At 50.0% G+C, this 142,190-nt stretch overlaps 3 protein-coding genes across 11 annotated transcripts; 1 reads left to right on the plus strand and 2 right to left on the minus strand.

Moving 5' to 3' along the window:
- Positions 1–24,562: 24,562 nt before the first annotated feature.
- On the minus strand, positions 24,563–36,842 carry ANAPC15 (anaphase promoting complex subunit 15). 3 transcript variants are annotated; one of them, XM_073551210.1, is made up of 5 exons: positions 36,710–36,842; positions 36,245–36,388; positions 25,263–25,322; positions 24,936–25,070; positions 24,563–24,870 (listed from the first exon to the last, which is right to left on the minus strand). In XM_073551210.1, exons 2-5 carry the CDS (start codon positions 36,362–36,364, stop codon positions 24,823–24,825), a joined length of 363 nt encoding a protein of 120 aa, XP_073407311.1. In that variant the 5' UTR covers positions 36,365–36,388; positions 36,710–36,842; the 3' UTR covers positions 24,563–24,822. The 3 variants fall into 3 exon arrangements, with proteins under 3 accessions (XP_073407311.1, XP_073407310.1, XP_073407309.1); XM_073551209.1 differs by having other exon boundaries at positions 36,698–36,835; XM_073551208.1 differs by having other exon boundaries at positions 36,653–36,800.
- CCM2 (CCM2 scaffold protein) lies at positions 36,824–65,533 on the plus strand. Of its 5 annotated transcripts, none has more exons than XR_012221333.1 (12): positions 36,824–36,993; positions 45,145–45,406; positions 56,522–56,701; positions 56,874–56,957; positions 57,438–57,621; positions 57,729–57,865; positions 57,993–58,128; positions 58,544–58,601; positions 58,860–58,974; positions 59,663–59,801; positions 62,395–64,366; positions 64,663–65,533. XR_012221333.1 is itself a non-coding variant. In XM_073551205.1 (11 exons), exons 2-11 carry the CDS (start codon positions 45,377–45,379, stop codon positions 62,697–62,699), a joined length of 1,368 nt encoding a protein of 455 aa, XP_073407306.1. In that variant the 5' UTR covers positions 36,824–36,993; positions 45,145–45,376; the 3' UTR covers positions 62,700–65,533. The 5 variants fall into 5 exon arrangements, 3 of the variants coding, with proteins under 3 accessions (XP_073407306.1, XP_073407307.1, XP_073407308.1); XR_012221334.1 differs by having other exon boundaries at positions 62,395–63,504; positions 63,685–65,533; XM_073551205.1 differs by having other exon boundaries at positions 62,395–65,533.
- Positions 65,534–66,218: 685 nt separating this feature from the next.
- Positions 66,219–100,484, minus strand: LOC141054043 (uncharacterized). 3 transcript variants are annotated; one of them, XM_073551203.1, is made up of 10 exons: positions 100,354–100,484; positions 81,062–85,372; positions 80,849–80,977; positions 80,322–80,588; positions 78,302–78,390; positions 76,185–76,268; positions 75,056–75,202; positions 74,746–74,874; positions 67,214–67,336; positions 66,219–66,378 (listed from the first exon to the last, which is right to left on the minus strand). In XM_073551203.1, the coding sequence occupies exons 1-10, from the start codon at positions 100,421–100,423 to the stop codon at positions 66,364–66,366; spliced, it is 5,364 nt and encodes a 1,787-aa protein (XP_073407304.1). In that variant the 5' UTR covers positions 100,424–100,484; the 3' UTR covers positions 66,219–66,363. The 3 variants fall into 3 exon arrangements, with proteins under 3 accessions (XP_073407304.1, XP_073407303.1, XP_073407305.1); XM_073551202.1 differs by having other exon boundaries at positions 80,322–80,591; XM_073551204.1 differs by lacking the exon at positions 80,322–80,588.
- Between the last annotated feature and the right edge of the window lie 41,706 nt (positions 100,485–142,190).

Consider the following 142,190-nt stretch of genomic DNA (forward strand, 5'->3'; position numbering starts at 1 on the left):
CTCCACTCACTCTTTCACTCCACATACGACCCTTTCTCTCTCTCCGTCTCTCATACTCACGCCGTCATCGCCGCTGCTCCACGATCCCCGACATCTTCTTCCGCCGGCGCCATCCTGGATCCAGACGTTGTCCACGCCGGCGACATGTTCTTGCGGCGACGCCATCTTGACTATCGCGGGATTTCGCCGATCCAAAATGGCGTCGCCGCAAGAACATGTCGCCGGCGTGGAGGACGTCTGGATCCAGGATGGCGCCGGCGGAAGAAGATGTCGGGGATCGTGGATCAGCGGCGATTACGGCGTGAGTATGAGAGACGGAGAGAGAGAAAGGGTCGTATGTGGAGTGAAAGGTGAGTGGACGTGAGTGGAGATGGTGAAAGGTGAGAGGAGTGTGTGTGTTGAGGGTTAACATGGAAAGAGGTGTGCGGCGACGTCACCGGTTACAACTGGACGGAAGTTGTTACAACCGGAAGCTGCTTAGGGCATTTATTATTATAGATATATGTGTGTGTTTGCAGTGACATCTATCTATCTATCTGCCCAGACATAGTAACTAACTGGTTAGTTATAGCAAATTATAATTATCCTCCATCCCATAGGCCCGTGCCCATATACCCATCACACACCCTCCATCCCATAGTCCACCATTATGACATCGTAATGAGGGGCGGGGCTTGATATGCACACACTTTTCCCCCATTATGTAGATGGGGGCAAAATTGTTTGGTGAATTGGAACGCGCGGGGTTAAAATTTCGCCTCACAACATAGCCTATGATGCTCTCGGGGTCCAGACGTGTGACTGTGCCAAATTTTGTGGCTGTAGCTGCGACGGTGCGGATGCCAAACTTGGACATACAAACATACACACATACATTCAAGCCCAACAGAAATATTCCACCTGGAATTCTGCAAGCACCTAATCCAAGTCCATCGGAGCACCTCCAACAGTGCTTGCCGGGCCGAGCTGGGCAGATTCCCTCTACACCTAACGGTTCTAAAGAGGGCACTGTCATTCCGGGCTCACCTACGTAGGAGCAATCCAAGCTCCCATCACCATAAAGCCCTGACACATGTAGGGGAAACAGAAAAACCAGGACCCTCGGAACAGCTCATCCAAACCCAACCTGACCAGAAAACCAATCACAACAACCTGACAAAAGCCGGAATCAGGAAGATGGTAGACGAAGGCCAGGAGAGGTACGTAAGTGACTGGAAGAGCGACATCATCAGCGCACAGAAACTGACCATGTACCAGAGTCTACAGAGAGACTACAGACTGGCCCCATATCTGGAGAAACTCCCGGACCCCAAAGACCGCAAGATCCTGAGCCGGTATAGACTCAGTGCCCACAGTCTGGCCATCAAATCCGGCCGACACAGGCAGAGCTACAAGCCCAGGGAGGAAAGACTGTGCCAACACTGTGACCAGGAGGCCCTGGAGGATGAGACCCACTTCCTGCTACACTGCTCCAAGTACTCAGCAGTGAGGGACACTCACTTCAGGAGACTCTCACATCTCTTCCCGGATTTCACCACCATGAAGGAGGAAGAGAAAACATACATCCTGCTGGGGGAAGAAGAGAGAGCAGTGGAGATAGCAGCGCAATATGTGAGCGAATGCCATAGACTGCGAGAAAGAGAACTATGATATGCCATGGACTTCTATGGCTCCCACCCTGGATATGCCCCAATCCCCCATCCACCTTCCCTATGCCATGGACTTCTATGGCTCCCACCCTGGATCTGCCCCAATCCCCCATCCACCTTCCCTATGCCATGGACTTCTATGGCCTCATCCTGGATCTGCCCCATCCACCTTTCCTACAGCCCCTACCCAACATCCCTACAGTCCCTATCCCTATTCCCTTCTGTACACTTGCTTTGGCAAAACTAATGTGTATTTAGTCCTGCCAATAAAGCTTCTTTGAATCTACATACACACATACATACACACATACATACACACACTTGAGCTTTATATATTAGATATGTGTATTCTATGTGTACATACTGTATCTATTCTTTCTAACCTGTCAGTGTGATTTTTCTGTACACCGCTTATGAATTATCGGCTTTTCAGAGGACACAGCTGCGTATTTCTCACCAGTCACACAGAGGGTCCGTGTGGTGTGTGATTTTTTTTCTCTCTCCCATAGACTTGCATTGCGGAGTCTCGGCCGATATACGCTGCTTTCTGCGATTTCACTCACACATATAATACAGCCAAGAAAAAGAGCGGTGATGTGTTCTGCCCCATAGACTGGCAGCCATGTGTTATCACACAGCACTCGGCCGTGTGCCCCCAGTGTGACTCCGGCGTCCTCCACTTGTCCTCGGGCTCACACACTCCATACTGCAGCACTTGGGCCGTCTGTTGTGCGTCACACACGGCAGACAGCGCAATCTGCCGCCAGCAATACACAGTGCAGCATCGCCGCTAAAGAAGGCAAAAGGTGCAAACATTTTTCGTAAAATCTAATTGAAAAAATGATTTTTAACCCCAAATACATTTATTAGAATTAAAAATGTCCCTAAAACCCCTTTAATGCAGAATTCAACGCAGAAACTCCACATCACCTATCGTCCGTGCACGCTTAGGCCGGGGTGGTGGTCTGCACAGAGAGACCACGTGATTCATCTGTGCTTACTTAATTTACTGCTTTTTTTGTTCTTTTAACCCCTTGTAGGTTAAAATGAGCAACAGTCTCCTCAACAGTCCTGCTGAAGATGGCTACAGCCGATACCGGGTACTGTGCGCTGCGACACTGCAGACATTTGATTGTCCCCACTATATGACTCCTCAGTCTAAGACGATGGTCACCAGAATATCACATTGCAGTTTTCTCAAGTCATTTTCACAGAGTCACCAATTGATTAATGCTGCTGGTGACCTCTTCCCCGCGGACTCTGCCCCTGTGATCTCTCTCCTCCTCCCCCACAGAACCTGCTCTGTGCATGATCTCTCCTCCCCTGCAGACTCTGCCCTGCCCCATGTATGATCTCCCCCCTCTTTCCTGCAGACTCTGCCCCATGTATGATCTCTCCCTCTTCCCTGCAGACTCTGCCCCATGTATGATCTCTCCCTATTCCCTGCAGACTCTGCCCCATGTATGATCTCTCCCTCTTCCCTGCAGACTCTGCCCCATGTACAGTCATGGCCAAAAGTTTTGAGAATGACACAAATATTAATTCTACAAAGTCTACTGCTTCATTTTTTCTAATGGCAATTTGCATATACTCCAGAATGTTATAAAGAGTGATCAGCTTAACAGCAATTACTTGCAAAGTCAATATTTGCCTAGAAAATGAACTTTTTCCCCCAAAACACATTTCAACATCATTGCAGCCCTGCCTTAAAAGGACCAGCTAACATCGTTTCAGTAATTGCTCCATTAACATAGGTGTGGGTGTTGATGAGGACAGGGCTGGAGATCAATCTGTCATGATTAAGTAAGAATGACACCACTGGACACTTTAAAAGGAGGCTAGTGCTTGGCATCATTGTTTCTCTTCTGTTAACCATGGTTATCTCTAAAGAAACACGTGCAGTCATCATTGCACTGCACAAAAATGGCCTAACAGGGAAGAGTATCGCAGCTTGAAAGATTGCACCTCAGTCAACAATCTATCGCATCATCAAGTACTTCAAGGAGAGAGGTTCCCTTGTTGCCAAAAAGGCTCCAGGGCGCCCAAGAAAGACCAGCAAGCGCCAGGACCGTCTCTTAAAAGTGTTTCAGCTGCGGGATCGGGCTACCAGCAGTGCAGAGCTTGCTCAGGAATGGCAGCAGGCAGGTGTGAATGCATCTGCACGCACTGTGAGGCGGAGACTCTTGGAGCAAGGCCTGGTCTCAAGGAGGGCAGCAAAGAACCCACTTCTCTCCAGGAAAAACATCATGGACAGACTGATATTCTGCAAGAGGTACAGGGAGTGGACTGCTGAGGACTGGGGTAAAGTCATTTTCTCTGATGAATCCCCTTTTCGATTGTTTGGGACATCTGGAAAACGGCTTATTCGGAGAAGACCAGGTGAGCGCTACCACCAGTCTTGTCTCATGCCAACTGTCAAGCATCCTGAAACCATTCATGTGTGTGGTTGCTTCTCAGCCAAGGGAATGGGCTCTCTCTCAGTCTTGCCTAAAAACACAGCCATGAATAAAGAATGGTACCAGAATGTCCTCCAAGAGCAACTTCTCCCAACCGTCCAAGAGCAGTTTGGCGATCAACAATGCCTTTTTCAACATGATGGAGCACCTTGCCATAAAGCAAAGGTGATAACTAAATGGCTCACGGAACAAAACATAGAGATTTTGGGACCATGGCCTGGAAACTCCCCAGATCTTAATCCCATTGAGAACTTGTGGTCAATCATCAAGAGACGGGTGGACAAACAAAAACCTTCAAATTCAGACAAAATAAAAGCATTGATTTTGCAGGAATGGACTGCTATCAGTCAGGATTTGATCCAGAAGTTGATTGAGAGCATGCCAGGGAGAATTGCTGAGGTCCTGAAGAAGAAGGGTCAACACTGCAAATATTGACTTGCTGCATTAACTCATTCTAACTGTCAATATAACCTTTTGTTACTCATAATATGATTGCAATTATATTTCTGTATGTGATAAAAACATCTGACAAACACACATAAAAACCAGAGGGCAGCAGATCATGTGAAAATATAATATTTGTGTCATTCTCTAAACTTTTGGCCATGACTCTACAAGTGCTTCTCACTAAATTAGAATATCATCAAAAAGTTAATGTATTTCAGTTCTTCAATACAAAACGTGAATCTCCTGTATTCTATAGGGTCATTACACACAGAGTGATCTATTTCACGTGTTTTATTTTGGTTTATGTTGATGTTGGAAACTTTGAGCTCTCAGCTGAGCTTGGTTAAACACTCCCATCCCCTTTATAATCTGGGTCCTGATTCAGATCCATGTCAGAGCTAGCATTTGCTGCATGGCTCAGGAGGAGAGGTGTTTATATAAGGAGTTTTGGAGGACTTATCTGTGACTGTTGCGTGGTTTGTAAGTGCGAAAATTCCCTTCCATTCTCTACTTTGTTTTTTATCCCATACTCCACTCCCCGGTGAATTCCTCTGCTATATGTGAGTGAATATTTTGCATGCCTGATGTTTTCAGTTAACCCTTGTTTGTGCAGCCTTGTTTGTCAGGTTAGTGTACTGCGGTGCACAGTAGCTCCCCCTTCCCTGGGTGGGGGAAGAGAACAGAGGGATAACTCAGGCGATAAGGCAAGGGTGGCGGTCCCAGCATCTTCACCTTCAGAATTATTCCCGGCAATAGAGCGAGCTAGGGTGCCCCCTAGTGTTATGGACAGGGAAGTAGCCCCTGGTCAGCTATATTCTTGTACATAGGGGCAGTATAATATTAAAGGAAAGTTGAGTGGAAGGAAGAAGTGTGGTAGGAAAAGGTACACAAGCAACTGGGATAACCACAGCCTGGAAAGGATTGCTAAGAAAATGCCATTCAGAAATGTGGGGGAGATAATATCTGGGTGTTCATATTTCTCAATCTAGCACACTTGATCTGCAACTTAATGTATATCCCTTGCTAGAGATGGTTAAGGTTAAATTTACGATTTGGAGTAAACTCCCGCTGTCTGTGGCTGTACGCATTCATCTAATTAAAATGATACTACTCCCTAAGATCAGCTATTTTCTCCAACATAGTGCTGTGGTGGTGCCTAAATCTTTTTTCACTAATTTGAATTTCCAGATTACGTCTTTCATATGGGGGAAATCCAGGCCAAAACTTAAGCTATCCACCCTAAAAAAGGCCAAAAAAAAAGGGGGGGGGGGTGGCGCTACCGGATTTTTTTCTATATTATCTGGCGGGACAGGCAAGAGCTATAAATAAGTGGATGCCCGGTAATTGTCTTCCTAATTCTGAGAGTCATTTGCTTCATGCTGCACATGCTGATTGCCCGCTGGGGTTCTTGGAGATGGAAATAGTAAAAGTCCCCCGTCTGCTGCCCATGCTTCGTCTGGCAAGACTAGTGTGGAGACAGATTAAGAGGGTGGTTGGATTTAGTGATATCATAGCTGAAATGCCCTTATGGAATAACAGTTATTTTGCGACACTGCTTGCCCACCCGTCTGCCGAATTCTGGCCTCAGTACAATGTCTCTACGGTAGGTATATATGAATGTGGGACACTATTATCTTTTGAACAACTGCAAGCTAAGTGCAATGTCCCGAGGTCACAATTCTTCCAATATTTACAATTAAGATCGGCCTTACAATCGTACATGAGATATGTGGGTGTGAATAATGCCATCTCGTCTCTACTAGAGTTGAGCGACTTTTGGTTTTTTATGGTCGAGTTTCGTTTCGTGAAACCCGACTTTTCCAAAAGTCGGGTCAAGCAAGATCGTCCGATTATAGGGAAAAGTCGGGGTCGTCCCGAAACACGAAACCCAATGTAAGTCAATGGGGAATAAGTCGGCAGTGAGAGGAGGACAGGAAACACACCTACAGTGCCCATTTGAATGCCAAAAGCATCAATTCTTCTTACTTAAGCTTGTCAACCTTAATTAACTTCATAATACAAGTTACGCACTGAAAAATGGGGGTTATTTGGCTAAAGTTGTGGGGGGGTAGGACTGGCTCCAGGTTTTCATGTGCCCTGGGTGAAAGAGCGCCCCTTTAACACATACCACAACTCATCATGCTCCGATACGGCAGAGAAATAGCGGTATAGTACAATGAAAAATACTTCACTTTTTACATCTCATGACGAGGCCCATCTATTTCTCCATACAGAATCATTGGTCCCATATAATGTTTGAAACAGTATATGATGAGCTCCACATAATGCTACAGTATATGTTGGTCCCCATGGATGAAGCTCCAATGTCTTATGGGCCCAAATAATGCTCCAAACATAATGGGCCCCATTTCTAATGCTCTAGTGTATAATGGGCCCTGTAAATGCTGCTCCAGTGTCTGATGTCCACCTTTGGAATGTTCCAGTGTATGGTGGGCCCCATCTATCATTCTCCAGAGTATAGTGCTCCCCAAAAATTGCTGTCCCAACTTTGAAAATAACATTGAAATAAGTCTCCTCGCTAGGGAATCCCTGTACTAGTCTGGACTCCTCGTCATCCCCATCTTCCATCTCACTGCACAGTATTTCAACCTTGCAAGTGCTGTGATCCTGAGCAAGCAGGGGGACCCACTCTTTGGCGACGGCACTGGCACAGGGCCCCTGATAGTACGGTGGTGTGTCTGATGGCGGGTAGGCCGAACCTGCACTTTCATCTGCAGCTTCCTCTTTGTCACCGTGTAAGATGGAACTGTATATGGGAAGGGTAACCTGAGTTTCATCAGGGTCAGATTCAGGCCGTGTAGCGTGCGAGGGGAATGTAGTGGTCTGGGTCAATGTACCAGCAGATTCATCGAGCAGTGGCTGGGCATCAGTGCACTTGTGTCGCCCCCAGGAGTACGGTCGCCACAGTGGCATTACCTTCCTCCTAGGGAGTGTGATGTCATGCTTGGGAGCAACGAAGGATCTCTCTAGCAGGTTAACTGATTGGGCGGCGTTATTCCCACGAGTCATGACCCTCCAAACAGCGTTCATGAAGGCAAAGTGTTTGTTTTACGTGGGCAGTATGGTTGCAAAGCTGAACCTTAAAGGAATGTCCAGAAGGGCACCACCAGGAGTGGAGCCTACGGCGTAATTTGACTCAACACGGGCAACCTCAACCATGCCAGCTACAGAACAGATGCACACATTGCAAGCTTAATTCCGTTAACGAACGAGACTCCGTCATGCCCCGCAGTCCGAGTCCGGCTTACTAGAGGGACACGTGAGGCTCTGGCACATGAGATTGGCCAATAACTGGTGTGTCATGCCCTTACATGTCCGTGGCTGCATGTGCGCTACACTGAAAAGGCCAGCGTTTGTCGCTTACAGGTGCAGATAACCCGCTGAACAACGTTAGTGATGGGGATCACTGATTACAATTATTACTCGCGAACGATGATTTCCCAGTAAGTGCAGGTCAACCGCAGTTCCGGCATTAGGCCTAACCGACATTCCTGAAAAAATGAAAAACTTACGTGTGCAAACCACAGGTGCTGTAGCTTGCTTAACAGCTCGCCAGCCGTTCTCACGCCCAGTATGGATTACACGTGATTGCACAAAGGTGAGAAAGGGTACCGTATCCCTGGATAACATGTATGGATAGCGTACACATTCAAAAGATATGTCTATACATCAGGAGGCAGGCTCAGACGGTGTTAGGCCCAGTATGGCTTGCACGTGATTGCACAAAGGTGAGAAAGGGTACCGTATCCCCGGATAACATGTATGGATAGCGTACACATTCAAAAGATATGTCTATACATCAGGAGGCAGGCTCAGACGGTGTCAGGCACAGTATGGATTTGACGGCCCAGACTACACAGCGGAGGAGCAGGGAGAGGTAAAGATTGCAAATGCTGGGGCCCTGCCCAAGCAAGGGGGGCCCACTCGTGGGCGTCGGTACTGGCACTGGGCCCCTCATAGTACGGCGGTGTGTCTGACGGCGGGTGTGCACCACCACCGTCAGAGACACTTGATTGCACTAAGAGGGACCCTGTGCCAGTGCCCGCGCCCAAGAGTCGGCCTATCCACCTGTCCAGGGCAACGGCACTCGCACGGTGTCGTGCGGTAGGTGGTGACCCCGGCCATGGGGGGGGGAGGCAGCACAGTTAGGGAGTTTTAGAAAGTGGCATATGTTGATGTTGGACATTCAGCTGATGCAAAAGGGGAAATAGGTCAAGTCCCAGGAAGAGGTGGACCAAAGCAAGCCATTTTTCTGTCACCCTATGTGTCATCAGGGGAAGGTGGGACAAAATCCTTGGAAACCCATGCATGGTTCATTTTAATGAAGGTTAGATCATCCACATTTTGGGTTGACAGACGGGTCCTTTTTTCTGTCAGGATTGATCCAGCTGCACTGAAGACTCTTTCCGATAGCACACTTGCAGCTGGGCAAGCGAGCTCCTGTAAGGCATATTGGGCCAATTCAGGCCAGGTGTCCAGTTTAGCGGCCCAATAGTCAAAGGGGAATGACCTGTGTGGGAGAACATCGATATGGGAGGAAAAGTAGTTTGTAACCATAGTTGACAACTGCTGTCTCCTGTCACTTTCCATCGATGCTGTATTACCAGTTGTGTGAGCGGTACTTGAAAAATCAGTCCACAACATTGTCATGAAACCCCTGTCTCCAACGCCACTTCTGCTGTGTGCACCACGAACACCTCTGCCAAGCTGCCCCCGGCCCGTACGGCTCGTGTGAGAACCATCACCGCTGCTGTGTGCTGGGAATGCCTCAAGCAACCGATTTACCAGAGTTGCTTGTTTATTAGCCAATATTAGGTCAAGGTTCTCCTGTGGCATGATGTTTTGTAATTTGCCTTTATAGCGTGGATCCAGGATGCTGGCCAACCAGTAGTCGTCATCGTTCATCATTTTGGCAATGCGGGGGTCCCTTTTTAGGATCCGCAAGGCATAATCTGACATGTGGGCCAATGTTCCCGGTGTCAATGATGCACTGCGAGTGCTGGGTGGAGGAGCACTTTCTGGCAAATCCACATCCCTCCAGTCACGCACAAACCCTGTACCAGACCTTGCCACGCCAACATTTTCACTTGCCCCACGAGATGCATCCTCCTCCCCTAAGTAATCATCCCCATAATCATCCTCCTCCTCCTCTTCTTCCTCCACCTCGTCCAGGAGAGGTCCCTGAGCAGACAATGGCTGAATGTCATCAAGGATTCCCTCCTCCTCTTCCTCCTCATCAACATTGGCTGCAGACGCCTGCTCCTTAAAGTGCGTCAAAGTTTGCATGAGCAGACGCATAAGTGGGATGCTCATGCTTAGGATGGCGTCGTCTGCGCTTACCAGCCGTGTGCATTCCTCAAAACACTGAAGGACTTTACAGAGGTCTTTCAGCTTCGACCACTGCACACCTGTCAACTCCATGTCTGCTCTCAAAGTGCCTGGCCGTGTATCCTCCCACAAATGCATTATGGCCTGCCTCTGCTCGCACAGCCGCTCCACCATGTGCAGGGTGGAGTTCCACCTTGTTGCAATGTCGATAATGAGGCGGTGGTTGGGAAGGTGGAGCAATCGCTGCAGCTTCTGCATACGAACGGAGTGTACAGGCGACCGGCGGATGTGCGCGCACAGTCTTCGCACCTTATGGAGCAGGGCTGTTAACTCCGGATAATTTTTGAGGAAGCACTGCACCACCAGGTTCAAGGTGTGAGCCAAGCAAGGTATGTGGCTGAGTTTTGAAAGGGCTATGGCTGCCACAAAATTACGGCCGTTATCACTAACTACCTTGCCTGCCTCAAGATGTACACTGCCCAGCCATGACTCAGTTTGTCGCTTCAAGTACTCGGCCAGCACCTCGGCGGTGTGTCTGTCGCCCAAACACATCATCTGCAACACAGCCTGCTGACGCTTTCCACTAGCTGCTCGATAGTGGGACACCTCGTGTGCAACAGTGGCAGCTGCAGATGGAGTGCTCGTACGACTGCGCTCTGTGGACGAGCTTTCGCTTCTGGAGGAGGAGGAGGAGGGTGGAACGCCTACAGCCAACTGTTTCCTATACCGTGGGCTAGGCAGCACTGTCCCACCACCGCTGTCCCCTGTGGACCCTGCATCCACCACATTAACCCAGTGCGCAGTGATGGACACGTAACGGCCCTGGCCATGCCGACTGGACCATGCATCAGTTGTGAGGTGCACCTTTCCACTCACTGACTGCTTGAGTGCATGGACAATGCGGTCTTTCACATGATGGTGGAGGGCTGGGATGGCTTTGCGAGAGAAGAAGTGGCGACTGGGTAGGTCATAGCGTGGTACTGCATAGGCCATGTGTTTGCGGAAAGCTGTGCTTTCCACCAACCGATAGGGCATCATCTCAAACAAGATTAGTTTGGCAATGTGGGCGTTCAAACCCAGTGTACGCGGATGAGAGACTGAGTACTTTCTTGACCTACTCATAGTGTCTGGGAGGGTGAGCTGGACTTGAGAGCTGCATATGGTGGAAGTAGCGGTGGACAGGGCGGACTGAGAGAGGGTTGATGATGGTGATGGAGTTGGTGTTCTTTCTGATGGCCTAGATTCAGTATTTCGTTGATATAACAGTGGGATTCCCTGACTGCTGTGGCCTTGCAACGACACCTCAACATTTGCTGCTATGCTAACTGGTGGGCTTACAGTGGGGGAAACAATGTAGCGTTGCTGACTACCTTCTTTGTGATCAGTTGCACATGTGGCACTTGAGGTTTGGTGTTGTGTCCACGCTTGCAAGTGCATGCTGGTTAAATGTCTAAGCATGCAACTGGTATTCAAATTTTTCAGATTTTTCCCTCGGCTAAAGGTCTTTGCGCACTTCTTACAGATAACCTTGGCCTGATCATGAGGATTTTCTTCAAAAAAGTGCCACACTGCACTCTTCCTACTTTGGCAGACATTTTGCGGCCTAGCACGCTGTGATCTTTTGACCCTCTGGACAAGCTGTCCAGCAACTCTTTTGATTTTTGGAACCTGTCTTTGGAGTGCTCCGGGCCTGCCAGATAACAGCTGTTGCGATGTCGATGTCTGCTGTGGATGCTCCTCATCTGAGCTATTGGAAGCAGCACCCTGGGTGCCAATCTGGGTCAACAACTGGGTCATCCATCACCTCCTCTTCAATGTCATGTGCACCTTCCTCTGTGTCACCGTGTATGGTGGTATAGTGTGCGGGAAGGGGCACCTGAGTCTCATCAGGGTCAGAATCTGGCTCATTACACTGCGAGGACAATGTAGTGCTCTGAGTGAATGTACCAGCAGAATCATCCATCAGCGGCTGTGCATCAGTGCACTCCATGTCAGATTCATCTTGGCCTGGGTAATTCACCATTTCACTTGATAATCCAGGCATGGTATGTGAAAACAGCTCCATGGAGTAATCAGTAGTATGGCCTGCGTCATCCTTCAATCTTGGTTGGGGTGAAGGACACAAGGAAAGGTGTGGTTCATGAACATGAGCCTCCAATGACGACTCAGTGCTTTTACTTTTTACAACTTCAGAAGAGGAGGCGATAGAGCTGGAGGCTGAGTCAGCAATGTAAGACAAAACTTTTTCCTGATGCTCTGATGTTAAAAGCGGTTTGCCAACTCCTAGAAAACTAAGCCTTCGAAGCCTTATGGAGCCAGACGATGACGCAGGCTCAACACCTCCTGCATTCGGTCCTATTTTTCTTTTGCCACTACCATCAGATCCAACACCAACACCATCATTACCAGCTGCCAACCCCCGCCCAATTCCACGGCCTCTTCCACCAGCCTTCCTCATTTTTGGTAGAAATGTAGACAAAATCCAACAAACTATATAGTAATGTAAAACAAGGTACAAGGTGTCTATAGGACAGGGGAGATTTAGATTTTCTGCAGACACTTGTGGACACTGGACACTTGGATTGTGTGAGGCCCACTGAATATCACAGCGCTATGTCACAGGCTCGATGGCACAGGTGTGAAAAAAGTGAATTGTAGAATTGGGCAGAATAGGAATCTCCCTAGAGTGTAGGTCTGTAAGAACGGAACAAGTCCTCCACAGTGACACACAGATAACTTTACTGTGGCTGTGATAAGAGCCGTTACACGGTACTGTGTGAGGAGTGTGCACCGCTGTATGGTGTGAATAAATGCACGCTCAGTACCTTAGCAGGACAAAAAAAAAAATTGGGATTGCTTTTAAAAAAGCAGTTTGCAGAGCAGTGGGGAAACAGCAATGCAGCTGTCAGGAAGCCTTAGAAGGCAGCCTAACAACCAACACTGCTGATCCACCACAATATAGCCTCCCCTTGCACTGCACACACAGTGACTGGTGTGTTGTACAGGCAAAATCGCTAGCAGCAGAAGCAGTTTTTTTTTCTTCTTCCCTGCCTAACGCTCTCCCTACAGAATTAGCAACCTCTCCCTATGCTAAGATCGGCAGAAGTAAGATGGCGGTCGGCGTGCACGCCCTTTTATAACCCCTGTGACGCCCACCAAAGCAAGCCAATCACTTGCATGCCCTTCTGAAAGATGGTGGTGACCCCTGCCCAGTGGCGTATCCAGGGGGGGGCAGCCGGGGCAGTTGCCCCGGGCGCAGGCAGCAGGGGGGCGCAGTCGAGCCGCCCGGCCGCCTAATGCAGCGGTCCGCAGTATGCCAGTATCTCCCTCCCTCCCCCCCCCCCCGGCGGCTGTGTTCTGCCGCTACCAGTCCTGGGAGAAGAGGCCGCGCCGACTCCCAGGCAGCAATTGTACTTGGCGTCTATAGACGCCAGTACAATTGAAGCTCTGACCGCCGGGTCAGAGCGATGTCAGCAGCGTGATCAGGTCATGTGATCACGCTGCTGACGTCACTCCCGGCGCCCAGAGCGAACGCTGGTGGTAAGTGTGCTCCTCTGTGGAGCTGAAGAACCACCGAAGATGGGGATGGGGGTTAATGAGCGGAGATGGGGGTTAATGAGTGGAGAGGGGGGTTAATGTGGGGGTGGGGGTTAATGAGTGGAGATGGGGGTTAATGAGTGGAGAGAGGGGGGTTAATGAGTGGAGATGGGGGTTAATGAGTGGAGATGGGGGTTAATGAGTGGAGATGGGGATTAATGTGCGGGGGTTAATGAGTGGAGATGGGATTAATGTGGGGATGGGGGTTAATGAGTGGGGGGGTTAATGAGTGGAGATGGGGGTTAATGTGTGGGGGTTAATGAGTGGAGATGGGGGTTAATGAGTGGAGATGGGATTAATGTGGGGATGGGGGTTAATGAGTGGGGGGGTTAATGAGTGGATATGGGGGTTAATGTGTGGGGGTTAATGAGTGGAGATGGGGGTTAATGAGTGGAGATGGGGGTTAATGTGTGGAGGGGTTAATGAGTGGGGATGGGGGTTAATGTGTGGGGGGGATTTGGAGTGGGGGTACATAATGTGTGGGGGGGATTTGGAGTGGGGGTACATAATGTGTGGGGGGGATTTGGAGTGGGGGTACATAATGTGTGGGGGGATTTGGAGTGGGGGTACATAATGTGTGGGGGGATTTGGAGTGGGGGTACATAATGTGTGGGGGGATTTGGAGCGGGGGTACATAATGTGTGGGGGGATTTGGAGTGGGGGTACATAATGTGTGGGGGGATTTGGAGCGGGGGTACATAATGTGTGGGGGGATTTGGAGTGGGGGTACATAATGTGTGGGGGGATTTGGAGCGGGGGTACATAATGTGTGGGGGGATTTGGAGCGGGGGTACATAATGTGTGGGGGGATTTGGAGTGGGGGTACATAATGTGTGGGGGGATTTGGAGTGGGGGTACATAATGTGTGGGGGGATTTGGGAGTAGGGACGAGGGGTTATTGAGTGGGGATGGGGGGTACTTAATGTGTGTGGGGGATTGGGGATGGGGGGGATTTGGAGTGGGGATGGTATTTAATGTATGTGGGGAGATTTGAGGACACAAAATGAAGAGTATGTATGAGGGCATGTATGAGAAAACAGTATGGGGGATGGGTGCAGACAGTAAGGGGTGCGAACGGGTGAATGCATGTGGACACAGTATGGGGAGTCGGGGATATGTGTGAGCAGACAGTATAGAGAGTGAGGGGGTAAATATATGAGGAGACAGTATGAGGAGGGAGGGGAATAGTGTGAGGAGACAGTATATTGCAGATATTTGTATTTAGGGGCATTATAATGACACTTCTATCTTTAAGGGCATCGTGTGGGGATTTGCTGCAGAAGACCGGAGAAGATGGAAGTCTGCAGAGATGAGATGTGGATGAGAAAACTCATCATGGGGTCTGGACAAGAAGAAGAAAAGGAGAACGACTCCAGAGATGACGTCATCTATAAGGTACCTGGATGTAAATGTTATTTGTGATATTGACTAATTCTCATGTTTTTTATTTATGTCAGGAGCATTACAGGGGTTGTCCAGGTTTGTGCTGAGTCTGCAGACATTCTATGTGACTGCAGACTTCTGAATTCTCACAGTGCTCACTGAATGCTGTCAGGATTCTCTCGTGCCGGTGATTTACATACATGCGGTCACATGTTGACTAGACGTGTGTGGCCTCACTCAATGAATATGAACGGAGCGAGGCCGGGCACGTCTAGTTGGAATGTGGCCAGAAGTATACAAATCACATACTTGTGTTGACATGACTGTATATCGGCAAGGGAGAATCCTAAATGTGTGCAGTGCATTCGTTGTGAGAATTCAGAAGCTGCAATGTCAGGATTCAGCTCTGCAGGTTCCAGTACTCATCACATGGACACCTCACTCATATGCGATTTTCATAGTTATGGTCCCGTGACAACGAGCTTCTCTTCCTGCTTTCAGTTTTTTACTGAACATTGAGAGCATTAGGGAGAGCGGCTCGTGGGTACATGACTAACTGTGCAAGTCGCATATGTACTTGGGGGGGGCGCCGAACCAAATTCTTGCCCCGGGTGCCAGAAAGCCTAGATACGCCTCTGCCCCTGCCTATGTCATCACGTTGCCCACAGTGATCCTGATTGGCTGAAAAAGAGCACTAAACAAACTTTTGAAACGCGACTTTGGCGCGTAAGTCGCCGACCTCGTGGCCGACCTCATCCTAGGGTCGGGTTTCGTTTCATGAAACCCGACTTTGCCAAAAGTCGGCGACTTTTGAAATTGTTCGACCCGTTTCGCTCAACTCTAGTCTCTACCCTTGATAGGCATTCTTAGATCACAGGGTCTCGTCTCCTCTCTGTATACACACATGCTATCGGTGGGGACGGAGTCTGCCATATGCTTGGTTAGGGGGAAATGGGAAAGGCTCATCCCTGATACTCAGGGAGAGAAGCGGGAGGAAATCCTGGCGTCACCGACTAAGGTGTCTCCGTCAATTAACAATAGAATGATACAACTTTATATCATAAACCAATCATATCTGACTCCGACTCGACTCTAAGATGGGCCGTTTCCAATCTTCGGAGTGTCTGAGATGCCATACACCCGATGCAGATTTTATTCACATGATTTGGCAATGTCCGATTATAGTAGACTACTGGAAAGAGGTGACGTCATTATTAGCTCCCTGGCACAGATTCCTGTTCCCCTTGAGCCATTGGTTTGTCTGTTTGGGGTGTGGGATGATGAGACGTGGGAACATTATACGGGGATTTTCTTACGGGAGACATTGTTCATGGCACAGAAGGTGCTGGCGCTGCGGTGAATGGGGGGTTCGGATCCCTCCCTTAGGGCCTGGATAGAATTGGTGAACTCGATTATCCCACACGAGTGCACGCTCTACCAAAACACAGGGTGCCCGGGCAAATTTGAGAAGATATGGGAGAGGTGGAACTCCTCTCACCTCAAGTTGTAGGACGGAGATATCGCATAATAAAGAGCCAAACATATAGACATAGGCTGCAAATAGTGGTTTTGTAGTAGTAGTAGTAATGTTTTAGAAGTTGGCAGGCTTCATTATTTGAATAAAAATACACAGACTAATGTAAGGCAATTGACAGTGTGTTTTATTCTTTGCACAGTTGGTATACACACGCTGCTTGACATCGATGCTCTGTGATATGTATGTGTGTTACATGATATTTTCATTGCTGTCAGTTTGCATATTGTATATCCTGCCTTTGGTTCAATAAACGAATTAAAAAAAAAAAAATGTGGGGGAGATTCATAAGGAGCGGACTGCTGCGGGAGTCATTGCTTCACACCACACACAGACGTGTCCAGGACATGGGCTACAAGTGTCACATTCCTTGTGTCACCCACTCATGACCAATAGACAACGCCAGAAGCGTCTTACCTGGGCCAAGGAGAAGAAGAACCGGACTGTGGTCAGAGGTCCCAGAGTCTGGAGGAAGAGAGGAGGCCACAATCCAAGCTGCTGGAGGTCTAGTGTGAAGTCACCACCATCAGTGATGGTTTGGGGAGCCATGTCATCTGCTGGTGTAGGTCCACTGTGTTTTATCAAGACCAAAGTCAGCGCAGCCGTCTACCAGGACATGTTAGAGCTCTTCATGCTTCCTTCTGCTGACAAGCTTTATGGAGATGGAAATGTCATTCTCCAGCAGGACTTGGCCCCTGTCCACACGGCCAAAAGTACCAATACCTGGTGTACACACAACAGTATCACTGGGCTTGATTGGCAGCAAACTCGCCTGACTTTAACCCCATGGAGAATCTATGGATATTAGTATATCAAACACCAGACTCATATTGCCCCGGGTGTAAAAACACCCTGTAACTGCACCAAAGTACTCAACTGCCTCAATAATAGCAAACCAGAGAAACGCAGGAGTTTAGAATAAAAATACAATATCTTTATTGCCATGTACAAATAGTTAAAAATTATCCACATATTACACAATGCATTACAATAGACACCAAAAAACCGAGAACTGAGTCACAAAGCATTGTCATTCCTCAAAATCTGGTAGTATCATAATGAGTTTTCCTAAGATAGTAACGCTCTATACAATCATGAGTTCCCCCACAAATCTCCAGGAAATAGCCCATTGTAATTAAATTGGACCTTATAACCATTTATACTCCATAATGTCCCACATCTTATGCTGTGCAATAAATATCATAGGACCAATCCTGAGGGTAAGGGGAGGGAGAGGGAAATACTCACACCTAAACACTTGGCAGCCACGTCCCGGGACACCCCGACGCGCGTTTCGCTACTCTCCTTTTGCTTTATCGAGGGGAAGTGAGTGGTGACTGGTAGTATTGGACCTTATGTATCCATAGTAATTGGTCATGTGACCATCAACTGACCTGCTCAACAAACGCTGTGTGTAAGCGTCGCATACGCTGATCTCCGATACCCATGAACCCTGAACACCCGGCGGTGCCCGGCCAATGAGCAAGCGGGGACCAATGAGGACCTCGATCACACACCGCCACAAGCCGTGCCGAATGCCCAGGGCCGTGAGACATCAGGCGAGCCGCGCAGGCGCACTACAGCGGCACCAGGTCCTGAACAATCATAACACAGGATGAAAGACAACGAACTAAAAGCAATAATGCCGGTTAAATCCATCCAAATCAGAGTCGTCTGGTTATGCTGTAATATTATTTCCATAAATCTCCGATCATCTTCCTTAATTGCATGGGGATCCAATCACAGTTTCATTAATTTCCTTTCATTCCCGGATATGATGTAACACTATTGGTAAATAACTGAATAATGAAAACATAATTAAAAACAAATAAAACACAGCACAAAAAAATAAAAAATACAAAGTGGGCACATATATCAAATGTACTAGGTGACAGCATAAGAAAGGGCCAAAATTTAGGGCATCATTCAGGCTTCATGGTGCTGAGCGTCACTATCCATTTTAATTCTCGCTGGGGGAGCAGTTTTTTCACATTGCCCCCTCTTATCCCTGTGTGTACAATTTCGATCCCTCTCACCATGAACTCTGAAGGGTCGCAGTTATGCACTGCCCTAAAATGTCGTGGGATCGTTTTTAGATCCAGATCGTTATCAACCTTCCTAGCCGCAACAATATCCCGAACGTGCTCTCAATTCCCTTGAGGTTAGCCCTATATAAGGGAACAGCTGCAGGTAGCATAATAGATTACATTAACACTATTGCAAGATATATATTCGTTAATTGTGTGATCTTCAGTGTTATCAGCTGAAGAAAATGAGCAAGTTCTGAGGATATTGTTGCAGGCCAAACAATGACCGCATTTAAAGCATCCCTTCGTCTGTTTAGTATATCCAAATGGATTTTCTTTTGATGGCACATAATGGCTTTTTATCAGTAGATCTTTTAGATTTTTGGATCTACGTGGAGTGATCTGCGGTTGATCAGTTAGGAGAGATCTCAGGGAGGGCTCCGTGCATAGAATGGGCCAGTGCTTATGGAGGATATCCCTCATACTATCCCATTCACGACTGTATTCAGAGATGAAGCGTATCACTTCATCATCCTTCTCTGTCTTTTTTTTTAGAATACAACAATTGATCACGTGTTGTTGATTTTGCCCTACTATACCCTTTCTTTATGCATCTCCTACTATAGCCCCGTTGCCTAAATCTTTCCCTCAAATCCAAGGCCTGTCTCTCGAATTTCTGGTCTGGTGTGCATATCCGCCTCATCCTCGAGAACTGTCCGACCGGGGGACGGCCCTCACGGTGGCTTGGCTATGTGCAGATTTTGCATACAATAAAGCGTTAACTGATGTTGTTTTTCGGAACACATCAGTCTGGACCAAAGACAAAGACTCCACCTCCAGATTAATGTCCAAAAAATCTATTTTAGCAAAATCATATTTGTATGTTAATCGTATATTAAAACAGTTGGTATTTAACATAGCCATAAAATCCTCCAACTGCAGCACCGTCCCTCGCCAAAATAACAAAATATCATCAATATAACGCAGCCAATGCAGCACATGGTCGGCGGCCTCCACACCCGCGTCCCCAAACACCAACCTCTCCCGATACCCCAAAAAGAGGTTGGCACACGCGGGTGCACAGGCCGCCCCCTTGGCCGAGCTGCGTTTCTGCTGGTAAAATTGATCTTTAAAAGTAAAAAAATTATGCGTCAGTTCGAGGATTAGCTCGAGAATCTATGGAGTATTGTCAAGAGGAAGATGAGACACCAGACCAAACAATGCAGACGAGCTGAAGGCGGCTATCAAAGCAACCTGGGCTTCCATAACCCCTCAGCAGTGCCACAGGCTGATCGCCTCCATGCCACGCCGCATTGATGCAGTAATTGATGCAGAAGGAGCCCGACCAAGTACTGAGGGCATTTACTGATCATAGATTTTAGAGTCATTGTTCAAGCTGGTGTTATAAAGTATTCTAATTTACTGAGATAATGACTTTTGAGTTCTCATTGGCTGTAAGCCATAATCATCAATATTAACAGAAATTAACCCATGAGATAGAACACTCTGTGTGTAATGACTCTATAGAATAGAGAGTCAGTTTTTGTATTGAAGAACTGAAATAAATTAACTTTTTGATGATATTCTAATTTAGGACTCACACAATTCTCCTGTGAGTCTCTCGCATGAAAACCTGGCATTGCCGCCGGCACTCGGACCGGAGCGTGCAGCTGCATGTATTTCTGTGCAGCCGCACTCTCCTGTCCGAGTGCAGTGCCAAGTTTTCATGCGAGAGACTCACACGAGAATCGTGCGAGTCTCTCGCAAGTGAGTATGAGCTCTTAGTGAGCACTTGTATGATCTCTCCCTCTTCCCTGCACACAATCCCCCATGTATCTCTTTCCCTGCAGACTCTGCCCCATGTACGATCTCTCCCTCTTTCCTGCAGACTCTGTCCCATGTGTGATCTCCCCCCTCTTCCCTGCAGACTCTGCCCCATGTGTGATCTCCCCCCTCTTCCCTGCAGACTCTGCCCCATGTACGATCTCTCCTTCTTTCCTGCAGACTCTGTCCCATGTGTGATCTCCCCCCTCTTCCCTGCAGACTCTGCCCCATGTGTGATCTCCCCCCTCTTCCCTGCAGACTCTGCCCCATGTACGATCTCTCCCTCTTTCCTGCAGACTCTGTCCCATGTGTGATCTCCCCCCTCTTCCCTGCAGACTCTGCCCCATGTGTGATCTCCCCCCTCTTCCCTGCAGACTCTGCCCCATGTACGATCTCTCCTTCTTTCCTGCAGACTCTGTCCCATGTATGATCTCTCCCTCTTCCCTGCACACAATCCCCCATGTATCTCTTTCCCTGCAGACTCTGCCCCATGTACGATCTCTCCCTCTTTCCTGCAGACTCTGTCCCATGTGTGATCTCCCCCCTCTTCCCTGCAGACTCTGCCCCATGTGTGATCTCCCCCCTCTTCCCTGCAGACTCTGCCCCATGTACGATCTCTCCTTCTTTCCTGCAGACTCTGTCCCATGTATGATCTCTCCCTCTTCCCTGCACACAATCCCCCATGTATCTCTTTCCCTGCAGACTCTGCCCCATGTACGATCTCTCCCTCTTTCCTGCACTCTGTCCCATGTGTGATCTCCCCCCTCTTTCCTGCAGACTCTGCCCCATGTATGATCTCTCCCTCTTTCCTGCAGACTCTGTCCCATGTATGATCTCTCCCTCTTTCCTGCAGACTCTGCCCCATGTATGATCTCTCCCTCTTTCCTGCAGACTCTGCCCCATGTACGATCTCTCCCTCTTTCCTGCAGACTCTGTCCCATGTATGATCTCTCCCTCTTTCCTGCAGACTCTGCCCCATGTACGATCTCTCCCTTTCCTGCAGACTGTCCCATGTATGATCTCTCCCTCTTTCCTGCAGACTCTGCCCCATGTATGATCTCTCTCTCTTCCCTGCAGACTCTGCCCCATGTGTGATCTCCCCCCCTCTTCCCTGCAGACTCTGCCCCATGTACGATCTCTCCTTCTTTCCTGCAGACTCTGTCCCATGTATGATCTCTCCCTCTTCCCTGCAGACTCTGCCCCATGTATGATCTCTCCCTCTTTCCTGCAGACTCTGTCCCATGTATGATCTCTCCCTCTTTCCTGCAGACTCTGCCCCATGTATGATCTCTCCCTCTTTCCTGCAGACTCTGCCCCATGTATGATCTCCCCCCTCTTCCCTGCAGACTCTGCCCCATGTATGATCTCTCCTTCTTTCCTGCAGACTCTGCCCCATGTATGATCTCCCCCCTCTTCCCTGCAGACTCTGCCCCATGTATGATCTCCCCCCTCTTCCCTGCAGACTCTGCCCCATGTATGTCTCCCCCCTCTTTCCTGCAGACTCTGTCCCATGTATGATCTCTCCTCCCCTGCAGACTCTGCTCTTCCCCATGTACGATCTCTCCTTCTTTCCTGCAGACTCTGCCCCATGTATGATCTTTCCCTCTTTCCTGCAGACTCTGCCCCATGTATGATCTCTCCTCCCCTGCAGACTCTGCTCTCCCCCATGTATGATCTCCCCGCTTTCCTGCACTCTGCCCCATGTACGATCTCTCCTTTCCTGCAGACTCTGCCCCATGTATGATCTCTCCCTCTTTCCTGCAGACTCTGCCCCATGTATGATCTTTCCCTCTTTCCTGCACTCTGCCCCATGTATGATCTCTCCTCCCCTGCAGACTCTGCTCTTCCCCATGTATGATCTCCCCGCTTTCCTGCACTCTGCCCCATGTACGATCTCTCCTTTCCTGCAGACTCTGCCCCATGTATGATCTCTCCCTCTTTCCTGCAGACTCTGCCCCATGTATGATCTCTCCTTCTTTCCTGCAGACTCTGCCCCATGTATGATCTCTCCTCCCCTGCAGACTCTGCTCTTCCCCATGTACGATCTCTCCTTCTTTCCTGCAGACCCCATGTATGATCTTTCCCTCTTTCCTGCACTCTGCCCCATGTACGATCTCTCCTTTCCTGCAGACTCTGCCCCATGTATGATCTCTCCCTTTCCTGCACTCTGCCCCATGTATGATCTCTCCCTCTTTCCTGCAGACTCTGCCCCATGTATGATCTCTCCCGCTTTCCTGCAGACTCTGCCCCATGTATGATCTCTCCCTTTCCTGCAGACTCTGCCCCATGTATGATCTCCCCCCTCTTCCCTGCAGACTCTGCCCCATGTATGATCTCCCCGCTTTCCTGCACTCTGCCCCATGTACGATCTCTCCTTTCCTGCAGACTCTGCCCCATGTATGATCTCTCCCTCTTTCCTGCAGACTCTGCCCCATGTATGATCTCCCCCCTCTTCCCTGCAGACTCTGCCCCATGTACGATCTCTCCTTTCCTGCAGACTCTGCCCCATGTATGATCTCTCCTTCTTTCCTGCAGACTCTGCCCCATGTATGATCTCCCCGCTTTCCTGCAGACTCTGCCCCATGTACGATCTCTCCTTTCCTGCAGACTCTGCCCCATGTACGATCTCTCCTTCTTTCCTGCAGACTCTGCCCCATGTATGATCTCCCCCCTCTTCCCTGCAGACTCTGCCCCATGTATGTCTCCCCCCTCTTTCCTGCAGACTCTGCCCCATGTATGATCTCTCCTCCCCTGCAGACTCTGCCCCATGTATGATCTCTCCTCCCCTGCAGACTCTGCCCCATGTATGATCTCTCCTCCCCTGCAGACTCTGCCCCATGTATGATCTCTCCTCCGCGGCAAACTGCCCCATGTATGATCTCTCCCTCTTCCCTGCAGTCTCTGCCCCATGTATGATCTCCCCCCTCTTCCCTGCACTCTTCCCCATGTATGATCGCTCCTCCCCTGCAGACTCTGCTCTTCCCCATGTACGATCTCTCCTTTCCTGCAGACTCTGCCCCATGTATGATCTCCCCCCTCTTTCCTGCAGACTCTGCCCCATGTTTGATCTCTCCCTCTTTCCTGCAGACTCTGCCCCATGTATGATCTCTCCCTCTTTCCTGCAGACTCTGCCCCATGTATGATCTCCCCCCTCTTCCCTGCACTCTGCCCCATGTACGATCTCTCCTTCTTTCCTGCAGACTCTGCCCCATGTATGATCTCCCCCCTCTACCCTGCAGACTCTGCCCCATGTATGATCTCTCCCTCTTTCCTGCAGACTCTGCCCCATGTATGATCTCCCCCCTCTTCCCTGCACTCTGCCCCATGTACGATCTCTCCTTCTTTCCTGCAGACTCTGCCCCATGTATGATCTCCCCCCTCTTCCCTGCAGACTCTGCCCCATGTATGATCTCTCCCTCTTCCCTGCAGACTCTGCCCCATGTATGATCTCTCCCTCTTCCCTGCAGACTCTGCCCCATGTATGATCTCTCCCTCTTCCCTGCAGACTCTGCCCCATGTATGATCTCCCCCCTCTTCCCTGCAGACTCTGCCCCATGTATGATCTCTCCCTCTTCCCTGCAGTCTCTGCCCCATGTATGATCTCTCCCTCTTCCCTGCAGACTCTGCCCCATGTATGATCTCCCCCCTCTTCCCTGCAGACTCTGCCCCATGTATGATCTCTCCCTCTTTCCTGCAGACTCTGCCCCATGTATGATCTCTCCCTCTTCCCTGCACTCTGCCCCATGTACGATCTATCCTTCTTTCCTGCAGACTCTGCCCCATGTATGATCTCCCCCCTCTTCCCTGCAGACTCTGCCCCATGTATGATCTCTCCCTCTTTCCTGCAGACTCTGCCCCATGTATGATCTCTCCCTCTTTCCTGCAGACTCTGCCCCATGTATGATCTCCCCCCTCTTCCCTGCACTCTGCCCCATGTACGATCTCTCCTTCTTTCCTGCACTCTGCCCCATATATGATCTCTCCCTCTTCCCTGCAGACTCTGCCCCATGTATGATCTCCCCCCTCTTCCCTGCAGACTCTGCCCCATGTATGATCTCTCCCTCTTTCCTGCAGACTCTGCCCCATGTATGATCTCTCCCTCTTCCCTGCAGACTCTGTCCCATGTATGATCTCTCCCTCTTCCCTGCAGACTCTGTCCCATGTATGATCTCTCCCTCTTCCCTGCAGACTCTGCCCCATGTATGATCTCCCCCCCTCTTTACAGTGTGTGGGATTTTAGAGTTAGTGATAAATAATGACACGGCCTCAGAGTAAGCAGTAAGAGTGGCGAGCTGGTAAAAAAAAAAAAAGTTACATTTATTGTAAAATCAATAAATAACATCAGAAATGCCCCCAAGACAACAAATATGAGGGGCCCCACATTGCCTGCTCATTAGTCAGTAATATAGACATCCCATGGGTGCGGTCCGCCTCGGGCTGGATTATAGCAGAACAGTCCTGGGCTTCTTCTGTACAGGTGGATGCAGCAGATGAGCCCCCGCACCTCTGTCCTGTGCCGCCTTCTCCACATTATATCTCAGTCCTGTGCAGGGTCCTCAGATCATCCACTGGTCCTGGTCCTGCTCAGCTCCCTCCATGTCGGCCTGAGGATGACAATAGATATCAGTCCTGGACTCGCAGCATCGTCACAGGATCGGCGTCCACTCACCTCGATCTCACCGTCATCCGGAGACTCGTTGTAGTCATTCATCTCATCCATGTCCTGCATGTCCTCGTCATCCTCAGAGTCCTCCTCGCTGTCCTCATCATCCTCATCATCTTCCTCCTCCTCCTCATCATACGGCTGCAAACACAGAGGGGCGCCATTACCATCATGTACTACTCAGACAATGATGAGCGGTACGTGCAGGAGAACGGCTGCCGCTTCTCCCGAGACCTGTTCTGTCCTCAGAGGATGGGTGCCCCCATATCGTGCAGAGGAGCGGCCGGCACAATCTATAATAGACCCCCCCATGGCCATTATCAGAGCTCTCACCTCGGAGGCTGGCTTCCCAATCGGCACCAGGTTGTTGTCTTTCTCTGCGATGCTCTGCAGCTGTGGGAGAAGCACAATAAAGAAAGTACAGTTGAAACCAGAACTTTCCATCCACTATATAAAAAGACACATCTGCAGGTTCTTCTCAACATCTGACATGAAATCAGAATAAACCTTTCCCGTTTTGGGTCAAGTAGGATTACCATAATATATATATAAAAAGCTGAGTGTATGTATGTATCAAGCCCCGCCCACTCTACATAGCCCCGCCCACTGGTGGCTGGAGAGCGGGGTTGCAGAGGGAAAGTGTGGGACGCGGGTGGAGAGCAGAGCTGCGAGGGAGAGAGAGGCTGCCGAGGGATAGAGCGGGATGGTGCGTGAAGTGCGGGACTGTGGAGCGAGAGACCAGGGCTGTGGAGCGAGAGAGCAGGGCTGTGGAGCGAGAGTGCTGCGGAAGGAGAGAGTGTGATGGTGGGTGGAGAGCAGGGCTGTTAAGGGAGAGAGTGGGACGCAGGTGGAGAGCTGGGCTGCTGAGGGAGACGGCTAGGGGAGACAGGGGCTGTGGAGGGAGAGAGCGGGACGGCCAGTGGAGACAGGGGCTGCTGAGGGAGAGAGGGATTGTGAAAGGAGATTGTGGGACGGCGATTGGAGAGTGGGGCTGCGGAAGGAGAGAGCGTGACGGTGGAGGGAGATAGCGTGGATGCGGAGGGAGAGAGCGGGACAGTGGATGGAAATCAGGGCTTTGTGATGGCCACTCCAAGACATTGACTTTGTTATCCTTAAGGTCATTGTTCATTTGGAAGACCTATTTTCGCTTAAGCTGTAACTTCCTGGCTGACGTCTTGAGATGTTCTTCAGTATTGCCACATAATCTTCTTTTCTCATGATGCCATCTATTTTTGTGATGTGCACCAGTCCATCATGCAAGAAACAATCCCACAACATGATGCTGCCTCCCTCGTGTTTCACAGTGGGGATGGTGTTCTTAGATTTCCAAGCTTCTCCCTTTTTCCTCCAGAAGTAACGATGGTCATTATGCCCAAAAAGTTCAATATTAGTTTCATCAGACCACAGGACCTGTCTCCAAAAGTTAAGGTCTTTGTTCCTGTGTGCATTTGCAAACAGGTAAGGTTTCTCCTTGTGGAGAGTGACATGCCAGCTCGGGCTTATCAAGGTAAGGAGGCTTATTCGCCGTGCAATGGTCCTCTGGGAAATTTAATAAATTTCACATTAGTCAATGCCTGATGAAGAGACCTGAGTAGTCTCGAAAGCTGCAATGCGTTACCATCTTTTCAGTTAGCCATTAAAAGTTATCAACCACTGAGGACTCTCTATTTTTCTATCTACTGGCTATCACGGTACAAAGATATACATCTTTCCTTTACCTATTGGTTAATTTTGACCACTGTGATAAACCCTATCACAGTGATGAAAATAAAAAGTAGTAAATCAATCCCCCCTTTATCACCCGCTTATAGTTAGGAAAAAATAATAAAATAAAAAAATTTATTTATTTCCATTCTTTGCAGTTAGGGTTGGGGTTAGGGCTAGGATTAGACTTCGGGCTAGAGTTTGGGTTAGGGTTGGGATTGGAATTAGAATTAGGGGGTTGCCATTGTTTAGGCACAATCAGGGGGTCTCCAAACACGACATAGATTCCAGACAATTTTGTGTTCAAAAAGTCAAGCGGTGCTCCCTCCCTAATGAGCTTTGCCGTGCGCCCAAACAGTGGCTTTCTCCCATACACGGCGTAGCGGTGTACTCAGGAGAAATTGCAGAACAAATTTTGGGGTCCATTTCCTCCTGATACCCTTGTGAAAATAAAAAAGTTTGGTTCTAAAGTAAATTTTTTGGTGAAAAAAGTTAAATATTAATTTTTCCCTTCCACATTGCTTTAGTTCTCGTGAAGCACCTGAAGGGTTAATAAACTTCTTGAATGTGGTTTTGCGTACCTTGAGGGGTGCAGTTTTTAGAATGGTGTCACTTTTGGGTATTTTCTGTTATATTGACCCCTCAAAGTGACTTCAAATGTGAGGTGGTCCCTAAAACAAATGGTTTTGTAAATTTAGTTGGAAAAATTAGAAATCGCTGGTCAACTTTTAACCCTTATAACGTTCTAACAAAAAAATTATGTTTTCAAAATTGTGATGATGAAAAGTAGACATGTGGGAAATGTTATTTACTAACTATTTTGTGTGACACCACTCTCTGATTTAGGGGCACAAAAATTAAAGTTTGAAAATTTTTGCCAAATTTCTGTTTTTTTCATAAATAAAGTCATATCTAAGAAATTTTATAACTGACATGAAGTGGAATATGTCACGAAAATCCATTCTCGGATTCAGTGGAATCTGTTGAAGCGTTGCAGAGTTATTAAAGGGACAGTGGTCAGAATTGTAAAAATTGGTGGTCATTAAGGGGTTAAAGGCATAGTAATCGTAGTGTATGGAAACTTCTGACTCTGCAGTAAGTGATAAACATTCTCTCATTATTCTGGCATTTGGCAAATATTAATAATTATGGTAATCCCAATTGTCCTAAAACGGGAAAGGTTTATTCTGATTTCATGTCAGATATTGAGAAAAACCTGCAGATGTGTCTGTATGTAAAGTGGATGGAAACAGCTGATTTCAACTGTAGGAGGGGAGTCGGGAGGCTTGGACAGTGGTGGCGGCTGTGGTGCGGGCTATGGGGTAGTACAGGCTATGGTGAGGGGTGTGGCAAGGACTGTGGTGCGGTGGTCGTTGTGGTGCAGACTGTGTAGTGGTCACTGTGGTGTGGGCTATGGTGCAGACTGCGGTGTGGGCTATGGTGTGGTGGTCACTGTGGTGTGGTAGTCGCTGTGGTGCAGACTGCGGTGTGGGCTATGGTGTGGACTGCGGTGTATTGGTCGCTGTGGTGCGCACTGTGGTGTAGTGGTCACTGTGGTGTGGGCTATGGTGCAGACTGTGGTGTGTGCTATGGTGTGGACTGAGGTGTATTGGTCGCTGTGGTGCGGACTGTGGTGTGGACTGCGGTGTGGTGGTCGCTGTGGTGCAGACTGTGGTGTGGTGGTCACTGTGGTGCAGACTGGTGTAGTGGTCACTGTGGTGCGGGCTATGGTGCAGACTGTGGTGTGGGCTATGGTGTGGACTGAGGTGTATTGGTCGCTGTGGTGCAGACTGTGGTGCAGACTGCAGTGTGGTGGTCGCTGTGGTGCAGACTGTGGTGTAGTGGTCACTGTGGTGCGGGCTATGGTGCAGACTGTGGTGTGGGCTATGGTGTATTGGTCGCTGTGGTGCGGACTGTGGTGTGGACTGCAGTGTGGTGGTCGCTGTGGTGCAGACTGTGGTGTAGTGGTCACTGTGGTGCGGGCTATGGTGTAGACTGTGGTGTGGGCTATGGTGTGGACTGAGGTGTATTGGTCGCTGTGGTGCGGACTGTGGTGTGGACTGCGGTGTGGTGGTCGATGTGGTGCAGACTGTGGTGTGGACTGCGGTGTGGTGGTCGATGTGGTGCAGACTGTGGTGTAGTGGTCACTGTGGTGCGGGCTATGGTGCAGACTGTGGTGTGGGCTATGGTGTGGTGGTCACTGTGGTGCGGGCTGTGGTGTAGTGGTCACTGTGGTGCGGGATATGGTGCAGACTGTGGTGTGGGCTATGGTGTGGACTGAGGTGTGGTGGTCGCTGTGGTGCGGACTGTGGTGTAGTGGTCACTGTGGTGTGGGCTATGGTACAGACTGTGGTGTGGACTGCGGTGTGGTGGTCGCTGTGGTGCAGGCCATGGTGCAGACTGTGGTGTGGCAAGGACTGTGGTAGTCGCTGTGGGCTATGGTGCAGACTGAGGTGTGGTGGTCACTGTGGGCTATGGTGTGGTCGCTGTGGTGTTGACTGTGGTGTGGTGGTCCCTGTGGTGCGGGCTATGGTGTGGACTGCGGTGTGGTGGTCGCTGTGGTGCGGGCAATGGTGCAGACTGTGGTGTGGCAAGGACTGTGGTGTGGTAGTTGCTGTGGTGTGGGCTATGGTGTGGATTGTGGTGTGGTGGTCGCTGTGGGCTATGGTGTGGTGGTCGTTGTGGTGTGGGCTATGGTGCAGACTGTGGTGTGGCAAGGACTGTGGTGTGTGCTATGGTGTGGACTGTGGTGTAGTGGTCACTGTGGTGCGGGCTATGGTGCAGACTGTGGTGTGGCAAGGACTGTGGTGTGGGCTATGGTGTGGACTGAGGTGCGGTGGTCGCTGTGGTGCAGACTGTGGCGTGGTGGTCGTTGTGGTGTGGGCTATGGCGTGGACTGTGGTTTGGTGGTCGCTGTGGTGCGGGCCATGGTGCAGACTGTGGTGTGATGGTCGCTGTGGTGTGGGCTATAGTGTGGACTGTGGTAGTCACTGTGGTGCGGGCCATGGTGCAGACTGTGGTGTGGTGGTCACTGTGGTGCGAGCTATGGTGTGGACTGTGGTATGGTGGCCGCTATGGCGTGGACTGTGGTGTGGTGGTCGCTGTGATGTGGGTTATGGTGTGGACTGTGGTATGGTGGTCGCTGTGGTGTGGGTTATGGTGTGGACTGTGGTGTGGTGGTCGCTGTGGTGTGGGTTATGGTGTGGACTGTGGTATGGTGGACGCTGTGGTGTGGGTTATGGTGTAGACTGTGGTATGGTGGTCGCTGTGGTGTGGGTTATGGTGTGGACTGTGGTATGGTGGTCGCTGTGGTGTGGGCTATGGCGTGGACTGTGGTGTGGTGGTCGATGTGGTGTGGGCTATGGTGTGGACTGTGGTGGTCACTGTGGTGTGGGCTATGGCGTGGACTCTGGTGTGGTGGTCGCTGTGGTGTGGACTGTGGTGTGGTGGTCGCTGTGGTGTGGGCTATGGCGTGGACTGTGGTGGTCGCTGTGGTGTGGGCTATGGTGTGGACTGTGGTGTGGCAAGGACTGTGGTGTGTGCTATGGTGTGGACTGTGGTGTAGTGGTCACTGTGGTGCGGGCCATGGTGCAGTCTGTGGTGTGGACTGGGTGTGGTGGTCGCTGTGGTGAGGGCCATGGTGCAGACTGTGGTGTGGACTGCGGTGTGGTGCGGGCCATGGTGCAGGCTGTGGTGTGGACTGCGGTGTGGTGCGGGCCATGGTGCAGACTGTGGTGTGGACTGCGGTGTGGTGCGGGCCATGGTGCAGACTGTGGTGTGGACTGCGGTGTGGTGGTCGCTGTGGTGCGGGCCATGGTGCAGACTGTGGTGTGGTGGTCGCTGTGGTGTGGGCTATGGTGTGAACTATGGTGTAGTGGTCACTGTGGTGTGGGCTATGGTGCAGACTGTGGTGTGGACTGCGGTGTGGTGGTCACTGTGGTGTGGACTGTGGTGCAGACTGTGGTGTGGTGGTCGCTGTGGTGCGGGCCATGGTGTGGTGGTCACTGTGGTGCGGACCATGGTGCAGACTGTGGAGCGGTGGTCGCTGTGGTGCGGGCCATGGTGCAGACTGTGGCGTGGTGGTCGCTGTGGTGCAGACTGTGGTGTGGACTGCGGTGTGGTGGTCACTGTGGTGTGGACTGTGGTGCGGACTGCGGTGTGGTGGTCGCTGTGGTGCGGGCCATGGTGCAGACTGTGGTGTGGACTGCGGAGTGGTGGTCACTGTGGTGCGGACCATGGTGCAGACTGTGGTGTGGACTGCGGAGCGGTTGTCGCTGTGGTGCGGACCATGGTGCAGACTGTGGTGTGAACTGCGGTGTGGTGGTCACTGTGGTGCGGACCATGGTGCAGACTGTGGCGTGGTGGTCGCTGTGGTGCAGACTGTGGTGTGGGATATGGTGTGGTACGCACTCTGGTGTAGAGAAAAAGAAATTGCAGTGAGGCAGCAGGTATGCGAAAAGTAAAATCCACTATTTATTTAGAACTTAAAACCAGTGGCCGTTCCTCCATAGCATAAAGACCTACGCGTTTCGCCTTTCTCTGCTGACACAATACTTATGGGATCACATCCTTACATAGAATTAAAAAAAATCACAAGTCTGCTGTGCTCCAATCAGGAGACCTGCAATTCATTGGTGCACTAAGTCACAGGTGAAACGCAAACGAAACATACTTGCAGTGAGTAAAAGAAACCTGTCATCTTGGACCTAATACGAGTATTCTAAAATCAGGTCCGTTCTTACATTAACCCCTTAGTCACAGAGACAATTTGGTACTTAATGACCGGGCCAATTTTTACAATTCTGACCACTGTCACTTTATGAGGTCACAACTCTGGAACGCTTCCATGGATCCCATTGTGTTTTTTTCGTGATGTATTGTACTTCATGTTAGTGGAAACATTTCTTAGATATGACTTTCGTTTATTTATGAAAAAAAATGGAAATTTGGCAAAAATGTAGCAATTTTCAAACCTTTAATTTTTGTGCCCTTAAATCAGAGAGTGGTGTCACACAAAATAGTTAATAAATCACATTTCCCACATGTCTAATTTACATCAGCACAATTTTGGAAACATAATTTTTTTCGTTAGGACGTCCTAAGGGTTAAAAGTTGACCAGCGATTTCTCATTTTTACAACAAAATTTACAAATTTTTTTAGGGACCCCCTCACATTTGAAGTCACTTGGACCTATATGACAGAAAATACCCCAAAGTGACCCCATTTTAAAAACTGCACCCCTCAAAGTGCTCAAAACCACATTCAAGAAGTTTATTAACCCTTCAGGTGCTTTACGAGAACTAAAGCAATGTGGAAGGAAAAAAAAATATATTTTACTTTTTTCACAAAAAATTTACTTTGGAACCAAACTTTTTAATTTCTACAAGGGTCTCAGGAAAAAATGGACCACAAAATTTGTTGTGCAATTTCTCCAGAGTATACCGATACCCTGTATGTGGGAGAAAGCCACTGTTTGGGCACATGGCAGAGCTCAGGAGGGAGGGAGCACCGCTTGACTATTTGAACGCAAAATTGGCTGGAATCAATGGTGGCGCCATGTCGCGTTTGGAGACCCCCTGATGTGCCTAAGCAGTGGAAACCCCCCCAAGTCTAATTAACACATCCCTAACCCTATCCATAACCCTAACCCATCACCACAACCCTAACCCCAACCCTAATGGAAAATAGGAAACAAATTAAAAAAATGTATTTTTATTAATTTTACCTAACTAAGAGTGTGATAAAGGGGGGGGGGGGTTGATTTTCTATTTTTTTATTTTGACCTCTTTGATAGGGTCTATCACAGTGATCAAAATGAACCAATAGGAGAAATCTCCTATTGTTGCCGACTGTCAGATCTCGGCAGGTGCACTGCACATGTGCCCAACATTTTCTTCTCAGAAGATGCAGAGGGCTGGGGGAGTCAGCTGGAGGGACCGCAAGACACCCAAATCATTTTCTCTGGGGTCTCAGCTACCCCCGGGAGCTGAGACCTCAGAGATTTTCCGACTCGGGGGGACGCTATAACCTTATTTCTCAGCACCGTTAAAAAGCGGTACCTGTTATGATTCTGGACAGGATGGTTCCGCCTCCATCCTGGTCAGGTGAGGGTTAATTGTAGTCCGCCTCTCTGTTTCTGGGGTGGCTATCTAATGTTGGCAGTTCCTGGGTTTGGTGTCGGTGATACTTCCATATATTCGGTTAATGCTTGCTGACCCAGGTGACTCGTCTGTAATCGTTGTGCCTCTGTGCTTTGCTGTGTATGACCCGGTTTGCCCTGACTTTTTCCTCTGCGTCCTGCCTTGTCCCTCCTGGTTATCTGACCCTTTGGTTTGTCTCCGTTTGCTCTGTCTTATCCCCAAGTACTACGCTCTCGTCTGGCTATTGACCCTCGGCTCTCCTTGAACACGTTTAATGTCTGTGTCCTGCACTCTGCGTGCTTAGTTTCCTTCCCTGTACTCACGAGCGGTGACTCCACCCCCTGGTCACATGACTGCTTAGTGCCAGGTCCTGTGCTCACTGCTTTGTCTCAGGTCCTTGCGCACTGCGTGGCTTGTTCCTGCACTCCCTGCGCTCGTTCACGTGCCTCCTGAGAGCGCCCGTGATACCATTGGTGTCATCACAGTACCCTTAACTGCTGCCGCTAAAAAGGCGTATCGGCAGTTGTTAAGGGGTTAAGACCTGATGGAAACCTAGTGTCAGCATGAAAATTCAGAAACATTCCCTGTTGAGGATCTTTCTTTTCTAATTACCGCTCCTCATGGGTTTGTGCACCTTTCCAAGGAGGATAAAGCCCCCTTGTGCACCTGTGCAAAGTGACGCGACACCGCTGAAATATTTATGGTGGTGGTGCTCACTGCATCTGACAGATGCTTTCTGATACGCTTTTTAAGCGGTCCAATGGGGCAACCAACATATTGAATATGACACAGTGTGCCGTCTATTAAAAAAAAACCCACAGAGGTGTGGCCTATGGTGAAGACTGTGGTGTGGAGCGGGCTGTGGCGTGGAGAGGGCTGTGGAGCGGGCTGTGGCGCGGAGAGGGCTGTGGCGCGGACAGTAGCGTGGAGAGGGCAGTGGCTTGGCGAGGGCTGTGGCGTGGAGCAGACAGTAGTGTGGCGAGGGCTGTGGCGTGGAGCAGACAGTAGTGTGGCGAGGGCTGTGGCGTGGAGCAGACAGTAGTGTGGCGAGGGCTGTGGCGTGGAGCAGACAGTAGTGTGGCGAGGGCTGTGGCGTGGAGCAGACAGTAGTGTGGCGAGGGCTGTGGCGTGGAGCAGACAGTAGTGTGGCGAGGGCTGTGGCGTGGAGCAGACAGTAGTGTGGCGAGGGCTGTGGCGTGGAGCAGACAGTAGTGTGGCGAGGGCTGTGGCGTGGAGCAGACAGTAGTGTGGCGAGGGCTGTGGCGTGGAGCAGACAGTAGTGTGGCGAGGGCTGTGGCGTGGAGCAGACAGTAGTGTGGCGAGGGCTGTGGCGTGGAGCAGACAGTAGTGTGGCGAGGGCTGTGGCGTGGAGCAGACAGTAGTGTGGCGAGGGCTGTGGCGTGGAGCAGACAGTAGTGTGGCGAGGGCTGTGGCGTGGAGCAGACAGTAGTGTGGCGAGGGCTGTGGCGTGGAGCAGACAGTAGTGTGGCGAGGGCTGTGGCGTGGAGCAGACAGTAGTGTGGCGAGGGCTGTGGCGTGGAGCAGACAGTAGTGTGGCGAGGGCTGTGGCGTGGAGCAGACAGTAGTGTGGCGAGGGCTGTGGCGTGGAGCAGACAGTAGTGTGGCGAGGGCTGTGGCGTGGAGCAGACAGTAGTGTGGCGAGGGCTGTGGCGTGGAGCAGACAGTAGTGTGGCGAGGGCTGTGGCGTGGAGCAGACAGTAGTGTGGCGAGGGCTGTGGCGTGGAGCAGACAGTAGTGTGGCGTGGAGCAGACAGTAGTGTGGCGAGGAGCAGACAGTAGTGTGGCGAGGAGCAGACAGTAGTGTGGCGAGGGCTGTGGCGTGGAGCAGACAGTAGTGTGGCGAGGGCTGTGGCGTGGAGCAGACAGTAGTGTGGCGAGGGCTGTGGCGTGGAGCAGACAGTAGTGTGGCGAGGGCTGTGGCGTGGAGCAGACAGTAGTGTGGCGAGGGCTGTGGCGTGGAGCAGACAGTAGTGTGGCGAGGGCTGTGGCGTGGAGCAGACAGTAGTGTGGCGAGGGCTGTGGCGTGGAGCAGACAGTAGTGTGGCGAGGGCTGTGGCGTGGAGCAGACAGTAGTGTGGCGAGGGCTGTGGCGTGGAGCAGACAGTAGTGTGGCGAGGGCTGTGGCGTGGAGCAGACAGTAGTGTGGCGAGGGCTGTGGCGTGGAGCAGACAGTAGTGTGGCGAGGGCTGTGGCGTGGAGAAGACAGAAGTGTGGTGAGGGCTGTGGCGTGGAGAAGACAGTAGTGTGGCGAGGGCTGTGGCGTGGAGAAGACAGTAGTGTGGCGAGGGCTGTGGCGTGGAGAGGGCTGTGGTGTGGAACGGACAGTGGTGTGGCGAGGGCTGTGGTGTGGAGCGGATAGTAGTGTGGCGAGGGCTGTGGTGTGGCGTGGAGAGGGCCGTGGCGTGGAGAGGGCTGTGGTGTTGGGCGCACTGTGGCGAGGGCTGTGGCATGGAGAAGGCTGTGGCGTGGAGCGGACAGTAGTGTGGCGAGGGCTGTGGAGTGGAGAGGGTTGTGGTGTTGAGCGGACAGTAGTGTGGAGAGGGCTGTGGTGTTGAGCGGACAGTAGTGTGGAGAGGGCTGTGGCGTGGAGAGGGCTGTGGCGTGGTGCGGACAGTGGCGTGGAGAGGGCTGTGGCATGGAGTGGACAGTGGAGTAGAGAGGGCTGTGGTGTTGAGCGGACAGTAGTGTGGAGAGGGCTGTGGTGTGGAGAGGGCTGTGGTGTGGAGAGGGCTGTGGTGTGGAGAGGGCTGTGGTGTGGAGAGGGCTGTGGTGTGGAGAGGGCTGTGGTGTGGAGAGGGCTGTGGTGTGGAGAGGGCTGTGGTGTGGAGATGGATGTGGTGTGGAGATGGATGTGGTGTGGAGATGGATGTGGTGTGGAGATGGATGTGGTGTGGAGATGGATGTGGTGTGGAGATGGATGTGGTGTGGAGAGGGCTGTGGTGTGGAGATGGATGTGGTGTGGAGAGGGCTGTGGTGTGGAGATGGATGTGGTGTGGAGATGGATGTGGTGTGGAGCAGACAGTAGCGTGGTGCGGACAGTGGAGTGGAGAGGGCTGTGGAGTGGAGTGGACAGTGGCGTGGAGCGGGCTGTGGTGTGGAGCGGACAGTGGAGTGGAGAGGGCTGTGGTGTGGAGCAGACAGTGGAGTGGAGAGGGCTGTGGTGTGGAGCAGACAGTGGAGTGGAGAGGGCTGTGGTGTGGAGCAGACAGTGGAGTGGAGAGGGCTGTGGTGTGGAGCAGACAGTAGTGTGGCGAAGGCTGTGGAGTGGAGAGGGCTGTGGAGTGGGCTGTGGAGTGGAGCGGACAGTTATGTGGAGAGGGATGTGGCGTGGAGCGGACAGTAGTGTGGCGAAGGCTGTGGAGTGGAGAGGGATGTGGCGTGGAGCGGACAGTAGTGTGGTGAGGGCTGTGGAGCGGACTGTGATGTGGCGTGGAGCGCTTCATACTCACCCAGGCCTGGTGCTGCTGCTCCTGCTGCTGTAACTCATTCTCGTCTACACAAGGCCGATCCAGATTAAACCACAGCGACTCCGTGACTTGTGGGAAAAGCGACGGGAACAGCGTGGACATGATCCGATGAGAGGCACCCCGAGTCTACAGGACGCCCCCAAGAGAAAAAACACCCGAGTGTCACACTCATTAGTGTCCCCTCATTCCCAGTGTGTCACACTCATTAGTGTCCTCTCAGTCCCAGTGTGTCACACTCATTATTGTCCCCTCATTCCCAGTGTGTCACACTCATTAGTGTCCTCTCATTCTTAGTGTGTCACACTCATTAGTGTCCCCTCATCTCCCAGGGTGTAACGCCCATTAGTGTCCCCGTATTTCCCCATCATATATGTGCCTCAGGTGCAGCACCTCACGCTCCTGTTGTGTAAACAGAGATGAGAACCGTCCACTCACACGACCGCGTACTTTCTGGATGATCCGCTCCGCTGCCTCCAGTAAGATGGCGGATAACAGTCCAGCAAGCCACGCCCTCCAGCGACAATAATGATAGAATTGTCAGGATAGAGCGTCTCCCATCTCTGCGGCTGCTAGTATGACGTCACCTATCCTACCACGCCCAGTCCCTCTCACACTTTTGTGCCGCACTGCTTGCTGGGAAGTTTACACCCAACATGGCAGGAGACTTGAAAAGATTCTGGGGCGCCCGGCAACAATCAGAGAGCGGAGAGGAGGAGGCCTGAGGCAGGGACGTGAGTGCTGCCACAGCACGCTGCATTGTGTGCCTCACTGTTACCTGTCCCCTCACCAGTGTGTCTCACTATTACCTGTCCCCTCACCAGTGCGTCTCACTATTATCTGTCCCCACCTCCTCCCACCAGTGCGTCTCACTATTATCTGTCCCCACCTCCTCCCACCAGTGTCTCATTATTACCTGTCCCCTCACCAGTGTGTCTCACTATTACCTGTCCCCTCACCAGTGTGTCTCACTATTATCTGTCCCCACCTCCTCCCACCAGTGTCTCACTATTATCTGTCCCCACCTCCTCCCACCAGTGTGTCTCACTATTATCTGTCCCCACCTCCTCCCACCAGTGTGTCTCACTATTATCTGTCCCCTCACCAGTGCGTCTCACTATTATCTGTCCCCACCTCCTCCCACCAGTGCGTCTCACTATTATCTGTCCCCACCTCCTCCCACCAGTGCGTCTCACTATTATCTGTCCCCACCTCCTCCCACCAGTGCGTCTCACTATTATCTGTCCCCACCTCCTCCCACCAGTGTCTCACTATTACCTGTCCCCTCACCAGTGTGTCTCACTATTACCTGTCCCCTCACCAGTGTGTCTCACTATTACCTGTCCCCTCACCAGTGCGTCTCACTATTATCTGTCCCCTCACCAGTGCGTCTCACTATTATCTGTCCCCACCTCCTCCCACCAGTGCGTCTCACTATTATCTGTCCCCACCTCCTCCCACCAGTGCGTCTCACTATTATCTGTCCCCACCTCCTCCCACCAGTGCGTCTCACTATTATCTGTCCCCACCTCCTCCCACCAGTGCGTCTCACTATTATCTGTCCCCACCTCCTCCCACCAGTGCGTCTCACTATTATCTGTCCCCACCTCCTCCCACCAGTGCGTCTCACTATTATCTGTCCCCACCTCCTCCCACCAGTGTCTCACTATTACCTGTCCCCTCACCAGTGTGTCTCACTATTACCTGTCCCCTCACCAGTGTGTCTCACTATTATCTGTCCCCACCTCCTCCCACCAGTGTGTCTCACTATTACCTGTCCCCTCACCAGTGCGTCTCACTATTATCTGTCCCCACCTCCTCCCACCAGTGCGTCTCACTATTATCTGTCCCCACCTCCTCCCACCAGTGCGTCTCACTATTATCTGTCCCCACCTCCTCCCACCAGTGTCTCACTATTATCTGTCCCCACCTCCTCCCACCAGTGCGTCTCACTATTATCTGTCCCCACCTCCTCCCACCAGTGCGTCTCACTATTATCTGTCCCCTCACCAGTGTGTCTCACTATTATCTGTCCCCACCTCCCACCAGTGTGTCTCACTATTATCTGTCCCCACCTCCTCCCACCAGTGGGTCTCACTATTATCTGTCCCCACCTCCTCCCACTAGTGCGTCTCACTATTATCTGTCCCCACCTCCTCCCACTAGTGCGTCTCACTATTATCTGTCCCCACCTCCTCCCACCAGTGCGTCTCACTATTATCTGTCCCCACCTCCTCCCACCAGTGCGTCTCACTATTATCTGTCCCCACCTCCTCCCACCAGTGCGTCTCACTATTATCTGTCCCCACCTCCTCCCACTAGTGCGTCTCACTATTATCTGTCCCCACCTCCTCCCACCAGTGTGTCTCACTATTATCTGTCCCCACCTCCTCCCACCAGTGTCTCACTATTACCTGTCCCCTCACCAGTGTGTCTCACTATTACCTGTCCCCTCACCAGTGTGTCTCACTATTATCTGTCCCCACCTCCTCCCACCAGTGTGTCTCACTATTATCTGTCCCCACCTCCTCCCACCAGTGTGTCTCACTATTATCTGTCCCCACCTCCTCCCACCAGTGTGTCTCACTATTATCTGTCCCCACCTCCTCCCACCAGTGTGTCTCACTATTATCTGTCCCCACCTCCTCCCACCAGTGCGTCTCACTATTATCTGTCCCCACCTCCTCCCACCAGTGCGTCTCACTATTATCTGTCCCCACCTCCTCCCACCAGTGTCTCACTATTACCTGTCCCCTCACCAGTGTGTCTCACTATTACCTGTCCCCTCACCAGTGTGTCTCACTATTATCTGTCCCCTCCTCCTCTCACCAGTGTGTCTCACTATTATCTGTCCCCTCCTCCTCTCACCAGTGCGACTCACTATTATCTGTCCCCACCTCCTCCCACCAGTGCGTCTCACTATTATCTGTCCCCACCTCCTCCCACCAGTGCGTCTCACTATTATCTGTCCCCACCTCCTCCCACCAGTGCGTCTCACTATTATCTGTCCCCACCTCCTCCCACCAGTGCGTCTCACTATTATCTGTCCCCACCTCCTCCCACCAGTGCGTCTCACTATTATCTGTCCCCACCTCCTCCCACCAGTGTGTCTCACTATTATCTGTCCCCTCCTCCTCTCACCAGTGTGTCTCACTACTATCTTTCTCCTCACCAGTGTCCCACTATTATCTGTCCCCACCTCCTCCCACCAGTGCGTCTCACTATTATCTGTCCCCCTCACCAGTGCGTCTCACTATTATCTGTCCCCCTCACCAGTGCGTCTCACTATTATCTGTCCCCCTCACCAGTGCGTCTCACTATTATCTGTCCCCCTCACCAGTGCGTCTCACTATTATCTGTCCCCCTCACCAGTGCGTCTCACTATCTGTCCCCCTCACCAGTGCGTCTCACTATTATCTGTCCCCTCCTCCTCTCACCAGTGTGACTCACTATTATCTGTCCCCCTCACCAGTGTGTCTCACTATTCTGTCCCCTCCTCCTCTCACAAGTGTGACTCACTATTATCTGTCCCCACCTCCTCCCACCAGTGCGTCTCACTATTATCTGTCCCCACCTCCTCCCACCAGTGTCTCACTATTATCTGCCCCCCTCACCAGTGTGTCTCACTATTATCTGCCCCCCTCACCAGTGCGTCTCACTATTATCTGTCCCCCTCACCAGTGCGTCTCACTATTATCTGTCCCCCTCACCAGTGCGTCTCACTATTATCTGTCCCCCTCACCAGTGCGTCTCACTATTATCTGTCCCCCTCACCAGTGCGTCTCACTATTATCTGTCCCCCTCACCAGTGCGTCTCACTATTATCTGTCCCCCTCACCAGTGCGTCTCACTATTATCTGTCCCCCTCACCAGTGCGTCTCACTATTATCTGTCCCCCTCACCAGTGCGTCTCACTATTATCTGTCCCCCTCACCAGTGCGTCTCACTATTATCTGTCCCCCTCACCAGTGCGTCTCACTATTATCTGTCCCCCTCACCAGTGCGTCTCACTATTATCTGTCCCCCTCACCAGTGCGTCTCACTATTATCTGTCCCCCTCACCAGTGCGTCTCACTATTATCTGTCCCCCTCACCAGTGCGTCTCACTATTATCTGTCCCCCTCACCAGTGCGTCTCACTATTATCTGTCCCCCTCACCAGTGCGTCTCACTATTATCTGTCCCCCTCACCAGTGCGTCTCACTATTATCTGTCCCCCTCACCAGTGCGTCTCACTATTATCTGTCCCCCTCACCAGTGCGTCTCACTATTATCTGTCCCCCTCACCAGTGCGTCTCACTATTATCTGTCCCCCTCACCAGTGCGTCTCACTATTATCTGTCCCCCTCACCAGTGCGTCTCACTATTATCTGTCCCCCTCACCAGTGCGTCTCACTATTATCTGTCCCCCTCACCAGTGCGTCTCACTATTATCTGTCCCCCTCACCAGTGCGTCTCACTATTATCTGTCCCCCTCACCAGTGCGTCTCACTATTATCTGTCCCCCTCACCAGTGCGTCTCACTATTATCTGTCCCCCTCACCAGTGCGTCTCACTATTATCTGTCCCCACCTCCTCTCACCTGTGTCTCACTATTCTGTCCCCTCCTCCTCTCACCAGTGTGACTCACTATTATCTGTCCCCACCTCCTCCCACTAGTGCGTCTCACTATTATCTGTCCCCACCTCCTCCCACTAGTGCGTCTCACTATTATCTGTCGATTCTGTCCCTACCTCCTCCCACTAGTGCGTCTCACTATTATCTGTCCCCTCCTCCTCTCACCAGTGTGTCTCACTACTATCTTTCTCCTCACCAGTGTCTCACTATTATCTGTCCCCACCTCCTCCCACCAGTGCGTCTCACTATTATCTGTCCCCTCCTCCTCTCACCAGTGTGACTCACTATTATCTGTCCCCACCTCCTCCCACTAGTGCGTCTCACTATTATCTGTCCCCTCCTCCTCTCACCAGTGTGACTCACTATTATCTGTCCCCACCTCCTCCCACTAGTGCGTCTCACTATTATCTGTCGATTCTGTCCCCACCTCCTCCCACTAGTGCGTCTCACTATTATCTGTCCCCTCCTCCTCTCACCAGTGTGTCTCACTATTATCTGTCCCCTCCTCCTCTCACCAGTGTGTCTCACTATTATCTGTCCCCTCCTCCTCTCACCAGTGTGACTCACTATTATCTGTCCCCACCTCCTCCCACTAGTGCGTCTCACTATTATCTGTCCCCTCCTCCTCTCACCAGTGTGACTCACTATTATCTGTCCCCACCTCCTCCCACTAGTGCGTCTCACTATTATCTGTCGATTCTGTCCCCACCTCCTCCCACTAGTGCGTCTCACTATTATCTGTCCCCTCCTTCTCTCACCAGTGTCTCACTATTATCTGTCCCCTCCTCCTCTCACCAGTGTGACTCACTATTATCTGTCCCCACCTCCTCCCACTAGTGCGTCTCACTATTATCTGTCCCCACCTCCTCCCACCAGTGTGTCTCACTATTGTGTCCCCACCTCCTCCCACTAGTGCGTCTCACTATTATCTGTCCCCTCCTCCTCTCACCAGCGTGTCTCACTATTATCTGTCCCCTCCTCCTCTCACCAGTGTGTCTCACTACTATATTTCTCCTCACCAGTGTCCCACTATTATCTGTCCCCTCCTCCTCTCACCAGTGTCTCACTATTATCTGTCCCCTCACCAGTGTGTCTCACTATTATCTGTCCCCTCACCAGTGTGTCTCACTATTATCTGTCCCCACCTCCTCCCACCAGTGCGTCTCACTATTATTTGTCCCCACCTCCTCTCACCAGTGTGTCTCACTATTAGCTGTCCCCTCCTCCTCTCACCAGTGTGTCTCACTACTATCTTTCTCCTCACCAGTGTCCCACTATTATCTGTCCCCACCTCCTCCCAACAGTGTCTCACTATTATCTGTCCCCACCTCTCACCAGTGTGTCTCACTATTATGTGTCCCCACCTCCTCCCACCAGTGTGTCTCACTATTATCTGTCCCCACCTCCTCCCACCAGTGTGTCTCACTATTAGCTGTCCCCTCCTCCTCTCACCAGTGTGTCTCACTATCTTTCTCCTCACCAGTGTCCCACTATTATCTGTCCCCACCTCCTCCCATCAGTGTCTCACTATTATCTGTCCCCACCTCCTCTCACCAGTGTGTCTCACTATTAGCTGTCCCCACCTCCTCTCACCAGTGTGTCTCACTATTAGCTGTCCCCTCCTCCTCTCATCAGTGTGTCTCACTACTATCTTTCTCCTCACCAGTGTCTCACTATTATCTGTCCCCACCTCCTCTCACCAGTGTGTCTCACTATTATCTGTCCCCACCTCCTCCCACTAGTGCGTCTCACTATTATCTGTCCCCACCTCCTCCCACCAGTACGTCTCACTATTATCTGTCCCCCCCTCACCAGTGCGTCTCACTATTATCTGTCCCCTCCTCCTCTCACCAGTGTGACTCACTATTATCTGTCCCCACCTCCTCCCACTAGTGCGTCTCACTATTATCTGTCCCCTCCTCCTCTCACCAGTGTGACTCACTATTATCTGTCCCCACCTCCTCCCACTAGTGCGTCTCACTATTATCTGTCGATTCTGTCCCCACCTCCTCCCACTAGTGCGTCTCACTATTATCTGTCCCCTCCTCCTCTCACCAGTGTGTCTCACTACTATCTTTCTCCTCACCAGTGTCCCACTATTATCTGTCCCCACCTCCTCCCACCAGTGTGTCTCACTATTATGTGTCCCCACCTCCTCCCACCAGTGTGTCTCACTATTATCTGTCGATTCTGTCCCCACCTCCTCCCACTAGTGCGTCTCTCTATTATCTGTCCCCTCCTCCTCTCACCAGCGTGTCTCACTATTATCTGTCCCCTCCTCCTCTCACCAGTGTGTCTCACTACTATATTTCTCCTCACCAGTGTCTCACTATTATCTGTCCCCTCCTCCTCTCACCAGTGTCTCACTATTATCTGTCCCCTCACCAGTGTGTCTCACTATTATCTGTCCCCACCTCCTCCCACCAGTGCGTCTCACTATTATTTGTCCCCACCTCCTCTCACCAGTGTGTCTCACTATTAGCTGTCCCCACCTCCTCTCACCAGTGTGTCTCACTATTAGCTGTCCCCTCCTCCTCTCACCAGTGTGTCTCACTACTATCTTTCTCCTCACCAGTGTCCCACTATTATCTGTCCCCACCTCCTCCCAACAGTGTCTCACTATTATCTGTCCCCACCTCCTCCCACCAGTGTGTCTCACTATTATCTGTCCCCACCTCCTCCCACCAGTGTGTCTCACTATTATCTGTCCCCACCTCCTCCCACCAGTGTGTCTCACTATTAGCTGTCCCCTCCTCCTCTCACCAGTGTGTCTCACTATTAGCTGTCCCCTCCTCCTCTCACCAGTGTGTCTCACTATCTTTCTCCTCACCAGTGTCCCACTATTATCTGTCCCCACCTCCTCCCATCAGTGTCTCACTATTATCTGTCCCCACCTCCTCTCACCAGTGTGTCTCACTATTAGCTGTCCCCTCCTCCTCTCATCAGTGTGTCTCACTACTATCTTTCTCCTCACCAGTGTCCCACTATTATCTGTCCCCACCTCCTCCCACTAGTGCGTCTCACTATTATCTGTCCCCACCTCCTCCCACTAGTGCGTCTCACTATTATCTGTCGATTCTGTCCCCACCTCCTCCCACTAGTGTGTCTCACTATTATCTGTCCCCTCCTCCTCTCACCAGTGTGTCTCACTATTATCTGTCCCCTCCTCCTCTCACCAGTGTGTCTCACTATTATCTGTCCCCTCCTCCTCTCACCAGTGTGTCTCACTACTATCTTTCTCCTCACCAGTGTCCCACTATTATCTGTCCCCACCTCCTCCCAACAGTGTCTCACTATTATCTGTCCCCACCTCCTCCCACCAGTGTGTCTCACTATTATCTGTCCCCACCTCCTCCCACCAGTGTGTCTCACTATTATCTGTCCCCTCACCAGTGTGTCTCACTATTATCTGTCCCCACCTCCTCCCACCAGTGTGTCTCACTATTATCTGTCCCCACCTCCTCCCACCAGTGTGTCTCACTATTATCTGTCCCCACCTCCTCCCACCAGTGTGTCTCACTATTATCTGTCCCCACCTCCTCCCACCAGTGTGTCTCACTATTATCTGTCCCCACCTCCTCCCACCAGTGCGTCTCACTATTATTTGTCCCCACCTCCTCCCACCAGTGCGTCTTACTATTAGCTGTCCCCACCTCCTCTCACCAGTGCGTCTCACTATTAGCTGTCCCCACCTCCTCTCACCTGTGCGTCTCACTATTAGCTGTCCCCACCTCCTCTCACCTGTGCGTCTCACTATTAGCTGTCCCCACCTCCTCTCACCAGTGTCTCACTCTTATCTGTCCCCTCCTCTTCTCACCAGTGCGTCTCACTCTTATCTGTCCCCTCCTCCTCTCACCAGTGCGCCTCACTATTATCTGTCCCCACCTCCTCCCACCAGTACGTCTCACTATTATCTGTCCCCACCTCCTCCCACCAGTAAGTCTCACTATTATCTGTCCCCACCTCCTCCCACCAGTACGTCTCACTATTATCTGTCCCCCCCTCACCAGTGCGTCTCACTATTATCTGTCCCCCCTCACCAGTACGTCTCACTATTATCTGTCCCCCCCTCACCAGTGCGTCTCACTATTATCTGTCCCCCCCTCACCAGTGCGTCTCACTATTATCTGTCCCCCCCCTCACCAGTACGTCTCTCTATTATCTGTCCCCCCCTCACCAGTGCGTCTCACTATTATCTGTCCCCCCCCTCACCAGTGCGTCGCACTATTATCTGTCCCCTCGTCTCATTTCTTTGCTCTTCCCTCACAGATGCAGTGCACACGTTGATGCTGTCACCGGTTTTAGTTCACGTCTGCAATAATATCGCCATATCTTGCTCCCATCAGAGGGCTCCGCATTCCCATAATCCCCCTGTGGCGGCTGTGCTGCAGGCATGTCATTGACCTCCCCATCACGAGCGACAGCGACACCACCCCCCACCTCTCCCCGCTCATCATCTGCCGCCCAGGATCGCAGGAGGAGGAGACTCCGCAGCTGAGAGATGGAAGATGACGGCAAGAAGAGCAAAAAGGTGAACGCAAGAGCAAATAGAGAAGACTGTATGCTCTTGGGTCCTTACCCGGCCGCCCAGAGTCACATGTATCCGTAGCATGATAATCGCCATCTTTATGTTATATTGGTGGTGATTGTCATTCAGCCGAACATATGGTCTTGTGCAGAATTACAAGCACTTCAGAGCTGCAATCAAAGTTTTGATTCTTTCTAGTCACCTCTAATGTGCATTTGCGAAGTTACCTGCTCTTATTTGTATACTGTGGTCATAGAGGTGCAGAGTTGTGACTGCGGCTCTGGTTACATCCAGAGTCTAACACGTGGCATTGAATCTGATAATCTGGGGGAAAAACCTAATCTTTATACTTTGTGTCTTTATGGAGCTCTGGAGTATAATACAGAATTAGTAATGTATGTGCACAGTGACTGCACCAGCAGAATAGTGAGTGCAGCTCTGGAGTATAATACAGGATGTAACTCAGGATCAGTAATGTAATGTATGTACACAGTGACTGCACCAGCAGAATAGTGAGTGCAGCTCTGGAGTATAATACAGGAGGTAACTCAGGATCAGTAATGTAATGTACACAGTGACTGCACCAGCAGAATAGTGAGTGCAGCTCTGGAGTATAATACAGGATGTAACTCAGGATCAGTAATGTATGTACACAGTGACTGCACCAGCAGAATAGTGAGTGCAGCTCTGGAGTATAATACAGGAGGTAACTCAGGATCAGTAATATAATGTATGTACACAGTGACTGCACCAGCAGACTAGTGAGTGCAGCTCTGGGGTATAATACAGGATGTAACTCAGGATCAGTAATGTATGTACACAGTGACTGCACCAGCAGAATAGTGAGTGCAGCTCTGGAGTATAATACAGGATGTAACTTGGGATCAGTAGAGGATATGTTATATCTGTACAAGGGGTCCCAGCCTTTTCTTCGTATATTCATGCTGTTAGTTCTGGTTACATGTGTAGATGACCGGAGGTCGTCTTTTGTGTATTTAGTGCTGATTCCCCTCGGCCTCAGGCTCCAGGCTGAGTCCTTCCTCTCTTTAATGTCAGTGTTTTCAGTTGTTGCTCTCATTATATAACTTCCATTGCAGACACATGAGGTTTTCTAACATCGGGGACCCCTTTAGGTTTAGTGGATTCATGCGCACGTTACCTGATGGGGAACATTATTACCAGGATCTTCCAGTTTGAAAACGCTTGTTTGGCTGCAGTTTGTTTAAAACAAAAGCAAACAAACCTGTTTTATTCCCATCACCAGGTCCAGCGCTGAGTCTCCGCTGCTGCTCTCGTTGTCTGGCTGCAGACGATAAGTCAGCTCAGCGGGTTGATTGTTGTGCCTGAGCTCACTGATCGGCTGCAGTGCTGCTGTCGATGTTAGAACAATTCTGCAGAAATTGGGAGCAGCCAGTGAGACTGTGTTGGACTTGGGGATTAAAGGACTGTCTTGTGTTAAACTGCATCCAATGGACAGAGGTTTTCCCAAAACCAGAAAACCCCTTTTAAGTGCAGCACCTATGCAGGGGGCAAAGTGTAGGCCACAGAATGACAAAAACTACACTGGAACTTAACTTTGTTCAGCTGACTTGGTGTATGGTATGAAATATCTGATGAGGCACAGGCTGCCGGCCCCTCACCTCGTGCCACCCTCAGCCTGGACCCCACGCTCCCCCCCCCCTCCTTGTGTCTCTCTCGCAGGCTGGGCCCCCCTCTGTTGTCTGTCTCTCGCAGGCTGGGCCCCCCTCGGTTGTCTGTCTCTCGCAGGCTGGGCCCCCCTCGGTTGTCTGTCTCTCGCAGGCTGGGCCCCCCTCGGTTGTCTGTCTCTCGCAGGCTGGGCCCCCCTCGGTTGTCTGTCTCTCGCAGGCTGGGCCCCCCTCGGTTGTCTGTCTCTCGCAGGCTGGGCCCCCCTCGGTTGTCTGTCTCTCGCAGGCTGGGCCCCCCTCGGTTGTCTGTCTCTGTCTCTCGCAGGCTGGGCCCCCCTCGGTTGTCTGTCTCGCACGGCAGCCGGTGAAGCTCTATGTAAAAGTCACAGAACGTTCTGCCACTTCCCAGTGCGCTGTGTGCGGCATTTCCTCCTTGTCGTCTGCTTGCTGTCAATACATAGCAATAACCCTTCATACGTCTAGAGGCTGACGGCCTGTCCTGACCTCACACTTGTCACAGTGGGGGGATTTATTTCCAGCCTAGACAATCTTTTGTGAGCTCAACATGGCAACAGCAGAAAATCTCGGTCAGATTGTTGGTGACAATGTATCAGTGGAGGTAAAACATGTCAGTTTGTTTTCTCACAGCTATCTAGACTGGATGCAATTGTAACAAACCCTCCCCTGTGAGCAGCACCTGCTGACACAGGGATTGTGCTTGAGTAACGTTTCCCCCTGGACCTGTTGTACATCGCTCTGCATTATTGATGGCGCTGTATCCAGTGCTCCCAGGTACACGGCTCCGCTTGTAGATCCCTTCAGATAGTAACGTCTCGTTCATCTCAAGGGTGATCAGTGGCTGCGTCTAACACCGTGATGACGTCTACTCGCTGCAGATGTCGGGTTTGGATAACTTTATCCACTGGTCCCATCAGGTCACCATCGGGTGCGTCACAATGAGGCATCGCATGGGCGGCCAGATCCTGTAGTGGCCGGGGTCCTCAGCACTAAGTGGTGGCCCCTCTGGTAGAGCTCACAGATGGAGGTTGTGTGGTGAGACCACTTGTGTCTGTGTTCTTGTTTTCTGTTTTACCACTAGGTGGAGATCATGTCCACACTATTCTCCATGTATATCTATGAGGATGGGTCTGTAATCTCTGCCCTCCTTCGAGTATACTCGCTGCGGCAGGACATGAAATGAGTGCTAGTGCCGTATGTAAGGAGGAAATCCTACGTCTATGGCAGGTCTGCCTCACTGTCCTTGCTCGCTTTAGATTTCAAGCTGCCTAAAAAATTCAAGTACTTGTACAAGACTGGAAAAACATTGTTCCCATATTGCAAAATCAGCGCCCCACCTTCTCTCTGGTTGTGTCTAGTATTACAGCCTGGCCCCACTAAGAGGAGTAGGTCTAAGCTGTAATTCCCACACAAGCCGTGGTCACATGCTACTAACGCGCCACCACCGGACTCTGGAGGAGACGTGTTCTGTGCAGTGACGGATCGCACTTCTCTATCTGCGTCTGATGGAGGATTCTGGGTTTAGTGGTTCCAGGAGGACGTTACCCCCTGACTGCACTGTGCCCCCTGTACAGATGGTGGAGGGGGATAATACTGTGGGCTGTTATCAGGGGGCAGCCTCGGACCCTCCGCTCCAGAAAAGGGAAATCTTCATCTTCAGCACAAGACATTGTGGACAATTGTAGCTTCAGCTCTGTGGGAACAGTTTGGGGGAGACCCTTATCTGCCCCCCATGTCTGTGCTCCGTGCACAAGCTCCATACAGACATGGGGGGGACATGAGCGGCCGCACAGAGCCCGGATCCTATCATGCAGGTAGTGAGCCCAGACTCCCCCCAACATCAGGGTCTGACCCCACAAATGTCCTTCTGGATGAAGGGGCAAAAATTCCCACTGACTTCTCCAAAATCTTGTAGAAAATCTTCCCAGAAGAGCGAGAGCCGATATATCTGCAGAGGATGACTCCATATTATTATGTCTATGGGTGTAGGTTGGAGGTCAGAGAAGTTCCTGGAGGTGCAGGAGGTAGGTATTTTATTTTTTTTCCATATAGTGTATGTTTCGCCTATTCGGTGTTTACCAGTTCTCCTAGAAGGTGTCGCTGTCTCCACCTGACATCATACAATTGCATTGACCAGCAAAGCTGCATTATAGAGACAGCTAAACATGCCCATGGCATTATTTTTTGAACCTCTTATATATGAGTACACCCGTTCTGACCTGGTGTCATGTGGCAAAAATTGGCCATGCCACCAAGATGAAAATAACTCAGATAAAGTGAAAAGACTTTGGGTCAGGAGTTATAGACTTGGCCTTCTGTATAACACACAGTACGTAAATAAGAACCAAACTCCTCTGCTGCCGTGTCCTGATGTCCCGTATCGCCCCAGCAATATGATGTTTATTCAGGGCAGGTGAGCAGATCTCCGTCCTGGAAACTTTCCACAGATCCCGGAGTTCGGCACATTCTCAGACCTCTGAGCTGATCTGCTTTTCCAGCTCCGGTGCCAGAACATACAAAACAGGAAAAAGGAGCATATTTGGTGTTGCCTACCTCAGCTCAGCGGTCTTACCTTGTGTGGTCCCAGTGGGTTACAAGAGCCAGACACAAACACTGGCATACTGCCCCTGTGTACAAAAATATAACTACTATAATACTGCCCCTATATACAAGAATATATCTACTATAATACTGCCCCCTATGTACAAGAATATAACTACTATAATACTGCCCCCTATATACAAGAATATAACTACTATAATACTGCCCCCTATGTACAAGAATATAACTACTATAATACTGCCCCCTATATACAAGAATATAACTACTATAATACTGCCCCCTATATACAAGAATATAACTACTATAATACTGCCCCCTATATACAAGAATATAACTACTATAATACTGCCCCTATATACAAGAATATAACTACTATAATACTGCCCCCTATGTACAAGAATATAACTACTATAATACTGCCCCCTATGTACAAGAATATAACTACTATAATACTGCCCCCTATGTACAAGAATATAACTACTATAATACTGCCCCCTATGTACAAGAATATAACTACTATAATACTGCCCCTATGTACAAGAATATAACTACTATAATACTGCCCCTATGTACAAGAATATAACTACTATAATACTGCCGCTATGTACAAGAATATAACTACAATAATACTGCCCCCTATGTACAAGAATATAACTACAATAATACTGCCCCCTATGTACAAGAATATAACTACTATAATACTGCCCCCTATATACAAGAATATAACTACTATAATACTGCCCCCTATATACAAGAATATAACTACTATAATACTGCCCCCATATACAAGAATATAACTACTATAATACTGCCCCCTATGTACAAGAATATAACTACTATAATACTGCCCCCTATGTACAAGAATATAACTACTATAATACTGCCCCTATGTACAAGAATATAACTACTATAATACTGCTCCTATATACAAGAATATAGCTACTATAATACTGCCTCCTGTCTATTATGTGTCCTTTGGTTGTATTGTTATGTGGTGCCCCTATGTTTGGCCCTTAGTCCTCACTATATGTGCGGTGTGGAGTCAGGGGGGCGGTTTTCCTTGCGGTTTTCTCTGTTTTGGGTTGGAGTTGTGGTGTTCATTTGTTCTAGCTTCATTCTATCACTTCCCTTGGAATAAACGTGTCACCCGTCAGTTCCTGGGAATTGTCTTTTCCTCCTGTCACAGAGGTGGGGTGCGGCGCCTCCCTTGTTTGGGAGGACCGTGTATAAAAGCTCAGGCTATATTTATCATGCACACAATGGACGCCGCTACCCTCCGCCTCTTCATCTGAGGGGTCTCCGCTCTTCATGTCATGGTACGTCTTCTGGGGCTACAGTAGAGATGGCGCTGGCACTTGTCTGGCAGCAGTCGGTCGGGGGTCGCTCCTGTGGTCCCTGGACTATCACTGTGTGACAACTGCTGATTGCTGCTTTAGAGCCTGTACAGGTGGTCGGCGATCACAGATGGAATGTGTCAGGTATAAAGTTCTATATTATCTCTATCTTCATCCTTTGCTGTACTTTAATATTTTCCATGAGGTTCAGGAGAAGCAGAGCCTCCTCCTCCTCCATAATTCTGATTCTTCTCATTCTCTGACAGCAAGCAGTAAAGGGCGAATAATTGAATCTACATATATTGGATCTTTGCAGACAAGTATTTGTCATCTGGTGTAGCGACAGATGGCAGTGCAGGGAAGTTTGGCGAGTAAGGGGCTCCGTGCTGTATGGTGATGTCCACTGGAGCTTAATGGAGTAAATGTTTTTTGACTGCCTGTTTAGTCATCATAGAGGCCGGACACATGACAGCTACGGGACCCTTGGCATGTAAGAGAGAGGTACGCTGAAAAGCTTCCCATGCTGACTGACTGTCATACAAGGTGCTTCCATCTACCAGTAGGGGAGCTCACATACCTGGAAATTTATACAGCTCTCGCTTTACCTTTCTGTATGTGATGAGCTCCCTCTAGTGGTCATTGTTTAGATCTGTATATAGTGAGCTCCCTCTAGTGGTGGCTGTATAAATCTGTATGCAGTGAGCTCCTCCTAGTGGTGACTGTATAAATCCTGTATGTACTGAGCTCCCCCTAGTGGTGACTGTATGAATCCTGTATGTACTGAGCTCCCCCTAGTGGTGACTGTATAAATCTGTATGTACTGAGCTCCCCCTAGTGGTGACTGTATTAATCTGTATGTAGTGAGCTCCCCCTAGTGGTGACTGTAATAATCTGTATGTAGTGAGCTCCCCCTAGTGGTGACTGTATAAATCTGTATGTAGTGAGCTTCCTCTAGTGGTGACTGTATAAATCTGTATGTAGTGAGCTCCCCCTAGTGGTGACTGTATAAATCTGTTTGTAGTGAGCTTCATCTAGTGGTGACTGTATAAATCTGTATGTAGTGAGCTCCATCTAGTGGTGACTGTATAAATCTGTATGTAGTTAGCTCCCCCTATTGGTGACTGTATAAATCTGTATGTAGTTAGCTCCCCCTATTGGTGACTGTATAAATCTGTATGTACTGAGCTCCCCCTAGTGGTGACTGTATAAATCTGTATGTAGTGAGCTCCCCCTAGTGGTGACTATAAATCTGTATGTAGTGAGCTCCCCCTAGTGGTGACTGTAATAATCTGTATGTAGTGAGCTCCCCCTAGTGGTGACTGTATAAATCTGTATGTAGTGAGCTTCATCTAGTGGTGACTGTATAAATCTGTATGTAGTGAGCTCCCCCTAGTGGTGACTGTATAAATCTGTATGTAGTGAGCTTCATCTAGTGGTGACTGTATAAATCTGTATGTAGTGAGCTCCATCTAGTGGTGACTGTATAAATCTGTATGTAGTTAGCTCCCCCTATTGGTGACTGTATAAATCTGTATGTACTGAGCTCCCCCTAGTGGTGACTGTATAAATCTGTATGTAGTGAGCTCCCCCTAGTGGTGACTGTATAAATCTGTATGTAGTGAGCTCCCCCTAGTGGTGACTGTATAAATCTGTATGTAGTGAGCTCCCCCTAGTGGTGACTGTATAAATCTGTATATAGTGAGCTCCCCCTAGTGGTGACTGTATAAATCTGTACGTAGTGAGCTTCCCCCTAGTGGTGACTGTATAAATCTGTATGTAGTGAGCTCCCCCTAGTGGTGACTGTATAAATCTGTATGTAGTGAGCTTCATCTAGTGGTGACTGTATAAATCTGTATGTAGTGAGCTCCATCTAGTGGTGACTGTATAAAACTATGTAGTTAGCTCCCCCTATTGGTGACTGTATAAATCTGTATGTAGTGAGCTCCTCCTAGTAGTGACGGTATAAATCTGTATGTAGTGAGCTTCCCCTATTGGTGACTGCATAAATCTGTATGTAGTGAGCTCCCCCTATTGGTGACTGTATAAATCTGTATGTAGTGAGCTCCCCCTAGTGGTGACTGTATAAATCTGTATGTAGTGAGCTCCATCTGGTGGTGACTGTATAAATCTGTATGTAGTGAGCTTCATCTAGTGGTGACTGTATAAATCTGTATGTAGTGAGCTCCATCTAGTGGTGACTGTATAAATCTGTATGTAGTGAGCTTCCCCTATTGGTGACTGTATAAATCTGTATGTGGTGAGCTCCCCCTAGTGGTGGCTGTATAAATCTGTATGTAGTGAGCTCCCCCTATTGGTGACTGTATAAATCTGTATGTAGTGAGCTCCCTCTAGTGGTGACTGTATAAATCTGTATGTAGTGAGCTCCCTCTAGTGGTGACTGTATAAATCTGTATGTAGTGAGCTTCCCCTAGTGGTGACTGTATAAATCTGTATGTAGTGAGCTCCCCCTAGTGGTGGCTGTATAAATCTGTATGTAGTGTGCTCCCCCTAGTGGTGACTGTATAAATCTGTATGTAGTGAGCTCCCCCTAGTGGTGGTTGTATAAATCTGTATGTAGTGAGCTCCATCTAGTGGTGACTGTATAAATCTGTATGTAGTGAGCTCCCCCTAGTATTGTCGGAATGATGTCATTTATCAGGTTGGACAAGACAGATATGATGATGGTTTATTTTGTACTGGAGTTACACAGGTTAATGGATATTTGGGGGGCCCCTGCAGATTATGGGACCCTGTGATGGACTTTTTTTTTCTGTTCTCCCATGTTGTTAGTTTGCCTCCTTGCACAGAGTAATAGTTGATGCTTCACCAGTATACTACACCTGATGCGGTCACTGGTAATGAGGCCTCGCTGTGCCCTTTGCCTCATGTCACTTTCTGGCTTCCCCTGTGTTGATGGCAGCGGCCCCGGCCGTCTGTTGTTCCGCCAGATTCGGCATTGTGTTGTATGGCAGGAAGTTGTGGTCCCGCTTCTTCTTGTTTAGTGAGTGGTGTGTGAAGTGTACACAATGTAAGTGTTGGGACCGGCGTGAGATTTCATGCAGACGTGTGTTCACACCCTTTGAAGGCCAGGCCTTGTATACAGATGGATGGAGAGGTAGGAGGAAGGGGTCCGGGCACGGTGCCCCCACAGATCATAGCTGCAAATGTAGCCTCATTATTGATCAATGGAAGCTTCGTCACTATGTACAGGTGCTGTTGTAAAGCCATAGTGTGTTCATCCTGAGCCCCTGGTTCATGAAGAAACGTGCAGTGAAGACCTGCACAAGAACTTGGATCAAGGGTTAATGCAAATATACGACAACACTTATACACTGTAATGGAGGCCATTACTGGTTGTCACGCAGCACCTATCCCTGTTACAATCCCAGAATTAATCCCAGAATCTAATTAGGTATCCCATCAGAGCAGGAAGCTAGCAGAGATACAGCTAATTTCTGGGTGAAATCTTGTGCTATCTGCTGACAGCTGAGGTGCAGGGTGTTGTACCAGTGTGCACCCTCCTCTGTGCAGATGCCCAGTCCCCATTTCATCAGGTGGTGAACCTCGGCCGGTGGGTCATGCGAGCAGACATTGTGGAGAAGTCTCGTCTGTAGATGAACCTCGGCCGGTGGGTCATGTGGGCAGACATTATGGAGACGTCTCGTGTGTAGATGAACCTCGGCCGGTAGGTCATGTGGGCAGACATTATGGAGACGTCTCGTCTGTAGATGAACATCGGCCGGTGGGTCATGTGGGCCGACATTATGGAGACATCTCGTCGGTAGATGAGCCTCAGCCGGTGGGTCATGTGGGCCGACATTGTGGAGACGTCTCGTCTGTAGATGAGCCTCAGCCAGTGGGTCATGCGGGCAGACATTATGGAGACATCTCGTCTGTAGATGAACCTCGGCCAGTGGGTCATGCGGGCAGACATTATGGAGACATCTCGTCTGTAGATGAACCTCGGCCGGTGGGTCATGCGGGCAGACATTATGGAGACGTCTCGTCTGTAGATGAACCTCGGTCAGTGGGTCAAGTGGGCCGACATTGTGGAGACATCTCGTCTGTAGATGAACCTCGGCCGGTGGGTCATTTGGGCAGACATTATGGAGACGTCTCGTCTGTAGATGAGCCTCAGCCGGTGGGTCATGTGGGCCGACATGGAGACATCTCGTCGGTAGATGAGCCTCAGCCGGTGGGTCATGTGGGCCGACATTGTGGAGACATCTCGTCTGTAGATGAACCTTGGCCGGTGGGTCATGTGGGCCGACATTGTGGAGACATCTCGTCTGTAGATGAACCTCGGCCGGTGGGTCATGTGGGCCGACATGGAGACATCTCGTCGGTAGATGAGCCTCAGCCGGTGGGTCATGTGGGCCGACATTGTGGAGACATCTCGTCTGTAGATGAGCCTCAGCCGGTGGGTCATGTGGGCCGACATTGTGGAGACATCTCGTCTGTAGATGAACCTCGGCCGGTGGGTCATGTGGGCAGACATTATGGAGACGTCTCGTCTGTAGATGAGCCTCAGCCGGTGGGTCATGTGGGCCGACATGGAGACATCTCGTCGGTAGATGAGCCTCAGCCGGTGGGTCATGTGGGCCGACATTATGGAGACATCTCGTCTGTAGATGAGCCTCAGCCGGTGGGTCATGTGGGCCGACATGGAGACATCTCGTCGGTAGATGAGCCTTAGCCGGTGGGTCATGTGGGCCGACATGGAGACATCTCGTCGGTAGATGAGCCTTAGCCGGTGGGTCATGTGGGCCGGCATTATGGAGACATCTCGTCTGTAGATGAGCCTCAGCCGGTGGGTCATGTGGGCCGACATTATGGAGACATCTCGTCTGTAGATGAGCCTCAGCCGGTGGGTCATGTGGGCCGACATGGAGACATCTCGTCGGTAGATGAGCCTTAGCCGGTGGGTCATGTGGGCCGGCATTATGGAGACATCTCGTCTGTAGATGAGCCTCAGCCGGTGGGTCATGTGGGCCGACATTATGGAGACATCTCGTCTGTAGATGAGCCTCAGCCGGTGGGTCATGTGGGCCGACATGGAGACATCTCGTCGGTAGATGAGCCTTAGCCGGTGGGTCATGCGGGCCGACATTATGGAGACATCTCGTCTGTAGTTGAGCCTCAGCCGGTGGGTCATGCGGGCGGACATTATGGAGACATCTCGTCTGTAGATGAACCTAGGCCGGTGGGTCATGTGGGCCGACTTTATGGAGACGTCTCGTCTGTAGATGAACCTCGGCCGGTGGGTCATGCAGGCAGACATTGTGGAGACGTCTCGTCTGTAGATGAACCTCGGCCGGTGGGTCATGTGGTCCAACATTATGGAGACGTCTCGTCTGTAGATGAACCTCGGCCGGTGGGTCATGCAGGCAGACATTATGGAGACGTCTCGTCTGCACATAGAGCGCAAAATTACAGGAATCTTCTCCATTTCCAAAAAATCTTTATTTACTCTTCCCCAGGACTTGGTCTCCCTAGGCCGCAGGGATCAGATTTTCTGCCTTGGTTAATGACAACCCCCGTCTCGCCTTCTCTCCCAGCAGCCTGGAATTGTGTCTCCATTTAAAAGGGTGTTCCTGAAGGGCGAGAAGGGCCGAGACAAGAAGGCTCAGGAGAAGGTGACGGAGCGGAGGCCTCTACACACCGCGTCGGTGTCGCCGGCGGAGCACCGCGTGGAGCCGGACGTGCTGCTCAATGACTACATAGAGAAAGAAGTCAAGGTGAGAGGAGTGTGTGACCGGTCCGTGGGCTCCTGCCGAATTGTCCGCTCCGGGTGGAGTCTTGCGCTACTATCAGGGGAACGTGTAACTGAGATGATAGTGAAAATGGCGAGTGGGCGCCATATTGGCGCTAAGGTATCGTGCACAACGTTTACAGCTGAAGTGTCTCCAGTATCTAGGGCAGCTGACCTCCATCCCCGGGTACCTCAATCCTTCCAGCCGGACAGAAATTTTGCAGCTTCTTGACAATGCGAAGGTGAGTGAGCCGACGCGTTCTTGTAAACGTCCGTATTTCTCTGTATAGGCCACATTTTAAGTACTTGTCAGGTCATCTATTATTGGGGCACAGTTTGGATCAGTGACTGCAGCTTAGATGCATTGTCTGTTGTAAACTGGGCTCGTCACAACCTCTGTCGAGGCAGAAGGCTAATTTCTAACTACTGTTATGTTTTTAATCCATACTTTACACTGCAGCTCTGCTTCTCAGCACATTTTCAGCAGGACGTCCCTAAGAGATGATTTATTATATAGACTTCAGGGCTCTGCAACATCGGGCTCAATTCTGCTATTCAGCCAGCAGAGGGCGCAGCGTGATTTAGCCTCATCCCCATCTTGTAAAGTCTGCAGCACTGTTTGTACACTGTGCATTGTGGGACATGTAGTTCGCCAGTCTCTAGGACATCATTTCCTCCCAGTAGCCATACTCACTTATTTTCTGGATGTTTTTGGTGTGTAGCGTCTGCACCAGCTCCCCGCACAGCTCACCCAGGAGCACGACGCCGTCATTAGCTTATCCGCCTATAACGTCAAGGTGGTGTGGAGAGACGGAGAGGACATCATCCTGCGGGTGCCCATCCATGACATCGCCGCCGTCTCCTACATCCGAGATGACTGCCTGCACCTGGTGCTTCTCAAGACGGGTACGCTGCACGATGGCGTCATCTATTTCCCGAGAGATCCCTGTACTCCGGCATCTGATCATCCATAATGTCTAACTATAAAAGGGTCTTCTCTCTGTGATCCGTAGCCCAGGACCCCGGGATTTCTCCCAGCCAGAGCCTGTCCGCTGAGAGCGGTAAAGTGTTGACATCGGGGTCGCTTTCGGAGTGCGGAACGGCCCCTGTGGAGTCGTGTTGCCTGGTCATCCTGGCTACAGAGAATAAGGTGAGGACCTCCGCCGCCATGTCCACGGCTCTCCCACCTACAGAAGCGTCCTATACATTCATTCTCACACGTGAAGCGCCATGGAATAAATGGCACTTTAATAATAAATAATAATTCCTTCCATCAGGCGGCTGCCGAGGAATTGTGCTCCCTGCTCGGCCAAGTCTTCCAGATTGTGTACACCGAATCCACCATCGACTTCCTGGACAGGGCCATATTCGATGGAGCGTCCACCCCGACCCGCCATCTGTCCCTACACAGTGGTGAGTAAGGAGACGAACAGAACACAGCGGTAGGGGCTGTGCCCGCTGGCAATCAGTGAATGGAAACACTCTTGTGTATATCTAGACATTGCGAAAGGTCCCCAGCCGTGGGCTGTTGGGTGACTGTAGGGGCATGCTGGGAGATGTAGTGCTGCAGCGTGCTGATCCCTGCAATACATTGTCAGATGTCACAAGTATTCGGTATGTTTCGCTTTACGAGAATGTCCCTATTCACTGACAGCAAGCAGAACTCTTGTACGTAAGAAGGAATTGACCAAGTTTAATAGAAAGTTGTCGTAAAACTCCTGGTCAGTGTCACAGCTTGTGGAGAAGTTGTCATGTTGGCCTCTTATTCCGGGGTGGGCACAACATGATATTTGGGGGCTACAATTCAACACCAATGTGTTTCTTTCAGACGATTCTTCAAATAAAGTGGAGGTGAAGGAAGCCTACGACCTGGAGACCGGAGCCTTGTAAGTCTTTACAGCAGGGTAGGAGGGCGCCCCATGCCGCCTGCGACCAGATCTGCAGTGAATGGGGCTCATGGCGGGAGGAAGGTCAAGGTTTATAAGCCATTGTGGTATATATCTGTATTACAAGTGGCGGTCTCCAGCCTGCGGGGCTCCAGCTGCTGCAAAACTACAACTCCCATGCTGTCAGGGCATGCTGAGAGATGTAGTGGCATGCTGGAGACTCTGGCATCACCAAATGGTCATTGTGTTTCCTGACAGCTCCTTAGAGGATTCGCCTGATACTGAGGGAAACTCTCCACCTCACAACAAGACGGCCAGCGAGAGTGAGCTGAGCGCCACGGCGGCGGAGTTACTGCACGACTACATGATGACGGTAAAGACGAGGCCATGATGTGACCTGTAGAGCGATTTACAGAATATGTGGACCCCGAAGCTGCACTCAGATGTGGCCCTTGATTTGTGGTATAAACTCTATTCAGCTCTTAACTGAGAAAGCTGGGTGGCTACCAATATGGCTGCCGTTACACCTTGTATGCAGGTTGTCACCCAGCTCGCTAAGGTTTCTGCCTAGAATATTTGCTCAGACAAGTGCTGCACCCCATCCCCTGCTCACTTCCCATTGCGTAAGTATTCAGACCTGGGTGATAACCAGTATGGTCACCATAAGAGCAGCCAGCAATGTGGATTTTGTACTGCTGCATATGAACACAGAAATACCGTCCTGCAACCCAGGAAAGCTGGGTATGGCCATAAGTTGACACCCAGCTTTCCCAGTTCATCCCTATACAAAGGAGATTTTGGCCATCTCCTGTGAAGGTTGTCGTCAAGCCTCTGATAACCCTGTGGGGTCTGTAGTGAGCATTTTATCAGTTGTCACCTGGCTTTTCTTGGCTCCTTAGTGTAAGCAGTGATACTTTCCCCATATAGCGTGGCATGCTGGATACTGCCCTGAGTGGGAACAAAAATGGTGGCCTGGTCGCCAGAAGCTTTTCCAGGAACAGCTGGGGTCGGTGACTCTGTTTTCGCTTCTCGCTGATTTCCCGCCTGATTTCTGTTTTCAGCTGAGAACGAAGCTTTCCTCACAGGAGATCCAGCAGTTTGCGATGCTCCTCCACGACTACCGGAACGGTGCCTCCATCCACGAGTTCTGCATCAACCTCCGGCAGCTGTACGGGGACAGCAGGAAGTTCCTTCTGCTTGGTAAGGAGAGCGGTGTAACCTGTGCGGGTCTCGCTCTGTCGTGCCTGGAAATGATGAGGAAACCAAACCCAAACTGTATCAGTAACATAGTGCAGCTGACGATCCGCAGGGTTAACCCATTATCGGGGTAGATCCTTTTCACTGAGGATCTATCAACAGAATCTGACTTTGCATTAGTCTGAGGCTGGGTGCCCACGATCCGGAACTAAACGCGCTTTGGACCCAGCACATGTTCGCTGCCGTCTATTAAACGCAGGCGACTCCTCTGTGATCATTGAACCGTGCCGATTCACCGCGTCCAATACTCTCTATTGATGTCATTTCTGTTATGGAGACTCACGTCCTGAAAGAAACGCCGCATGTCTGTCTCCGTGGGTACACATACACACATGGTGTATGTACGACATTTCTAGATATCCCATCCACTATGCTGTAACATCTGAACGCTGCGGGTTAGATGCTGCATAAATACGCAGCGTCCAACCCACAGCAATTACTGATTGTGTGCACCAGCCCTAAAAAGTGGATTATAATGCATGAGGCACCTTCTATTTAACCCCTTGGCGACATCAGATATTGGCAATAGATGTCCAGGCTCCGTGTGCAGCTGTGTCATACACCCGACTTAAACCTGCAAAACAAACAGGAAGAGTAGTAGTTACAGGGAAGTCTACCGTTTGTCAGCTTGACTATCAATATCCTGCTAATACCTCACCTGTTACGTACTCGGATCCCTTTACAATATACTATAGAAACAGCGACGGAGACAGACCGGTGCATCAGTAAAAGGTATGTATTACACACACGGCTACAGATATAATATTGCTAAATAATCACAGTAGCAGTATACAAGAGCAGCACGCAATATATAATTACACCCGCAATAACCTGATTACACTTAAATCATTAGATAAATAAACAATATGCATAAAACAAAATATACCAAATTACAAGGTTTCAGGCCTTTCTTGGAGTTGGGTCCTGAACCTTCTGCGGTTATATTCGTGCAGTTCTGTCTGGTTCTCTCCTGTATCTGGTCGGCCAGTCTTTTTACTCTCCGGTATACAAAGCCCAATCCCAGGTACATAATGATAACCAGAAGTACTATCACTGGATTGATAAGGAGGTTGTAAAATGAGCTGGCCTTAAGGGCCTGTCACACTAAGAGATATCGCTAGCAATATCGCTATAACTAGTGACGTTATAGCGATATTGCTAGCGATATTGCTGCATGTGATACTTACCTCCGACCGGCTCCCCCGCTGGTTATCGCTGATCGCGCGAGAACAGGCTGGACTGTTTCTCGTCGTCAGCTTCCTGTGGCGCTTCCTGCTGTGACGACGAGCGACGCGTGGAGCCGGGCGGGAGGACGCAGGATCGCCTGGTGTGACAGGTAAGTAGCGATCCCCGTCCCCAGCGATGTCGCTGGTGAGATCTGCCTGTGTGGCAGCTCACTAGCGACCACTTAGCGATGTACCAGCGATCCTGACCGCGTCATATCGCTGGTCGGGATCGCTGGTACATCGCTAAGTGTGACAGTACCTTTAGGTCTGTAGCCAAACACACTCCCAGCAGGACACTTTGGAGTCTTTGTCTAAATTGAAGGGTGCATTATGCCCCTAGGAGTTTTCCTCTTTCAGTGCAATTAGTTGTATGTCCTATTTTGCCCTTGATACTAACACCAATACCCTTGGCCTTGTGTTTCAGTCAGTAGGAGGGTATTGGCTGGGCCATTATCTCACAGGACCCCTTAAGGCCCCGTCACACTAAGCGACTTACCAGCGATCCCGACATTGATATCAAGGTGTCAGGATCGCTAGTAAGTCGCTATGTGATCGCTTGTGAGCTGTCACAGACAGCTTCACCAGCGATCAGCACAGCGATGCCGAGCGCCCGGCATCGCTGGCCATCCCTGTAAAAAATAGAATCAAAATAAAAAATATAGTTATTCTCACCTTCCGACGTCCCGCGCAGCCATCCTGCCTCTCTCCACGCTCCGGTCCCAGTGATCCTTTGCGAGAATGACCGTGAGATGTCACGGTCTCGAGGGATAACAAAGTCTCGCGGTCATTCGTGCAAAGGATCACTGGGACCGGAGCGTGGAGAGAGGCAGGATGGCTGAACGGGACGCCGGAAGGTGAGAATAACTATATTTTTTAATTTTTTTTATTTACACCTGATCGCTGGTCTCCCGCCTGTCACACACAGCAATGCGTGCTGGCCAGCGGGAGACCAGCGACCAAAGAAATGTCCAGGTTTCTTCCAGCGATACCGGCAGGGGGGCCGCTCGCTGTCACACACAGTGATCCCGCTGGTGAGATCGCTGTTACGTCACAAAAGTTGTGACTCAGCAGCGATCTCGCTACCGAGATCGCTTAGTGTGACGGGGACTTTAGAGTCCTAGCACTGGTGTTTAAGCTCCTTCTACTGACTACCTTGGCAGAGGATGGAGAAATTTAAAAAAAAAAAAAAAAAATTGTTTCTTGAAATACAGTAGTTCTTGTTCCTAGTCATTGTCTGTGTCCCACCATGTTTTTAGACGCCGCTACTTTCTATAGTGTTACTCAGTCATTTCTTCTTGTCTTCCTCTCAGGACTTCGGCCTTTCATTCCTGAGAAGGACAGTCAACATTTTGAGAATTTCCTGGAAACCATTGGTGTGAAGGATGGGCGCGGCATAATCACTGACAGCTTCGGCAGGTACAGGCGGACTATGAGCACCGCCTCCAACTCCACCACAAATGGAAACGGCGCGGCGGAGGGTTCGGACGACCTGTCTGTGCCGTCAGAAGGAGACGAGTGGGACCGGATGATCTCAGACATTAGCAATGATATTGAGGCCCTCGGGTGCAGCATGGACCAGGATCCCCCAACTCCAGGACCACCTAACTATTCCTGATAGCCCCCCAACCACCCTGGGCTGAGGAGTTGCCTCAGCTTGTCAGTCCAAAGCCACTGGTGGGTATTGACTTGTTTTCCCACTGACATGCGAATGCTGACCCCACTAGCTGTTGAATCTGTAGGGGTATGTCCTTATGGCGGCACGTTACTAGAGAGAAGTTTTAGGGCTCAAGTTTTGCTGGGCCTTTAGGACTGTAGGCGTGTGACCCTGACGTGGGCGACTTTTATAGCCAGAGCCTGTTACACCCGGCCGCCTGCTTCTGTACATTTCTGAACTAAATTTCTATAATGAAGTTTTTTGGGTTTTTTTTAAGTTTGCACAAGAACTTTTTACATTGTTTCACCTACAATTTGTGATATATATAAATATGTTCATAGGTAAAAAGAAAAAAAACTAAAAGTTTACCACAATGTGAATCGTGAAGTGCGCGGGTCGGCAGCGCTGACCTGATGGGTGTACGCTAGTCGCCTCGTGTATACTAGTGTGTATTGTGTTTGCGGGGTGTCCGGGCCCGCAGTTACGTATCTGGGGCTGGATGGGTGTGGCCCATCACTGCGCCCTGCGGTTACTCGAGCTGGATCTCATCCTGTATTTATAGTGTGCGTTACAGTTGCGCTGTTTACAAGAATCGGACAATCTCTCGCTCCTCGGATCCGCCATGTTTGTACTGTCTCCGTGCCAAAGCCCGGTCTCCTCACTGACGAAGCACAGCTCGTTGTTACAGGTTCAGTCTGCAAAATGATTCGGAAATGGATGTCTTTTGGTGGTGATGTATCACATGGAACGTTTGTGACTATATTAGGTAATTTAGAAGTTCTTATTCCTCCATATTACTTGTGAGTAAAAGTAAGTACCCCCCCTTACATTAGGTCACTGATTAGACCCCCATTAGTAGCAATAATTGCAAACTCCTCCTACTTGCTGTGCTGCCAATTGTGGAGGGGAGCGGGGGCATTTACTTTTTTTTTTTTTTCTTACACAGGTGATATAGTTTTTCGACAATATGCTGTAAGAATTTGGAAGTTGTAGTTTCCCGCCAGCTGCTTGGAGATCGCTGCTGCAAAATCCATTTTTGTACAATGCCCTTTTTTTCAAGATCTCTGCTTGCTGTCACTTTTATTGTAAACTTGGTCCTGTTCCCACAGCTGTGGGTTTAGAACAGGGACGGTCAGCCGGTAGTGTGCGCTGCTGCTGTGTTCAGTTCGGAGGATTGAATGCACTGATACTTTGCAGCAATCCCTCAGCTGTGTGAACACATGGCATGACGGGTGTCTCTGCCTTTCAAGCAGTCATGGCACTGAACATTTTCCAAATTAAGGGCGTCACACTAAGTGATATCGCTATAACGTCACTGGTTTTGTGACGTTATAGCGATATTGCTATGTCTGATACTTGCCTCCGACCGGCTCCCCCGCTGGTTATCACTGATCGCGCGAGAACGGCCTGGGCCGTTTCTCGCCGTCAGCTTCCTGTAGCGCCGACGAGCGACGGGAGGACGTCAGGATTGCCGCGTCTGCCAGGTAAGTAGCGACCCCCGACCGCTGCTATGTCACTGGTGAGATCTGCCTGTGTGGCAGCACACTAGCGACCACTTAGCGATGCAGCAGCGATTCATATCGTTGTCGGGATTGCTGGTGGATCGCTAAAGGGGGTTTTACACTAAGGCCTGTTTCACACTTCCGTTTTTTCAAATCCGTCAAAATCCGTTTTCCGTAAAAAAACGGATCCGCCATTTTTTTGCAGGATCCGTTTTTTTTGTCCCATAGACTTCCATTACGGTTACCGCGGATCCGTCAAAAAAACGGATCCGTTTTTAAAAAACCGGATCCGTTTGCATCAGTTTCCGTCAAAAAAACGGAAACGGATCCGTTTGGCGGACACAAAAACGGAAGTGTGAAACAGGCCTAAGCGATATCGCTAGCAATATCGCTAAAACGTCACTGGTTTTGTGACGTTATAGCGATATTGCTATGTGTGATACTTACCAGCGACCGGCTCCCCCGCTGTCCATCGCTGATCGCGCGAGAATGTCCGGCTCCATTTCTCGTCGGGCGCTTCCTGCTGAGACTTCCTGCTGTGACGACGAGCGACGCTGGAGGCGGGCGGGAGGACGCCAGGATCGCTGCGTGTGAATGGTAAGTATCGTGCGCTGCGTCGCTGCTGAATCGCTGTGAGGTCTTTCTGTATGAAAGCTCACTAGCGATCATTTAGCGATGCACCAGCGATCCTGACCGGGTGGGATCGCTGGTCGGATCGCTGGTGCATCGCTAAATGTAAAAGGGCCTTAAGTGTGACAGTACCCTAAAGTCAGAATTTATCATAATTCCCTGCAGCCTAGGAAGATAAAACCAGGACAGACTGCTGTGAAAGTCAAGATAGGCAGGTGTGCATTAATAGACTGCTGCTGAAGCCAAGATAGGCAAGTCAATAACTTCTAATTGTGTTGGTTTGGGGGATCTACAGGTGCTACGGGCCGTATCCCAGGTCATCTATTAACCTCTGCGCCCAACAATGCTCTTGCAATCACTCCTAGTGGATAACTGTATTGCAGGTTAAGCGCCATTCACTTGGCCAAGATGACGTTACCCTTTATTACTACATTTTAGGAAGGCTTACACCTATCCCAGTCTATTTTAAGTTGATGGTCCAGGTGTCAGTCTGTGGCGCCCATCTTTATGCCTCGTGTTTTATGTGCCGGGTGGAGACTGAAGTTTTTTTCCTTTTTTATTTTGGATTTTTAGTGCTTTTTGTATCTTTCGTTTACTCGGCTGTGTGTACACCTAATTTTGTATGTATTTTTATCTGTAAATATACGCGTGCATCCATCCTGACTCCTGCCTCATTTCTGACTTGTGATGTTTACATTCCGTCTCCTGTACAGCGGATCCTGCTGTGAACGACGTTGGCTGTAGATCATGCGGCTACATAACAGCGCCTGATACACTGGTCCTACAGAAGTAATATTTAGGGGAGTCGCGAGGATGGATTAATTGGGGCAAAAAAAAGTGTGTGCGCAATATTCCAACTTTGTTATCAAAGTTAAAGAATGAAGCAACTTTAAAACATAATCTTCATTAAAAATATTCAGTTTTGTGTACACCGCCCAAGAGCAGACCTAATTATGTCTTAAGTCTGATCCTGTACGCATGCCTGGCTCCATCACTTCTATGTCTCCTGAGCATTGTAGCATCCTCCCACAAGATTTGTGCTATTCACCTATAGGAGCTGTGCAGATTTCTATGTTGTATTTCTGCTAGAAATTGCAGCTTAAACAACTGTGTCAGTGTTGGGCACCCCCAGGGCTCCGCGTCTGCAGCAGCCCGAGGCGGGGAGCGCCCACCGGGCTCCGCGTCTGCAGCAGCCCGAGGTGGGGAGCGCCCCCAGGGCTCCGCGTCTGCAGCACACTTTGGATGCAAAAACCTGCACCCATCACTAAGCATTAGTACAGTGCATGGAATAAAGGACTTGAGAACCTTGCCCCCATCAAGTGCCATAATAGAAGTCCATCAGTCAGAATGTAATCAGGCAAGGTTTATTCAGCAGCTTTGTTGGTGCACCCTAGTAGGAATAAATGCAGGTCTAATACAGAGGCAGTTAATGAATAGCTGTGTGTTTATACAGGATTGTGGCGGAGGCTCCAGGATCACATGCGGCCCAGCAGCTACATGGTTAATTCCTGCAGAGCAGAAGAAGAAAAGTCATTATCCACGTGAGCTGATCAACCTACTTTTAAGTATCCTGGACTACATTGCTATCATACTCCAGTCACCTCCAAAGCTGCATTTGCAATTCTGCTGGCTTCCTTTTTAGATTTATCAGTGTTGTGCCTGTGCAATTCTAAACTGAGCTCTGCCATGTAGCTGTTCTTGGTGGTTATATACAGGAAAAACAGAAATGGGAAAGCACTTCATAGGGCAAGCAGTTGGGTACATGGGTGGTCTTCTCCATGTCCCTTTCTATAATCTCTCACCTTATTTTATCAGCGGAATAATGTATTTGTTAAATCTGACGCTGTGCTTTCTTTGTGAGCTGCGCGACACTTCAAATTCTACAACTTCTGCTGAACATAAACTCTCATACAGAGGGAAAAATAACTATTTGATAATCTGCTGATTTTGCAGTTTTTACACTTACAAAGAATGGAGAGGTCTGTAATTTTTATCGTAGGTACACTTCACCTGTGAGATACAGAATGTAAAAATAAAATCTAGAAAAATCACATTGTAGGATTTTTACATAATTAATTTGCATGGTAAAAATCCTACAATGTGATTTTTCTGGATTTTATTTTTAGACTGTCTCTCACAGGTGAAGTGTACCTACGATAAAAATTACAGATCTCTCCATTCTTTGGAGGAGCAAAACTTGCAGAATCCAATGTAACATATTTTCCCTACGGTCGCTGTACTGGTTATTGGCAACTAGCAGAATTGTGAATGCCGCTTGGGAGGAGACCGGAGTAATAGATGATGTAAAATGACTTTATGTGGAGCTGAACTTTTGACGCTCACCATGATGGCGTTGACGATGTCGTTGTTGTTGTGCCTCAGCGCTCGTACTGCCTTGGCACGGGAAACATTGGCCTGAGCCATCACTAACTCAATGTCCCGCACCTCTAGTCCGATCTCGTCCACCTGCCAAAGAGAAGAAAAGGGTAATGGAACCTATTTAAGAGCTAAGAATGTCTGTCACCTGAGCACTGTTGGATCAGGTCAGTGCTTTTTACATACAGGAGATGTGCAAATTTTTGCACTACATTATTTGGTAAAAATTGTAGATTACACAACTATGTCAATATGATAGAGGAAGCGAAAGCAACTGTGCAGGGACTACCCACAAGCCCTGAACCTGCAGCTCTACATGCAAGGCACCATGACCCATTGTGAACCTGCAGTACCACCCATGGAACATCCAGTGGGCTCTAAACCTGAAGCACCACGTGCAGAGAACTCTCACTGCAATCTGAACCTGCAATTCCACATGCACATAATAGCCACTAAGCTTTAAACCTGCTTCATAAGGCCCTGTTACACATAACGATGTCCCAGTGATCCCACCAACGATTCGACGTGGATGGGATCACTGGGACAGGCTGATCGCTGGTGAGCTGTCACATAGACAGCCCCTCCAGCGCTCAGGACCAGCGAGCAAGCTGGTATCCCAAGGTAAACATCGGGTATCTAAGAGCCGCGCGGCTCTTAGATACCCACTGTTTACATTGAAAACCAGCATCGCTGGTCTCTCGCGGCCACACGTGATGCGCGCTGCCCAGCGGGAGACCAACGATCAAAAACCGGCCCAGGACGATCGAGCGCGATCAGCGATACCTGGCAGGGGGGCCGGTCGCTGATGCATGTCACACACAGCGATATCGTGGCGTCACAAAATCAGTGATCTCGCAGTGTAATGTGGCCTATAGGCACTGAATACCCCCTGAACCTGTAACAACACACAAGTAATACCCACTGAGCTCTGTGCCTGCAGCACCAGACAGGGAACACTGAGTGTGCACTGAACCTCCACTGCCACATGCAGGGAACACACTGAACTCTGAACCTGCAGCGCTACACACAGGAAACACTACCACATGCTCGGAACCTGCAAATCCACACACAAGGAACACCCACTGAGCTCTGAACCTGCAACTCTACACGTAGGGAATACCCAACGAGATCTGAACCTGCAGCACCAGCCACAGAACACTGACTGAGCACTGAACCTGCACTATCACACACAGAGAACACCCGATGTGCTCTGAACCTGAATCTCCACACACAGGGATCACCCGCTGTGCTCTGAACCTGTAACGCCACACATAAGGATCACCCGCTGTGCTCTGAACCTGTAACGCCACACATAAGGATCACCCGCTGTGCTATGAACCTGCATCTCCACACATGGGGATCACTCGCTGTGCTCTGAACCTGCATCTCCACACATAAGGATCACCTGCTGTGCTATAAACCTGTAACTCCACACACAGGGATCACCCGCTGTGCTCTGAACCTGTAATGCCACACATAGGGATCACCCGCTGTGCTATGAACCTGTATCTCCACACATAGGGATCACTCGCTGTGCTCTGAACCTGCACTATGTGTGGAGATACAGGTTCATAGCACAGCGGGTGATCCCTATGTGTGGCATTACAGGTTCAGAGCACAGCGGGTGATCCCTGTGTGTGATAGTGCAGGTTCAGAGCACAGCGGATGATCCCTATCACACACAGGGATCACCCGCTGTGCTCTGAACCTGCATCTCCACACATTGAACCTGCACTATGTGTGGAGATGCAGGTTCAGCGCACAGCGGGTGATCCCTGTGTGTGATAGGGATCATCCGCTGTGCTCTGAACCTGCACTATCACACACAGGGATCACCCGCTGTGCGCTGAACCTGCATCTCCACACATAGTGCAGGTTCAATGTGTGGAGATGCAGGTTCAGAGCACAGCGGGTGATCCCTGTGTGTGATAGGGATCATCCGCTGTGCTCTGAACCTGCACTATCACACACAGGGATCACCCGCTGTGCTCTGAACCTGCATCTCCACACATTGAACCTGCACTATGTGTGGAGATGCAGGTTCAGCGCACAGCGGGTGATCCCTGTGTGTGATAGTGCAGGTTCAGAGCACAGCGGGTGATCCCTGTGTGTGTAGATGCAGGTTCAGAGCACAGCGGGTGATCCCTGTGTGTGGAGATGCAGGTTCAGAGCACAGCGGGTGATCCCTATGTGTGGAGATGCAGGTTCAGAGCACAGCGGGTGATCCCTGTGTGTGATAGGGATCACCCGCTGTGCTCTGAACCTGCATCTCCACACACAGGGATCACCCGCCGTGCTCTGAACCTGCATCTCCACACACAGGGATCACCCGCTGTGCTCTGAACCTGCATCTCCACACACAGGGATCACCCGCTGTGCTCTGAACCTGCATCTCCACACACAGGGATCACCCGCTGTGCTCTGAACCTGCATCTCCACACACACACAGGGATCACCCGCTGTGCTCTGAACCTGCATCTCCACACACAGGGATCACCCGCTGTGCTCTGAACCTGCATCTCCACACACAGGGATCACCCGCTGTGCTCTGAACCTGCATCTACACACACACACAGGGATCACCCGCTGTGCTCTGAACCTGCATCTCCACACACAGGGATCACCCGCTGTGCTCTGAACCTGCATCTCCACACACAGGGATCACCCGCTGTGCTCTGAACCTGCATCTACACACACACACAGGGATCACCCGCTGTGCTCTGAACCTGCATCTACACACACACAGGGATCACCCGCTGTGCTCTGAACCTGCAACGCCACACACAGGGATCACCCGCTGTGCTCTGAACCTGTGTGTGTATGTGAACTATGTGTGGAGATGCAGGTTCAGAGCACAGCGGGTGATCCCTGTGTGTGATAGGGATCACTCGCTGTGCTCTGAACCTGCATCTCCACACACAGGGATCACCCGCTGTGCTCTGAACCTGCATCTCCACACATAGTGCAGGTTCAGAGCACAGCGGGTGATCCCTGTGTGTGATAGTGCAGGTTCAGAGCACAGCGGATGATCCCTATCACACACAGGGATCACCCGCTGTACTCAGTGCAGGTTCAGAGCACAGCGGGTGATCCCTGTGTGTGATAGGGATCATCCGCTGTGCTCTGAACCTGCACTATCACACACAGGGATCACCCGCTGTGCTCTGAACCTGCATCTCCACACATAGTGCAGGTTCAATGTGTGGAGATGCAGGTTCAGAGCACAGCGGGTGATCCCTGTGTGTGATAGGGATCACTCGCTGTGCTCTGAACCTGCATCTCCACACATAGGGATCACTCGCTGTGCTCTGAACCTGCATCTCCACACATAGGGATCACTCGCTGTGCTCTGAACCTGTAACTCCACACACAGGGATCACCCGCTGTGCTCTGAACCTGTAATGCCACACATAGGGATCACCCGCTGTGCTATGAACCTGTATCTCCACACATAGTGCAGGTTCAGAGCACAGCGAGTGATCCCTATGTGTGGAGATGCAGGTTCAGAGCACAGCGGGTGATCCCTATGTGTGGAGATGCAGGTTCAGAGCACAGCGGGTGATCCCTGTGTGTGGCGTTGCAGGTTCAGAGCACAGCGGGTGATCCCTGTGTGTGGAGATGCAGGTTCAGAGCACAGCGGGTGATCCCTGTGTGTGATAGTGCAGGTTCAGAGCACAGCGGATGATCCCTATCACACACAGGGATCACCCGCTGTGCTCTGAACCTGCATCTCCACACACAGGGATCACCCGCTGTGCTCTGAACCTGTAATGCCACACATAGGGATCACCCGCTGTGCTCTGAACCTGTATCTCCACACATAGTGCAGGTTCAGAGCACAGCGAGTGATCCCTATGTGTGGAGATACAGGTTCAGAGCACAGCGGGTGATCCCTATGTGTGGCATTACAGGTTCAGAGCACAGCGGGTGATCCCTGTGTGTGGAGATGCAGGTTCAGAGCACAGCGAGTGATCCCTATGTGTGGAGATGCAGGTTCAGAGCACAGCGAGTGATCCCTAGCACACACAGGGATCACCCGCTGTGCTCTGAACCTGCATCTCCACACATTGAACCTGCACTATGTGTGGAGATGCAGGTTCAGAGCACAGCGGGTGATCCCTGTGTGTGATAGTGCAGGTTCAGAGCACAGCGGATGATCCCTATCACACACAGGGATCACCCGCTGTGCTCTGAACCTGTAATGCCACACATAGGGATCACCCGCTGTGCTATGAACCTGCATCTCCACACATAGTTCACATACACACACAGGTTCAGAGCACAGCGGGTGATCCCTGTGTGTGGCGTTGCAGGTTCAGAGCACAGCGGGTGATCCCTGTGTGTGTGTAGATGCAGGTTCAGAGCACAGCGGGTGATCCCTGTGTGTGTGTGTAGATGCAGGTTCAGAGCACAGCGGGTGATCCCTGTGTGTGTGTGTAGATGCAGGTTCAGAGCACAGCGGGTGATCCCTGTGTGTGGAGATGCAGGTTCAGAGCACAGCGGGTGATCCCTGTGTGTGGAGATGCAGGTTCAGAGCACAGCGGGTGATCCCTGTGTGTGGAGATGCAGGTTCAGAGCACAGCGGGTGATCCCTCTGTGTGGAGATGCAGGTTCAGAGCACAGCGGGTGATCCCTGTGTGTGATAGTGCAGGTTCAGAGCACAGCGGGTGATCCCTATCACACACAGGGATCACCCGCTGTGCTCTGAACCTGCATCTCCACACACAGGGATCACCCGCTGTGCTCTGAACCTGCATCTCCACACAGAGGGATCACCCGCTGTGCTCTGAACCTGCATCTCCACACACAGGGATCACCCGCTGTGCTCTGAACCTGCATCTCCACACAGAGGGATCACCCGCTGTGCTCTGAACCTGCATCTACACACACAGGGATCACCCGCTGTGCTCTGAACCTGCATCTACACACACAGGGATCACCCGCTGTGCTCTGAACCTGCACTATCACACACAGTGCAGGTTCAGAGCACAGCGGGTGATCCCTGTGTGTGATAGGGATCACCCGCTGTGCTCTGAACCTGCACTATCACACACAGGGATCACCCGCTGTGCTCTGAACCTGCACTGTGTGTGATAGTGCAGGTTCAGAGCACAGCGGGTGATCCCTGTGTGTGTAGATGCAGGTTCAGAGCACAGCGGGTGATCCCTGTGTGTGATAGTGCAGGTTCAGAGCACAGCGGGTGATCCCTATCACACACAGGGATCACCCGCTGTGCGCTGAACCTGCATCTCCACACATTGAACCTGCACTATGTGTGGAGATGCAGGTTCAGAGCACAGCGGGTGATCCCTGTGTGTGATAGGGATCATCCGCTGTGCTCTGAACCTGCACTATCACACACAGGGATCACCCGCTGTGCTCAGTGCAGGTTCAGAGCACAGCGGATGATCCCTATCACACACAGGGATCACCCGCTGTGCTCAGTGCAGGTTCAGAGCACAGCGGGTGATCCCTGTGTGTGATAGGGATCATCCGCTGTGCTCTGAACCTGCACTATCACACACAGGGATCACCCGCTGTGCTCTGAACCTGCATCTCCACACATAGTGCAGGTTCAATGTGTGGAGATGCAGGTTCAGCGCACAGCGGGTGATCCCTGTGTGTGATAGTGCAGGTTCAGAGCACAGCGGGTGATCCCTGTGTGTGTAGATGCAGGTTCAGAGCACAGCGGGTGATCCCTATGTGTGGAGATGCAGGTTCAGAGCACAGCGGGTGATCCCTGTGTGTGGAGATGCAGGTTCAGAGCACAGCGGGTGATCCCTGTGTGTGATAGGGATCACCCGCTGTGCTCTGAACCTGCACTATCACACAGGGATCACCCGCTGTGCTCTGAACCTGCATCTCCACACACAGGGATCACCCGCTGTGCTCTGAACCTGCATCTCCACACACAGGGATCACCCGCTGTGCTCTGAACCTGCATCTACACACACACACACAGGGATCACCCGCTGTGCTCTGAACCTGCATCTACACACACAGGGATCACCCGCTGTGCTCTGAACCTGCACTATGTGTGGAGATGCAGGTTCAGAGCACAGCGGGTGATCCCTGTGTGTGGAGATGCAGGTTCAGAGCACAGCGAGTGATCCCCATCACACACAGGGATCACCCGCTGTGCTCTGAACCTGCATCTCCACACATAGTTCACATACACACACAGGTTCAGAGCACAGCGGGTGATCCCTGTGTGTGGCGTTGCAGGTTCAGAGCACAGCGGGTGATCCCTGTGTGTGTGTAGATGCAGGTTCAGAGCACAGCGGGTGATCCCTGTGTGTGTGTGTGTAGATGCAGGTTCAGAGCACAGCGGGTGATCCCTGTGTGTGTGTGTGTAGATGCAGGTTCAGAGCACAGCGGGTGATCCCTGTGTGTGGAGATGCAGGTTCAGAGCACAGCGGGTGATCCCTGTGTGATAGGGATCACCCGCTGTGCTCTGAACCTGCACTATCACACAGGGATCACCCGCTGTGCTCTGAACCTGCATCTCCACACACAGGGATCACCCGCTGTGCTCTGAACCTGCATCTCCACACACAGGGATCACCCGCTGTGCTCTGAACCTGCATCTCCACACATAGGGATCACCCGCTGTGCTCTGAACCTGCATCTACACACACAGGGATCACCCGCACTATCACACACAGGGATCACCCGCTGTGCGCTGAACCTGCACTATCACACACAGGGATCACCCGCTGTGCGCTGAACCTGCATCTACACACACGGGGATCACCCGCTGTGCTCTGAACCTGCATCTCCACACACGGGGATCACCCGCTGTACTCTGAACCTGTTACGCCACACACAGGGATCACCCGCTGTGCTCTGAACCTGTATCTCCACACACGGGGATCACCCGCTGTGCTCTGAACCTGTTACGCCAGACACAGGGATCACCCGCTGTGCTCTGAACCTGTTACGCCACACACAGGGATCACCCGCTGTGCTCTGAACCTGTATCTCCACACACGGGGATCACCCGCTGTGCTCTGAACCTGTTACGCCACACACAGGGATCACCCGCTGTGCTCTGAACCTGCATCTCCACACACAGGGATCACCCGCTGTGCTCTGAACCTGTATCTCCACACACGGGGATCACCCGCTGTGCTCTGAACCTGTTACGCCACACACAGGGATCACCCGCTGAGCTCTCAGCCTGCAAATCCCCATGCAGTGAATAGATACTAAGCGCTGAACCACACAGTGATAACACCCACAAGCCCTAAACTTGCAGCTCCACATGCAGGAACATCCAACAAGATCTAGTGAAGACTTATGGGGGTTGTCCAGGATTACAAAGATATGGCTGCGTTCTTTGTAAACCAGTGCCCCTCTGCTCCGCAGATTGGGGGTGGTATTGTCGCTCAGTTACATTGAGCTGGACAGAGCAGACGTATACAAGGTGCAGGGCGGTGCTGCTCTTGGAAGAGGCAGCCATTAAACTAGAGGCTAGGTAGCTCTCTGCAGCGGCTCACCTCCTCTTCCTCGCTCTCCTCTTTGATGGTCAGGGTGGGCGCAGTCTCTGTGATGAGGGGTGAATGCTCCATCGGGACTTTGAACTTCTCTGCTGCTGCTTTGTGCACTTGTTGTGAGAGATCTTCAATCTGACGAAGAAAAGAAAGTGAAGACTTAAAAATGAAGATGGCCGCCCCAACGTCGCCCCCAGGGCCCACCCAATGGTGCGTGTAATGACTTGCATCCACGCTGCTATCGGGCCCAGATCCTGGAGGAGCCCCACCCTGGCCATCTGGAATAGTGACGGCACCCCGGCTCTACGTCTGTCACCTTGGCTTCTCCAAACACGATGTAGATGTCGGATGCCGGACTCTTGAACACGTCTGGCTTGGTGATGACAAACAGGATGTTCTTGGATTTCCGGATGGTGATTCTGGTGACTCCGTGTATCTGTCGCAGGCCGAGCTTGGACATTGCCTGGAAACGAAATGAAAAGCGGGATTTAGGGTGGAGACAAACAGAATGTCTGCCCACGCCGCCTTAGAGGGAATACAGAGGATCAAGCTCTTGGCGCCATCCCCTTCCCGAGGATGTGTCTGGTACTGCAGTTCATCTTTCTGAAAGACAAACATTCATTTTCCATAACTCTGTAGCTGTATTACCTGGTGTAAATGCCGCTGTTCTCCTGAATCCGGCGATGCTTTTCTGTTGTTACTGTTCCTCAGATATGGCCTGCATATAAATCTAGTCTTTTTAGCCAAGGGGGTGTGTTCTTTAAGAAGTGGCCTCAAAGCACTCTGGAATCACACCCACTTGGCGTATATAGATTTCCTAGGAGCCAAAAAGGTGCAGGAACTAAAGGAAACCATCGGCGGACTCTGGAAAACAATGGCGTTTACACCTGGGAGCAATGACCCGTGTAGGGACGGGTGGGTCCTGTGCAATGCTGGTCCGCCATTTCTTATATCCGGTTCTGGAACACAGGTGACAAGCAATATGGCCGCCAGTGGCGCGTCTCCCAGCTTTCCAGAATCCTGGAATATGGCGGCCACTCTGTAGAAAGCAGGGTCACCGCTGGCGTCTGAGGTTAACATTTTCCCTCCATTCTTTACTAACAGGTGGATAAACACTGCTGTGTAATGACAGGTGCCATGTTTGCTTTTTCACCCTAGGTCTCTGATGCAGCCCCCCATATAGAGACGCCTCTGGGGTCGCCATGGTAGCAGACTAGCTATGGACTTCCTGTCATGTGAGCTTATGGGAGGAGGTCACATGACAGGAAGTCCATGCTGAGGCGGTCTGTTACCATGGTGTAGTGGGGTCTTGGGCTCCTCCCCCAGGGCGCCCCCATAGTTACACCGCCGGTCGTGGTATCTATGAGCCATTCCCTTTAAGGGTGTACTCTGTCATCGCAGGTGGCAGCCATTTACATCGATCACCTCATGAATTATTCTCTCACCTTCCTGGCCTTCTTCTCACTACGGCTCTGCTTGGCTTTGCTGATGGTTTCCTCTCCGGAGCCCACACAATGTGTCAGCTGGTTCTGTAGGAAGACAAATAGCCGAGACTGGAGGCGATCAGAGCAGTCACCCACTGATCCCCCGGATCGGGGCGAGAAACACCCACCGGATCATAGTCCCGACGTCCACTCGTGTCCAGACACTGCTACTATATCAGGTGCTACAACCCGGGCGTCATGTATGTACAGCCGGTACAACCCGGGCGTCATGTATGTACAGCCGGTACAGCCTAGGCATCATCATGTATGTACAGCCAGTCCAACCCGGGCGTCATGTATGTACAGCCGGTACAACCTGGGCATCATCATGTATGTACAGCCGGTACAACCCGGGCGTCATGTATGTAAAGCTGGTATAACCTGGGCATCCTGTGTGTACAGCCGGTCCAACCCGGGCGTCATGTATGTACAGCTGGTATAACCTGGACACCGTCATATATGTACACCTGGTACAACCTGGGCACCGTCATGTATGTACAGCCGGTACAACCCGGGCGTCATGTATGTACAGCCGGGACAACCCGGGCGTCATGAATGTACAGCCGGGACAACCCGGGCATCATGTATGTACAGTCGGTACAACCTGGGCATCATCATGTATGTATAGCCGGTCCAACCCGGGCGTCATGTATGTACAGTCGGTACAACCTGGGCACCGTCATGTATGTACAGCCGGTATAACCTGGGCACCTTCACACTGTGGCATGTAAAAGTTTGGGCAGCCCTGGTCAAAATCACTGTTATTGTGAACAGTTATGCAATTTGAAGATGAAATGATCTCTAAAGATCTGAAGTTACAGATGACACATTTCCTTTGTATTTTAGGCAAAATATGTCATTTTTTACTTTTTAAAAATTACAAAAAGGAAAATTAGCTGATGCAAAAGATTTGTGAGCTCAGGAAACTCTGACCAAGGTTTCAGACCTTAATTAGCCAGTTAGGGTTATGGCTTGTTCACTATCATTGTTAGGTAAGGCCAGGTGATGAAATTTTCCTGACTTTATAAAAATCCAGGTTCCTCTAACCTTGTGCCAAAAACCAGCAGCCATGGGTTCTTCTAGTGGCCGAGCACTCTGAAAATTGAAAATGGTGGAGGCCACAAAGCACGAGAAGGTTATAAGAAAAGCAAAACGTTTTCTTCATCGTTTCTCATTTTGAAATGTAATTAAGAAATGGCAATTGCCAAGAACAGTGGAGGTCAAAATAACGTCTGGAAGACCAAGCAGACTTTCACTCAGAGCTGCTTGAAGGATTGCTAGAGAATCAGAAACCCCGCCTGACTGCAAAAGACCTTCAGAAAGATTTAGCAGAGTCTGGAGGTGTGGTACATTGTTCTACTTTTCAGAGACATCTGCACAAATATGGCCTTCATGGAAGAGTCATCAGAAGAAAACCTCTCCTGTGTTCTACTTTAAAATTCAGCATCAGAAATATACAAAAGAAGATCTAAACAAGCCTGATGCATTTTGAAAACAAGTCCTGTGGATCGATGAGGATAAAATAGAACTCTTTGGCCACAATGAGCAAAGGTTTGTGTGGAGAAAAAAAGGGCACAGAATTCCAGGAAAAGAAAAAACCTGGGTACCGTTATGTATATACAGCCGGTATAAGTTATAGATATTCTGGTATATAGTGATATGAAACATTCTGGTATAACCTAGGCATATTTGTATGGATGTTATATCTCCTCTTATATCTAGTAATACGGAGTCAGACTTGGCCGCACACCTACAAGGAGCTGAACACATCTACTCCAGGACATCAGTCATCGTCCAGTCATAGCTGTTTCCCATCACTTACAGTTCCCTCTATTCACCATGACTTATCTGATCTACATCTACCACAATGCAATACAGGAACCCACTCTAGACGGGCAGGGGAGGTGTCCATCTACCACTAAGATTATGTTCACATGTAGCTTTTTTGTTGCTGTTCTTCTACATGGAAAAACGCAGGTTATGGCCAGAAAACGCTGTGGAAACTCTGCACATGATGTATGCGGTGTATACAACCCCATGTACATCATGAGTTAATGAGGGGAGACAGCGGGCCGTACCTGGCTGGACGATGTCCGGGGCTCGGTCACATCTGCTTCTTCCAGTTCTGGAAGAGATTCATCATTACTTTCTGTGTCATTACAGGAACCTGGAGCGAAGAGAAATATTCATGAGAAAAAGCTGCTGGTACAAGATCCAGCTGTACATTAACCTTCCTAAAAACTAGGGGATGCGGCCTTGGAGGTGACGAGGGAGTAATGTTCAATCACACAATAATCAGGATAAATTCATATTAACAACCCAATTTGCCTCTATAGAAAATATTTGCAATTCACCCTCTGCAGCAAAGTAAACAAGTAATCCCTGTGTAAATAGATACAGCCACCAATAGGGGGAGCTTCCTGTATACAGAGATACATGATAAGATCCTGTCTGCAGCCACCACTAGGGGGAGCTCCCTGTATACAGAGATATATGATAAGATGCTGTCTGCAACCATCACTAGGGGGAGCTCCCTGTATACAGAGATACATGATAAGATCCTGTCTGCAGTCACCAATAGAGGGAGCTCCCTGTATACAGAGATACACGATAAGATCCTGTCTACAGTCATCACTAGAGGGAGCTCCCTGTATACAGAGACACATGATAAGATCCTGTCTGCAGCCACCACTAGAGGGAGCTCCTTGTATACAGAGATACATGATAAGATCCTGTCTGCAGTCACCACTAGGGGGAGTTCCCTGTATACAGAGATATATGATAAGATCCTGTCTGCAGCCACCACTAGGGGGAGCGCCCTGTATATAGAGATACATGATAAGATCCTGTCTGCAGCCACCACTAGGGGGAGCTCCCTGTATACAGAGATACATAAGATCCTGTCTGCAGCCACCACTAGGGGGAGCTCCCTGTATACAGAGATACATGATAAGATCCTGTCTGCAGTCACCCCTAGGTGAGCTCCCTGTATACAGAGAAACATAATAAGTTCTTGTCTGCAGTCACCACTAGGGGGAGCTCACTGTATACAGAGATACATGATAAGATCCTGTCTGCAGTCACCACTAGGGGGAGCTCCCTGTATACAGAGATACATAATAAGTTCTTGTCTGCAGCCACCACTAGGGGGAGCTCCCTGTATACAGAGATACAGGATAAGTTCTTGTCTGCAGTCACCACTAGGGGGAGCTCCCTGTATACAGAGATACATAATAGGTTCTTGCCTGCAGTCACCACTAGGGAGAGTTCCCTGTATACAGAGATACAGGATAAGTTCCTGTCTGCAGTCACCACTAGGGGGAGCTCCCTGTATACAGAGATACAAGATAAGATCCTGTCTGCAGCCACCACTAGGGGGAGTTCCCTGTATACAGAGATATATAAGATCCTGTCTGCAGTCACCACTAGGGGGAGCTCCCTGTATACAGATACATAAGATCCTGTCTGCAGTCACCACTAGGGGGAGCTCCCTGTATACAGAGATACATGATAAGTTCTTGTCTGCAGTCACCACTAGGGAGAGCTCCCTGTATACAGAGCTACAGGATAAGTTCCTGTCTGCAGTCACCGCTAGGGGGAGCTCCCTGTATACAGAGATACAGGATAAGATCCTGTCTGCAGCCACCACTAGGGGGAGTTCCCTGTATACAGAGATATATAAGATCCTGTCTGCAGTCACCACTAGGGGGAGCTCCCTGTATACAGAGATACATAAGATCCTGTCTGCAGCCACCACTAGGGGGAGCTCCCTGTATACAGAGATACAGGATAAGTTCCTGTCTGCAGTCACCACTAGGGGGAGCTCCCTGTATACAGAGATACATGATAAGATCCTGTCTGCAGCCACCACTAGGGGGAGTTCCCTGTATACAGAGATATATGATAAGATCCTGTCTGCAGTCACCACTAGAGGGAGCTCCCTGTATACAGAGATACATGATAAGATCCTGTCGGCAGTCACCACTAGGGGGAGCTCCCTGTATACAGAGATACATGATAAGATCCTGTCTGCAGCCACCACTAGGGGGAGCTCCTTGTATGTAGAGATACATGATGAATTTCTGAATCATGTCTTACCTCTGTGATTCAGCGTCTCACACCCTTGTTGCCCCAGAAGAGGTTTACTGATGCCCAGCAGGGTCACTGCAGATGTTTCCCTCATCATTTGCATCTCCTGCCCTTGAGACGTTAGCTCACTGTCACTGGAGGAGCTCGGCTCAGATAGAGGGCAGATCACTTGGGATTTCTTTCCCACTGGTTCTTGACTTTGCAGGGCTCTTGGACACTGGCTGATAAAGGGGGGCTCTATGCTCTGATTGGGGGTTGTGGAGCTGCTTTCAGATGCTGCTGGAGATAGCATGAAATGACATAGATATTGAGTTTGGAACGATTATAACAGAGACCCCTCCCCAGGATGGTCTTCTGACTATGACTACTCTAATGAAAAAGCAGCAGCCACAGCCCTAAATTCCGGTAAACTATGGTTAATTTGTAGTCTATATACTGCAGGGTCAGAGGTTTGGGGGGGCATAATGTACATGTTGCAGGTCTGATCTATATGATGTGGCCTTTACCTGGTGTAGTTGGCAACAAAGTAAGATTACCTGTTGAAAGCTGTTTGGAATCCGGATTTTTCGGAGCAGCCAGATGGTCAACTTCTCTATGATTCTGAGGACTCTCATTGGTCATGACGGTAAGAGATTCCACAGGAGACACTTCCCTTACAGCAGTGCCTAGAGTAGGGGACAGAGCAGCTTCAGTTTTGGGGGCTACATGAATGAATAACTCGCGGGCAATGTCCATATTCGCCTGCTTACCCTGGTGGTCAATATTAGCTGTGGTCTGCTGCTTGGGTTCTAGATTCTTGCTGTGGAGATTGCTAGTCCTCCACTCCTGTTCAGGGTTCTCTTTTACTTTCTTCACCTCCTGGGATGACTGACCAGGTAACTTTTTAGATTCAAGAAAGAATCTGTCTCCACCTTTCTTTTTTATGGCGGGGCTTTTATCTAGCTGGTCGGATTTTATTTTTGGTTGTGTTTTTTTTTGTCTCTTAGACTCAAAATCATTCCCCTTAAAAGTATTGTTTTCTGATGGATCTACAACCTCAAGGCCAAGGTCTCTACTATAAATGACCTTGGTAGTTTCAGTTGATGATACAGCTGCTTGTGCCTCTGAAGAACTTGACCGAATACTGAGATCCAGTGCCTCCAGCTTACCGAATGAACCTTGGAGCAGCTTGGTCATTTCTTGGATGTCTTCAGACATCTCCATTTTGTCTGTTCTTGGCTTGGACAAGGCACTGACTGACTGCACTGGCCTCAGTTCTGTATTCATTCCTTTTGATATTGGCGAAGTATTTGTTAACTTCTGACAAGTTTCTTCTAGTTGCTGAGCAGAAGACCCTTCTAAGATATCTGAAGAAAGACTGCATGAGTCATCTTCTGGCTGGTTATGACCCAGCTTGACCTGCTCTTTGGATTCTCGACATGTTGGGGAGGTTTTAATAAATACAAGATTTTCTGAACTATTCTTTTCTGATGAGTTTTTACTGCAAATAAGAACTGAGTCAAGTGAAGAGGACGGCAGGGTCAGCGGGTTATTAACAGCATCTCCGATAGTTGGTGAGATGCACGAGTCTTGATGATCATCAGCAGGGGATACATTTTCCACGCTCCTGTCCTTGCCAGCTGTATCACCAGATAAATTGCTTTTGTTGAGTCGTCCGCTTCCTTCTGTAATACTGGTTACTGTGATATCACGTTCTGGCAGAATATCATATGTAGAACTGCCATCCATCTTAGTGTTGAAACGATTACTTAGCTGGAAGATACTAGTGTTTTTATGGGTAGGAAATTCGGGAGACTCTCCTCTATCTTCAGTTTTCTCAGCATTCCAGTCTGGTGGTTCCTTACAAACAGGGTGGTTATATATATCACTGGTCCCATCTACTTGTTGCCACCCGCTGGCTCCTTCGTTGTCCTCGGTCACCGGTTCATTGGGTTTTGAAGGACCTACAATCAACCATTCCTTTTCTGAAAAATATGAACTTTTTTTAATACTCTGCAGATCCTGGTCATTTCGCTCATTGGACTTTTTAATTAACTTGTCTACTGGATCTGTAGGATCTTGTGAGGTATTCAGAGATGATGGTGGATTTATGCTATGCGTTGATAGAACATGATCTGTTATAGTGATGTCTTCCACTTTACTTGCAGTTTCCCCACAAGAGCCTATGTTCTTAGGTCGGACGTCCTTGTGATCAATAGTGAATGATAACTTACTGTCATCTAAGCCAGAAGACGTTTCTCTTATGATTGACCTATTGGGTCCCTTCTTACTAGTTCTTGCTGTATTTTGGTGCTTGCAATTATCATATTCTCTGTTAATGTCATTGTCTGCACTGGTTTCTGCAGAATCGTGATGTTTCTGCTCTTCCGCCATGTTTCGAGACAGTTGGTCTGTGATATAATTGGTGGCTTCTTCTTGTTGTTTCTTTATTTGGGCAAGGAGTGAAGGTCGGTCCAAAGATTTAACTTCTTCAGGATCTTCTTCAGACTCATAGCATGCAAACAACTCTTCATCGGCGGTGTCTTCTACATAGGCAATTCCCTCTTCAGTTCTCTCTATTTCAACAAGTTCTAAGTTCCTTCCACACGTTTCATCAGCATCTACAGTACACAACGGTCCTTGGGAAATGTTACTTTCATCTTTATCAGTTTTTTTGCTATCTTCATTATTTTCATATTTCTCTATGAAGTAGCTTCTATCTTCTGCCAGCTGCACAGCCATAGAAGTTCTCCTTCCATTCTCATCATCACGTGTCCTGTTCTCTTCTTGGGTCTGTGCAGAGGCGTACAGAGGTGGCAATGTATCCAGCTCTTCATCAGTGTCAAAACAAGCAATCAAACATTCCCCTACATTGCCAATTCCAGCTCGAAGAATATAGTCCATTTCAGAGGATGATGAAGATGATTGTTGTTCTACCGGACTGTCAGACCACGTCCTCATCGCTCCTCCTCTGTCTTTCAGGTTCTGAGATAATTCAGAATCTGGTTCCCTTTTAGCTTCGGTTGTAAGTACTAAAGTGCTTCTTATGGCTTCTTCACATACTTCCTCTGGAGCTCTGCTGATACTTGAGTCTTCAAGCTCGCTGGAGCTGTCTTGTGTCACAGAGGCTCCTTCAGAAAAGCCTTGTGCTAGATTGGGTAATCCAATGCCTTCATCCCGCTCCTCACCACAACGTTCTTTCTTTTCAGTTGTGGCTTCATTAACTTTTACAATTTGCTCTTCAATTCCAAGAAGATCATCACCATTTATATCCAGAGCCGTAAACACTGCACATTCGCCTTCCGAGTCGGACAGATCAGATGAGGTCTCCATCTCACTTTCACAGCCAGAATTGGAAGACTCGTGTTTGCCCCTGACAGGTTTCTCTGTGCTCTGAGCAGCAGAGTCTGTTGTCACTGCATATTCCTCAGTGCCATAGCGTTTATCATCCTCTTCTCCATCATAAGAGGCTGAATCTGATGACTCCGATGTGTCATCCTGATAAGCAAATGATTCATCGACCCCTTCATTGATTGACGTCTCGGACAATGAATGAAGATACGAGGCCGAGGTACTGTCATCCTCATCATCCGCCTCATCTTCTTGTTCTTTCTCTTCTCCATCAATGGCCTCATCAGCTGATTCTCCTTGTGGGAATAATGTGATTTCCATTGATTCGGCCTCGAATATTAAGCTTCCTCGAAATGGAAGCATAAAAGCAGGAATCATGTGATCATTTTCCGTGTTTGGCAAGCTTACTGTGTGGATTTCTTGCTGGCTCGCTGGCTGTAAAGCACTCTCAAGGTTTGCAGAGCAGCCTGCTAAAGATGCTTCCTGCGATTCCTGCACATGCGTTGTGACAAAAGACATGGTGTTCATGAATTCAGGACATAGAGGGATGCTTGTAAAGGATGGAGCAAAGTCCGTTTCCCATTCATCTTCTTCCTCTTCACTAGAATGGATATCGCTAGGGTACCCATCTATGAAATCCTCATTGGCCGGAGAGAAGTCGTCATGGTCTATATCTCTGTCGTAGAGCTCTGGAATATCTTCATCTTCCAACATATCGGGGGACATACAACAAGGGTCTTCACATAGACCGTCCTCGTGAACAACCATGTGATCTGGATAAGGGGTGGGAGATTCAATGATGTCCACGTCAGCCATCAAATTTGGGGAACATGAAGGAGAGCCACTGGAGGTGACAGAGGAGGCCCAGCTACCTCCTTCTGCAGTCACGTAGGATCCTGAAGGTGATGTTGGAGGAGAAGACATATTGTCATTGTCAAGGTCGTTATGTTCCTCGTTGAGGTGGCTCTTTGTGTAAGCATGGTGTCTATACTGGCTGTACACGTTTTTTACTGGAGTTGATGGAGCGGTGGTGTACGGGTCGGAGTCAGCGGTGCTTGCAGGTTTCGCTTGTAAGAATCGAGCATCACTTCCTGTGGAACTGAAGGGTGACTCTTTGGTGGGTTTGAGAAATGAAGGCACATCAGCTACAGATTCACCCTGAGAAAATAATTCATCTGTCAATGCAAACGATCCAAAGTGCAAATCATCGGTGGACTCTGACACAATGGCTTTGTCATTTTCACGTCCTGAAATCCCTTCCACTTTAGGGTGATGTAAGTGCAATGCTACCTCCTCCAGAGCATCCCCAAACACCATCTCCCTTTCAGGATTCATTGTGTGCAATCTATTTACAGTCCCCCTCTCCTCAGAGTTACATGATGTTTCTTCCCCCATCACAATTCTGGTGTCCAGAGCTTCCGGATGCTGAGCATCTTTGGGACGATGTTGCTCAGTTCCCTCTGATTCTTCCTCTTCGGTCACAGGTGAGTCCTCAGATATTATAGAAGGAAGATGCAGAGGACCAAGGGTATTCCCAGGGGGCGCCTCACTGCTTGCACCCTCTGGCGGAGGTCTGTGTCCTTCCTTGGCCTGAATGCGTGGAGTCACCAGGGCTATGCAGGGGGCACATGCTGGGCTCACCAAGGGGGATTCCTCTAATGGGCTTAAACAGTTGGGAGTGGTGGAGTCATTACTTGGGGTTGACGCTGTGGAAGTGATTAGAGATGAACCTGAAATGAAAAAAAGAGAAACATGAGTCTGAGACCTGTCTGCAGATGGCGATACACCATAGATCTGATCAGTGGGGCATTGCTTTCCTGGCGAATAGTATCAATTTAGAGACATTTATACAATGCATGGACTAATATAAATTAGTCCGTTGCAATTCTTCAGTATGATTTATCTGTAGGTGGCACCATTTTCCATTTGAAATGCTAGGTTCACTAGAACACCTAATGATATGCGTCACTTTAAAAGTATCATTGTAAGCAAAAGCAATGTTGCAATATACAGTGGGTGCATCAAGTATTCAGGCCCCTTTACATTTTTCACTCTTTGTTTCATTGCAGCCATTTGGTAAATTCAAGAAAGTTCATGTTTTTCTCATAAACTACACTCTGCTCCCCATCTTGACTGAAAAAAAAACAAATGTAGAAATTTTTGCAAATTTATTAAAAAAGAAAACCTGAAATCTCACATGGTCAAAAGTATTCAGACCCTTTGCTCAGTATTGAGTAGAAGCACCTTTTGAGCTAGTACAGCCATGAGTCTTCTTGGGAATGATGTAACAAGTTTTTCACCCCTGGATTTGGGGATCCTCTGCCATTCTTCCTTGCAGATCCTCTCCAGTTCCGTCAGGTTGGACGGTGAACGTTGGTGGACAGCCATTTTCAGGTCTCTCCAGAGATGCTCAGTTGGGTTTAGGTCAGGGCTCTGGCTGGGCCAGTCAAGAATGGTCAGAGTTGTTCTGAAGCGACTATCCTTTGTTATACTACCTGTGTGCTTAGGGGTCATTGTCCTGTTGGAAGGTGAACCTTCGGCCAAGTCTGAGGTCCAGAGCACTCTGGAAGAGGTTTTCATTCAGGATATCTCTGTACTTGGCCGCATTCATGTTTCCTTCAATTACAACCAGTCGTCCTATCCCAGCAGCTGAAAAACACCCCCATAGCATGAGGCTGCCACCACCATGTTTCACTGTTGGGATTGTATTGGGCAGGTGATGAGCAGTGACTGGTTTTCTCCACACACACCGCTTAGAATTATCACAAAACAGGTCTATCTTTGTCTCATCAGACCAGAGAATCTTATTTCTCATAGTCTGGGAGTCCTTCATGAGCTTTTTTAGCAAACTCTATGCAGGCTTTCATATGTCTGGCACTGAGGAGAGTGTTGTGAGTTCATTTTCCCCTTCACTACTGAGGCCCGAGGAACTCCCTCTTCTGGTAAAGAAAGGTAGTGTGCCTGATTATCAAACACCTGAGTCTGATGATGATGACTGGCTGAGTGGAGTTACTGACTGGATATAAGGCTGCCGACGCCCTTCTGCCCTGCGGGTGATTTCTCTGTGGGATCCTTGGAGACCAGTCTGAATTCCTGCTCCTCTAAAGCTAAGTTTTCTGCTTGGCCTTTTGCATTTGTGCTTAGACTTTGTTTTGCTTTGTTTTTCTGGATTTCTGCCATTCCCTGCTGGGGTGTGCTGAATTTCTTTAGCTCTGTCTTCTGAAAATACCTGAGTGCTGATTTAGTTTTTGAAGCCTAGCTGCTTCAGGGTCTTTTTCATATCAGCTTGTTGGCTTATGTCTTTGATAGGGTTTTGGTAGATTGCAGACAGCAACCTTCCTTTCCTGTTCTGTTTAGCTAGCTTGGGCCCCATCGTTTGCTCAGCCTATCTTTCTATCTGTGTGAGTATTTTTTCATCTTGCTTCATCGTCATTATATGTTGGGGGCTGCCTTTTACTTTGGGGTCTGCTCTGGGGCAGTTTAGATTTCCTTTCCTGTCTTTAGGCTATTTAGCGCTCCGGCTGTGATCGAGGGGTCTAGGGCATCGTAGGAACCCCCCACGGCTACTGCTAGTTGTGTTGATAGGTTCAGGGGTCTGCAATCTGATAGTTGCCAACTTCTCTGGTTTTCTGGACGTAGCTTCTATTTTTGTGTCTGCCTCCTACGGTGACTCAATCATAACAGGAGAGGCTTCCATTGGGCCATTCTGCCGTAAAGGCCCGACTGGTGGAGGGCTGCAGTGATAGTTGACTTTGTGGAACTTTCTCCCATCTCCCTACTACATCTGTGGAGCTCAGCCACAGTGATCTTGGGGTTCTTCTTTACCTCTCTCACCAAGGTTCTTCTCCCATGATTGCCCATTTTGTTGGACGGCCAGGTCTAGGAAGGCTTCTGGTGGTCCCAAACTTCTTCCATGTAAGGATTTTGGAGGCCACTCTGCTCTTAGGAACCTTGAGTGCTGCAGAAATTCTTGTGTAACCTTGGCCAGATCTGTGCCTTGCCACAATTTTGTCTCTGAGCTCCTTGGCCAGTTCCTTTGACCTCATGATTCTCATTTGGTGTGACATGCACTGTGAGCTGTGAGGTCTTATATAGACAGGTGTGCGCCTTTACAAATCAAGTCCTATCAGTGTAATTACACACAGCCGGACTTCAATGAAGGAGTAGAACCATCTCAAGGAGGATCACAAGGAAAAGGACAGCATGTGACAAAAATATGAGTGTCTGAGCAAAGGGTCTGAATACTTATGACCATGTGATATTTAGTTTTTCTTTTTTTAATAAATTTGCAAAAATTTCTACATTTCTGTTTTTTTTTCGGTCAAGATGGGGAGCAGAGTGTACATTAATGAGAAATAAAGGAACTTTTTTGAATTTACCAAATGGCTGCAAAGAAACAAAGAGTGAAAAATGTAAAAAGGGGTCTGAATGCTTTCCGTGCCCACTGTAGCAGGCTGAGATTTCCTGCTGCAAGAGAGGCAGAGGGAGCTGCATTATTTAGGCATCATGATAATACACTCAACATTGAAATTACAACACCAAGAAGGCACAGTTGTGGAATGATGGAAATCACTGGATGAAGACATATTAATGATCTGCAAATGATGTGGAAATGAAAACGAAATTTGCAAAACCTTTGGATTTATTCAGTCGAGTATGAGCCATGTGCAAAAATCTCAGCACCTTCAGCCTCGGCTGCTATCAGTGAGGTTATTAATGGTCGTCTGAGGTAGGATTTTCAGCTGAATGCACAAATCATCAAGATCTGCTGCTGGCAGCGCCTGTGTAATCACCGACCAATGACGACCCCGATGTGCTCGGTGGAGACAAGTCCAGAGATGCAGCAGGCATGGGAGCCGGTGTAGGCCATGCAGGCGGCTCACAGAAGCTCCAGCAACATGCGGCCTGGAAGTGTCATGTGGAAAAATGGTTCTTAGGACACTTTGGAGAAAAAGCTGCACCACTGGTTCCATGTGGATTTCTTTGGCATAAGACATCGTATCGCAGAAATCAAGGTATGACTTACTTGTATATATTCACTTCTCAAAAAAATAAAGGGAACACTTAAACACCACAATGTAACTCCAAGTCAATCACACTTCTGTGAAGTCAGCCTGTCCAGTTATGAAGCAACACTGATGGTGACTCAATTTCTCCTGCTGTTCTGCAAATGGAACAGACAACAGGTAGAAATGATAGGCAATTAGCAAGACAACCTCAAAAAAGGAGCGGTTCTGCAGGGGTGACCACAGACCATTTCTCTGTTCTCATTCTTTTTTGCTGTTTGGTCACTTTTGCATTTTGTCATTGCTCTCAGCCCTAAACATACTGTACAGTAGCATGAGGTGGTGCCTACAACCCACAGAAGTTGCTCAGGTAGTGCAGCTCATCCAGGATGGCACATCAATGCGAGCTGTGGCAAGAAAGGTAGCTGTCTGTCAGCACAGTGTCTAGAGCATGGAGCAGATACAAGGAGACGTCTTCAGGCTATTCCAATGAAGTTGGATCAGCCTGTAATTTGATCTTCCACTTTGATTTTGAGCATAATTCCAAATCCAGACGCAAATGAAATATTAATTTTGATTTCAATTGATCATTTTTCTGTTTTATTGTTCTCAACGCATTCCACTATGTCATGAATAAAGATTTGCAAGTGGAATATTTCATTCACTGATATCTAGGATGTGGGATTTTAGTGTTCCCTTTTAGAGCAGTGTAGGTGCTTAAGAGGTGACCTCAGTGATAGCAGCCGCGGCTGTAAGTCCTGGGATTTTTAATATTTAGTTTCCATTGTTTTCATCATTTATATCCATCCAGATACAGGAAAGATGTATATCTTTGTACCGTGTTAGCCAGTAGATAGAAAAATATTCAGAATTGAGAGTCCTCAGTGGTTGACACCTTTTAATGGCTAGCTGAAAAGATGGTAACACATTGCAGCTTTCGAGACTACTCAGGTCTCTTCATCAGGCATTGACTAATACAAAATCTGAAGTCACATATTTATGCACAATACAGCCTAGAAAAAATGCAATAGATAAGACAAGTGACGTGAAGCAGAACTATCAATATGGGAGAGGGAGAAACATAAATATAAACATTGGACCAGTACATAGATAAGGAGTCCGGATGTCCTTATCTATGAACTGGTCCAATGTTTATATTTATGTTTCTCCCTCTCCCATATTGATAGTTCTGCTTCACGTCACTTGTCTTATCTATTGCATTTTTTCTAGGCTGCATTGTGCATAAATATGTGACTTCAGATTTTGTATTAGTCTAGCCTGATGAAGAGACCTGAGTAGTCTCGAAAGCTTGTAATGTGTTACCATCTTTTCAGTTAGCCATTAAAAGGTATCAACCACTGAGGACTCTCAATCCTGAATATTTTTATATCCATCCAGTGATTTTAAGATTTTCACCACTTTTCATTCTTGGTGTATATGATGATTACAGAAGAGCAGTATGTTGATTTAGGAAGATTAGACTTCAGCTCGTGATCTAACAGCGAACATCAGGTGACGAATATCGACCACATCCAGGACAAGGGCGGCCATAGTGTGCATGGACTATATACACTCACTGGCCACTTTATTAGGTACACCATGCTAGTAACGGGTTGGACCCCCTTTTGCCTTCAGAACTGCCTCAATTCTTCGTGGCAGAGATTCAACAAGGTGCTGGAAGCATTCCTCAGAGATTTTGGACCATATTGACATGATGGCATCACACAGTTGGCGCAGATTTGTCGGCTGCACATCCCTGATGCGAATCTCCCGTTCCACCACATCCCAAAGATGCTCTATTGGATTGAGATCTGGTGACTGAGGAGGCCATTTGAGTACAGTGAACTCATTGTCATGTTCAAGAAACCAATCTGAGATGATTCGAGCTTTATGACATGGCGCATTATCCTGCTGAAAGTAGCCATCAGATGTTGGGTACATTGTGGTCATAAAGGGATGGACATGGTCAGCAACAATACTCAGGTAGGCTGTGGCGTTGCAACGATGCTCAATTGGTACCAAGGGGCCCAAAGAGTGCCCAGAAAAAATTCCCCACACCATGACACCACCACCACCAGCCTGAACCGTTGATACAAGTCAGGATGGATCCATGCTTTCATGTTGTTTACGCCAAATTCTGACCCTACCATCCGAATGTCGCAGCAGAAATCGAGACTCATCAGACCAGGCAACGTTTTTCCAATCTTCTACTGTCCAATTTCGATGAGCTTGTGCAAATTGTAGCCTCAGTTTCCTGTTCTTAGCTGAGAGGAGTGGTACCCAGTGTGGTCTTCTGCTGCTGTAGCCCATCTGCCTCAAAGTTCGATGCACTGTGCGTTCAGAGATGCTCTTCTGCCTACCTTGGTTGTAACGGGTGGCAATTTGAGTCACTGTTGCCTTTCTATCAGCTCGAACCAGTATGCCCATTCTCCTCTGACCTCTGGCATCAACAAGGCATTTCCGGCCACAGAACTGCCGCTCACTGGATTTTTTTTCTTTTTCGGACCATTCTCTGTAAACCCTAGAGATGGTTGTGCGTGAAAATCCCAGTAGATCAGCAGTTTCTGAAATTCTCAGACCAGCCCTTCTGGCACCAACAATCATGCCACGGTCAAAGGCACTCAAATCACCTTTCTTCCCCATACTGATGCTCGGTTTGAACTGCAGGAGATTGTCTTGACCATGTCTACATGCCTAAATGCACTGAGTTGCCGCCATGTGATTGGCTGATTAGAAATTAAGTCTTAACACACAGTTGGACAGGTGTACCTAATAAAGTGGCCAGTGAGTGTATATGTCACTGCTACACATTAACTGCAGGTATTGGGGTACACTGCTGTCTGGTGATGTGCAGCTCCATATACATGTCAGATATTGGGGTACACTGCTGTCTGGTGATGTGACACCCCCATATACACGGCAGGTATTGGGGTGCTGTGCTGTCTGGTGATGTGACACCCCCATATACACGGCAGATATAGAGGTACACTGCTGTCTGGTGATGTGACACCCCCATATACACGGCAGATATAGGGGTACACTGCTGTCTGGTGATGTGGCACCTCCATATACACGGCAGGTATAGGGGTACACTGCAGTCTGGTGATGTGACACCTCCATATACATGGCAGATATAGGGGTACACTGCAGTCTGGTGATGTGACACCCCCATATACACACGGCAGTTATTGGGGTACACTGATATCTGGTGATGTGACACCTCCATATACACGGCAGATATAGGGGTACACTGCAGTCTGGTGATGTGACACCTCCCTATACACGGCAGATATAGGGGTACACTGATATCTGGTGATGTGACACCCCTATATACACAGCAGTTATTGGGGTACACTGATATCTGGTGATGTGACACCCCCATATACACGGCAGATATAGGGGTACACTGCTGTCTGGTGATGTGACACCTCCATATACACGGCAGATATAGGGGTACACTGCAGTCTGGTGATGTGACACCCCTATATACATGGCAGGTATAGGGGTACACTGCTGTCTGGTGATGTGACACCTCCATATACACGGCAGGTATAGGGGTACACTGCAGTCTGGTGATGTGACACCTCCATATACACGGCAGATATAGGGGTACACTGCAGTCTGGTGATGTGACACCCCCATATACACGGCAGTTATTGGGGTACACTGATATCTGGTGATGTGACACCTCCATATACACAGCAGATATAGGGGTACACTGCAGTCTGGTGATGTGACACCTCCATATACAGGGCAGATATAGGGGTACACTGATATCTGGTGATGTGACACCCCTATATACACAGCAGTTATTGGGGTACACTGATATCTGGTGATGTGACACCCCCATATACACGACAGATATAGGGGTACACTGCTGTCTGGTGATGTGACACCTCCATATACACGGCAGATATAGGGGTACACTGCAGTCTGGTGATGTGACACCCCTATATACACAGCAGTTATTGGGGTACACTGCTGTCTGGTGATGTGACACCTCCATATACACAGCAGATATAGCGGTACACTGCAGTCTGGTGATGTGACACCCCTATATACACAGCAGTTATTGGGGTACACTGATATCTGGTGATGTGACACCCCCATATACACGGCAGATATAGGGGTACACTGCTGTCTGGTGATGTGACACCTCCATATACACGGCAGATATAGGGGTACACTGCAGTCTGGTGATGTGACACCCCTATATACACAGCAGTTATTGGGGTACACTGCTGTCTGGTGATGTGACACCTCCATATACACGGCAGATATAGGGGTACACTGCAGTCTGGTGATGTGACACCTCCATATACACGGCAGATATAGGGGTACACTGCAGTCTGGTGATGTGACACCCCTATATACACAGCAGTTATTGGGGTACACTGATATCTGGTGATGTGACACCTCCATATACACAGCAGATATAGGGGTACACTGCAGTCTGGTGATGTGACACCTCCATATACACGGCAGATATAGGGGTACACTGCAGTCTGGTGATGTGACACCTCCATATACACGGCAGATATAGGGGTACACTGCTGTCTGGTGATGTGACACCTCCATATACACGGCAGATAAAGGGGTACACTGCAGTCTGGTGATGTGACACCTCAATATACACGGCAGATATAGGGGTACACTGCAGTCTGGTGATGTGACACCTCCATATACACGGCAGATATAGGGGTACACTGCTGTCTGGTGATGTGACACCCCTATATACACGGCAGTTATTGGGGTACACTGCTGTCTGGTGATGTGACACTCCTATATACACGGCAGATATAGGGGTACACTGCTGTCTGGTGATGTGACACCCCTATATACACGGCAGATATAGGGGTACACTGCTGTCTGGTGATGTGACACTCCTATATACACAGCAGTTATTGGGGTACACTGCAGTCTGGTGATGTGACACCCCTATATACACAGCAGTTATTGGGGTACACTGCAGTCTGGTGATGTGACACCCCTATATACACAGCAGTTATTGGGGTACACTGCTGTCTGGTGATGTGACACCTCCATATACACAGCAGATATAGGGGTACACTGCAGTCTGGTGATGTGACACCTCCATATACACGGCAGATATAGGGGTACACTGCAGTCTGGTGATGTGACACCCCTATATACACAGCAGTTATTGGGGTACACTGATATCTGGTGATGTGACACCCCCATATACACGGCAGATATAGGGGTACACTGCTGTCTGGTGATGTGACACCTCCATATACACGGCAGTTATTGGGGCACACTGATGTCTGATGTGACAGCTCCATGTACATGTCAGATATTGGGGTACACTACTGTTTGGTGAACTGATACCCCTATATACACGTCAGGTATTGAGGTGCATTGATGTCTGACAATGTGACACCCCCATATACACGGCAGGTATTAGGGGGCATCCTGTATTTCTGGATCATTGTGATTACAGCGTCTGCTCCCCGGGGAGATGTGGAACAACCTGCACATTCACTGCTGACTCTGGAGAGATCCCCTCCCCGCATTCTGCTCTGGTGCCTGGTGCTGGTCGTCCGAGGAATACGAGACCCTCAGGGAAGTTACATTATGCTCTCTGCAGTCCCATGTAAATAATGTTTCATCTCGTAAGAATACTATCTTATAAGACCGTGAGTTTCAATTCTTCACTATTTTCAAGATCTGGAGGAGCCTCAAGTAAAAGGGCCAAGGTCTGCACCCCAAATATCCACACACCCCAAATATCCACACACCCCAAATATCCACACACCCCAAATATCCACACACCCCAAATATCCACACACCCCAAATATCCACACACCCATCTCCGTGCTCTAGGAAAATCATCCCAGAAAGAGCTACAGAGAACAAGGAGCCCAGACAGAAGTGGTATCCACAGTGCCCCCATAATAACAGCGACATCCACAGTGCCCCCATAATAACAGCGCTATCCACAGTGCCCCCATAATAACAGCGATATCCACAGTGTCCCCATAATAACAGCGACATCCACAGTGCCCCCATAATAACAGCGATATCCACAGTGCCCCCATAATAACAGCGATATCCACAGTGCTCCCCATAATAACAGCGATATCCACAGTGCCCCCATAATAACAGCGATATCCACAGTGCCCCCATAATAACAGCGATATCCACAGTGCTCCCCATAATAACAGCGATATCCACAGTGCTCCCCATAATAACAGCAATATCCACAGTGCCCCCATAATAACAGCGATATCCACAGTGCCCCCATAATAACAGCGATATCCACAGTTCCCCCATAATAACAGCGATATCCACAGTGCTCCCCATAATAACAGCGATATCCACAGTGCCCCCATAATAACAGCGATATCCACAGTGTCCCCATAATAACAGCGATATCCACAGTGCCCCCATAATAACAGCGATATCCACAGTGCTCCCCATAATAACAGCGATATCCACAGTGCTCCCCATAATAACAGCGATATCCACAGTGCTCCCCATAATAACAGCGATATCCACAGTGCCCCCATAATAACAGCGATATCCACAGTGCCCCCATAATAACAGCGATATCCACAGTGCTCCCATAATAACAGCGATATCCACAGTGCTCCCCATAATAACAGCGACATCCACAGTGCTCCCATAATAACAGCGATATCCACAGTGCCCCCATAATAACAGCGATATCCACAGTGCTCCCCATAATAACAGCGATATCCACAGTGCCCCCATAATAACAGCGATATCCACAGTGCCCCCATAATAACAGCGATATCCACAGTGCTCCCCATAATAACAGCGATATCCACAGTGCTCCCCATAATAACAGCGATATCCACAGTGCCCCCATAATAACAGCGATATCCACAGTGCCCCCATAATAACAGCGATATCCACAGTGCTCCCATAATAACAGCGATATCCACAGTGCTCCCCATAATAACAGCGATATCCACAGTGCCCCCATAATAACAGCGATATCCACAGTGCCCCCATAATAACAGCGATATCCACAGTGCCCCCATAATAACAGCGATATCCACAGTGCTCCCATAATAACAGCGATATCCACAGTGCTCCCCATAATAACAGCGATATCCACAGTGCTCCCCATAATAACAGCGATATCCACAGTGCCCCCATAATAACAGCGATATCCACAGTGCCCCCATAATAACAGCGATATCCACAGTGCCCCCATAATAACAGCGATATCCACAGTGCTCCCATAATAACAGCGATATCCACTGTGCCCCCATAATAACAGCGATATCCACAGTGCCCCCATAATAACAGCGATATCCACAGTGCCCCCATAATAACAGCGATATCCACAGTGTCCCCATAATAACAGCGATATCCACAGTGTCCCCATAATAACAGCGATATCCACAGTGCCCCCATAATAACAGCGATATCCACAGTGCCCCCATAATAACAGCGATATCCACAGTGCCCCCATAATAACAGCGATATCCACAGTGCCCCCATAATAACAGCGATATCCACAGTGCTCCCATAATAACAGCGATATCCACTGTGCCCCCATAATAACAGCGATATCCACAGTGCCCCCATAATAACAGCGATATCCACAGTGCCCCCATAATAACAGCGATATCCACAGTGTCCCCATAATAACAGCGATATCCACAGTGTCCCCATAATAACAGCGATATCCACAGTGCCCCCATAATAACAGCGATATCCACAGCTGTGTCCCCATAATAACAGCGATATCCACAGTGCCCCCATAATAACAGTGATATCCACAGTGTCCCCATAATAACAGTGATATCCACAGTGCCCCCATAATAACAGTGATATCCACAGTGCCCCCCATAATAACAGTGATATCCACAGTGTCCCCATAATAACAGCGATATCCACAGCTGTGTCCCCATAACAGTGATATCCACAGTGCCCCCATAATAACAGCGCTATCCACAGTGTCCCCATAATAACAGTGATATCCACAGTGCCCCCATAATAACAGTGATATCCACAGTGTCCCCATAATAACAGTGATATCCACAGCTGTGTCCCCATAATAACAGCGATATCCACAGCTGTGTCCCCATAATAACAGTGATATCCACAGTGCCCCCATAATAACAGCGCTATCCACAGTGTCCCCATAATAACAGTGATATCCACAGTGCCCCCATAATAACAGTGATATCCACAGTGCCCCCCATAATAACAGTGGATAATAACAGCGATATCCAGTGTCCCCATAATAACAGCGATATCCACAGCTGTGTCCCCATAATAACAGCGATATCCACAGCTGTGTCCCCATAATAACAGTGATATCCACAGTGCCCCCATAATAACAGTGATATCCACAGTGTCCCCATAATAACAGTGATATCCACAGTGCCCCCATAATAACAGTGATATCCACAGTGTCCCTATAATAACAGCGATATCCACAGTGCCCCCCATAATAACAGCAATATCCACAGTGTCCCCATAATAACAGCGATATCCACAGTGCCCCCATAATAACAGTGATATCCACAGTGTCCCCATAATAACAGTGATATCCACAGTGCCCCCCATAATAACAGCGATATCCACAGTGCCCCCATAATAACAGCGATATCCACAGTGCCCCCATAATAACAGCGATATCCACAGCTGTGTCCCCATAATAACAGCGATATCCACAGTGTCCCCATAATAACAGCGATATCCACAGTGCCCCCATAATAACAGCGATATCCACAGTGCCCCCATAATAACAGTGATATCCACAGTGTCCCCATAATAACAGTGATATCCACAGTGCCCCCATAATAACAGCGATATCCACAGTGTCCCCATAATAACAGCGATATCCACAGTGCCCCCATAATAACAGCGATATCCACAGTGCTCCCCATAATAACAGCGATATCCACAGTGTCCCCATAATAACAGCGATATCCACAGTGTCCCCATAATAACAGTGATATCCACAGTGCCCCCATAATAACAGTGATATCCACAGTGCTCCCCATAATAACAGTGATATCCACAGTGCCCCCATAATAACAGTGATATCCACAGTGCTCCCCATAATAACAGTGATATCCACAGTGCCCCCATAATAACAGTGATATCCACAGTGCCCCCATAATAACAGTGATATCCACAGTGCTCCCCATAATAACAGTGATATCCACAGTGCCCCCATAATAACAGTGATATCCACAGTGCCCCCATAATAACAGTGACATCCACAGTGCCCCCATAATAACAGTGATATCCACAGTGCTCCCATAATAACAGCGATATCCACAGTGCCCCCATAATAACAGCGATATCCACAGTGCTCCCCATAATAACAGTGATATCCACAGTGCCCCCATAATAACAGCGATATCCACAGTGCTCCCCATAATAACAGCGACATCCACAGTGTCCCCATAATAACAGCGATATCCACAGTGCCCCCATAATAACAGTGATATCCACAGTGCCCCCATAATAACAGCGATATCCACAGTGCTCCCCATAATAACAGTGATATCCACAGTGCCCCCATAATAACAGTGATATCCACAGTGCCCCCATAATAACAGCGATATCCACAGTGTCCCCATAATAACAGTGATATCCACAGTGCCCCCATAATAACAGTGATATCCACAGTGTCCCCATAATAACAGTGATATCCACAGTGCCCCCATAATAACAGTGATATCCACAGTGCTCCCCATAATAACAGTGATATCCACAGTGCCCCCATAATAACAGTGATATCCACAGTGCCCCCATAATAACAGCGATATCCACAGTGCTCCCCATAATAACAGCGATATCCACAGTGCCCCCATAATAACAGTGATATCCACAGTGCCCCCATAATAACAGCGATATCCACAGTGCCCCCATAATAACAGTGATATCCACAGTGCCCCCATAATAACAGTGATATCCACAGTGTCCCCATAATAACAGTGATATCCACAGTGTCCCCATAATAACAGTGATATCCACAGTGCCCCCATAATAACAGTGATATCCACAGTGCCCCCATAATAACAGTGATATCCACAGTGTCCCCATAATAACAGTGATATCCACAGTGCCCCCATAATAACAGTGATATCCACAGTGTCCCCCATAATAACAGCGATATCCACAGTGCCCCCCATAATAACAGTGATATCCACAGTGCCCCCATAATAACAGCGATATCCACAGTGCCCCCATAATAACAGTGATATCCACAGTGTCCCCATAATAACAGTGATATCCACAGTGCCCCCATAATAACAGTGATATCCACAGTGCCCCCATAATAACAGTGATATCCACAGTGTCCCCATAATAACAGTGATATCCACAGTGCCCCCATAATAACAGTGATATCCACAGTGTCCCCCATAATAACAGTGATATCCACAGTGCCCCCATAATAACAGTGATATCCACAGTGCCCCATAATAACAGCGATATCCACAGTGCCCCCATAATAACAGTGATATCCACAGTGTCCCCATAATAACAGTGATATCCACAGTGCCCCCATAATAACAGTGATATCCACAGTGCCCCCATAATAACAGTGATATCCACAGTGCCCCCATAATAACAGTGATATCCACAGTGTCCCCATAATAACAGTGATATCCACAGTGCCCCCATAATAACAGTGATATCCACAGTGCCCCCATAATAACAGCGATATCCACAGTGCCCCCATAATAACAGCGATATCCACAGTGTCCCCATAATAACAGCGATATCCACAGTGCCCCCATAATAACAGTGATATCCACAGTGTCCCCATAATAACAGCGATATCCACAGTGCCCCCATAATAACAGTGATATCCACAGTGCCCCCATAATAACAGTGATATCCACAGTGTCCCCATAATAACAGTGATATCCACAGTGCCCCCATAATAACAGTGATATCCACAGTGCCCCCATAATAACAGTGATATCCACAGTGTCCCCATAATAACAGCGATATCCACAGTGCCCCCATAATAACAGTGATATCCACAGTGCCCCCATAATAACAGCGATATCCACAGTGTCCCCATAATAACAGCGATATCCACAGTGCCCCCATAATAACAGTGATATCCACAGTGTCCCCATAATAACAGCGATATCCACAGTGCCCCCATAATAACAGTGATATCCACAGTGCCCCCATAATAACAGTGATATCCACAGTGTCCCCATAATAACAGCGATATCCACAGTGCCCCCATAATAACAGTGATATCCACAGTGCCCCCATAATAACAGTGATATCCACAGTGCCCCCATAATAACAGTGATATCCACAGTGTCCCCATAATAACAGTGATATCCACAGTGCCCCCATAATAACAGCGATATCCACAGCTGTGTCCCGGGTATACTCTCTGTACACTGTGATGGGGGTACAGGGTGGTGGCGGAGCTTTGCGCCCCCTGCTGCCCCGGCTCTGGCTCGCTGGCGCCCCCTCTGGCCCCCGGGCCGCCCTGCAGGATGAGCCGCACACTGTGCAGAGTCACGGGCGGTCCTGTGGTGATTAGTGGCCCTCAGCTCCGGTCTCCGGGTTCTCCGGTCCCGGGGGGCTCAGGGTCGGGGTCTTATTCCCCCCCCGGGTTATTTCCTGAGGTAAATCCGCTGGTTCTGGGCCAGGACTCTCCGCCCCGGGGCTGCAGTGAGCGGCGGCCTCCACTGATCTCTTAATCCTCCATCCTTCACCTGCTCCAGCCGGCAGCGCCCGGTCCTCCTTCCCCGCAGCCCGGTCCTCCGGTGTGGCGTCCCCCGGCATCTTCTGCCCCCGGTGTGGCTGCTGGAGCCGCTGAGTCAGGACGCGCTCCCGGGATGATGGATGACGGATCTACGGCTCAGGATCTGCCGGCAGCAGAAGGAGAGAGGCGGACGGAGGCTGCGCAGTGCGCGGGTGAGGGGCGGCCGCTGCCAGTCCGCATGATGTCAGCACCGGCGGGGAGTGCAGCACCGGGCACTGCGGAGACCCCGAAATCAGGGCTCAGCCCCGGACTGCCCTCTACATCCTGCAGACAGAACCAAGCCGCCATACTGACCAGCACCATACTAATGACCCCATGATAAAATGCTGATGAGCAACCACTCCCATCATCTACTCACACTCCCATCGTCCACTCACACTCCCATCATCTACTCACACTCCCATCGTCCACTCACACTCCCATCATCTACTCACACTCCCATCGTCCACTCACACTCCCATCATCTACTCACACTCCCATCGTCCACTCACACTCCCATCGTCCACTCACACTCCCATCGTCCACTCACACTCCCATCGTCCACTCAAACGCCCATCGTCCACTCACACTCCCATCGTCCACTCAAACTCCCATCATCCACTCAAACTCCCATCATCCACTCACACGCCCATCATCCACTCACACGCCCATCATCCACCCACACGCCCATCGTCCACTCAAACTCCCATCGTCCACTCACACTCCCATCGTCCACTCACACGCCCATCGTCCACTCACACACCCATCATCCACCCACACTCCCATCATCCACTCAAACTCCCATCATCCACTCAAACTCCCATCATCCACTCACACTCCCATCATCCACTCACACGCCCATCATCCACTCACACGCCCATCATCCACTCACACGCCCATCATCCACTCAAACTCCCATCATCCACTCACACGCCCATCATCCACTCACACGCCCATCATCCACCCACACTCCCATCATCCACTCACACTCCCATCATCCACTCACACGCCCATCATCCACACACACTCCCATCATCCACTCAAACTCCCATCATCCACTCACACACCCATCATCCACTCACACGCCCATCATCCACACGCACTCCTTTCATCCAATCACACGCCCATCATCCACCACACTCCCATCATCCACTCACACGCCATCATCCACTCAAACTCCCATCATCCACTCACACACCCATCATCCACACACACCCATCATCCACTCACACTCCCATCATCCACCAACACTCCCATCATCCTCACACACTCCCATCATCCACACGCACTCCTTTCATCCAATCACACGCCCATCATCCACCACACTCCCATCATCCACACACACTCCCATCATCCACACAGACTCCCATCATCCACTCACACGCCCATCATCCACTCACATGCCCATCATCCACACTCACTCCCATCATCCACACACACGCCCATCATCCACACGTACTCCTTTCATCCAATCACACGCCCATCATCCAATCACACACCCATCATCCACCACACTCCCATCATCCACACACACTCCCATCATCCACTCACACACCCATCATCCACACAGACTCCCATCATCCACTCACACGCCCATCATCCACTCACATGCCCATCATCCACCACACTCCCATCATCCACTCACACGCCATCATCCACTCAAACTCCCATCATCCACTCACACGCCATCATTCACTCAAACTCCCATCATCCACTCACACGCCCATCATCCACTCACACTCTCATCATCCACACACACCCATCATCCACTCACACTCCCATCATCCACCAACACTCCCATCATCCTCACACACTCCCATCATCCACACGCACTCCTTTCATCCAATCACACTCCCATCATCCACACAGACTCCCATCATCCACTCACACGCCCATCATCCACTCACACGCCCATCATCCACACACACTCCCATCATCCACTCACACTCCCATCATCCACACAGACTCCCATCATCCACTCACACGCCCATCATCCACACACACGCCCATCATCCACTCACACTCCCATCATCCACACAGACTCCCATCATCCACTCACACGCCCATCATCCACACACACGCCCATCATCCACACGCACTCCTTTCATCCAATCACACGCCCATTATCCACCACACTCCCTCCCATCATCCACTCACACTCCCATCATCCACACACACGCCCATCATCCACTCGCACACCCATCATCTACACACGCTCATCCACACACACGCCTATCATCCACACAGTCCCATCATCAACTCACACACCCATCATCCACTCACACACCCATCATCCACTCGCACACCCATCATCCACTCGCACTCCTTTCATCCAATCACACTCCCATCATCCAATCACACTCCCATCATCCAATCACACTCCCATCATCCACTCACACCCATCATCCACTCACACTCCCATCATCCACTCACACCCATCATCCATCGCACTCCTTTCATCCAATCACACGCCCATCATCCACTCACACGCCCATCATCCACTCACACTCTCATCATCCACACACACTCCCATCATCCACTCACACTCCCATCATCCACTCACACCCATCATCCACTCACACTCCCATCATCCACTCACACTCCCATCATCCACTCGCACTCCTTTCATCCAATCACACGCCCATCATCCACAGACACTCCCATCATCCACTTACACGCCCATCATCCACTCACACTCCCATCATCCACACACACTCCCATCATCCACTTACACGCCCATCATCCACTCACACTCCCATCATCCACTCACATGGCAATCATACACTCACACTCCCATCATCCACTTACACGTCGATCATCCACTCACAGTGCTTTCAACTGAGGGGGGGTGAGCAGCTGTCTAGTATTATACATGCACATGGATATATATCCTGTATACAGTGTCCTCAGCCCCCGGACAGATTCTCAGTGACATCTTCTGGAGACTATTACACTTCTCCAGGTTTGGATCCACCAGTGACATTGTGGCAGCAGATAACAGAGGGGGGGTGCAATCATCTGCAGAGTATATCATTCATCTGTCAGGAGGTAGAGGGGCTGCAGCAATCATCTGCAGCTCTTCATAGTGAGGTGACCGTCTGCAGCTGTGTCATTATGTCTGATTGCAGCAGATCGTCCGCTGTCCGTGGTGCTGGAGCTGCAGCTTTAGCTTCTGCTTTTAGTCCAGATGTCCTGCAGCCACAGCGCACATAAAACTGGAAGGGGCCGCAGAGGTACAGTCACACTGCAGACCCTCGAATCCCCGGACTGCGGGGGCACCATGGACGCTACACGCCCCTGGGAAAATACCAGATTATTGTCATGTTAAAGAAATTGTACTAAGAAGAATCTGTACAAATCCAGTGAGAAAAAAACGGAAATCATTTTGAAAAGGAAAATAAGAAATAAAATAATCTGGTTGCATAAGTGTGAGCCCCCTCTTATAATTGAGCTGTGGTGGTGTTCAGCATCGGCCAATCACATTTCCCCTAATGGCACATACTAGTCAGTGCTCGGCTGCCATCAGTTACAGGGATTCTGTAGCTTTTTAGCAGGTTTTTCCTGACATTTTCTTAGTTTTATTTTATACCAAAAGCCATTGTGTATAATGAGCTGACAACACAGCAAAGGTTCTGATTGTTATCTGTCAGGAGAGAGATACAGAAACCTTCTTGAAGGCATTAGAACTGCGATGGACACTGAAGACGTCATGAAGACGGGGATTAATATTTGGCGCAACAGTGACATTACATAGAACTGGACGTCCCTCAAGAACTGATGAAAGGACAAAAAGAAAATTGGTTCAGGAGGCCGACACAACAATAACGGAGCTGCAGGAATTTCTGGCCAGTGCTGGTTGTGTCCTGCATGTTACAACAATCTGTCGTATTCTTCATATGTCTGACAGATGTGGAGCGACTGCGAGGAGGAGCGGGCAAAGATGGCCAATTCTGGATGTGCCGTGTGACAGACCCCAACCCAAAAAGACCGAGTGCTGTCATATATTCAAACAGTACATCAGCAAGGTATTAGTTTAAGCGTGGGCAGATTTTTGCAACCAAATTATTTTAGTTCTGTATCTTTCTCTTTCCATCCAAAAATATTTATCTACCAGTTTATTACACTGTATATGTTAAAGCCACTAATGTCTCCTGTGCTAATCCCATGACAACACTTCCTGTTGTCTCAAGTTGAATTTTTCCAAATCACCATTCACATCATTGTCCAGACCTACAGGTGAAACCAGAAGTTTCCATCCACTATATATAAAGACACATCTGCAGGTTTTTCCTCAGTATCTGACAAAAGTCCTTTGGTCCGACATGCACATATCAACCCAAGGGCAAAAGACTTTGTGAAGATGATGGCGGAAGATGGTAAGATTGTGTCAATATCCACAGTGAAAGGAGTACTGTATCATCATGGGCTGAAACGCCACTCTGCCAGGAAGAAGCCATTACTCCAAAAGAAACATGAAAAAGACAGATTAAGGTTTGCAATGCACACAGGAACAAAGACCTTAATTTTTGAAGATACGTCCTGTTGTCTGATGGAACTAAAATTGAAATTTTTGGGCATAATGACCATCGTTATGTTTGGAGGAAAAAGGGAGAAGCTTGGAAGCCTAAGAACACCATACCACCTGTGAAACACGGGGGAGGCAGCATCATGTTGTGGGTTTGCAATACGGCATGAGGGACTGGTGCACTTCACAGAATAGATGGCATTATGAGAAAAGAAGATTATGTGGCAATACTGGAGCAACATCTCAAGACGTCAGCCAGGAAGTTACAGCTTGGGCGAAAATGGGTCTTCTAAATGGACAATGACCTGAAGCACACTGCCAACGTGGGAACAAAGTCAATGTTTGGAGCGGCCATCACAAAGCCCTGATCTGAATCCTATGGAAAATGTATGGGCAAAGCTGAAAAGGCCGGTGCGAGCAAGGCGACCTACAAACCTGGATCAGTTACACCAGTTTTGTCAGGAGGAATGGGCCCAAATTCCAACTAACTATTGTGAGAAGCTCGTGGAAGGAAACCCTAAACGTCTAACTCAAGTCACTCAGTGTAAGGGCAATGGGACCAAATACTAATGAAATGGATGGAAACTTCTGACTTTGAAGTAAGTAATAAAATGCCTTAAAACATTCTCTCTCTCTCATTATTCTGGAATTTGACAAATATTAATCATTATGGTAATCATAACTGACCTAAAACGGGAAAGGTTTATTCTGATTTCATGTCAGATATTGAGAGAAATCTGCAGATGTGTCTGTATATATAGTGGATGGAAACTTCTGGTTTCTGCTGTAGCTGCCATGAGACTATTGATGTGGACGGTGACTTGGATCCGTGGTGTCTGCGCTTCAGAGATATGAGACTGTGACCCGTGTCCCTCCCTTGTGGCCTTTTGTCTCATTCTCTCACCAGTTTCCAGTTCTTTTCTTGCAGTCAGTGAATGGTTCCATTGTTTACATCCTGATGACAAATCTTCATCTGACCTAGTTGATAGTTTGTAGCAATGTATCAATGTAAGAAGCAGCTCTTGGTCCTGGAGGACAGGAGGGATGAGTGATGCTGTGTTCAGGGATATTTCTAGGAGACTAGCCATGATGACAGTGATGCAACAAGAGGTAACAGTGACATTGCCCGGACAGAGGAAGAGCATGGTGTCATCAGCGGCGCAAGCTCTGCAGCGAGTCGCGCACCAGACTCCGAGTCCCTGGGAGGGTCCTGATCTCTGTAAATTACAAAGAACCACTGGGTGACGGAAACGTTCTGCAGCTTTCTACTTGTTCACAGTCACTGACACCAGGAGCAATTGAAGTACAAAGTTTAGCGAATTATTAAGCAGTTATTAACCCCTTAACACCGCAGCCCTTTTTCATTTCTCTTTTTTGCTCCCCTTCTTCCCAGAGCAATAACTTTTTTATTTTTCCATCAATATGGCCATGTGGGGGCTTGTTTTTTGCAGGTCGAGTTGTACTTTTGAATGACACCATTCGTGTACACGAAAGCAGGAAAAAAAATTCCAAGTGCAGTGAAATTGCAAGAAAAGTGCAATTCCACAACTGTTTTTTGGATTTTTTTTACTGTGTTCATCAAATGCTAAAACTGACCTGCCATTATGATGCTCCAGGTCATTTGTAGAGTTCGTAGACACCAAACAAAGTTTGTTTAAAAAAAAAAATTGCGTCATTTTCCGAGACCTGTAGCGTCTCCATTTTTCGTGATATCGGTTTGGGTGAGGGCTTATTTTGTGTGTGCCAAGCTGATGTTTTTAATGATACCATTTTGGTGTGGATACGATCTTTTGATTCCACCCACGGCTGTTATGGGGACATGTCAAAACAGCTGACATGTGCCGGGAAAAATGTGGGCTCAGTGCTGGAGCCCATATTAAAGGGAGGGACATGACATGCGATGTACATGTATGGCGCATGTTGTGAAGGTGTTAAACGCTCTCCTAAAGTTAAATGTAATATTTCTAATTCCAAAAGTCTATACTTACTAACTAAGGTACCTACCTATAAGGTAGGACTGCTCTAATACAGAGCACCAGATCCCCGGCTTTATCATTGTGTGCCACAGAAGCCCTACAAATATATATTCTAGATCTCCCTCTAGTGGTAACTACATAAATCTGTATGTAGAGTGCTCCCCCTAGTGGTGACTGTATAAATCTGTATGTAGCGAGCTCCCCCTAGTGGTGACTGTATAAATCTGTATGTAGCGAGCTCCCCCTAGTGGTGATTGTATAAATCTGTATGTAGCAAGCTCCCCCTAGTGGTGATTGTATAAATCTGTATGTAGCGAGCTCCCTCTAGTGGTGGCTGTATAAGTCTATATGTAGGGAGCTCCCCCTAGTGGTGACTGTATAAATCTGTATGCAGTGAACTCTTTTATTATTAAAATACAAAACTTACAATCAATAAATAGCAAAAATCAAAACCCCACCAAAAGCAACCGTCAGAGTCCAACATTACCCCCCAGTCCAAAGCAAAGTCCGAGTCCAGCATAACTGCCCCCAGCCAAAGCAACCCCCCCCAAAACAAACAAAAATCAAACTCTGTTTTCTTTCTCAGAGAAGCTTCCTCCATCATCTTTCTCTCTTATGCTGTTTTCTGTCCTTTACTCGTCTTTTCACTTTTTGATTCCTCCGGTTCTCCTCCTCCCCAGGTTACCTCACCCAAGGAGAGAAGAAACATTTTATTAATACTCGTGCACATACACACTTCATACCAAACCTGACAAAGAAAACTCTGGTCCATCACCCAAAAGGAAACACAATTGCCACCTGGCTTAAAACAAATCTATCTAAACCACACAATTTTTTTTTCCCTTTTTATATATATATTTTTTATTTTTTTTAATGTTTTTTTTACACAGCAAATACAACTATAACAACAAATACAACTATAACAAATCTACCACCAAACCCCCCCCCCCAATTAAAAAAACCCACACAATACAAAAATAAGCTCACTGTGGAACTCATGACCTCCTGCTTACAAGACGGGTGCATTGACCCTGTAAGCCACAGGATCATCACCCTACAATACAATGCTACATCACTCTCTATATTACAACACTTACCCACAGCCAGGATTGGTGCCCGTAAGCCCTATATCAGTATTTCACTTCTGCAAAACAAAAATCTGATAGTGAAAAGCCGCCAGCCCGCCACCAGGAAACCGGAGATGACAGGCTTCTATCCTAACAATCCTTACTCTACCAGCCATCCCTACCTGTCTAGACATCTACCCCTATTTATCTACCTACCTTCCCCTGTCTCTGTGACAAGCGTCAGCTTACGCTGAGTCGTTTTTCTTTAGAGTGGGCCCTCTGGGTCGTGGCACCCACCCACCTAGGGCGAGCTGACCTTGTGAGGAACCACCCCCTATACAGGGAGTGTCAGGGGCAAGACCAAGGGGGTGAGCCACCACAACTGCTGGCACCAGACGGCCGGCTCAGGGGGACACTATGTGAGTGTCTGACGACCAGGGACAAGCAGGAAGCAAGACAAGACGTAAGTTCAAGGAATCTTCATTAAGACAACTTCAGGATAACATGCAGTGCAAAAAACGTGAGAACAAGCAAACACGGCAAGGTGCGTGCGTGGGCACGCCAAGGTCCATAGCAAGGTACGTGCCGTGTGGCACGCCTGGGTACAGGTAAAGGCACAATGGCATCGGACTCCGGACAGCTGGCAACGATCGACATGATCAGGGAATCAGGCTGCGGACATCAGGCTTACGATCTCTGGCAGCGATCGGCAGGTTCCGGGCATCTGGCAGGCAAACCAGGGTACAGGCAAGGAGGCACGACAGATCTCCAGACATGGTGCGTGTTAGGGAACACACCAAGGTCCAAGGCAGGATTCCAGGCAGGGTGCCTGCTAGGGGACACCAGGGTCCAGGGCAAGGTACAAGGCAGGGTGCGTGTGTAGGGGACACGCCATGGTTCAAAGTTCAACAAACAAGACAAGGTGCGTGTGTAGAGACACGCCAAGGCACAAGGTACAAGGCAGGGTCCTGCGCGTGCAGAGACACGCCAGGGTCAGGTTCAAGGCAGAGTCCTGCGCGTGCAGAGAGACACGCCAGGATCAGGTTCAAGGCAGAGTCCTGCGCGTGCAGAGAGACACGCCAGGGTCAGGGTTAAAAGCAGAGTCCTGCGCGTGCAGAGGACATGCCAGGGACAGAGTACAGGCTAGAACCTGTGCGTGCGAGAGGGCACGACAGGGGGCATGGCAAGACCTGCGCGTACTTTTACAGAAGCACGGGGAGGTAAGACACGGGGCAGGCGAGGGCCTGCGCGTGCTAAGAGAAGCACGGAGAGCACAGTGCACAGACAGCGTGAGTGCAAGGAAGCACAGAGAGCATGGCTGGGGCACTGGCTAGCTGGACGGGCTGCAGCACAAATAGGCGGGTAAGACTCCAGCGAACCCGACTGGGGCATAGCAGGCGACACAGCTGTCACTGACCGACGAGCACGGCTGAGGCAAAAGCAGGCGGGCACGGCAGAGGCACAAGCAGGAGGCTAGGAAGGCCAGGCACATGCAAAGGGCACACGAAGAAACAAGTCAAGGCAAGACAAGAAACCAGGCAATTCTATGCGAGAAACAAGGCAGGACTAGGTACGGAACACGGAGCGGAACGTAGACAGAAACACAGAGCCAGGTCAGAGAGAGAACAGAGCTAGCAGCGGAGCGTAGGCCGAAGCCCAGAGCCGGGCCAAGGCAGAGCCTTGGGACTAGCGTGGAAATGTGCAAGAGAGCACGATAGGACAGAGTCTAGCAGCGGAGCGTAGGCCGAAGCCCAGAGCCGGGCCAAGGCAGAGCCTTGGGACTAGCATGGAAATGTGCAAGAGATCACGATAGGACAGAGTCTAGCAGCGGAGCGTAGGCTGAAGCCCAGAGCCGGGCCAAGGCAGTGCCTTGGGACTAGACATAGAAATGTGCAAGAGAGCATCAAAAGGCAGAGTGTGGAAAACCAGGTAGAGACAAGAAACATGAGAAGTACTATAAGGCTCAGAATAGCAAAGACCAGACATGGCGAAACAAGCTAAGGCTGAGAACAGCAGAAGTAATACAAGGCAAAGCAAGGCAAGGACAAACATGGCACGAGAGACAACACAAGACATAGTCCGAGACAAGAGGCAGAGTGCAAGCACAGAGCGTGTGCAGAGACGCACGACAGAGCAAAGTGCAGGGGCACAGAATACAGAGCGCGACCAAGCAGCCATGCAGGGAAGCAACACGATACTCAGGCCCTGACCATAGGGAGGGGCGGTCTGATATAGCACCATAGCACCAGTACTTCCGGGTCAGGACCAAGGGAGAACTTCCAGTTCAGCTCCTCCAGGATCACAGAGAGCAGTCACATGATCAGGGATTCCAGACATGCAGAGATGATTGCAGAACCAGACAGTGCTGGAACCTAGGAAAGGTCACATGATCAGGGGTTCCAGACATGCAGAGATGATTGCAGAACCAACCAGTGCTGGAACCTAGGAAAGATCACATGATCAGGAGTTCTTAGAACACAGAGATGGTCACAGAAGGCAGAGCAGAAACGCAGGCATCTTGCAGCCCAACAGTCATGAGGTGAGTGTGCACACTGCTCCAGGGGTCATGAGGCGAAACAGACATGGCGGACATGACAGACATGGTGAGCATGACAGTCTCTCCCTCCCTGACCCTACTGCCCTACCTAACTCACCATGTGCCTACCTAACTGTCCCTTGGCTGTCTCTGTCCTGCCCCTAACTATCTACCTGTCCCTACTGAAGCTATCTACCTGTCCCTACCACTTACCTGCTTATCTAAGCCCTAGGGTACATTAAATGAGAACCCTCTCCAGAGAAGAGAGGCCCTCGCTGCACCCAGCCTGTCATACTCCAGAGAACGCACCTTCACCAGGCCACCCAGAATGCTCCTAACAACCTCGTCCCGGGGGAGGATTTTCTACTGAGTTGACACTAAGCACCATGCGTTCCACTTGTAAAACCTGACGACTAAACTGACGGCCACCCAGGGATCTGAATGCCCCATACGCCCACTCTGCATAGGAAAGGTGTGCCAGTCGAGGCCAGCCTATGGAAGCACCCACCCTGTTGTAGACCCATTTATTAAAAGGACACTGAAGGAGTAAGTGCTCCATGATTTCCAGCGTGTCGCAACACTCCTAACGGGGACAACCTCGATCTTCGGAGTTTCTTCACTTCAGGTTGTCCCTTACATACAGTTTCCCATGGAAGCAGCGCCAAGCCAAGTCCCAAAACTTCAAGGGGACCCGTGTAGAATTCAATAACCTCAGCCCGCCCTCCAGATCCCGACTTGGGCCATCTTTGAGCACCAGAGGCTTCTGGAAATGGGTCAACAGGACCCTCCTGTCAAAGAATTTCCTCGACACGGTCCTGATCTCCCACATTCCCAGACCCCACTGGCGGATTACCTTCAGAACCGGGGTAGCGTAAGCCGGGAGATGTCCATGCGGTGTGCGTAGGTCCTTCACTTGCCCTCCTGTGTCCCATTCCTGGAAGAAGGGCCGAAGCCATCCCCTGCAGGAGAATACCCACGGAGGAGCCCTCTCTGACCAGAGGTTGGCGATGTTAGTCTTGACAAAAGTGTTTACCAGAAACACCACTGGGTTTACCATACCCAACCCTCCTAGTCTCCTTGTGCAATATGTGACCTCACACTTGACTAGGTTCAGCCTATTTCCCCATAACATCTGGAAACACAGGCTGTAGACCCGTGTCCAGAGTGGCTCTGGCAACATGCAGACACTGCCCAGGTATATTAACAAGGGAAGCAAAAAACCCTTAACCAAGCTAACCCTTTCCCTCAGGGTCAAAGATCAACCCTTCCATTGGTCCACCTTCTGGGTGGTGATCTTAAGTCTGCCCTGCCAATTTTGCTGGGGGTAGTCCACCGGGCCAAATTCGATACATAAAATTTTTGCCGATGCCTGGGGCTCTGGAAGAGGGTCCGGGAGACCAAAACTAGGGTCTCCCCCTCCCAGCCAGAGACTCTCACACTTTTTCTGATTAATTCTGGACCCAGAAGCCTCCGAGTAGCGACCAACCTCAGACATGTCCCACTCCGCCTCCTCACCTTAGGACACGAAAAGGGAGACATCATCGGCATACGCTACCACCCTCAGAGTGGCTTCTGGGGCCGCCTTGTCCATCATGACTCCAGCCAACGGCCCGCGCTCAATCCTCCTTAAAAGGGGATCTGTTATGAATGAGTCACCGTAGGAGGCAAAAACAGAAATACAAGCTAAGTCCAGAAAACCAGAGAAGTTGGCAACTATCAGATTGCAGACCCCTGAACCTATCAACACAACTAGCAGTAGCCGTGGGGGGTTCCTACGATGCCCTAGACCCCTCGATCACATCCGGAGAATTAAATAGGCCTAAAGAAAGAAAGGGGAAATCTAAACTGCCCCAGAGCAGACCCCAAAGCAATAGGCAGCCCCCAACATATAATGACGGTGAAGCAAGATGAAAACACTAACACAGACAGAAAGATAGACTGAGCAAAGACGGGGCCCAAAACTACCTAAATAGGAAAGGACAGGAAGGCTGCTGTCTGCAATCTGCCAAAACCCTATCAAAGACATAAGCCAACAAGCTGATATGAAAAAGGCCCTAAAGCAGCTAGGCTTCAAAAACTAAATCAGCACTCAGGTATTTTCAGAAGACAGAGCTAAAGGAATACAGCACACCCCAGCAGGGAATGGCAGAAATCCAGAAAAACAAAGCAAAACAAAGTCAAAGCACCAATGCAAAAGGCCAAGCAGCAAACTTAGCTTTAGAGGAGCAGGAATTCAGACTGGTCTCCAAGGATCCCACAGAGAAATCACCCGCAGGGCAGAAGGGCATCGGCAGCCTTATATCCAGTCAGTAACTCCACTCAGCCAGTCATCATAATCAGCCTCAGGTGTTTGATAATCAGGCTCACTACCTTTCTTTACCAGAAGAGGGAGTTCCTCGGGCCTCAGTAATGAAGGGGAAAATGAACTCACAACAGTACCTCCCCCTTGAGGAGGGGTCACCGAACCCTCAACTACGCCACCAGGGCGATCAGGGTGAGCCCGATGAAAGGCAGGCACCAATCTTTTGGCATGAATATCAGAGGCAGAGACCCAGGAATTATCCTGCTGACCATAACCCTTCCACTTAACCAAATACTGGAGTCTCTGTCTAGCCAGACGGGAATCCAGTACTTTCTCTACCTCATATTCCATGTTACCTTCAACCAATACAGGGTCTGGAGGTGCCACCCCCGGAACAACAGGTTCAACAAACCTCTTCAACAAAGATTTATGGAACACATTATGGATTTTAAATGTGACAGGAAGAGCCAAACGAAAAGAGACCGGATTAATAATCTCCACAATCTTGTAAGGTCCAATAAATCTAGGCTTAAACTTAGGAGAAGCCACCTTCATAGCAATATTTTTTGATGATAACCACACCATATCACCAACCTTAAACTGGGGACCAATGGTCCTATGTCGGTTGGAAAACCACTGGGCCTTTTCCTGGGAGAGAGATAACTTATCCACCACTTGGTCCCAGATCTGGTGCATTCTCTCCACCACCGTGTCAACACCTGGGCAGGCAGAGGGCTCCACCTGCCCTGAAGAAAATCGAGGATGAAACCCAAAGTTACAAAAAAAAGGTGACATCAAAGTGGCAGAACTAGCTCTATTATTTAAAGCAAATTCGGCCAAGGGAAAAAATGAAACCCAATCATCCTGATCAGCAGAAATAAAACATCTCAAATATGACTCCAAGGTCTGGTTTGTTCTCTCTGTCTGCCCATTGGTCTGAGGGTGAAAAGCAGAGCAGAAGGACAACTGAATTCCCAGCCTGGAACAGAAAGTTCTCCAAAATCTAGACACAAACTGGACTCCTCTGTCAGATACAATGTTCTCAGGAATCCCGTGCAAACGAACCACCTGTTGTAAAAACAGGGGCACCAACTCAGAGGAAGACGGCAACTTAGGGAGTGGTACAAGATGAACCATCTTAGAGAACCTATCACAAATCACCCAAATAACAGTCATCCTTTGAGAGACAGGCATATCAGAGATGAAATCCATTGAAATATGGGTCCATGGCCTCTTGGGGACAGGCAAAGGCATCAACAACCCACTAGAGCGAGAACACGATTTAGACCGGGAGCACGTCCCACAGGACTGCACAAAATTCCTGACATCACGAGACAAGGAGGGCCACCAAAAAGAGCGACTCACCAGATCTCTAGTACCAAAAATACCTGGATGACCAGCCAAAGCAGAGCAATGAACTTCAGACATCACTCTCTTCTTCCACTGGTCAGGAATATACAACTTTCCACTGGGACAACGCTCAGGTTTGTCCTCCTGGATCTCCTCCAGAGCACGTCTCAAATCGGGCGAGATGGCAGAAAGAACTACCCCTTCGCCTAAGATGGTAGCAGGCTTGGTCACCACAGGGGAATCAGCAAAGAAGCTCCTAGAGAGGGCGTCTGCCTTGACATTCTTCGTTCCAGGAAGAAAAGAAACCACAAAATCAAAACGTGTAAAAAAACAAGGCCCACCTAGCCTGTCTAGGGTTCAAGCGCTTAGCCGACTCTAGGTAAATCAAATTCTTGTGGTCAGTGAGGACCACGACTTGATGCTTAGCTCCCTCCAACCAATGTCTCCACTCCGCAAATGCCCATTTCATGGCCAACAGTTCCCTATTCCCCACATCATAGTTTCGTTCAGATGGAGAGAACTTTCGGGAAAAGAAAGCACAAGGATTCATTTTAGATGTTACAGGATCCTTTTGGGACAAAACAGCTCCTGCACCAATCTCCGAAGCATCCACCTCTACCTGGAATGGAAGTGAGACATCAGGTTGCCGCAAAACCGGGGCGGAGGTGAATCTTCGCTTCAGCTCCTGAAAGGAAGAAACAGCCTCCGGAGACCAATTTAACACATCAGCACCCTTCTTAGTCAAATCAGTCAATGGCTTGGCAATACTAGAAAATTTTGCTATAAATTTCCGATAAAAATTAGCAAAACCCAAAAACTTCTGGAGGGCCTTCAAAGAAGTGGGCTGAACCCAATCGTAAATGGCCTGTACCTTGGCCGGGTCCATTTCAATAGTTGACGGGGACAAAATAAATCCCAAAAAAGAAATCCTCTGTACTCCAAAAAGGCATTTAGATCCTTTGACATACAGGGAATTCTCCCTCAAGATCCGGAACACAGTCCGAATATGTTCCACATGAGAATCCCAATCCTTGGAGAAGATCAAAATATCATCCAGATAGATAATCAAAAAGTTATCGACAAAATCTCGGAAAATATCGTTCATGAAGCACTGGAAGACAGAAGGGGCATTAGTGAGCCCAAAAGGCATCACCAGGTACTCAAAATGTCCCTCCGGAGTATTAAACGCCGTCTTCCATTCATCTCCATGCTTAATGCGAATAAGATTATACGCCCCCCTGAGGTCAAGCTTGGTAAACCAGCAAGCACCTTTAACTCTGGAGAATAGATCAGAAATCAGGGGTAACGGATACTGATATTTAACAGTAATTTTGTTGAGGGCACGATAATCAATACAAGGTCTTAATGATCCATCCTTTTTGGCTACAAAAAAAAAACCGGCACCTAAGGGTGAAGAGGATGGTCTAATATGACCCTTCTCCAACGCCTCCTTAATATAGGATCGCATAGCCTCGTGCTCGGGTACAGATAAATTGAAGAGCCGATCCTTGGGAAATTTACACCCCGGGCTCAGTTCAATTGCACAGTCATAACTCCTATGAGGAGGCAGAGACGCAGACTCATTCTCACTAAATACATCATAAAAGTCCGCCAAATAATCAGGAACATCATGCGACTGAGGAGAGGTGGAAAACACCGGAGCCTCACTAAAGGCACACCGACAACCCCAACTCACCACAGACACAGATTTCCAATCCAAAACTGGATTATGAATTTGTAACCAGGGAAACCCCAGAACAATAGTATCATGCAGATTATGCAACACCAAAAATCTGAAATTTTCTTGATGGTCTGGGGCAACCCGCATTACCACCTGGGTCCAAAACTGAGGTTTATTTTTAGCCAAAGGAGTAGCATCAATCCCCCTCAAAGGGATAGGCGTCTGCAGAGGTGTCATCGGAAATCCACAACGTTTAGCAAAATCCAAGTCCATTAGGTTTAGGGCTGCTCCCGAATCCACAAAAGCCTTGGCGGAAAATGTGGACAGGGAGCAGATCAGAGTAATAGCCAGAAGAAACTTAGGTTGAACACCCCCAACAGAAAACGTGTGTGCAAAGCGTTTCTCTCGTTTAGGACAGACAGAAATAATATGCGAGGCATCTCCACAGAAAAAACACAACTTATTACGCCTTCTGAACTCCTGACGCTGCTCTCTGGAAAAAACTCTATCACATTGCATAGGTTCAGACATTTGTTCAACAGGTGGCAACACCTCTCGTGCAGCTTTGCGTTCGTGCAAACGCCGATCAACCTGAATGGCTAATGACATAGAATCGTCAAGACCAGAGGGAACAGGAAATCCCACCATAGTATCTTTTACGGCTTCTGACAACCCCTTCCGAAAGAGAGCAGCCAAGGCATTATCATTCCAGGTAGTAAGTACTGCCCACTTTCGGAATTTTTGACAGTACAATTCTGCAGAATCACGACCCTGGTTCAATGCCAGCAGGGTCTTTTCAGCCTGATCAATGGCATTAGGTTCGTCATACAACAACCCCAAGGCCTGAAAAAATGCGTTCACATTAGTCAGAATAGGATCATCTGGTTTCAAAGAAAACGCCCAATCCTGGGGATCGCCACGCAGCAAAGAGATGACAATTTTAACCTGCTGCGCCAAGCTCCCTGACAAGTTAGGCTTCAAGGCAAAAAATAATTTACAATTATTTTTGAAATTCAAAAATTTAGACCGATCCCCAAAAAATACATCAGGTGTAGGAATCTTTGGTTCAGCAGCATGTGAATGAGCAAGGTAGGCGGAAATTCCCCGCACTTCCGCAGCGAGCTGCTCCACACGATCAGACAATTGCTTTATCTCCATTGAGAGAAAAAAAAAATTCCCCCTACGGCCTCAGAGATATAGAGGAAAAAATATACACACCTTTTTTTTTTTTTTTACAATTCTTTCCTGCTATTGAGTACCCTAGGATCTGCGGTATGGCGGGTGATTCTGTTATGAATGAGTCACCGTAGGAGGCAAAAACAGAAATACAAGCTAAGTCCAGAAAACCAGAGAAGTTGGCAACTATCAGATTGCAGACCCCTGAACCTATCAACACAACTAGCAGTAGCCGTGGGGGGTTCCTACGATGCCCTAGACCCCTCGATCACATCCGGAGAATTAAATAGGCCTAAAGAAAGAAAGGGGAAATCTAAACTGCCCCAGAGCAGACCCCAAAGCAATAGGCAGCCCCCAACATATAATGACGGTGAAGCAAGATGAAAACACTAACACAGACAGAAAGATAGACTGAGCAAAGGCAGGGCCCAAAACTACCTAAATAGGAAAGGACAGGAAGGCTGCTGTCTGCAATCTGCCAAAACCCTATCAAAGACATAAGCCAACAAGCTGATATGAAAAAGGCCCTGAAGCAGCTAGGCTTCAAAAACTAAATCAGCACTCAGGTATTTTCAGAAGACAGAGCTAAAGGAATTCAGCACACCCCAGCAGGGAATGGCAGAAATCCAGAAAAACAAAGTCAAAGCACCAATGCAAAAGGCCGAGCAGCAAACTTAGCTTTAGAGGAGCAGGAATTCAGACTGGTCTCCAAGGATCCCACAGAGAAATCACCCGCAGGGCAGAAGGGCGTCGGCAGCCTTATATCCAGTCAATAACTCCACTCAGCCAGTCATCATAATCAGCCTCAGGTGTTTGATAATCAGGCTCACTACCTTTCTTTACCAGAAGAGGGAGTTCCTCGGGCCTCAGTAATGAAGGAGAAAATGAACTCACAACAGGGATCTATCGCGAACACATATAACAGCGGGCTTAACGGACAGCCCTGGCGGACCCCAGACCCAACCTCAAAAGGGCGGCCAGACCAACCATTCATGAGCGGGAAGGTCTCTGCCCCTGCATACAAGATCTTTAGCCAATTCACAAACTCCCCAGGCAGACCGTACCTCAGAAGGACGGACCAGAGGTACTCATGATTCACCCGATCAAAAGCCGTCGCCTGGTCTAAAGACAGCAAATACCCCTTCCAGTGACCCACCCTACTCTGCTCCACTGCCTCCCGGACACTGAGCACAGCACTAAAAGTGCTGCGGCCTGGAACAGAGCAATGTTGGGTCCGCGAAAGGAGCCAGGGTGCAAACTTCACCAGCCGATTGAACAGCACCTTTGCCAGAACCTTCCTGTCCATACTGAGAAGCGCTATGGGATGCCAATTCTCAATACGGCACGAGTCCTTACCCTTGCAACCCGTTCCTTGAACATCTCCCACCACTCTGACTTATCGCTACAGAGATCCAAAAGCGGTACCTGGCTCTGAAGAAAGTCATCAAAGGATTGTCTTATTTCTGCTTCTTTCAAGAGGGACGAATTCAGCTTCCATAGTTCCTTTCCCATCCGAGGGGTTTCTGAAACATTCAAAGAAAAAGAAATCAGACAGTGATCGGAGAACTCCACCTCAACAACGGACACTGCTGAAGAGATGGCTTCATCCTTCAAAAAAAACTGTCTATCCTAGACCTGCAGGTACCTCTATGAAAGGTGAAACCACTGTGACCTGGGGTGTGCCGGATGTGGACATCCACCAGGTGAGCGTCACTAGCTATGCTATTAAGAGTATTACTATCATAAGCCAGCCGGTCAATGGAGCCTCCCCTATCACGAAGCCTTGTGACAGTATTAAAGTCACCTCCAAAGACCACCTGCCGGCTCATAAAAAGCTAGGGCTTAATCTTCAGGAAAACATTTACGGTCCCACTTTGACTGTGGACCATAGATGTTAATGAGCTGAAGCTCCTTTCCCCTCATGAAGACGTCTAAGACCAGGCACCTCCCCATTTCTACCTCGATAACTCTCCGGCATTCAACCGATGCAGTCTTAAAAAGGACTGCCACCCCGCTACATGGCTCGGCTGCAAGAGACCAGTATGAGGACCCGAACCTCCACTCACTCTCCGCCTTGCGTATGGCCCCCCTATCCGTAAGTCTGGTCTCCTGCAAAAACAAAATTTCAGCCTCAAATTGGGTGAGAAAATCAAAGGCCGCAAATCTAGCCGCAACAGACTTTATACTAGCGACATTAATGGTCGCCAGAGTCAACGGGGTGGATACCGCTGTAGTAAAGCCCAGATTGGGGGGTGGTCCACTGCTTACCGTGCACAGACGACACAGAGACGAGACGGAGGCAGATTTTCGGGTACAACAGGTCCGAGTTTATTGGCCATCCTCCTGACGACCGTAGCAATACACCGCAGCACCTTTACAGCTCTCCGTATTCAGACCCGGATACCTTCACCTTCCTTCAGTCGTAGTGACGTTCCTTGCGGATCTTTTGCTGGGGCTGCCCTAGACCTATCTACCGCCAGCGCTTCACCAGTCCGAGGTTGTCGTCCAGTCGGTACCCCCGGGGCCTCGTCTGTCCTGCGGTTCGTGTCGGGGCCACCCCCCTGACTCTCTTTTCCTATCAGTCCCCTGGTCGAGCTCTCCACCGTTGTCAGTTTTCCGTACTGATTCTTCTCCTCCTGAGCTCCTCCCGGGACTAGCACCGTCTGGAACCCTGTCCTGTCCTATTTATCTCCCTCCTCGGGATTTTCCCCCCATGACTAAGCGGTTCCGTAGCCCTAAGCTGCTGACAAGTCCTGTTCTCACGCTCCCCTCTGCCGTCTTGTGGTCAAATCTAGGTACCGCATTCCTTTTCCATCTTCCCCAGCTGTTTCCCTTCTGTCATTGCCAATATCCGTCTACAGTGCACAAACCGTCCCTTCTTACTTTAGTCAAGTCTGTCCGTCAAGTCACCTTCCCCACACTCCCCCTTCCTTTGTCTATTGTCGTCCCCGACAATCGTACTACCTACCTTCGTCGTCCTAAAGCTTGCCCACTGTCTGTTGTCGGACCGGTTGTTGGGCCAAACCCGCCACACGCGGGGGGCCGAACCAAACCGGGAGCACCATGCTCTGAGCAGCCTACTGCTACTCGCCGGCGCACACGCCACATGACAACTTCTTTCAGGTTGGCTAGGTCCACCCGGACTACTCTACGGCGTGTACCTCCCACTATTCTCCCCTTCTGTTACCCTACCTCAACTGTCCGGAACGCCATGACCGAGGCCTTTCGCCTACCAGGTCATCATTAGCGGCCGCCTATCCTTTTGGGGTGTCCATGGTGTCGGGGACCTGACTGACGGACCACTGTCTGGTTCACTCTCTTCCGTCTTATTGTCCTCCAATTTTTAAAAAGAGTCATGGTCAGCGTTTTTATCCTACCCTGTACCCGGGACCTGTTGCACATTCTTATACATATTACACATTAAACCAACTTTTGGTATACCGTATATACAGCTACCTTTGTTTTAATAACACTAGGAGTAACTCAACAGGAGTTACCCTTTTTTCTTTGAACGTAACATTTCAACTCAGAACACGAGTACTCCCCCTTCCTTTTACACCAACACTTCCTCCCCCGCATCCCAGCTATGTCAGGAGCAAGTAATAAACAACAAAACATGTCCCTTATCTTGGACATCGAACTGTCCTCTGGCCTGCACAACGGTGCATCGAAATCCCGGTAGTCCGGGCCATCTCCTGATAGCTGGTGTCCCGTCAGTAGCAAAGGACTCCACAGCCGTGGAGCTCCCGGGATGCTGGGAGTGTCTCTGGGGGTCCTTTTTACAGGGGCTCATGGCCTTCGGGTTCAGCGACCACTGCTACCGCATAATAGCCAAGGGGACAGTACTCCTTATAATAGGACACCGAGTCCCCCTCCCGCAATGCCCGGCCATGACGGATGGAAGTCACGTTAATGTATACCTTTTGGCCAATTGCGAGGTCCCGAATGAACCCGTAGCCCTTCTCCATGTTTGTGTGCACGAGCCGCCCGGTGCACCGTGGAGCCGCCATGCCATCCTCTCCTTTCTTGCGGAGCAGCCCCCAGATCTCCCGCTCTCTGGCCTTCTTTTGCTCAATGACCTCCGCAACCCAAGCGGAGGGTCCAGTGTAGGCCGCAGAGTCCGATGGGCGGGCCGCGGTCGAGAGTGGGGCAGAGGCGGCCGCGAATTCTGGCAGCCCAGCTGCAGCTGGGGCCGGCGACGGGCAGTGGCAGCTGCAGGTCCCAGTGAGTAGGCTGCAGAGCCCGACAAGTAGGCCGGAGCTGGCTCCGGGAGTGAAGTGGACGCGGTCGCAGGGGAGGCCGCAACCAGAACCAACGCGGTCGCGGGCACCGGCGAATCAACTGCAGCCAAGTCCGCAGATGGAACGGCGGCGACCGCAGAGGCCGTCGAGTCAACCGGGAGTGGGGCCGACATGGCGGCAGGCCCCGATGGATAGGCCGCCGCTGAAAGATGGAGTGCAGCAGGGGCGGCGTTGGGTTGGTTCCGCGTCGGCAACACAGGACGAGGTCCCGCCGGGTGGGGTGGCTTGGGGTCATTGTCAGTGGCGACGGTCGGCCTGGCGGGGACCATGTAGTCGTCCGGAGCCGGGGTCACTGAAGAGTGGGATGTTGGGCGGGGAGGCCGAGAACTGGTGTCGGGGCCCGAGGCCTGTCTGGTGCACAGAGCGTGGGGACGGGATCTGCCTGGGGTGCCGCCAGCGAGGCCGGGGGAATGCTCACCTTCCCCGGCGCCGCGGCTCCCAGCAGGCTTTCCCGCAGCTCCTTCAACAGCCATGGCTCTTCACCCCGCCATCCGGCAGGGCCAGCCTCCTGGCCCGATGATTCCGCGGGGAGACTCCCTGAAGATTCCTTCAGTGGCTGTTCCAGCGGGGCCCGTCGTCGCTCCTCTGATGACAGACAATGATCCGGAGCAAAGTCCCAAATTTGTAATCCACAAGTAAAGCAACTCGAGTCCTTTTGGGTTCTTCTGACGCAGACTTGCCGCTGAAGTTGAAGTATTGGCAGCGGCGATCCTGCCGACTACGCCAAATGTAGTAAAGCCCAGATTGGGGGGTGGTCCACTGCTTACCGTGCACAACTGACGACACAGAGATGAGACGGAGGCAGATTTTCGGGTACAACAGGTCCGAGTTTATTGGCAGTCCTGACGACCGTAGCAATACACCGCAGCACCTTTACAGCTCTCCGTATTCCATACCTTCACCTTTCTTCAGTCGTAGTGACGTTCCTCGCGGATCTTTCGCTGGGGCTGCCCTAGGCCTATCTACTGCCAGCGCTTCACCAGTCCGAGGTCGTCATCCAATCCGTACCCCCGGGGCCTCGTCTGTCCTGCGGTTCTTTGTGTCAGGGCCACCCCCCTGACTGTCTCTTCCTATCAGTCCCCTGGTCGAGCTCTCCACCGTTGTCAGTTCTCCGTACTGATTCTTCTCCTCCTGAGCTCCTTCCGGGACTAACACAGTCTGGAACCCTGTCCTATCTATCCCCCTCCTCAGGAATTTCCCTCCTGGGTCCCTGTCTCCCCGCCCCCCATGACTAAACGGTTCCCTAGCCCTAAGCTGCTGACAAGTCCTGTTCTCACGCTCCCCTCTGCCATCTTGTGGTCGAATCTAGGTACTGCACTCCTTTTCCATCTTCCCCAGCTGTTTCCCTTCTGTCATTGCCAATATCCGTCTACAGTGCACAAACCGTCCCTTCTTCCTTCAGTCAAGTCCTTCCGTCAAGTCACCTTCCCCACACCGCCACCATGAGTGATCGAGTTAGATGGCTTTTTTCTTCCCTCCACCCACTTTCCTAGCCCGTTCATCTCCGGGCGATGAAGCCCCTCTCTTCTTTTCAGAGACAGAGGTATCCATCCCTCCCACCTCTTTCTCATCTCCGGACCCAGGGTTGGCCCCACCTCCTGAGAAAGACACACCCTCTGGAGAAGGGACTCCGCCCCCTCCCAAAGACCCTCACGATGTTACCTCCGGAACCTCACCCCCGACCCCCGTCTCAGCAGGGTCGTCAAGGGCTTGGAACCGGTTAGAGAGGGGGATCAGAGGGGAGTCGGTGGGACCTTCCTTAGGCACCTTGGTCAGGGAGGGAGAAGATTTTACACCTCCCTTCTTTTTCTTCATTTTTTTACTTTTGGCACTCTTGGTACCCTTGTCACCCCTTTCTTTTGGCTGTTCCCCTCCATCCTCATCAAAACTTTCATATTGGGAGGCATCTGAGAGATCAGCCACCTCCTCATTCTCCATCCGTCTGATCTCATTCACCGCTTCCTCCCCTGGGGCCTCAGTGACATGGGCCGTCGCCTCAGAGGAGGGGGCAGCCATTACCCAAGTTTCCCGAGGCTCCTCCTGCCCCCTGCCCTCCTGACACCTTGCCTGCCTCCGCTGGTAAGAGGGGCCCCTAGCCCTGCCATTCCTCATCGGCCCCTCAGCTCCTCCCCCGCTGCCACCTCCAACCTCTGCAGAGGTTGCACCGCCAAGAATTTCCTCGAGGCTCCCCTCCGCCTGGCCAGCCATGGCATTAGAGAAGGAACGAGGGCAGCGACTGAACGGGTGACCTAGATCACCACACAGGTGACATCGAATGACACCACAGGATGTGGCGAGGTGACCCATCTCGCCACACAAGGCGCATTTCTGCACTGAAGTGGCGAGGATCACCGCACCTGTGGCAGACCTTCGGCTGCCCCTGGTAGAAGACCAGAGCACGATCCCTTCCCAGGGAAGTCGAGGAAGGGATGTGGGTGACAGTGCCCCCTGAACGCTTTAACTTTACCATGAAGGTCCAGCCTCCTGACCAGATGCGAAAACGGTCCCAGTTCTTCTTAGGGACCTCCACAACCTCGCCATACCGACTCAACCAGGTCATTATGTCGAGGCCAGAAAGAGACTCATTACACGTTAAAACGGTCGCTTTCTTCGGCCCACTTTGGCGAAAAATTGCCTCCACTGCAAACCCTCGCCAGCCAGGCTCCCCTTTTACCAATGTGGTTATAGCAGGTACGTGGGATGCAATGACGAGACGCGAGACTATTTTGTGCTTTAGATAGTAAGTTTTATAACTGGAAGCTGCTAGGGCTATCCTAAGCAACCACACAAAATAACAGCAGTTGTCCACGCAGGGACTCAGCACAAGCAAACACTAATAATGAGAACACGACTACCCCAATGAAGGCCGGTCACTATAGGGCCGCGGTATGGCCAACTATGGGTCCTTAGTTCTACTGAGTCACTTATCCGTCCAGACGTCCCTCGGCGTCCCGGAGGATGGAGCTTCGGCGTCCGCTGAGGAGCTGGTGTTGTCTTCGGGCGTTCCGACACACAGGTGAGGTGGGGGCACAACAGGTCCTAGGCGAGTCCTTTGCTGGAGCACCCCCCTGTAAGGGCAGCGGGGTTCCGCCTGTTAGCAGGATGAAGGAGGCCGCAGCCCCCGGGCAGGGGTGAGCCGCAGTTACGTGGAGTGGCGGTTGGTAGGCCGCGTGCACAGCCTGGGGCTGTGCAGAGGGTTCCACTGATGGCGAGAGGCAGGCTCCAACTGCGGACTGCAGCGAGATGGTGGCGGCTGCGGGCGGTAACGGGTAAACCGTAGCAGCGGACTGGAGTGGCGCGGTAACGGCCGCGGGCAGGCCGCAACCGCAGGCTGAAGGGGAGCAGCAATGGCCGCGGGCAGCAGCGGGCAGATCGCAACCCTGGACTGGAGGATAGCGGCAGTCTCCTGTTGGTCAGCTCGGTGCCTTCTCCCTGCAGGCCACTGTAAGTCTCCCTTCTGCTGCTGGCTAATCTCTGGTCGCTGCCTATCGTTCTGGCTCTCTGGCGCTCCCACAATCTCCTGCTCCGTCTCTGCCGTTCTGCTGACTCACTCCCCTGCCCCCCGGGTACAGTTCCCTTAGGAACCTAGATGGCGGTCCCCTTGGTTACGGCTCGGACACTCTGCGGGGGCCCTCCCTCCTACACTCCCCCATCCTGTATGCTCGCCAGTCCTCGGGCGAGGGCCTTAGTAGGCTCGGATTGGCCTGTGTAGATGCCAGTTTTTGTTGCCATATAAACTGGTCCTGTTGATACCGTTCGGGGGGTTTGCCAGCGGTTGACCGCTCGGAGCGTCTAAGTTCGACTGTGGTGGAGTCTTCCAGGGTGGTGGATGGTGGCAGGCTAGTCGAATCGGGCGGGCCAGTTGAGTTGTCATTGAGTGAAGGGCCCGCGGGCATCGTTGGAAAGTCTTCCTCGTCGTCCAGGTCCCAGGCCACTGGTAGTTGTTCGGGGACCTGGGGGGTAGGCTCTAGTCGCACGGGGTCGGTGGAAGTACAAAGGCATAACATATTATGGTCCGGGATTTGTCGATACCGTAGAGACGATGTAGCGCCTCCATAACTTTTCCCAGGAAGCATGCTCCTTGGTCGGAATGTATTCGTTGAGGGCAGCTGTACACTTGTATAAAGTTTCTACAAATTGCGGAGGCGGCTGACTCTGCGGTTTGGTCTCGGGTGGGAGTGACAACAGAGAACTTAGTGAAATGGTCCACCATAACGAGGCAGTATTCGTACCCCCTGGAATGCAGGACCAATAGTCAAGTAATCCACCGTCAAAAGTTCGAGGTGCGCTGATGTCACTATCGTTTGCACTGGGGCTCGCTGTGCGGGCGGTTTGGTCAACTCGCATAGGCGGCAGGCCCAGCACGTCTCGTCCACAGCAGCATGCAGGCGTGGATGGTAAACTATCTGCTATAACCATTGCAAAGTCTTTTGAGCCCCGAAGTGGGCCCCTTTTTCGTGGGCTTCTCGGACCAGTTCGTTGAGTTGGACTCCAGGCACAACTACCTGCCAAGTTGTCGTAGCCGTTGCCCGTGATATTGTTTTATGATACAATAGTCCCCTTCTGATGACCACTCTCTCCCATTGTCGCAACATCAGCAACATATCCTGAGTCAAAGCCTGTCTTTGAGAGTCAGTGGGTAGTTTACCGGCGGCTACCCATCGTTGCAGGAGCCCAATTTCTTCGTCTTCTTGCTGCTGTTGGATCCATCTAACACGGGATTGCTCCAGCATTCCCCTTAGGGGTTCCGAGGGGGATACTTCCTGGGTGGCAGCTGTGAGCACAGCGGCAGTGAGGGCTAACGGTGTCTCTTCCCCTTCCAGTTCGTCGTCTCGACTTCTCCCTGGGCTTGTATGTCGAATCCTGGAGAGGGCGTCAGCGTGTACATTTTCGGCTCCTCTTTTATAGATGATCTTATAATTGAATTTGGCCATCCGGGCCACCCACCTCTGATCCAGGGCCCCCAGTTTGGCATTCTCCAAATGGGCCAGCGGGTTGTTGTCAGTCCGCACCACCACCTCGGAGCCCGCCAGGTACTCTGCGAACCGCTCCGTCATGGCCCACACTACTGCGAGGAGCTCGAGCTTTAAGGAGCTGTAATTGTCGGGGTTGCGCTCGGAGTCATGAAGTGATCAGCTTCCATAAGCGATCACTCTCTGTTAGCGGGATGAAGGAGGCCGCAGCCCCCTGGCAGAGGTGAGCCGCAGTTACGTGGAGTGGCGGTTGGTAGGTCACGTGCACGGCCTGGGGCTGTGCAGAGGGTTTCACTGATGGCGAGGGGCAGGCCCCAACTGCGGACTGCAGCGGGGTAGTGGCGGCTGCGGGCGGTAACGGGTAAACCGTAGCCGAAGACTGGAGTGGCGTGGTAATGGCCGCGGGCGGCAGCGGGCAGGCCGCATCCGCGGGCTGGAGGAGAGCGGCAACGGCCACGGGCGATAGCGGGCAGGCCGCAACGGGCTGGAAGATAGCGGCAGCGGGCAGGCTGTGACCCCGGGCTGGAGGGGAGCTGCAACGGCCGTGGGCGATAGCGGGCAGGCCGCAACGGGCTGGAGAATAGCGGCCGCGGGCGACATCGGGCAGACCGCGACCCTGGACTGGAGGATAGCGGCAGTCTCCTGTTGGTCACGTCAGCGCCTTCTCCCTGCAGGCCACCGTAAGTCTCCCTTCTGCTGCTGGCCTCCTCTCTGGTCACTACCTGTTGTTCTGGCTCTCTGGCGCTCCCACAATCTCCTGCTCCGTCTCTGCCGTTCTGCTGACTCACTCCCCTGCGCGCTCCCTGCCCTTTTTATATTGGCTCCTCCCCCTGCTGTCCTGTCAGTCTCAGCAGTCCACCTACTCACTCTGCCCCCCCGGGTACAGTTCCCTTAGGAACCTAGATGGCGGTCCCCTTGGTTCTGGCCCGGACACTCTGCGGGGGCCCTCCCTCCTACACTTGCTCATAATTCGAACAAAAGAGCTCCAAGCCCTCTGGCTGAAGCTAGGGGGGGTTGCTACTTGCAGTGCAGCTGCCCCTTTAACCCCTTCACCCCCAAGGGTGGTTTGCACGTTCATGACCGGGCCAATTTTTACAATTCTGACCACTGTCCCTTTATGAGGTAATAACTCTGAAACGTTTCCATGGATCCTGGTGATTCTGACATTGTTTTCTCGTGACATATTGTACTTCATGTTAGTGGTAAAATTTCATTCAAATAACTTGCGTTTAGAGTTGAGCGACTTTTGTTTTTTTAGGGTCGAGTTTCGTTTCGTGAAAGGAAAAGTCGGGTCGAGCAAGATCGGCCGATTATAGGGAAAAGTCGGGGTCGTCCCGAAACACGAAACCCAATGTAAGTCAATGGGGAATAAAAGTCGGCAGTGAGAGGAGGACAGGAAACACACCTACAGTGCCCATTTGAATGCCAAAAGCATCAATTCTTCTTACTTAAGCTTGTCAACCTTAATTAACTTCATAATACAAGTTACACACTGAAAAATGGGGGTTATTTGGCTAAAGTTGTGGGGGGGTAGGGCTGGCTCCAGGTTTTCATGTGCCCTGGGCGAAAGAGCGCCCCTTTAACACATAATACCACAACTCATCATGCTCCGATACGGCAGAGAAATAGCGGTATAGTACAATGAAAAATACTTCACTTTTTACATCTCATGACGAGGCCCATCTATTTCTCCATACAGAATCATTGGTCCCATATAATGTTTGAAACAGTATATGATGAGCTCCACATAATGCTACAGTATATGTTGGTCCCCATGGATGAAGCTCCACTGTCTTATGGGCCCAAATAATGCTCCAAACATAATGGGCCCCATTTCTAATGCTCTAGTGTATAATGGGCCCTGTAAATGCTGCTCCAGTGTCTGATGTCCACCTTTGGAATGTTCCAGTGTATGGTGGGCCCCATCTATCATTCTCCAGAGTATAGTGCTCCCCAAAAATTGCTGTCCCAACATTGAAAACAATCAAATAAGTCTCCTCGCTAGGGAATCCCTGTACTAGTCTGGACTCCTCGTCGTCCCCATCTTCCATCTCACTGCACAGTATTTCAACCTTGCAAGTGCTGTGATCCTGAGCAAGCAGGGGGGGCCCACTCGTTGGCGACGGCACTGGCACAGGGCCCCTGATAGTACAGTGGTGTGTCTGATGGCGGGTGGGCCAAACCTGCACTTTCATCTGGGCGGCGTTATTCCCACGAGTCATGACCCTCCAAACAGCGTTCATGAAGGCAAAGTGTTTGTTTTACGTGGGCAGTATGGTTGCAAAGCTGAACCTTAAAGGAATGTCCAGAAGGGCACCACCAGGAGTGGAGCCTACGGTTAAATTCGACTCCACCTGGGAAACCTCAACCATGCCAGCTACAGAACAGATGCACACATTGCAAGCTTAATTCCGTTAACGAACGAGACTCCGTCATGCCCCGCGGTCTGAGTCCGGCTTACTAGAGGGACACGTGAGGCTCTGGCACATGAGATTGGCCAATAACTGGTGTGTCATGCCCTTACATGTCCGTGGCTGCATGTGCGCTACACTGAAAAGGCCAGCGTTTGTCGCTTACAGGTGCAGATAACCCGCTGAACAACGTTAGTGATGGGGATCACTGATTACAATTATTACCCGCGAACGATGATTTCCCAGTAAGTGCAGGTCAACCGCAGTTCCGGAATTAGGCCTAACCGTCATTCCTGAAAAAATGAAAAACTTACGTGTGCAAACCACAGGTGCTGTAGCTTGCTTAACAGCTCGCCAGCCGTTCTCACACCCAGTATGGATTACACGTGATTGCACAAAGGTGAGAAAGGGTACCGTATCCCCAGATAACATGTATGGATAGCGTACACATTCAAAATATATGTCTATACATCAGGAGGCAGGCTCAGACGGTGTTAGGCCCAGTATGGCTTGCACGTGATTGCACAAAGGTGAGAAAGGGTACCGTATCCCCGGATAACATGTATGGATAGCGTACACATTCAAAATATATGTCTATACATCAGGAGGCAGGCTCAGACGGTGTTAGGCCCAGTATGGCTTGCACGTGATTGCACAAAGGTGAGAAAGGGTACCGTATCCCCGGATAACATGTATGGATAGTGTACACATTCAAAATATATGTCTATACATCAGGAGGCAGGCTCAGACGGTGTTAGGCCCAGTATGGCTTGCACGTGATTGCACAAAGGTGCGAAAGGGTACCGTATCCCCGGATAACATGTATGGATAGCGTACACATTCAAAATATATGTCTATACATCAGGAGGCAGGCTCAGACGGTGTCAGGCACAGTATGGATTTGACGGCCCAGACTACACAGCGGAGGAGCAGGGAGAGGTAAAGATTGCAAATGCTGGGGCCCTGCCCAAGCAAGGGGGGCCCACTCGTGGGCGTCGGTACTGGCACTGGGCCCCTCATAGTACGGCGGTGTGTCTGACGGCGGGTGTGCACCACCACCGTCAGAGACACTTGATTGCACTATGAGGGACCCTGTGCCAGTGCCCGCGCCCGAGAGTCGGCCTACCCACCTGTCCAGGGCAACGGCACTCGCACGGTGTTGTGCGCTAGGTGGTGACCCCGGCCATGGGGGGGGGGGAGTCAGCACAGTTAGGGAGTTTTAGAAAGTGGCATATGTTGATGTTGGACATTCAACTGATGCAAAAGGCGAAATAGGTCAAGTCCCAGGAAGAGGTGGACAAAAGCAAGCCATTTTTCTGTCACCCTATGTGTCATCAGGGGAAGGTGGGACAAAATCCTTGGAAACCCATGCATGGTTCATTTTAATGAAGGTTAGATCATCCACATTTTGGGTTGACAGACGGGTCCTTTTTTCTGTCAGGATTGATCCAGCTGCACTGAAGACTCTTTCCGATAGCACACTTGCAGCTGGGCAAGCGAGCTCCTGTAAGGCATATTGTGCCAATTCAGGCCAGGTGTCCAGTTTAGCGGCCCAATAGTCAAAGGGGAATGACCTGTGTGGGAGAACATCGATATGGGAGGAAAAGTAGTTTGTAACCATAGTTGACAACTGCTGTCTCCTGTCACTTTCCATCGATGCAGTATTACCAGTTGTGTGAGCGGTCCGTGAAAAATCAGTCCACAACATTGTCATGAAACCCCTGTCTCCAACACCACTTCTGCTGTGTGCACCATGAACACCTCTGCCAAGCTGCCCCCGGCCCGTACGGCTCGTGTGAGAACCATCACCGCTGCTGTGTGCTGGGAATGCCTCAAGCAACCGATTTACCAGAGTTGCTTGTTTATTAGCCAATATTAGGTCAAGGTTCTCCTGTGGCATGATGTTTTGTAATTTGCCTTTATAGCGTGGATCCAGGATGCTGGCCAACCAGTAGTCGTCATCGTTCATCATTTTGGCAATGCGGGGGTCCCTTTTTAGGATCTGCAAGGCATAATCTGACATGTGGGCCAATGTTCCCGGTGTCAATGATGCACTGCGAGTGCTGGGTGGAGGAGCACTTTCTGGCAAATCCACATCCCTCCAGTCACGCACAAACCCTGTACCAGACCTTGCCACGCCAACATTTTCACTTGCCCCACGAGATGCATCCTCCTCCCCTAAGTAATCATCCCCATCATCATCCTCCTCCTCCTCTTCTTCCTCCACCTCGTCCAGGAGAGGTCCCTGAGCAGACAATGGCTGAATGTCATCAAGGATTCCCTCCTCCTCTTCCTCCTCATCAACATTGGCTGCAGACGCCTGCTCCTTAAAGTGCGTCAAAGTTTGCATGAGCAGACGCATAAGTGGGATGCTCATGCTTAGGATGGCGTCGTCTGCGCTTACCAGCCGTGTGCATTCCTCAAAACACTGAAGGACTTTACAGAGGTCTTTCAGCTTCGACCACTGCACACCTGTCAACTCCATGTCTGCTCTCAAAGTGCCTGGCCGTGTATCCTCCCACAAATGCATTATGGCCTGCCTCTGCTCGCACAGCCGCTCCACCATGTGCAGGGTGGAGTTCCACCTTGTTGCAATGTCGATAATGAGGCGGTGGTTGGGAAGGTGGAGCAATCGCTGCAGCTTCTGCATACGAACGGAGTGTACAGGCGACCGGCGGATATGCGCGCACAGTCTTCGCACCTTCTGGAGCAGGGCTGTTAACTCCGGATAATTTTTGAGGAAGCACTGCACCACCAGGTTCAAGGTGTGAGCCAAGCAAGGTATGTGGCTGAGTTTTGAAAGGGCTATGGCTGCCACAAAATTACGGCCGTTATCACTAACTACCTTGCCTGCCTCAAGATGTACACTGCCCAGCCATGACTCAGTTTGTCGCTTCAAGTACTCGGCCAGCACCTCGGCGGTGTGTCTGTCGCCCAAACACATCATCTGCAACACAGCCTGCTGACGCTTTCCACTAGCTGCTCTATAGGGGGACACCTTGTGTGCAACAGTGGCAGCTGCAGATGGAGTGCTCGTACGACTGCGCTCTGTGGACGAGCTTTCGCTTCTGGAGGAGCAGGAGGAGGGTCGAACGCCTACAGCCAACTGTTTCCTATACCGTGGGCTAGGCAGCACTGTCCCACCACCGCTGTCCCCTGTGGACCCTGCATCCACCACATTAACCCAGTGCGCAGTGATGGACACGTAACGGCCCTGGCCATGCCAACTGGACCATGCATCAGTTGTGAGGTGCACCTTTCCACTCACTGACTGCTTGAGTGCATGGACAATGCGGTCTTTTACATGATGGTGGAGGGCTGGGATGGCTTTGTGAGAGAAGAAATGGCGACTGGGTAGGTCATAGCGTGGTACTGCATAGGCCATGAGTTCGCGGAAAGCTGCGCTTTCCACCAACCGATAGGGCATCATCTCAAACGAGATTAGTTTGGCAATGTGGGCGTTCAAACCCAGTGTACGCGGATGAGAGACTGAGTACTTTCTTGACCTAGTCATAGTGTCTGGGAGGGTGAGCTGGACTTGAGAGCTGCATATGGTGGAAGTAGCGGTGGACAGGGCGGACTGAGAGAGGGTTGATGATGGTGATGGAGTTGGTGTTCTTTCTGATGGCCTAGATTCAGTATTTCGTTGATATAACAGTGGCATTCCCTGACTGCTGTGACCTTGCAACGACACCTCAACATTTGCTGCTGTGCTAACCGGTGGGCTTACAGTGGGGGAAACAATGTAGCGTTGTTGACTACCTTCTTTGTGATCAGTTGCACATGTGGCACTTGAGGTTTGGTGTTGTGTCCACGCTTGCAAGTGCATGCTGGTTAAATGTCTAAGCATGCAACTGGTATTCAAATTTTTCAGATTTTTCCCTCGGCTAAAGGTCTTTGCGCACTTCTTACAGATAACCTTGGCCTGATCATGAGGATTTTGTTCAAAAAAGTGCCACACTGCACTCTTCCTACTTTGGCAGACATTTTGCGGCCTAGCACGCTGTGATCTTTTGACCGTCTGGACAAGCTGTCCAGCAACTCTTTTGATTTTTGGAACCTGTCTTTAGAGTGCTCCGGGCCTGCCAGATAACAGCTGTTGCGATGTCGATGTCTGCTGTGGATGCTCCTCCTCATCTGAGCTATTGGAAGCAGCACCCTCTTCCCCCAATGGATGCCAATCTGGGTCAACAACTGGGTCATCCATCACCTCCTCTTCAATGTCATGTGCACCTTCCTCTGTGTCACCGTGTATGGTGGTATAGTGTGCGGGAAGGGGCACCTGAGTCTCATCAGGGTCAGAATCTGGCTCTGTACACTGCGAGGACAATGTAGTGCTCTGAGTGAATGTACCAGCAGAATCATCTATCAGCGGCTGTGCATCAGTGCACTCCATGTCAGATTCATCTTGGCCTGGGTAATTCACCATTTCACTTGATAATCCAGGCATGGTATGTGAAAACAGCTCCATGGAGTAATCAGTAGTATGGCCTGCGTCATCCTTCAATCTTGGTTGGGGTGAAGGACACAAGGAAAGGTGTGGTTCATGAACATGAGCCTCCAATGACGACTCAGTGCTTTTATTTTTTACAACTTCAGAAGAGGAGGCGATAGAGCTGGAGGCTGAGTCAGCAATGTAAGACAAAACTTTATCCTGAAGCTCTGGCTTTAAAAGCGGTTTGCCAACTCCTAGAAAACTAAGCCTTCGAGGCCTTGTGGAGCCAGACGATGACGCAGGCTCAACACCTCCTGCATTCGGTCCTATTTTGCTTTTGCCACTACCATCAGATCCACCACCAACACCATCATTACCAGCTGCCAACCCCCGCCCAATTCCACGGCCTCTTCCACCAGCCTTCCTCATTTTTGGTAGAAATGTAGACAAAATCCAACAAACTATATAGTAATGTAAAACAAGGTACAAGGTGTCTATAGGACAGGGGAGATTTTGAATTTCTGCAGACACTAGTGGACACTGGACACTTTTGGATTGTGTGAGGCCCACTGAATATCAGAGCGCTATGTCACAGGCTCGATGGCACAGGTGTGAAAAAAGTGACTACAGGATAAGGGAGATTTTGAATTTCTGCAGACACTAGTGGACACTGGACACTTTTGGATTGTGTGAGGCCCACTGAATATCAGAGCGCTATGTCACAGGCTCGATGGCACAGGTGTGAAAAAAGTGACTACAGGATAAGGGAGATTTTGAATTTCTGCAGACACTAGTGGACACTGGACACTTTTGGATTGTGTGAGGCCCACTGAATATCAGAGCGCTATGTCACAGGCTCGATGGCACAGGTGTGAAAAAAGTGACTACAGGATAAGGGAGATTTTGAATTTCTGCAGACACTAGTGGACACTGGACACTTTTGGATTGTGTGAGGCCCACTGAATATCAGAGCGCTATGTCACAGGCTCGATGGCACAGGTGTGAAAAACCGGATTACTTACCGGTAATACTCTTTTGTAGAGTCCACGACAGCACCCAGTGAGAGAGGGGATCCGCCCCTGGAACAGGAAACCTACAGAGAGATAAATGGGGCGGTCCCCCTCGCTCCCTCAGTTTGTGTTACCGAGAACAACGGAGGAACCGCCATACATGTTTTAGTCAATTTGTTTGGGCGATTCATCTATCTTACCCCTACATCGTTTATGTTCGCTAAGCTTAACCACGTATTAAATTCTAATTACAATCTCCGCCACCAAGGAGACCCATGTGAAACAAAAATTTTACGGGAGGGAAGTGAGCGGGTGCTGTCGTGGACTCTACAAAAGAGTATTACCGGTAAGTAATCCGGTTTTTCCTCTTCGCCACGACAGCACCCACTGAGAGATTTGCAGAGATAATCACCTGGGAGGGCACACCGTGTTAAGGACTGATCTACCGAAAGACAAATCCTCGGTAGAGGATAAATCTAGTCTATAGTGACTATAAAAGGTAGATGGAGAAGACCAGGTTGCAGCCTTACATATTTGTTCAATTGGGACGTTTGCCCTCTCGGCCCAGGAGGATGATATGGCTCTGGTAGAGTGCGCCTTAATCCCCAGCGGAGGTTCTTCTCCTTTAGCCAAATATGCCATTGTGATCGCATCTCTAATCCACCTGGATAGTGTGCCTGTTGTAACTCCAGACCCCTTTCTGTTGCCCTGGAAGGAGACAAAAAGAGACCTACTCTGCCTCCAGGGACTGGTCCTATCAAGGTAGGCTAGCACAGCTCTTCTCACATCTAAGGTGTGATATTTCACCTCGTCCTGGTTTGACGGGTTTTCGTAGAAGGAAGGTAGGCATATCTCCTGAGACCTATGAAATTTAGTTACCCGTTTGGGAAGGTAGGACGGATCTGTCTTCAAAATCAGTCTGTCTCGTGTTATTGACAAGAACGGAGGGTCTATTGACAGAGCATGAAGATCACCTACTCTTCTAGCTGATACTAAAGCCACTAGTGTAGCAGTTTTCAATGAAAGGCACTTCACTGATGCTGAATCTATGGGTTCAAACGGGGCCTGAGTAAAGGCATCCAAGACCAGAGTAAGGTCCCATGCAGGAAGCCGAGGAATATGCACCGGTTCTGATCGTTGACAGGCTGAAACAAAACGGGTCACCCATCTATTTACTGCCACGTTATAGTTAAATAGGGCTCCTAAGGCCGATATATGGACTTTAAGAGTATTTACTGAGAGGCCCAATTCTTGGCCTCTTTGAAGAAACTCTAAGATGGCCGTAATGGGTGGTTCACCGGCTAGCTCTGCTGGGTGAAAGGTCAGGAATTTCCTCCACACCTTAGCGTTTATTCTTGTTGTAGATTCTTTTCTACTTTGTAGCAGGGTATTAATCAGGTTTTTCGAAAAGCCTTTCTGCTTTAATAGTTCCCTTTCAAATTCCAGGCCGCTAGGTGTAGGGCTTTGACCTGTGGATGGTAGCAGGGTCCTTGCGAGAGAAGATCCTGGTGCAGCGGCAGGATCCACGGGTCGGTTATTGACATGGCTCTCAGCCATGAAAACCACGGCCTTTTGGGCCAAAACGGGGTTATCAAGATGACCCTCGCCCTCTCTTGTCTTATTTTCCTGACTACTGTTGGTAGCAGAACCATTGGAGGGAAGGCATAGGCTAGCTGGAATGTCCAGGGTGCTTGGAGGGCATCTAGAATGTCTGGGTTGTCTGACCTGCAGAGCGAAGCAAACCTTCTTACGCGTCTGTTGGCTCTGGTCGCGAACAGGTCTATCTCTGGTCTGCCCCATTCTGTCGCTATCGTCTCGAAGATGTGCCTGCTGAGGACCCACTCGCCCTGATATAGGACCTGGCGACTGAGATAGTCTGCTTGAGAGTTGTCCACTCCTCTTATGTGGAGCGCCGACAAGAAGTGAAGATGTACCTCGGCTACTTCTAGGATCTTTTCCGCGATAGACATCAACGGTCCCGATCGCGTACCTCCTTGTCGGTTTATATAGGCCACTGCGGTGGTATTGTCTGTCTGGACCCTCACGTGGGTTCCTCTTAACTGCGGGAGAAATTGAGACATCACATAGTAAATTGCTTTTAGCTCCTTTACATTAGAGGAGGTTTCTATTTCATGTTTACGCCACCGGCCTTGCATCATGTGCTCCTCCAGGTGGGCCCCCCAACCTAAGGGGCTAGCATCCGTGGTGAGCACCTTGGAGGGAGTTACCCACCATTGCACTCCCTTTGACAAATTGGTAGGATTCAACCACCACTTTAGGGAATTAACCACTTCCGGCGATAGGGACATCCTCCCTTCCAACCGTCCCTGCAGTCTGTTTCCTGCAGAATAGCCCACTGTAGCTTTCTGGAGTGGAACTGAGCCCATTGCACCGCTGGGATGCACGATATCAGGGACCCCAGCAAGGACATACCCTGTCTCAATGATATTACGGGTCTTCCTATAGTATTTTGTATCTTATTGATTATGGCCACCGCTTTAGCGTCTGGTAGAAAGCATTTCTGACTTACGGAATCTACTTGCAGGCCTAGGAACCTCTGACAGGTCACTGGTTCTAGCCTGGACTTCTCCCAGTTGATTAGCCAGCCTAGTGTTTGTAAGGATGAGATAATCTTAGCCATTCTTGTTTCGCACTGAGAAACAGAATTCCCCACTACGAGCAGGTCGTCCAAGTAAGGGATCACTAGGGTGTCATTCAGTCTTACATACGACATCACCTCCAGCATCAATTTGGTAAATAACCGAGGAGCCATGGATAGCCCGAATGGCATTGCCGCAAACTGGAAATGCTGAATCCGACCCTTGAACCAGACCGCTACCCGCAGGAGCTTCTGGTGCTCTCGGAATATGGGGAGATGGTAATAGGCATCGTTTAGGTCCAAGACTGCCATATAACACCTGGGAAACAAAAGTTTTATTGCAGAATTTATTGACTCCATCTTAAATGGCCTCAGCCTCAAGAAGGTATTAAGCTTCTTTAAATTTATTATAGTCCTGAAAGAGCCATCTGGTTTTGGGATTAAAAATAGAGGAGAATAAAAGCCCATTCCTCTTTCGTCCCTTGGGACCTCTATCAGGACCTGTTTAGTTAGCAGTACTGCAATCTCCATCTCTAGTGCTTCCTGCTGTATCTGGGATTTCATGGAAGTCAATAGGAAGAGGTTCGGTGGATGCCGAACGAATTCTAGTTTTAGGCCCGATGAGACAATATCAATGGCCCATGGGTTGGATGTTACCTTCCCCCATTGGTGGCTGAATTTCAGTAGTCTGCCACCTACCGCTGTACTGGTATTAGCGGAACCTGTCTCCTCTGAAGGGACGTTTCCCGAATAGATTGCCCCTTTGTTTGGGGTCCTTATTTCCCCAGCGATCCTGGGGTTTAAAGTCTTTCTTTTTGCCAAACGGCGGTTTTCTGTAGGCCCTCCTATTAAAGGGAATATACGGGTTAGGAAAACCTTTCTTTCTCTCCCCCGCTTTTGTTAAGATCTCGTCCAGTTTCGTGCCAAATAGGTACTTACCCTGGCAGGGTATAGCACACAGTTTAGTTTTTGTTTGCGTGTCTCCTTTCCACCCCTTCAACCATAAGGCCTGCCGGCCTGCATTGGTTAGTCCTGCTGCTCTAGCGGATAAACGGAGAGAGTCCGCTGAGGAATCGGAGAGGAAGGCAGCTGCTCCTTTAATGAGGGGCATAGAGGACAGGAGTTTATTCCTGGCCACTCCATTTTTAATATTGTCCTCTAGGTCATTCAGCCACACCAACATTGACCTTGCCGTACACGTGGCTGCTATTGCGGGCTTAAAAGCTGCCGTACATGCTTCCCAGGATCGTTTAAGGAATGTATCGGTCTTACGATCCAATGAGTCAGCCAAAGTTCCTGAATCCTCTACCGGCAGGGAGGATCTACGAGAGGTAGAGGCCACTGCCGCATCCACCTTGTGTCTTGATACACCGCCTCCAGTGGGGCGAATTTAAATAATAGAACGTGCAGGTGGATACGCCGCCTCCACCTGGCGAATTTAGGAATTACACGTTAACATATACATTTCTGGAAAAACCGCCTCCAGTAAGGCGCATTTAAATAATAAGGGGGGAACCTGGGAAACTTTAACAATGGTGGGCCCTGCGATAGGGAATGGGGACATGGAGACCTCCTAAGCTCCCCTGAGCCAGTGTCCCTGCACTCCTAACATTTCCTATACAGGCTCCGCACCTGTCGCCGCAACCTTAACCCCTTGCTCGCCCTGACCCTAAACCCTCACTAGGGAATGGGTCGGTGCGGAGACTAATCCCACCACTGCACTAACAACACACATGAGGAAAGAGACAATACAGGGGAAACACCACTTAGCTTTGCTCTGTTGCGTACGCTCCTAGCAACAGAGCCCACCACCTGTGTGCATCTTCTCCTCCACCCTGATCCATCACCATAACTGGATCCATCACCATCGTGCAGCCTGGGAGCAGAGTCCATCACCACTTGCAGCAGTCCAGTACACAGAGTCCCAAGATGAGTCCAGCCTCTGCCAAGAATCCAAGCATGCTCGAGTCCAGTTCTCAGCAACCAAGTCGAGCATGCTGAGTGCAACTCTCTTCCTAGTCGCCACTCCTCTAAGCCATGCCCGCACTTCCTGCCGACACCATAAACTGCGACTCCACCAGGCCATGCCAGTCCTTCCTGCAGACATCATTAGCTGGCACTCGTTCTCTCTGGCTGACTGCGCAGGACTCCAATCCAGCTCCATCCTTCCACCAGGCTCTCCAACAACTCAGCAAGAAATATCACCAGCAGTGAGTGAACACCCTGAGACCCATTTATAGAGTGTCACACCTGAACCATAATTAAGTGCAACCTAACCTAAGGTGCAATACCACTAACCACCACCGGGGACAGTCAAAACACCTTTGAACTTAGCCAAAGTAAAAAAAGTTCACTTTTTGCTTTTAATACCGCCAGATCCAACACTGGATCATGACAGTACCCCCTCCTTAATGAGGGGCCTCTGGACCCTCAAGACCACCCCTCATTAGGGAAACACCTACAGCGGGGACACCCAGATCCTGAGTTCACCCCACCATTACCTGACACTTCAGGTTCATGACAAACACCGCTGGTATTGGCAATACATGTTCATTTTGGAGGCACCACTCATCTCCACAGCGCCGACCTGGGGAACGAGATTATGTATGTGTATGTATGCTAAGAGCTGATCAGACTCCACAACACATTTCCAAGATGTTTTTTGGTGGCACCCATACATGCTCGTTCACACACAGGTCCGGACCTGAACGTTTATTGCACACATACATTTGTCATAACTTGGTGAACTCACTCTGGACTTGACAACAGAGGCTTCCCACTGTGTCACCACACTCACACCCCCACTATTCACCAAGGGACACCACCCTCTAACCCTTTCACCATGAGGACTGCGCCTCCTAGGGTTGGTTAATGGCGAGGGTAGAGATTTGTCCCTACTCCCCCGCAGCACACCTGCTGCACACACCAGGAGGAGAAGGGGACCGGGAAATGGAGGAAATATACTCTCGCTGGTCGCCTCCACACGACCAGGAGGGCGGCTTCTTCGATGGTATGAAGATTTGGCGTAAAACCCCGCGGACTATCACACCAGTCAGCCCACCACAGGGGCGTAACCTCTTCACCTCGGGGAATACCAGGCAGCTCCGTGGGGCACCATTCCTCCCACCTGCCTGGGTGCGCCCGCCTGCATGAACCAGTCCTGCTCCCCAGCAGCGACTCTAGGGGGTTTTAGTACCATAGCCGCCGGAATATGGAGGAAAATATATATACTCGCTGGTCGCCTCCACACGACCAGGAGGAGCGGCATCGAAGATTTGGCATGAGCCCCGCGGACTATACACCAATCTGCTCCCTACAGGGACGTACCCCTTCACCTCGGGGAATACCAGGCAGCTCCGTGGGGCACCATTCCTCCCACCTGCCTGGGTACCTCCCCGTGCATGAGCAAGTCCCGCTCCCCAGCAGCGACTATACACCAATCTGCTCCCTACAGGGACGTACTCCTTCACCTCGGGGAATACCAGGCAGCTCCGTGGGGCACCATTCCTCCCACCTGCCTGGGTACCTCCCCGTGCATGAGCAAGTCCCGCTCCCCAGCAGCGACTCTAGGGGCTTTTGCCAGACCGCAGCCGCCATTTTTGTTTCTCTGGTTATCTGAGCAGAGGCCCCAGACCCTGATAACTGCTGCTGCAGCGGCTCTAACACACCATGCCGCTCCCCACTCTCCTCAGTGAGGCCCGGCAGCAATTACCACAGGTCTCCACATGGCCAAGGCTCACCAGAAAAAAAAAGTATGGCTGGTGATAATGTCATGATCACGTGTGTCAGGTCGCAGATGATGCCGCAAGGCGGACCCATAACACACGTGACCCTGGATACACCGCCTCCAGTGGGGCGAATTTAAATAATAGAACGTGCAGGTGGATACGCCGCCTCCACCTGGCGAATTTAGGAATTACACGTTAACATATACATTTCTGGAAAAACCGCCTCCAGTAAGGCACATTTAAATAATAAGGGGGGAACCTGGGAAACTTTAACAATGGTGGGCCCTGCGATAGGGAATGGGGACATGGAGACCTCCTAAGCTCCCCTGAGCCAGTGTCCCTGCACTCCTAACATTCCCTATACAGGCTCCGCACCTGTCGCCGCACGCGAACCTTAACCCCTTGCTCGCCCTGACCCTAAACCCTCACTAGGGAATGGGTCGGTGCGGAGACTAATCCCACCACTGCACTAACAACACACATGAGGAAAGAGACAATACAGGGGAAACACCACTTAGCTTTGCTCTGTTGCGTACGCTCCTAGCAACAGAGCCCACCACCTGCGTGCATCTTCTCCTCCACCCTGATCCATCACCATAACTGAATCCATCACCATCGTGCAGCCTGGGAGCAGAGTCCATCACCACTTGCAGCAGTCCAGTACACAGAGTCCCAAGATGAGTCCAGCCTCTGCCAAGAATCCAAGCATGCTCGAGTCCAGTTCTCAGCAACCAAGTTGAGCATGCTGAGTGCAACTCTCTTCCTAGTCGCCACTCCTCTAAGCCATGCCCGCACTTCCTGCCGACACCATAAACTGCGACTCCACCAGGCCATGCCAGTCCTTCCTGCAGACACCATTAGCTGGCACTCGTTCTCTCTGGCTGACTGCGCAGGACTCCAATCCAGCTCCATCCTTCCACCAGGCTCTCCAACAACTCAGCAAGAAATATCACCAGCAGTGAGTGAACACCCTGAGACCCATTTATAGAGTGTCACACCTGAACCATAATTAAGTGCAACCTAACCTAAGGTGCAATACCACTAACCACCACCGGGGACAGTCAAAACACCTTTGAACTTAACCAAAGTAAAAAAAGTTCACTTTGTGCTTTTAATACCGCCAGATCCAACACTGGATCATGACACCTTGGGGGCTCTCGACCAAGCCGTCAATTCCTCGTCGTCAAAAGGGTATTTACGCTTTGACATTAAGGGGAGGAAGGTTCTCTGCCCCTGTTTCTCCCACTCCCTTTTTACTAGCTCTTTTATAGCTGGGACCACTGGGAATGTTCGGACCTTTCTACGGGAAATGCCTGCAAACATTATGTCTTGCGGAGTCTTGGGGTCCCTACTCTCTGGTAGCCCCATGGTATTCCGGACAGACTTAACCAAGTTACTGACGCTATCTGTAGGGAAGCACGTCTGCTCCTCATCCTCTGAGGAAGGGTATTCCTGGGATCTATCAGAGTCTAGATCCCCGGTTTCTCACGGTGAGTTTGACGCCGGCGAAGCTCCCCCTCTCGGTGAACCTATTTCTCTCACGGAGGAGTGACCTCCCAGACTACTGGAGCTGCCTAAGGCCCGTAGCTCTTCTCTAATTATCGCTCGGATATCCTCTTTCTTCCGCGAGGATTCGTCCTGTAAGGCCTCCTCAATACACGACTGACATAATTTCTTAGGGTGGCCGTCTGGGAGGGGCTGAGAACATAAGGCACACTCTCTATTTTTCGCCTTCTCC

Source organism: Dendrobates tinctorius, unplaced genomic scaffold (assembly GCF_039654945.1).
Source record: "Dendrobates tinctorius isolate UK_male_01 unplaced genomic scaffold, ASM3965494v1 ptg000173l, whole genome shotgun sequence".
Classification (NCBI taxonomy): domain Eukaryota; kingdom Metazoa; phylum Chordata; class Amphibia; order Anura; family Dendrobatidae; genus Dendrobates; species Dendrobates tinctorius.

Bases quoted from the DNA above. Each gene is read 5' to 3' on its own strand.
- ANAPC15 (XM_073551210.1), bottom strand. From the start codon at position 36,364: ATGTCCACGCTGTTCCCGTCGCTTTTCCCACAAGTCACGGAGTCGCTG. The intron at 25,323-36,244 runs GTGAGTATGAAG...CTTCTCCCACAG, and splicing joins AGCAGCAGCACCAGGCCTGG to CTGCAGAGCATCGCAGAGAA. The intron at 24,871-24,935 runs GTGAGTGGACGC...TGTCATCCTCAG, and splicing joins CGGATGACGGTGAGATCGAG to GCCGACATGGAGGGAGCTGA.
- LOC141054043 (XM_073551202.1), bottom strand. From the start codon at position 100,423: ATGCCGGGGGACGCCACACCGGAGGACCGGGCTGCGGGGAAGGAGGAC. The intron at 76,269-78,301 runs GTACGGCCCGCT...GTCTTCCTACAG, and splicing joins CCCGGACATCGTCCAGCCAG to AACCAGCTGACACATTGTGT. The intron at 67,337-74,745 runs GTGAGCCGCTGC...TCTCTTTGGCAG, and splicing joins AGGAGAGCGAGGAAGAGGAG to GTGGACGAGATCGGACTAGA.
- CCM2 (XM_073551205.1), top strand. From the start codon at position 45,377: ATGGAAGATGACGGCAAGAAGAGCAAAAAG. The intron at 58,602-58,859 runs GTAAGTCTTTAC...GTTTCCTGACAG, and splicing joins GACCTGGAGACCGGAGCCTT to CTCCTTAGAGGATTCGCCTG. The intron at 59,802-62,394 runs GTAAGGAGAGCG...TCTTCCTCTCAG, and splicing joins CAGGAAGTTCCTTCTGCTTG to GACTTCGGCCTTTCATTCCT.